This window comes from Beauveria bassiana (assembly GCF_000280675.1).
Source record: "Beauveria bassiana ARSEF 2860 unplaced genomic scaffold BBA_S00016, whole genome shotgun sequence".
NCBI lineage: Eukaryota > Fungi > Ascomycota > Sordariomycetes > Hypocreales > Cordycipitaceae > Beauveria > Beauveria bassiana.
The window spans coordinates 520,384-655,899 of NW_007930851.1; the positions used below are offsets into that span (position 1 = coordinate 520,384).

Below are 135,516 nucleotides of genomic sequence, written 5' to 3' on the forward strand. Positions count from 1 at the left end.
GAATCGTACCCCAACATGGCCGCCGCCCTGTCCAGTCCCGACGTGCCCGTCTCGCACACGTACAATGCCACAGGCATGCGCGCCTTTTCCGGCCGGTCCGGCATGGCTCGTCTCCCTCCCTCTGGCTTCGACATGATAGCTCTTGCTGCTGCCTCTGGCACTCAGGAGCGTGAGGCTGTCGAGGCTCTTCTACGACTCGGTTCTGTATAATACGATTTGCATGCACGGCGTTATCTTGGTGCGGCTTCTTTTTCTTCTCTTTTCCTCCTTTCCTCTTACTGTTATTCAACTGGGTTCGGATATCAAAATGCACTCGGTCAACTTGGCTGGGCCAAAAGGAATACGCATCACACGCTACTTTTATTGACGGCGAAAACGTTTTCATCGCGGCCAGTTCTTAGAGTTCACAACACTCGCTTATTGTGCTTTTCTCCCCTTCAACCCTTGCATTTTTTTTTCTCTGGTCTCTGGCAACAATTGGCATTTGGGCAGATACCCCCGCAGCGCGAAGCTCAACCATCACTTGCCCGGCAGGAACTTTTATGACTCTGTCACTCTACGTTTCTCCTGGTATCTCTTTTAATGGCTTTTTGTCGTTCGCTTCTGCTACTTTTTATCTTCTTGCACATACCCTTTTGCTGGCCATCGTCTCGAACCAGTTCAACACCTTATTTTTTCTTACTTTTGTGGAAAGTTTTCTGCTTGACGCTTCAACCTTGGCATCTTGCTCTGGCTTGGCTGTTGAACAGTGAATTATCAGATGCCGCAATGCTCTACGACACCACAAGATAATACCTTTTGGCTTGCCTATTGATGGCGGCCTGGAGGCAACAAACCAATATGCTTTATATAGAAGGAGATGATTAGGCGGCTCAATAGAGCCCTCGAATATCTCAATGGGAGGACACTGGGATATGGCTACTCTAGTAGCTTGATATCTCTCTTGGGTTGGAGTATGGAACTCCAACTACGCACCTCGAATGGCGGGGGCATCCGATGCTTCAATGCAAGCACGAGAACGGGATATAAATAGGACCCTGATTTTTTTTTCTCTTTTGGGATGTCAAAGCACTTTGCACTTTGCTTAGGTAGTCTTCCTTTACTAGTATTACTCAGGCTATGTATGCCTGCGCTAAATGGAAACTCTTGATCCTGCCTGCTGTCTCGTCGGTCACATGCCTCTTGCTTTGCACTTGTGACAGTTGTGTATAGGTAGGTTCACATGCCTCTTGCTTTGCACCTGTGACAATTGTGTATAGGTAGGTAAATATGACGACGTTGGCGTGTCTCTCTGTATAAATGGAACTTGATACCATGTACATGACGTAGATGAAAAGGAGATTCATGTGCTGACATTTAGGCTAAAACGTACAAGATACATATAAGAAAAAAGAAGAAAAAAGAAAAAAGTACAAAAAATTCAAACAGCTAATGTAATATCCTACGCGTATATCGGCATGGACAAGATGACTGGCGCTTCGCCCTCGAATTAGCCCCAAGCCTCATCCTGTCTGCTCTGCAGCAAGGGGAGATGACCAGCCAGCGACATCTTTTCTCCCCCTCTTATCAAAACTGCCTCATCGGCCTCATCAAGCCTGGCTCCTTTCCAGCGTCGTCTCCTGGCCAAAGATGAAGCCCCAAGCCCTCTCGAGGGCCATATCCTTGAAGGAGATGCTGGTGTGGCCCTCCTTTTTCCGCCAGACGCTGCCCGTGTGCTTGACGGCCTCCCAGCCGGAGAGGTTGGGCTCGCCGTCGCCGTCGGGGCTGTTGATGTCGCTGTTTGCGCCGCGCTCGCGCATGCCAATGTCGTCGCGGTACTCCCACTGCGCAAAGACGGTCGGGGTGACGCTGTAGGTGACGAGGTCGCCGGCCTGAATCATGAGGCGCATGATGAGATCGACGGGGTTGTCGAGGTCGAGGGCGGTGCGCAGGAGGAGCTTGGCGGCGCCGGTCTGGGAGACGGCGTAGGCGGTGGTGCAGACGATGCCGCCGGATTGTCGGACGACGCGCTCGGCGCCGAGCTCCTCGCCCCAGTAGTCGATGCCCGGGGCGACGTGCGGGTCTGGGTAGCGCACGGAAACGTTCTTGTTATCGGGACCCTCCCAGCATTGGCCCAGGGAGAGGAGATCCCAGTGCGTGCTTTGCCAGGGGTCGTCGGGGTGCGCCGGCGCCGGCGCCGGCGGCGGCGGTGGCGGCGGGGGGGCTGCGGCGGTAGTGGTAGCAGCAGCAGCAGCAGGAGGAGGGGTGACCGAGGTGGACGGGCGGTTGAGGAAGCCGTGGTTGGGGAGCGGCCTCGACTGCACCTTGTCGAGGAGACGGCTAAAATGCTGGTTGAGGAGGCTCATCGACTCGCGGACCTCGATGTCCCAGGAGGCGTCGGATTCGAGGATAAGGACGGCGGGGGACTTGTCCCGGAGCATCTGGCTCCAGATCTGCAGGTTCAACGTTAGCGGGCGCCACACTTTTTTTTTTGGCTTTGCCTTTCAACGGCGCCGCCCCATCTCGTCCGTTTTCTTCTTCTTCTTCTGATTCTTTTCCTTCCTCTTCTTCTGATTCTTTTCCTTCTTTGGGATGTGGGGGGGGGGGGGGGTCGCGTCTTCGAGGGATTCCAAACGTACATTGGCATGGGCGCGCCAGCAACCCTTTTCCTCCTTTCTGAGGCGTGCCGAATGCTCCGGGGGCATGCCCACGTCGTTAATGTCGGCCGCCAGCACGCCGGGCGTCTCGGTGATGTCGATGCCCGCAAGCCAGGCCTGCAGCGAGGCCGCGTCGAGGCGGTCGAAGCGGCCGGGAAGGTTGATGAATTGAATCGAGCTGAAGCCGAGCGTCGCGTTGCTCGCCGCGTCCATGAGACGCTGCTGGTCGCGCGACGGACGCGGGACTCCGCCAGTGGCTGCCGGCTCGGCAGGGCGCCTGTGATTCCCGAAACTGGCCCTGGTGCTGCTGCTGCCGCCGTAGACGAGGACAAGGAAGAGGATGAGAATGGTAAAAGCGGCGACGCGTACTGCGCGCGGGGAGCGTCCGCCCTGGAGGAGCGTCGAGGGGAATTCGCGCCAGCTGCCAGACTTTTCCATGTCGAAAAGCTGAGAAGAAGAAAAAACAAAAAAAGAGATTCGATTAATTATTTTGGGATTGGCGTCTGGAGAACGGAGAAGGACGAAAAGTTGCCAAGGTTGTCTTATTCACGGGCTGAGATTAAAAACCTCGAATCAAGTGTTGGAAATGTATATCCATAGAACTGCTTGCAACGCGATGTCTCAATCGTTCAGCGTCGGGAACGGGATGTGTATTGTTATGCAACCGTACAAGGAGGAATGAATGCTGGTTCTGAAAGAATGACTGGCGATGATCCGCATCCGGCAAAAATGTTTCAGGAAGAAGAAGAAGAGAGAATAAAGAAAGAAGCACGAGAAGAAAAGGCAAGAATTAATGTAAAAATCCCAATCGGAGCCTGATATCAAACAAAGTATTATATGCTCCCCTTTTTATCCTCCTCCCAGACCCTTGCTATCGTCATCGTTCTTCTTTTTTTTTTTTTTTATCTTCCCTTGTTTCATGCCAGGCTGTCCCGCCGCAGAATACGAGAGCCGCGCCAACCCTTGTTGGGCGAGAGCCTCGTTTCTGATTCGCCAGGCCTACTGCCGACGCGACGATAAATTAGGGTCTAAAAAGAGGGTCCGCATGAATTCTGAACTCGAGTCATATTTGGTTAAAAGAAGGTTGCGCGAGTCGGCGGGGATGGCCGAGTTTCAAGGATGGGGAACATGATTATCATGAGCAAAGAACTTGTGTTTTTTTCTTTTTTTTTTCTTTTTGGTTTGATGCACAATTACTATTCATTTACAAAGCACGTCATGTCTGGGCTGTAACTGCATCGGATCGTATCGTGTCCGGCTGATGGATGAAGCGAGCGCTTACGCGCCGCAAAACCCGCACGCTACCGCGGATGGACAAGGGCATTTAGAGCCCTCAAAAAGATTGTGAAAAAAAAAATAGAAAAAAAAACGGAAATAATTTCACTCCCTGCAGCGTACACTACATGCAGGGCTCTGATTTCGGATGTGTTGAACTCTTACACAACTCAAAAGAAGGGACGCGCCACACCTTATTATGCACGCTATACCCCCCTGATATCACAACACACACTCCATTTCTTACCGCTCTTTACCAGTATTTACTACAAGGGAGAGGCATTTTCTTGCTATCAAAACTCCTTTTAGGGCTCACTTTTCGCGCCGTCCAGCCCTTTTTTTTTTTTGGCCTCTTCCGGACCCTAGAAGGCCATGTTGGCCACTAAAATGCATCTTGTAGTGGGAAACATACTCTGAGGTATAGCTCAACAGCATTTTATAGTGGTATTCACAGGCTTCCTCAGGAATCGCCCTGGGCTCATGATTGGCGAGTCATACACTTTAATAACTAGACGCGTCACACTCCATGAGCGCAATAATCCCTTATCTATCACAACATGATGCACCTGCCTAGATGCTGACAAAATCAACCATCAGCAACAACATCAGCAAACCTCCCTAGAAGTAAGTATTTAATCCCCCTGAGAAACCAACAGTAAAAGGCCCCCATATTTATAGAAAGCGGCACGCCCACTATAAGTATTGCCAGTTTACCCATCCTGCCTTGGCTCCCCCGCCGCGCCGCCGATTCTGAAGCCATGGATGCTGAGTCCCTTGATGGAGCCCTCGATGGACAGGGGCGTCGCGCGGCAGTAGCTCCATCTTATCAGTCGGCTCGTCTTCTCATCTTGGAGTCGGGAAAGTAAGGGGCAGCAGGCTGTCAATGTCATTACTGTCATGCAGCCTCAGCCGTGCCTCTCCATCCACGGCAATCTCGTCGCCGCCGTGCCGGCGCCCGCTTCTGTCTCACGGAAGCAAGCCATTCATCGTATATATACCCTGATCCCTGGACCCCTGACAGCAGTTGAAGTACTCCGCCGAGTTGTGAGCTTTTTGAGCTCATTGTGTTGCACGTCATTTCGCTTCGGCTACTTTGGCTGACCGTCCTCTTGCTAACACAGACTGGACATATTTGGAGGCAAGCGCATCAAGGAAAAAAAAAAAAGGACCCATGGGCTCACTTGAATGATGCCGAATAGTCTGCGTTAAAGTAGCCAAATAATGCACCAATCTATGAGAACCGATCAGCACTGTCTTGACATGAATCTCTCAGCCTACAGAAGCACCACAATACCGTACAAGGACAAAGCTCATGCGGTGCTACAGAACAATCGTAGTAGAGAGCATGTTATAACAGCAAGATGCAGCACAAAATGCAGCATTCACCGAAGCTGCTTACCATAGCTGTCTGCTGCATGATAAGATACGACACCTGGTGCCACAGCTTTTCTGGCACAACTACTTCTGTGGAATCGGGACGATAGAATTCTCAGGCTACGGATATGCCGAAGCTGCCTTCCGGACGAGACGTCTGAGATATAATTGCATCTCTAGATCAAAGGGTTGAAGTTCGGTATTTCTGTCTGCGTCCGCATTTTCGAGCCGCCGTTTCGATATGACACTGTTATTGATATACCACTATTTCGCTCTGCGTGCGTGCGTAATCGACCCACCAATCTTCCGATGGAAGACAAACTTCGTGGAACGCATAGCGACAAGCTATCTCGCTTCCAGACGTGTTCCACAAGAATAGCAAGCCCAAGATTGGTGCCGCTGGCCGTGGGCCGTGGACCGTGGGCCGTTGGTCGTGTTGGCTCTGTGGTGGGAACGAATCGAAGCAGCCTGCAGCGAACCCAGGCCGAATGACAGCCGGCGGTGATGGACACCCGCTTGGCACGATTATTCCACAAATTATTCTGTTTTTACCGCTTGGAGAGCACCTTTCTGCAGGATGATTTGCATATGACATACATACTTGAAAGTGAGGCGCCACCGGACCTTGACTGGCCTGTAATGCATGCTTAGATTGACTGAGAGATGCGTTGACGACTGACTAACCTTTGTCAAGCGATGCATACGTGAATCTGGGCCTGCATGGATTCCGCGCAGTGTCGGCAGGACTCCACGTGCACCACGGACAAGGTTGAGGCAAGCTGTCGTCGTCACTGGCTACTTACTACTGGCAAGCCCCTCTGTCAAAAAAAGCGACCATGGTCGTCTGTCAAGCACAATTGCCACCGCGTTGTACGCTTCAAGCTAACCTGCGGTTGCCATAACAGGAATTGTGTGAATGTGAGTATTTTTTTTTCCATGCGCCAAGTCCAGAAGCACGCGGCAAGATTTAAAGAGCTGGGTACGTACGCAATCGACGCGCCAAGCTCAAGGTGAAGGCTATGTAGCAGCCTCAGCTACGCTCCCTCGTCGCAATGCGGGGAATCATCGGCAAAGCCAGGGGCAGATGGCTTGGCCAACTAACATGCTTCTTAAGTTCTTAGGAACCGCCAAACTGCTTGGCTATGCTTGGCCATGGCGCAATTGCTGGCGAGACGATAGATTAGTTTAGGTTGTGCAAAAGCACAAATTCGTCGTTGCTCTGATCAGCATTAGCACCCGCTCTGCGCCTGGTTGAGAGAGCTTGGCAGCGTGCTTGGCGTATTGATTGTCCGGCGTGCCAAGCAAAAGCCATTGAAAACTTGAGCCAGGGTCGGCGAATTCGAGCCAGAGTGCGTTGAATCAAGCAACACGTGGAGGCGGATGGGCGCACGGCGGCGTGGCTGAGCCATTAAACCTTACTCGTAATAAAACGGTTGCGAGCCACACCAGTCGGTGGCCCAATCATGCATGTCGCCATCTGACCCTCAAGGCGATGCCGAGACTTGACCTGCGGTAGTGTGTTCGTTTGGAAGGGGATCAGCCCATGTGTCACGCACAAGGCGACCCTTGAGTAGTTCATCAAATGCAGCATCAGGCAAACTGCCGCGCTGCTTGCTCAACTTGGGGCAAAGCTCGGGTCCTGCGAACAGGCTTGAAATCTGCGTCAGACTAGCATTTAATAACAAGAGTCTTGCTAAGCGGGCCGACGAAACAGCCACAACGCCCAGCCGGTATGCGCGCCAGGGCGAAATAGGAAGAAACAAGAGAGAGACGGCAGATGGCGATGCTGGCGGGCTGCAGACTGATGCGCCATATCTGGGCAGCCAGAGAGGCACACACACACACACTTGATAACACCTGGGCAGCCACAGACACACAGACACACAGACACACTTCATGGACAGGAGGGCGAGAGGGAAAGAGGACAAGTAGCAGTTGCAGGCCTCTTCCTGCGGCGTCATTGCTGCTTTGTGTGCTTGCCAACTTGTCACACTTGTTCATCTCTTGCATACTTGGTACCCCGGGCGCAGCCCCACGTATTTAGCGATTTCTCGGCATGCTTATTAGCCTGCGGCGGAGGCGGAGGGGCACAGAGACTGGGCGCTCAGCGGAAAGCTTGATTCCTTTCTTGTTCAGTCTCGGCGATCGTCGGTACTGACAAGCCTGAGATTAGCTCGCGCTGTCGCAGACCGGAGCCTTCGGCTTCGGCAAGATACAGGGACGGATTGTTGCCGAACGGTAGTGCTGGGCAGGTTGCTGGCAGGTTGCTGACAGGTCGGATACAGTCACGGGTCGACATTCCCGTCTCGAGTCGTGTTGTCGCGGAAGAGAGCTTGAGGTCACGTTGCAGCCCAGGCTCAAGCCATGTCCAGGGTGTCCATGAGGGCGATTGGAGGGTTGGAGGGTTGGAGGGGTAAATAAAGTGCATGGCTAAATATTTTCACAACGACCCTTGCATCGTAAGAGCAGTCCGCCGCTTCTTGCGCCCTTGCTCACGCTGCAGCGAAACAGCCACAGACTGTCGATCATGCCATTCTGAGGCAGTTGTGCTACATATCATTCTGACTCGTAGACTGGTCGGCTGCTGGCCAAGTTCTAGTCAGCCATAAATTATCAGCCATAAATGATAAACGAGGCAAGCAGGTTGGGAAGGATTTAATTTGCGCGGGCGGCCATGTACACCTTTTCTGGTCTTCTGACAAGATTATTGGTCTTGATAGACAAGCAAACGCTCCACTACCTGCCTGCTCTGACGCCGCCTGGCGGCATTGCTGAAAGCAGCTGCGAATCGCGTGCACCGTCGACGGTATCGGCGGCAGCATGATGCCATCACATCACACAACAGACGAGCCCAGGCTGCTGGTGGCCTGAACTGGCAAAAGCAGCCGACCAGGCCAGGTTTTGAGGGTGTTGCTTATTTATTGCTCGCCTTGTGTTGCGTGTACGGTGTTGCCCAAGATTGGGCTCGCACGCTGGTAACTGGGTGGGCGCTGTTTGGAGAAACAGAAGAGCCTGGAACGCGGCCAGAGCCTGTCAGTGTACAAGGCGAATGCTGAACCGACGCCCCACAACCGGCCCAACATCCAATCGAACACTGGTTATGGCCCTTATGGGTCTTCCGCCAAGACCGCCAAGAGCTTGGCAGCCTTGGCAAACTCTGCTCCGCCGCACATTCCAATGTCCCTGCATGCTCTGCTACTCTTTTTAGCTACCAAATCTACCGTCTGAGCAAGTATTTCTGCCAAGAAGTACTTGGGCTTGGCATGCCAAGACCGCCAAGACTTTCCGCTCGCCCCTTCAGTCTTCGCGCCAAGACCTGGCGACTTGGCTCCGGTATCAGCACATCTAAAGCCAACCGCCTCCCCGCAACATTACTTCTTTCTCTACTTTAGAATCTAAATCTTGCTTCTCGACTTTCCTTCTTGGCTAACATCTAAACCGACATTCAAAACCTGCATCATCGCCATATTTTGCATCACTCTTTAAAAACCTCATCCGTCCTCTCGCTAACGAACGTCGTTGTCTGGCGCTAACTCAAACCATCACCCCGGAACCGCTCTGGCGTCCGCCTCTTGTATTCGACTACACGTATAATCAACCGCTGCAATGTCGCAACTCCCCGACATTTCCCAGGTTACCTCTGGCGTGAGCAGCAACAGCAGCGACTCCAAGTCGGGCACCCCTGCGCCTTCAACCACCGCGGCGCGCGAGGCTGCCATGGCCAGCATTGCTGAAGACAATCTCACATGCCGTTGGAACCAGTGCCTTCAAAAATTCGCTACTCCCGAAATCCTCTATGTACGTAGTCCTCAGCTGTCTTCATACCCGTCCGCCACCCATGTCTGACTCTTTGGCCCGCAGGAACACATTTGCGATCGCCATGTCGGCCGCAAAAGCACAAACAACCTTAGCCTGACCTGCCAATGGAACTCGTGCCGCACAACCACTGTCAAGCGTGACCACATTACCTCACATATCAGAGTCCACGTCCCTCTCAAGCCTCACAAGTGTGAGTTCTGTGGTAAGTCCTTCAAACGCCCTCAGGACTTGAAGAAGCACGTCAAGACACATGCCGATGATTCTGTCCTCTCCCGCCAGGACAGCGGCTTCAACTACCGAACTCAGTCCAAGGGTACGTCTCATCCATCACCATACAAGACAGAGCAACCGCTGACATGTTTAGCAGCCCCTAGCTACTACGACCATAATGGTCAAATGCGTTCTGGTCACGCCGGCTACCCCCAGCCTGGTCACCCTGGCGGCTACTATGCTCCCCAGCAGCCTGCAAGCTATGGCATGTACTTTAACCAGCCGCCTCTGAACGCCCCCCGCGCGGAGCACATTGGCTACAACGCTGCCGCCGCTGGCGGTTATGACCGCAAGCGTACCTACGACATGGTTGACGACTTCTTTGGCAGCGCCAAGCGCCGCCACATTGACCCCTCGTCCTACACCGACATAGGTCGCTCGCTTCTTCCTCTCCACGGCTCCCTGTCCGTCCCCCAGGGTGCCATGGCTGCTGCCGATCATTACATGCCCCAGCCTGCGCACGTCTCTGGCGGCATGAGTGCCGGTGTTCCTCCCATTGCTCACAACCCTCTGGCTCAGCAGTACTACCTGCCTATGCCTAGCGCCCGCACCCATAAGGATCTCGTCCATATTGACAATCTCCTCGGCCAAATGCAGGATACCATCTACGAGAATGCCCAACATGCTACTGCCGGCGTACATATTCACAATGGCAGCGATCACAGCTATGGTGGCTTCCGCAACACTCCCTCACCCAATGTCGTGCACCGCGGATCTCCCAGCCATATGGCCGACGGCTACGCCGTCTCAGCCGCCAGCATGGCCTCCCCTCTCACTGCTATCTCGTCGACCGGCACGCCCGCCGTCACCCCTCCTTCCAGCTCCATGTCCTACACCTCGGGCCACTCTCCAAGCCCGTCTGCCTCTGGCATGTCTGCTGCTGGCCTCTCTCCTCAGTCCCGTCACAGCCCAGCCGCTGTCATGTACCCGAGCCTGCCCACCAGCCTGCCCGCTGCCAGTCACGGCTACGGCCAGTCTGCTACGGCCACGCTCGGTCCCAGCTTCGACATGAGCGAGCGCCGTCGCTACTCTGGCGGTCTGCTCCAGCGCGCGCGCGGACCTTTGCCCTCGCGACCCGCCGAGCCGTCCAGCGGCGCCACTACCCCCAAGGCCGCCGCTGACAGCCCCGCCTCGCCCGCCTCGGAGTCGTCAGACACGAGCGAGGCCACCCGCGAGCGCGAGGAGCAGTACGACCGCTGGTTGGAGAACATGCGTGTCATCGAGGGCCTGCGCGAGTACGTCCGCGGACGTCTGGAGCGCAGAGAGTACGTTCCCGACGAAGCGGAGCACAACGGCGATGCCATGGACGTCGACGTCAAAAGCCCCCAGTTGCCTCCTCGCACGCTCGGCAAGGGCAAGGAGGGCGGCAACTCGTTGTACCCCATCCTCCCCGTGCCCGGTTCTTGAGCGTGGAAATTGGATGGCTTCTTTTGACAATGTAGGCGTATAGGCGGATGACTTGGTACCATCTTTCATGGAACGCTGAAGTAGGAGTTTATGGAACGGCATATGTATTTGCTCATTTTTTATTATGTTGGATTCTGATATGAAGCAAACAATCGGGCAGTATAGTACAGTGCGTACGTCGAGACGTTGAGCGATGCGCTGCCATGATGTATATTGATGTTGACTACTGTTTAAAAATCTGACCTTGTTCATCAACTCGTTTGATCGCCCTTGTTGAATGTTCTTGTACCTGCTAGAAGTGAGATGCAAAGACGAGAAAAAAAGTACTTGGAAGCATTCTTTTGTAGCTGATGAGCCAGCCTACTCGGTGAATTTTTGATAACTTCCAGACCCGACACTTCCATCGAGTGCGTTTTAGAGGCAATCGATTGTCAAAATGCAAATGACAGCCTCGGCGTTGGTCTCATCATCTCCGTCTGCTGAGTTGAGGATGTAGCTAGCTAGCTCCGGCGTCAATCAGCAACAGGCACGGGTTGTGCGCCGCAGCCACCTACTCATTAGCCTGTCTAAAGTGGGAGTTTCTTCTTTCAACATAGATTCGCCCACAGCTTTGGTGACAGCCACAGATAACAAAGGAAAGAGACCCAAAAAATGGAAAGGAAAGCAAAAAAAGAATTGGCGACGATCAGACGGGCGGCACTCTCCGAGGCGCCCAGAAACAAAAAAGCTCAACGGAGACGAGCGAAAAGAAAGGAACGTTAAAAGTGGCTCCGGCGCTGATAGGCTGGATAAACGTCTACGCACGTTATTACGTAGTTGAATGTCTTCTTGCATAACTTGGAAGGCGCGCCGATGAGATGGTTGGGATTGTTAAACATGTCGGTCATGCAGGAGAGCAGGGATGAGAATTAAAAGACACCGCGCGCTTGCTTGCCCGCTGTATCCCAATTTCCCCCCTGGTAAGCCCAGCCATGGCCAATGTAGTTATATGTACCTCAATAAACCTGTCTTTTTCTTGGTCCCTCATTGACTAGGCCTCGCGTCAAGACTGCAGCACACCTTCAGCGTCAGCTGGCCGAAAGGAGTGGTTGTACGAGCTTATTCAGCTCGGCTATCGGGATCCAATGGAGCCTCGCCAAGTCGGTCCTCTGGGGCAGCCTGCAGCCAAGGACCTTGTCTGTTGGGGCAAATACCTGGTAATCGCCCAGGGCAAGGTGAAGACGGGCAGCAACGCTATTTTTCATGAAAAAAAAAAAAGGAAAAAATAACTTTTCGGTCATTTCGCGAACTAGCATCTGGTGAGAACGCCGGGATCGGTGCGGACTTTACCGGCCGATGGCGGTCCCGCATTGTTAGAGGGACAAGACGGACAAGCAAAGACCAAGAGCGACGTCTTTGCGTCCGCGGCTTTCGTGCTCAGCAACACAACGCGGCTTGATAATACGGCTTTGCATCAAAATTACATTTCAACGACGCCTCATGTGTTGGTTTCCCGCCATCAAGATGCCGAATTCTGCAAGTACAGGGGTTGCCAACAGCATCGGCGGGTTCCGTCTGCAGCAGATGCTCCCCACCAGGTCATCCAAAGAGCGGCCTCGAAAGTTTGCAAGCTAGCGCAAGATTTTGATGACAGTGCGATGCCGGCATATTGCTTGCCCAATACCTGTTATAGTTGTGGGCGACAGAACCACCGCCTGCACATGGAAAGGACACTGACGGTAATAAGCACAAAATATTTGCCAAGACAGACTGTCGTCGCAAAACTTGCAGTCATTGGCGGCAGGAGCTCCATCTATATATATATCGGTACATATTTCGGCATACAATTCACCGACGTCGTTCTGGAATTTGGCCAGCATCGAGTGGGGATCGTAGCAGCTCCTAATAATTTGCCCGCGGTGCGTGACTATAGTTTAGACGGCGAGGCATCAATCAATAGGTGCAATGACCAATTGTGCAGCCAAACTTAGCAGCAGGCTTCAGCAGCGTCGCATTTTAATGCACCGAGAGCCCAGTCGCAGGGGGCTGGGCGGTGGTGTGGTGGAGCGGTCTCTGCAGTTTCCAAATGGCTGTCCTAACAGAGTAATGATGGATCATCATGCCAGACGAGGTGCAGCTGATGGGATCATCAAGGCGACATCCGAGGGTGGCACAATCGTTTTAATTTATTCGCAGGCGGAAGCCTCGGGAGGAGCCATGTTGCGTCGCTAGTCAGCTTCGTCCATCGTCATTGGGCGTGAATGACGGATTCTCAAGGCGGAGAAGGACGCCAGCAGGCAATGTTGAAACCGCGAGCCCTGTGCAGATGCAGAACGCTCGGTCCAGGCGGAATACCGATACGTCGATGTGTGGCTGAACTATTATTATGCCGACTATCAGGATCTGTGTCAGGATTCGGAAGCAATACTTAAATGACGGTCCCGAGCGCCCCGTTGTTTTGCCGTTGGCGCATACGGGCTATACTACGTAGAATATTAGATGGATGATTCTTGTATCGGGATATCTTTGATCTACATGGTGGCAGTATCGGCAGTTGGTAGTAAAGCTGGCCATTTGCTGACCTCGTGCAGAGCGGACGGATTAATAGCGGCGAATGAAGGATGGCCACGAGCGTGATGAGCGCCACCTTTCAGAGGCCCTGTTTGCTGAACGATCGAGATGGACAAACAGAGCAGACGGGAATCGCAGAGTAGCGTAAGGCTCTCATGAGGCATTCAAAGATGTCTATGATCGCCGGCGATGCAGCCAGAGCCACTTTCGTTCAAGGCTGCATCTTTTTTGCTTTGCCTCCCTTGTGCATGCACCTCTGCCACGCTGCCACGACGCATGTGGCGCATGGGGGATGAGACAGAGGCTAGAGGGCATGGCTGCCGGCATCCGTTTGACGTGACATTTGCAAAAATACGGCCAAAATTGAACACGACGGCAGCCATAGGCGGGGGCCTACGCAGCGATCCTATTAAAGTAGGTGCCAAATAATATTTCGAGTTTAGTGCAGCAACCAAGGGTAGGGGAAGGTTGCCGAGACGAAGCACCAAGGTAGCGACCGTTGAGTTGTGAGAATGTTGAGTGGCTCTCGCGCCGGCTGAGTCGTGCATGTGCCCCCGCCAACAAGCAGAAGAAGTACAGAGAGGGAAAGAAGCAGACTAGGTAGGTAGTTTACGCCGGTATAGTCATAGACCAGAATCACGGCTAAGCAAAGCGGGAAAGTCCCGAGTCAACGAGGAGAGAGAGACTCAGAAGACAGAGTTTCCATTTTATGGGGAAGTTGAACGGTTACTGTGACATGAACTGCGACGGAACTGCACGTTTGGCAGGTTGTCTGCGTTACCTGTTGCGTACCTAGATAATACATGCATTGACAGCTGGCAGGCTGAATACAGATCGGTTCTTTTTCACCTTGTTCCATGTTTCTCTTGCTTGCTTGCTTGTCGGACCGTCGGTAAAAGATATGAGACAAAATAGTTGTATATTCTTTTGTAGGCCGAACCGCGAGTCAAGAAAATGGCAAAAAATGGCCAGCTGTAGCCTGTCAACCTGTTTAGTGTGCAATGCCAGGGCGTCAAGGCTGCATGGCGTCGAGGGGGGGGAGGTGATTGGACGGCAAATCTAGACGGGGGCTGTGAGGGGCGGTGGCGGAAGTTGGCAGCGAGCGGAATTAAGAATGCGCCCGTTTGCTAGGTACATACCTACCTATGTAGTTAGAATTTAGCAGTGCCTAAATTTACCTAGGTAGGTGGTAGGCAATACAACTGCCAGGGCTGTTGAACATCATCCTTACCAGGCAGGAATTCATTCCCTGCCTTTCTGTAGGGACCTGCATCTACCTCGATAATCTTTTCCATCATGTCCATGTATTGACGACTACTTCCCCAGCTCTCCTCATCTCAGGCTCTCAGTAGTAGCTCAGCACAGGTGCCCACTAGTTAGGTACTGCACACTGCACGCTGCACGCTGGTACTCGGCCTGGCTCTCGCCAAACGCCGCCCCAGAATTGGCCCCTCCTTGTCCTAGACCTTACCCCCTCTTCTGCCACTCAACCACTTTTCCTGCGCTGCAGCGGGCATCGCGCGATAGCCGGCCCAATTCGTCCCCTGCGTTGGCTGTCTTTTTTCTTTTTGCTTAACCTACCTATTCTCTTCTTCCAACCCCGATTCAATCCAATTCAAACGTCACCGTTCTGTCCCTCTATCCGCCATCCTCTCTTTGATTCTTTCACACTTGTTTTTTCGTCCATTGTTTGTCCTCGTTTCTTGGCTCTTTAGCCAGTTCTTGCTAAGCCTCTCTTCCACCTCTTCTCATTCACGCACTTGTTGCTCACCCTTGGCCTGGCAACACAAGTCTGGCTGCCTCCTTTGCAAATTCCGCCCTCTCCCCGCCTCCGCGGTCGTCTCCGCCAACCACCCAACAGCCGCACAAACTACAGGCGTTTGGTCGTCAGAGCTAATCACGACGGCCGTTACGACTTCCGGCCTTGCCTCCCTTCTTTTTCATTCGTCCTCGTGTCAGGGGCGCGCCTAGTCAACGTATACACGGCGGCTCCCTCTGCATATAATTATCATCCGGTTTTTCGCCTTCTGATGCTGCAGCGGACTGCCTTCCATGGATACTCCGGGCCTGATCGACGCTGACGCCCAGTCGTCCTCTGGCAAACAGCCATCGTCAAGCGAGTCTTCGCCCGCCGTTTCGGCGGCTTCTCCGGCTAGCAAACGCTACAGAGCGGCCAATGCCACTCCTGACTGCTGTCGTACTTGCAGGCTGCGCAAGGTCAGCTACGATTTCTCTTCGTTTCACCCCCAGTCCAGTCTGCAGTCCCTTTCCCGACATGCGGGCCGCCGGCGCCCCAGACAACGCCCGCTGCCGGACTGCATCATTCAGGCTGCTGTCAAGACCACGGCCATGGCGCCAGTTGTGCAGCATGTGACGCGCATTTGCTGACCTCGTCTTTTGTTCCATTCTAGGTAAAATGCACAGGCAAGTCGGCGACCGGGCCCTGCACTAATTGCGTACGCCTCGAATTGGCCTGCAGCTTTCAGAGCACCGACAATCTGCGCGATCCTCAAGGTACGTGCTTCAATATCAAACCGCCTCCCAACAAATAGCTGCCTGCGCTACACTTTTGCGTAGCGCATGCGCACACGATGGGTCACTACGGAATATCTCTAGTCAAACAAACTGCCAGACTGACAATTCACGAATTACAGATCGCGTGTCAAGAACAACTCCCAGCGCTAGCCACACCGAGGCGGGTACCCTGCGCAAGCGCGCACAAAGAGCCTGCAGCCAATGCCACTCACACAAGACAAAGTGTTCCGGCGATTTGCCTCGCTGCCGGCGTTGCGAGGCCAGCAATCTCATTTGCGAGTATACACCCACCAAGCGAAAATTTACCAGTGTTCGCTACAGCGCTACCAACGGCACCGATGGCGCACCCACCCCATCAGAGACCAATATTAGCATGCAATCTACCGAGGAGCTGTCAGCCAATAGCCCAACCACCAGTCACCTTCAAGGATATTACGTTATGCTCTTAGACCCAAATGTATTAGGCGCTGAGTAAGTTGTTTTCATCTCAAAGACATCCGCGAGTATGCTGACATTTCTTGCAGGGACAAGTTAATCAAGAGAGATATTGTTTCACGACATTTTGAAGTGTATATGTACTGTCTCTACTGGATGCCGAGTTTGGGCTTCCTTCACCCTCCTACAATATGGCGCCAAATTGACGTATGCATCTCTCTATTCTACCTCCCCATGTCATCCACCTCAAAGCTAATACCTTATAGGACATGACACTTCATCCAGCCAAGGCCGCTGCGATATGCTCTGTTACATGTTTCTTTGCGAATCCTGGCGAAGTTGGTCGTGACTTTGGCCAGAGATGCTGCAACCAAGTGGAATCATATCTTATTCGAAGTATTGATCGATTCTCGGAAGAATCCCTCATGCTCACCACTCTGAATACCCTTTTCAACCTCTTTCTTGGCTCCTATGCCAGAGTCTGGACGTGTCTCGGGATCGGCTCTCGCGTCATGGTCGGCCTGCAAGCGAATTGGGATTCTGAAATATACACAGGCCGCTCTTGGATCGAGCAGGAGAGCTTACGTCGACTAGTGTGGCAGAACTTTTACATGGATAGGCTACTTGCCGGGGGTTATGATGAGTATCTCGCCAACCGCAATGATACCTGGAAGCTCCGACTACCTTGCACGGAAGAAGCCTATCGCGGGAACCGTCCTGTGATAGCCGACCGCCTACATGACAACCCCCCTCTGTACCTCGAAAATGCCGGCTTGCATGCTTGGCAGCTTCGATTATGTGATTTGAGACACCGAATTCAGGTGTAAGTGTCGCCCGAGACTGCGCATGAGGAGTTTTGGCACTAATAACCATAGCAGAGCGACTAAGCGGCTGACACTCCCTCAAGTCAACGTTTCACGACCGGAACCATCCGCAGTCATGTCGGAGATTATGACTCTCCAAAATGAAATAGGATGTTTCCACATGTCGCTTCCGGCGCAATATAAGCTTACTGACCAGGTCATTGAGCGCATTATGGGCACTGAGGAGCGAAACGGCTACATCTACCTACACTCTCACATTGGTGTCAGCCACGTGGACCTGTATCGCTTTTCTCTGCCAGGTGTTCACGGCACTGCTCCAGACCTTCTACAGCGACTTCCGCGGGAATTTGTACTAGCATCGCAAAAACAGGCGGTTGCGCATTCCATCAGCGTCGCCACCTTTTGTGACGTGGTTCGACGCGAGCACGAAAAGCATCCCTCGTTGTTACCATTACGACTGACTGGGGATTATTCCATAACACACATGTGCACGCAGGCGATTCGCGTGCTAGTCGTGGCCTTGTGCCACAACTTGTACCATGACATTGCGGGCAAGACGACAAGCCCTCCTTGGAGGGGTATCAACTCGCGCGTAGTGACAGAAGCAGACATTCGAGAGATGATTGACAATCTTTTCAAGGTGATGGAGCCGTGGAGTCACATCTCGCGCATCACCAAACAAGCGTATGACGCCAACAGGATCATGGTGGACCACTACTACAAGACGGGCAAATTAAATGAGACTCCCAACGCCGGGCTGATTGAGGCGACACGGATGAGCATGTTGTCGGGCCCAGCTGGAGGGTCTATTCTAGGCAGCACGGACCAGTCTGTCAATGAGCAGTGGGGTGCCAGTGCCAACATGCCGTCATCGGAGGACGGTTCTCCGTATGGTGCGGTGAATCTTGGGTTCGAGATGGAAAACGGACCGCCCGGAGTGCCGCTTTTCTTAGAACAGGCACGTATGGCACCGCTGGAAGATACGGGACTTGGACTGTACGATGGTGACAACTCGTTCGAGCACTCTCCGCTTTGGGAGTTTTCCAAGGACATGAGCAAAGTGATTGAAGAAGACGAGCGACTGACACTCGATGGCCAGTATCGAGCGACGGCGGGCCGCATGTACAGCGACAAGGACGTGTCGGCGTACCTGCGGCACCAGCAGCGTCAGGTGAATGGGTACTCGAACAATTATGTGAATGGGCATGCGGATCCTTCGCGATATACGTACCCAGGCCGTTGCTAAGGAGAATTGTAGCTGTCAGATTTTCGTTTTGTCATGCAGTTGGATTTGTGTTGTTGATCTGGATGGGGTTGATATTCAGTTGATGCAGTCATGACTGGCGTTAAGGAGAAGGGTAAAAACGGGGTTTCTGTCAGGACCTTTTTGTCCTTGCTTTCTCTCTTTAAATATTGTGCCACTTATTATGGCAGTGTATACCCATGGAATGACATGTCGTCGCGCGGCATAGTACTTAATCAAGGATGGTGCAGCTGGCGAAATAGGGATACATGATGTGAGATTTTCCGTGGCACTAATTGTGCGGGGGCCAAGGTTGCTGGATTTTGTATGGTAGTAACATTATCAGCATGCATTAATAGACGGTGCGCTAATATCTTGCAGTCGAAGTTATTGTTGTGAGCGAGCCGTTGTGAGCGAGCCGTTGTGAGCGAGCCGTTGTAAGCGAGGTGTTATGCGAAAGTGAGTGGTGTGGGTGGTGAGTGGTGATTGGTGAGTGGTGAGTGGTGCGTGGTGAGTGGCCGACTGCCAGATGCGGCGGCGTTGGTGAGGAAGACGTGGGCTGCCAAGGATGGTGGTGTCTGGGCGGACAGTTGAGATGAGATGGGGCCGGGCCCATGGTTCGTTAACTAGCTCTGGGAGCTGTTACCAATTTCTGAGCTGTGAGATTTAGAGTTTTGTGATTATTGGGAGACAATGCCGCCACCAGCAACCCGAGCCAATGAGAGTGATGCAGGCCGATACATGGAGACGGGGCTGAACGGGCAAGACTGGTCATGATTCTTGCTTGTTACTGCGGTATTTTGCTACAACAACAACAAGGCCGTCGCAAGAATGACCGGCGCGGCAATTCGTTATTCAGACATTCGCTGGGCCTAAATTCCCAGGGAAGGCGGGAGATTTTTGCAGTGTCACCATGGGCATCAGCTTGGCAGCAAATTGGCAACGTGGGGACGAAGATCATACCGCAGTGGACCAGCCAGCTTGAGAGGCCAGCCAGCCCAACAAACAGTTCTATGTACAGCCCTACGGGAAATTTTCCTGGTAGGTAGACACGTAAAACAGGGCGCTGCCGCACTGCATTGAGTGCATTGACCGAGTGTTTTGCGACAAAAGAAATCATGAATTGTCCGTATTTTCAGACGCTTCTTGTCAGCCGCAGGCAGGTACGGAAAACGCTGCGCCTCGTCCCAATTCATCGCTCCAACCCGTTATACGAATAAGTAGAGAAGCCACACAACGCCACAACCAAAATTGGCTGCCTTCCTTGCTCCTTCGACCTTATTGACTGGCACCGGTACCTCTCCTCCCTGCCTGCTAGGTACCTACTTCTTTCTTGCCTCTTGCCCATCACGCCCCGTTTCGGTAAATAATTCTCCTCGTCAATCTCTCTTCTTTGACATTCTTGAAAGGCTACGCATGGGTCTTTGACCTTGTCTTCTGCCCCTTCACTCTCTTCCTTTTTTTTTTTTTTGGAGTCTTGCCCTCGCTCGCTCACTCGTTGTTCTATCCGCGAGTCATCGTAACGCGACCGTCTCTCCCCTTTTTTTTTGGTGGTTCATCTGTATTTTTCCGCTCTCCTCGTATCCCCCCCGCCCTCGCAATTTAAGCGACAGTCTTCACCTCCGAATACCGCCTTTCAATACGAAAAATCGAATCATTCCTCGGCGCGAGCGAGCGAGCGAGCGATCAAGCCCACACGATGCTGGCGCAGATCCATCGCAATAAGCGGAGCGCCGTTCTCGTTTCGGTGCTCTTCGTTGCCCTCCTCGTCTACACCTGGCACTCGCTCAACCTCGAATCGCTGCTGCCCGCGCCTCTGCTGCACGGCGGCCACAAGCAGGTGCCCATCGTCGCCGCGCGCATGCACGAGGTCACTTGCCCGGGTCCCATTGGCGAGCAGATACCCTCGAAGCGCATCCCTCTGGTCCGCGGCCGCAACGTCTCCAGCACCACCCACGGCCAGACCCTCTCCGTTCCCAAGGTCGTCGTCCTCATCTTCTACGGCCGCCGCAACACCGTTTCCATTCTCGATTGCTACCTCAAGGTACGAAGGACCCCCTAGGGACAACAAGAAGGAAGCGCGCGAGGCAATGATGTATTTGGTCCGTGCCGAGCTGGGTGCGAGGGATTTCTGCACGTGAGCCAAGGCTAGCCTCCTCGGCGAGGCTCTCTGTAGCTGCGTCCTCGAGGTTCTTCCTAGCTTTGGCGTCTCTGCCTGTCTCAAGCCCCTGCTTCTCAAGGACCTACGCTGCCGCTTCTGCATAGTCAGTGTGATTGATCGAAGCTGACCCTGTATTATAGCGCAACCTCGTCAGCAACGGCGGTCTTATAGACGAGGTCATTTGGTTGCGACGTACCGAGAAAGAAGAAGATCTCGAATTTCTTCAGAAACTCCTCGACTCCGAGAGCCGTTATAGCAAACGAGATGTTGATCGCACAGAAGCATCCGGCTTTGCCAGCGCCTACGACGGCATGGACGATGACACGCTATACATCAAAATCGACGACGATGTGGTAAGCACTGCAATACTGGCGATCTTTCCATGGTGCGCCTACATGTCAAAATTTTCCTTTCTAATCATGTATATAGGTCTTCATCGATGACGACGCCATCCTGTCCATGATCTGCACCAAGCTCACCCACCCCGAGTACTACATTGTCTCTGCAAACGTTGTCAATCAGCCCATGATCAGCTGGCTGCACTGGAATCTCGGCGCCGTCCTGCCGTACCTGCCCGACACCACGAATCCCTACCCAAAGCTCAAACCTGGCGAGCGGGTCGACTGGCGCGCCTCGACGCTGCCCGATTACGAGGGTCACGAAGAACTTGACATGCTTGAGTGGAAATCGCCTGACCAGAAGAAGCACAGATGGCTGCCCATTCGCAATCGCACAGACCACGTCCTCGATGGCACTCCTATTGTTCACACCGAGTATCATGCCTTTGGCAAAGGCCTCGGTCACTGGCAGATTGGTGCTCAGCAGCATTACAGCTTCTTTGAGAATCTGGAAAATAAGCAGCTTCACAAGTACAAGTTCAACATTTGGGATTTTCAGCTGAAGCGTCTCGGCATTCAATTCATGGTCGTTCTCGGCAAAGATATAAATGGCGCCAAGCCCATCGGCCAGGACGACGAGCAGCACTTTTCCGTCACCATGCCTGAGAAGACGGGCCGCGCTGCCGTGGCTGATGGTAGAGCCATTGTCGCCCACTACAGCTTTGGTCCGCAGTCCGAGCAGCTGCCTACGACAGATATATTGGACCGATACCGATCATATGCTGCCGAACAGATTTGTCGGAAGCCCATGCTTTGGTCACCCGAAGACGAAGTCCCCAAGCAGCCTCTATCATAAGGATGGGGGACTAGCCATAAGTACCTCAAGAAGAGGAAGGCTTGGCGCCGGCGAATAAGGCAAGACACCGCATGATAACGTGGTCTGCTTTGCCCGCAATATCCTTGACCTATTCATTCTGTCCATATATTTTAATCCATAGCGCGAAACCGGTGGCTTTGATAAAGGGAGATGCAGGCGAGAGTGGCAGTGGAAAAGAAGGACAGCGCATAGCAGCATACTAGCAAGAAAAGCCCCGTGGGCCGGCGCTTTGGGAGTTGATGTTTCTTTATTTTTCTTCAATTATCTCTTCTTCTTCTTTTCTTCACCTCTTCTTCTTCTTCTTCTTCTTTGTTTTCCTCGTCTTTCTTATGCTTTTTGACGGGTTAGGCTTTTCTATACGGGTTTTTGTTGGAGATGTTACATGCACACCTGTCTGTATTCTTTGTTACATAATGATTTAATCACATAAATTTTTCTTACCCTTTATTCTCCTGCTTTGTTTTTGTTTTCCTTTACACTTGTTTCCGGAAAGGATCGTGGCTTCGGTCTTCTTGACTTCCACGTACATCGGCCTTGACTGGAATGTGGGCTGAGGAAGGGGGGGTATTCAGGACCCTGATTGCAACGAGGAAGACCAAAATTCTCCGCGCAATCAGAGACATTGGTGGAGTTGCAGTTGCATAGGGGGTCAAGGGGGCAATCAAAATAAACAAACGGCGTCATAGCTACGTCCATCATCAACACGGCATACATTGGCGGGTGGTGGTTTGCGTAGGAGCGAAACCCACCTCACGTTGCACAACGTGAGCAAATGTGCCATGGCGAGCAGACAATACTGGAAATAGGACAAGACAGCCGAAAAAGCACATCGTTCAATCACACAGACAACGTATTTAAACCATTATACACTATGCCAAATATACAGCTATAACCACGTACTTGCCAAAGCCAGAGCCCAAGTCTGGCAAAGAAGAACAAAAATAACAACGCAGGCTGTAAATCAGTGACTAGGCTCACAAGTAGTTTGCGTCCGTCACAGGCCACTTTCTCTTCAAGTCGTCCTTGGTTTGAACACAAAATCTGTCTTGCTCTTCGTGCATACTCCGATTTTGCGCACAACCATTGCTGTCGCGCATCTACTCGACTCTTCCCAGCAGTAGAGCTTTCCGAGTTTGCAAGATGCAGAACAAACTTTTGAGAAGCACATGTGCTTTGATATCAGAAAAGCCATTGGGCGCCAAAGTCCTTTCCTCACATGTGTTGTGTTTAGGGTGTCGAAGCTTGCAAAGACACATTCAGAGTTTCGCAGAGTAAATAGAAGTAATCGATGGAAACAGTACGGATACCGCGCGCTGGTGCAGAGTGTCTCGATTCCGAAAGCAGGGAATTCCAGGAATGTGAAGAAGAATGTTCAAAAGAGAGTAATAAGGATTATATGTATTGCCGTGCGATGGCTGTTGTATCCTAGAAAGAAGAGTAATTTCGTCAAAAAAGTCGTCGGTGATGGTGCTGAATGTAACTGGGACAGAGTTGTCGATGCCCTTTTGTTTGTTCGCTCTTTGGATGATGATTCTTGCCGTCTATTGAAACAGGTTGTGATCCTTTTCCTTGAGGCCGCCAATTTTATCCATGTCAATGGACTGGAACTGGCCCTTGGCCTCCTTCTCATAGGCGGGAAGCTGCTCTTCTCGTACAGGTTCGAGGCCAACAGCGGCATTGTCGCCGACTCTGACAATGAGAACGCGACCGCTCTTGCGTTGGCCGTCATTGTCGTGCTCGTCAGGAAAGGTGATGTGAATTTCAGGTACATTATCGGGAGAGTCGGGAGGCGAGTTGGGGTTCTGCAGCATAGGCTGGCCATCGCGGCCAATGACGACGACGCTGGAGCGACCGTTGTGTTTGGTCTCAATGGTAAGGCTGTGCTGGAGCATGGGCTCCTTGCTGGCTTCGTTGTAGGTAGGCAGAGATTCGTTGCGAAGCTTCTGCATGCGACGGGAGCGGCGGAAGAAGTAGAGGGTGGAGATGAGGATGATGGAGACAAAGGCGAGGACGAGGATGGTGATGATGGCGTTGATCATCCTATCGGAGCCATCTTCAGAGCTTGAGTCTCGAGAGATGAGTCGACGGAGGGGCTCCAGGCCAGACCTCTCGTCGCGATCAATAATGACAGGGCGAAGCCCCAGAGCAGACTCGGATCTCTCAGTGCCACGTGCGGCAAGGTTATCGAGACGGACGGATGGTTCCATAAGGGTTGGTGCCATGATTGGTCGCTAAGATATTGAGACGAGATGTGCTCAATTTATAAATGAAGGACAGGTAGTTTGTGGTGGCTGTGAATTGAAGCGCGGGGTTAGTTTGACGAACAATTGGTATTGAAAAGGCGAATAGTGTGGTGGTCAGTGTGGGAGAATCGAGATAGTATGGTCGATATATTGAAAGCTGCATCATCGACGCATTCCTGCCAGAGCCAAGGCAGGCGGTGGTTGGTCGGGATGTGAGACGGCAGAACAAGGTGCAAACAAGCGGGAAAAAATGGATGTGCAAATAGAATGTGAGACGTACGTCAATGATTTGGGTCAGAATAATTCTTTCTCTTATTTTCAGTTCGAATGAGTGTCGTGGTTGGACCAGAGGTCGCGGGTGGCAGGAAGGATAGGACGGGCGCCAGCTGAAGGAATGAAGCTGAGCAGCACCAAGGAGTGGCTGGAGTTCTGATCAAAGAACGTCCAGTTAGAAGAGGAGAATGAATGTGGATTTATAGAAGCATAGCAGAGAAGAAGAAGGCGAAAAAAAAATGAGCGACACCTGAAAGGCTGAAAGGACGATGTTGTTTGTCTCGTTGAACTTGGGCAAGTCGAGCAGGCCTGTTCGGGATGGGTGAGGAGGGAGAAGAGAAGGGCGGAAGGGGTGAGTGAGCAGGTGACGGGCAGGAGCGGGGCTCGGGCGAGCCAGTCGGTGGTCAGTGAGCCCGACAAACTAACAATAGCAGGAAGACGGACGGCAAACAGGACAAGAGATTTTGATTTAGTGTGAGTGGTTCCTGATTTGCCACGGTCCTGATTGCCCTGGTCCGGGGTCTTGACGAGCCTCGTGAAGTTCTCTGATGAGGGCCGTCAACTGTCAAGTGCTGCAAAAACCTGCTTGCAAGCCCGAGCTTTGGGCACATCGACAGGAACAGGCTTAGTCGAGTCCCTCGGCTGCGTCTGGATTGGTTATTTGTTGACGGTGGCGCCCCGTCTGCCCCGCTCCCTCCCCCCCCCCCGGCCAGCCAGGTTGTTCAATGTCACCGATAATTCAGCGACGAGAAGCGCTGTAGTATTGCGCGATTGCTTACGGATTACCTTGAAGGAATTTGTTTGTCCATATGAACCAGGCATGGCCTCTTCAGAGGTTGAAACGCAGCCTGTATTCTTCTAGCAGTATGGACTTCTCCTCGCAACGTTTCTCCCTTCGCACTGCCACAGCACGTCGCCCTCCCCACAAACCAATTTATCATTGCACTCGGGCCCCTGAACCTCGTCGTCCATGACCGGGATGTTAACAAACACGCCGTGGGAAATGAGCATGGCCCCATGGCGACTGGCCCGCCCGCTCACGATTGGCCGGAACTCGCGCTACACGGAGTGGGTAAATGCAGGGGCCTCGCTCGAGTGGCTAGCAACGTTGAGCACAGCCAGCTTCCGAGCAACCCTTCAGGCACAGCCGCACAGCACGCGTCCAAATTCCCCTTTGTTTTGCCTCCTCCTCCCTGTAAATAATACTCCTTGCCCCATTGTCTCTCGACTATTTACCGAGCAGCGTCATCAAGGGACCAACATCTCCAAGACTCAAAACATATCACGATTGTCTTTTGTTCTGATTCCTTGCGTTCCAACTCTAACCTCGCAACTCGCAGGCAGCTATATCGGAGTAAAGCACATTGATTAGATCTCATACGCCCATAGTCGAGCACCTCTATAACCTCTATGCATTCGCGATCACGTCATCACCTTCCAAGTACCGGGCGCTAATAATTGTCCTATCTGGCGCAGCGAATTGTCCAAGAAACCACCTTCATCTGCGCCTCTCTCTATCTCGACTGCTGCATCGCCCCCAATATCTACTGGTATATCGCACTCGTTGATTTTTACATGCCGTTTTGACTCCATTCACGTTGCTTTTTCCCCTGGCCGCATGACTGCCGGCGCTTAAGAATGAGCCATTCACCGCCCAACCCGTACGCCACACCGCCATGCACTGGACCCTCTGTTTGAGTATTGCTAGGGACACAGCGACATATTGCTAGGGACACAGGTGCACGTGACTAAAAAATACCTAGTTTTATGTAGGAAACTATATATAAATAGAAGTACCTTTTAGCCCTACGCTGCCGCCGCCACTGCCACTAACACTTAGGTAATTTTCCCGCTCGCCGCTAGCGCTGTCGCTAGGTAGGTAGGCTTCTCATAGCCTATTAATACTCACTTAGTCGCTAAGAGAACGCCTTTTTCGCTATTTTTAAGGTATATAATAAGAGGTTTCTTCTACGGCTATAGAAGCTAGTAAGAAGCTCGTTAATTAATAAGTGGTGGTGGTGGTAGAGAGGAGGAAAAAGCGACCTGGGAAGGTACATAGATTATAGTAGGCGTGCACGCGAAAAGGTAGGTACCTCACATCACGTGCACCTGTGTCCCTAGCAATATGTCGCTATGTCCCTAGCAATACTCCTCTGTTTTACCGCCCCACATGTCGCTTCCAGCCGTTTCTCTCACGCTGCCAAAGATAGATCCATACATACGATTCATACCTACGCAAAGAATCAGAACAAGAGCAAGAACAAGAAGAATTGTGATTCTGCGGCATCTGTAGCAGAACTTCGGGCTAATTCTCCCACAAACGTAGATTTTTCCCTACCGCATTTTCGTCCCGACAAGCGTTTCACCTCCTGTCCCGACAACAAACTCCACCGTCGGCGTGTCAGGACCCTGAATAGCGCGATCGGGCGAAACCCCTTCCCCGTGTTCTTGGATGACGTTGACCTGTCATCATACATCGGGCACGCATTGATATACCTTTTCTCTTCTGTTATTGCTTTGGCTTTGGCTTTGGCGTCATGGAACGTTTATGCGAGGGGTATGTCGACGGACGAGGCAGACGGTACGGGTTCGACTTGTTCCTGGCCGACGCTCCGCAAAAGCAGCCAAAACACAGGAATTCAAATGCTGGACTCATCGGACTTTTCGAGAAGTTTGGGTAGCATATACTACGTAGCTCAGCACTACGCGTAATGCTCTCCAGCGTCTCGCTGCCATTCAGCTGCCACTTTCAGTCTTGAGCGTACCCTACAGCTAGTTTGTCCAGACTGGTCGTTTGGCGAACCCAGTCGCGATCATACTTTTGGGGGTGTAATGGCCATTCTTTACTAGTCAATATTGATTTGGTGCTGAACTAATCTGCAGTCGACTTTCGAGTGTTATCAATACCGCTCTCTGCGAGCCACGCAAGCAACGAATTCAACTTGTCGTGGCGAGAATTTACAGTTGCGGTTTATGGGGCCGTCGGTTTAGTGAAATCCAAAACCATGTTGGATAAAATACACACATTAAAAGCCCATCAATAGCATTATACACTCGTTCCTCGGCTTTCAACTCTATGACATAGCCAAGCTCATAGAACAACATGAGCGCGCCCAGCAAGCCCAGTACGGTTGTCTGGCGGGCAGTCTCAGCACCAACATCTACATCACATCCGCAGATGGTGCCCGCCTACACACAGAAATGGGCCTTCACAAATAAATCAGAATGTGTAAAGAGAGAATAGGGTACTCCCAATCATCACATGCTATTGTCAAGTCATGTCTTGGCTAGCCAGCAGGACGCCCTGACGCTAGAAACGCCGATAGCTTACAAGAGTTAGATGGAAGGGCGGCAAGACCTTGCCCCGTACAACACAACATGGAGTTGTTGAAAGAATATGGGTTGAGCCGACTGAAGATTGATGGCGCCAAGATGACATTCCAATCGATCCAGTCAAGCTCTGCGTGTGTAGTCCGTAGCCGACTATGAATCACAGTGATGCATTCTAGCGAGCTACTCCTGGCCTGTATTCCGAAGGTCCACCAGATCCTGAAACAAGAAACAAGAAACGGCCAGGAAACACGAGAAGAACCAATTTGTGGTACGAGTCGCGCGGGCCAGGTTCCCCGGAAGGGAGTATGATTCAGTAGACTGATTGCACGTTTTGAAGGTCGCACGGCTCGAGGTGTAACACGCCGTTTCCAATTTTTTTACACTTCTGTAGTAAATTGCAAATGCAGGAGTCACAGTATGTGAACAACTGTAAGAGCGATGGAAGGGCATATTGGGAGCGCGGAGTCGTGTTCAGACCAACGATGCAGCACTGTAGATGGGACCTGTAGCTGTGGCACGACATGCATCGACACTCGCGGGCAAAGACACCCATCTGGAGACGAATTAATAGACCTCTCTCCGGAGTCGTTGGATGGAATAGTTAGACGTAGCCTGTCGGTAGCTGTTGAGTCTGCACTACACCATGCCTGTGGAGTCGGTCGTTGTGGACGGGACGAACTGCTAGGTGGGTGAGACAGGTTTGTGCGAGAGGACGGGGGGAGGGGGGCTGCCTATGCAAAACTTGCATGCGCCCGAGAAACAAGTAATACCGGGCTGCTGGTTCATATTCAAGGTTGACGTGACACAAGAAAGAAGACCAAGAGAGAAGAGCGAACGGCGCGCGACGCCACAAGGTGTAGCAGACACTGATCTGGAGAGGTGATGATGTTTGATACGCCTGCTGCAAGAGTATAAAAATAGCTCTGGACTGTATAAATAAGAGGGTCATGACAGGCAGTTTCAAGGCGTCTGCACGAGACCAAGTCGTCATGTCTTGCAGAAGGATCTCGTGGGGGTGGGTGGGGGGAGGATGCGAGCGCGAGCGCGCACGACAATGAATATGAGGCTATAATTAGACGAAGGGGGGGGGGAAACAATGAGCAAGACGGAAGACACGGGAAATTACGAACAAACAGGAAAAATAATGCAACGACCAGAAACGCCATGAGCTTTGTTGCTAGTGAGAGATATAAACTGCGAGCCGTGTGCTGGGTGAAGGAGGTTGGATGAGATGCAGCGAGGAGGTCTTGTGCCTGAGTTTGCTAGCCTCGTGCGGGAAAAGAGCCGAGTGTGAGCATGACCTCGTATTATAGTCGAGGATATGTGGTGATGGTGTTTGTTCTGAGTTCGTCATGGGCGGCTAGTTCATGAAGGTGGGGGGGTTCCTTGCTGGGAGAAAGGATATCGGGAGGAAGAATATTGGGACGGGATTTTAATTAATATGGCTGATTGGAGGCTGATTGAAAGGAGAGCAAGCAGAAAGGGCTGATTCTTGGTGTACAGAGTACCGCGGCAGCAACAGTCTAGAATAACATGCGAGGAGAGGGATGAGGAAAAATGTGCGAGTATGTGGCTTTTTGGGGGCGGCGTTGGAGGCATTGCAAGCGGGCGTGAGAGAATTGGGAAAGAAAGGCTAAAAAAAAAAAAAAAAAAAAAAAAAAAAAGTTACCGATCGCGTCATGCAGACGCGCATGTGGACAAAGCCTTGCAAATGGCTCGGGACATCCTGGATGAGACTCGATACTCGATACTCGATGTACAAAGTACGGATATTCGTGTACATGCAAAACAGCGTTTGCCAAGAATAGACGGCGCCGTGCCGCGCCGCGAGAAGCCTCGAAGTTGGTTCTGGTATCAAAGGGTTTATTTTATTAAAGTGCCCCGCCTTTGCTAGTGCCGATTCTGGGCGTTCTTTTTTCCATTATAATACTTTTTTTTCATGATGATTATGCTCATCTATTTATTTATCCTTTGTTTGCTTGTTCGGCCCTTTTGGTCGTGGCGTGATGAGCCCAACTGTAACTCCCCAGCGGCGTGAGAGCAAACAAATGGGTTGATTGCTCATCCGCAAGTATCTGATTTTTTATACCTTGCTCTTTAGGCTGGATTTGGTCTTTTCTGCTTCTTTTTCTCCTGTACTTTTCCCTTTTTAACTCTTTATTTATTTTACTTATTTATTTATTTATTCATTTATTTAATTTTTTGCGCAAAACAAGAATCACACAGCTCAGCCGGGCGTACACTACCAACATCGGTCCGCGTCCCTTTAAATTTCCATAGCTGCTTCTTTGGGGCCAAATGATCGCTCTCCCTTGCGTGCAAGACTATCACTGGACGTGGTGGCACAATCACGCCCTCTCTCCCCCGGATGGGGAGGCCAGAGACAGCTGTGATCTAACAAGTAATTTACTCGGTACAGTTTACATGCGTGCAAGAACCCTTCCCCCCTTCCCCCTTGTGCATCGTCGCACAGATTCAAACTGCCAGTGATGAGGTCTTGAATCGATTCAGTCACAAGCCCACTTCTTCAAGGCCTCCCCCCCTCCCCGCCCTAACCTCGACCCTCTCCGCGGTCTGTAGGGGGCCGTGGCAGGTCATCATGGTCTTTAATTTTTTTTTTAGGTGATTATTAGGTAGGCTTTGAGCGGCGTCGATGGTTTCAAGCGGCCCGGTCGAGGCCAACCGGTCAAGTTGAATACGTGGTTTCTGGGGTGGGAATTGATTCTGTAACCATCTGGCTGCCAGACACTTCTTCCCACACAGCACGTTCGCGCCACCCCCAATCTGCCTCGACCCATGTCGTGCAGCAGCTGGCGTTGCATGGGGAGCCAGTTTGCCCTCGCTTCATCTCAAAGCAAACCAATTACTGAAATACTGTCAAAACTATCAAAAATCCGGCCGCATTGTGCTCAGCACCCTTATTATTTCTCGTTGCCCTTGCTTCTTTGCCTTTTCAGTGGTAGCCTTGCTTTCCTTCCGGCCTCTCCCACTCCAAGTTAGGCGCTCCTCCACACCTCCCTGGTGCTGATGAGGATTCTAAATCTTGTCTTGCCCATCATTCCTATCCGATATTATCCCTGGGCTCCGGTTGCCTGCGCCAGCATTCCGCGATCCCTCGCCTCGAACCATTATTGGCTCCATACTTGTAATTCTTAGCCTCGTTGCGGCATCACATTCAAGGGACCAAAAATTAAAATATTTAATCAGGGACAAAGGCAACACAGAACCAAGGGCCCCCCCCCGTTGCTCTAGTGTTGTATCCCGCGTCTTGTGCTGCGGGAGCTGTGGGAACTCTTGTCTTGCGTGAGCTCTTGTTATAATACCCTCCATCTCGTCCTCTCGATTCCCTGCTTTCCTCTCCTCTTTATCATTTGCTGCTTGCATCGAATCGAAGCAACAAAGAGTACACACGGGACAGATGATACGACACGCCGCATCGACCTGGAACTGACCGCGTACTCGAAAGTACCCTTCGTCTGTGATTCACTATCTGGTATATACTGCAGCCGAATTTATCATCTCTTTTTCTTCTTGCCCTTATCTTCCACTTCTTTCTTTCTCCTTTTCCTGTACATGCCGTTATAGCCTGTACCTAAATCACTCCATTATACACCAAGGTACATTCCGGCCTTTCTTCTTAATAAAGTTTATATCGACGCCATCAAAAAAAAAAAAAAACATCTCTTCCGCAAACGCACAAACAAGGACATCCCAAAACGGTTCATTTCGCATCTCACCAGAATCATCAACTCTCTTCGGGTACGTGCTAAAGTTTCTTTTTTTCCCCTCCTTGTTTGGTTTCCCCTTTGTCATGACGAATCGGAAGCGCTGCTTTCCCCCCTCCCCGATTATCGACCTACCTTTGTTCCCTTGTCCTGTCCTCGCCTCCCTCGAGAAGACGCAGCGCTGGCCAGTCGCAGGCAGACCATGCCTAGGTAGGTACCTGGGCAGGTACCAAGGGATCCACTGAAGCCAGCCAACAGCCCACTGTGCCGCCCTTGAGGTAAGCGTCGGTAGCGCCAGAGCCACGGCGCTTCTGCGGCCACCACGGTATACGCCGACACACCGCTAAAGAAACGCCCCCTTTGGTTGCCCAGGCGGCCAACAGTCACATCAAGTTCTCGTGTGAATTTTTGTGTGTTACCGATGGACGTTTTCTGCAGGGCTTCTTGCAAAGCATCTCCCTCCCGCTTCTCGGTGCTGTGCCTGTACCAGATCACCCCCCTGCCAGACTGCTGCACCAAGGTCGATCAGCCTTACTGCTTCCAGTGCACTGGCCCCTCTTTTTTACCTCTGCCCACTGAAAAGAAGACGTTGCGAAGAAAGCTCCATCAAGCGCATCCATCCAAGCGGCTTCAAGCCCATTTGCCCATTTGCCCTTTTGCCCATCAGCCTTCAGGTTGGCATCAAGTTGGCTTCAAACCATCAACCATCTCTCGCCTTGTCCTCCACTTTTTTGTCTTGCTGGCTGGCTCTGCTCATCACCATCCCGCACTCTGGTTGCGACACCGCCTGCGCCGCCCGCCACCGCTTCCATCATACTCGTCCTCTCCCACACTTGCATCACGGCATCGTTCATCAATTCACCACATTACCCCCCCTCCTCGTCGCATTCGCCCCTCTCGTCTGCCAATTCGATTTCCCTCGTTGCGTGTTTGATGCCGCTGCCCCGTGTCCACTCAGGCTTGTCAAAACACACTTGACCTCCGTTGCTCTGTTTTTTTTTCTGTTTCACCTGCTTGCTTCGCCCGTCACACTCGAAACTCTTGTGCCGATACACTTGCTGTGTATCCAAAACCCGTCGTCTGACAGATCGTCACTAGTTTAACTATTTCCCCCGGCCCACGTCGTTTTAGCGGTGCCTGCGCGCGATTCTTGCAAGCCAGTCGACGCCACTTTGAGTGCAAATCTGCTAGTTAGCGCATACCAGCTATCGACATCTTTTTTTTTTCTTTTACGACAATCATTGACATCAGTCACCCTCGTTGGGCTGCTTTAAAACCAAGCATATCCTTTGTGTGTGCGAGCCGGCGCTTCCACCACTTCCAAGTCTCCAGAATCAGCGAGTTGCTCGCTGTTTGTCACATATTCGTTGTTGATACAGATCGCTTTCATCGGCTACCGCAGCAACATTATGACTACTACTGTGAGTCTGACTCTCTCTTCCTCTCTCTCTCTCCCCTCCCTCCTTTCTCCCCTACCCCCCTCACACTCCTTCTATTTTTCACTGCCTCGAGTCAAGAAAAGTTCGAGTAATTCTCTATGCATTTACCTCTTCTCCAAAGCAGCATTATTTCCTCTCTTTGCCTTGAACATACTCCACACGAGGGGGGCTCGTGTGTCTCACTGGGGCCGTCCCAATACTAGTGGCTCTTAGCCGGGACGCCCACGCCCACGCCCACGCCCACGCCCACGCCCACGCCCAAAACCCGCAAGTCTTGAGTTTTGCCAGCCAAATTTCAAGCCCAGAAGTCGGCACCAGCGCCAGGGTGGCCTGGGCCTCGCCTCCTCATCCCCACGCTTGACGCAGCGCAGTCTTTTGTCTTTGATCAACGTCTTTTTTTCTTCCTTCTTCCTCGTCGCCTTTCTCATTTTCCTCCCTCATCATTTCTCGACTTTTGCTGTTCATCTCAAACTTCTAACAACCCCCAAATAGGCGCGGACGAGGGCCTTCCCACCTTTGACCATGCCTACCGGCCCCAACGATAAGGCCCAGCAGCCTCTGGGCTCTGGCTACGCAAGCTCAAATCTCTACCCGAACAAGAATATCTGGAATACCTCACTTCACAATGGCAGGGAGCGCTCCGCGGTCGTCCCCGAAGGTATGTCATCACTTCTTTGCCTTGACAACTTGTTTTTCCTTGGCCATCAATTGTGCATCCCGTCGACTCGGCACCCTCGTCGAAAATATTTTCCTTAGCCTCTTGGTCGTACCTTGTCATACTAACCTGCCATCGCAGCGCCGGACGAGAGTCCCACAGGTTGCAGCGCTCTCAACGTAAACTCTGAAGCCGATGTCTGGTCTCCCAATCCATGGAACCATGATCACCCTCCCCGCTCCGTCAGCAATTCGCCCAACCGAGCTCGCGAAGCCGTTCTTACCAACGGCGCCGCCTTCTTCGACCACTCCCATCCTGCCATTGGTATCAAGAAGTCCGCTTTTGATAACGACAGTTTCACCGTTCCCTACCCGACTCAGAAGCGCGCCCCTCACGCCGGCTTTGATACCCTGGCCGCCTTCGCTCCCCGCGACGACGACCTTCCTCCCTCGCGCCAGACTCAGGGCTCGCCTGCCTTTGCCGACCTATACCCTGGTCATGCCCACAGCAACTCGGTCCATTCTCGCGGCGTCTCGAGCCATGGCTCTTCTCTCTCCAACGCCAATCAGCGCGCCTTTACATACAATACCAAGGCTGAAGACGAAATTACCGCCCAGTTCACTCGTCGCATGAACCTCGATTCGCATCCCGCCGCTTCCTTCAATCCTGCCTCGCAGCCCTTCCAGCTCGACCCCGGCTCCCAGCCATGGATGGCTGAAAGTGCCTCCCGCTATGGAGGCGCCTTCAACTATCCGCCAGCTGAAGCTATTGGCTCCCACGTCTCTGCCATGAGGCGCGGCTCCATCGATAGGATCACTCCCTCGCCCACATACCGCTTGGAGCCTGGCGCCAGCCCTCGCAGCGCCCACGCCATCACTTCTGATGTCTGGGGTGGCGCCCGTCCCTCCTCTCGCGATCCCCGCACTGCTGACATTGAGCGCCGCCTGCAGTCGCACCAGTACCCTCCCGCCTATCCTGGAGCCTTCTACGGCGGCCAGTATACCTATGCACCCATTCCGGCTCAGTACGCTCCCAACTTTGACCCGTACTCGCAAAACTATCGCCACCCTGCGCTCTCGGGCTACCCCCTTCCTCCCCTGCCCTCTGCTTATGCTCCTAACGGCGGCATCCAGTCTGCGCGATCCTCGCGCGAGCAGGATCCCTCCAAGGCTGTACGCAGCTACCTTTTGGAGGAGTTCCGTCAGAGCAACAAATCAAACAAGCGATATGAGCTCAAGGACATTTACAGCTACGTTGTAGAGTTCAGTGGTGACCAGCATGGGTCCCGATTCATCCAGCAGAAGCTCGAGACCGCCAACAGTGACGAAAAGGAACAAGTCTTCCGCGAGATCGAGCCTAATGCGATCCAGCTGATGAAGGACGTTTTTGGCAATTACGTTGTCCAAAAGTTTTTTGAGCACGGTAACCAGGTCCAGAAAAAGATATTGGCCGAGAAGATGCGAGGCAAGGTTGTCGACCTTTCAGTTCAGGTGTATGCTTGTCGAGTAGTTCAAAAAGCTCTCGAGCATGTTCTTGTTGAGCAGCAGGCTGAACTGACCAAGGAGTTGAGCCCCGACATCATTCGCGTCATTCGCGACCAGAATGGCAACCACGTCATCCAGAAGATCATTGAGCTCGTTCCCCGACAGTACATCGACTTCATCATGGATGCTCTTCGTGGGCAAGTCACCGGCCTCGCCTCTCACACCTACGGATGCCGTGTTATTCAGCGAATGCTCGAGTACGGTACCGAGACTGACAAGCTTGAGATTATGACTGAGCTGCATGCGTCTGCGCAGATTCTGATTACTGACCAGTATGGCAATTACGTCGCGCAGCACGTCATCCAGAACGGCAAGCCCGAGGACCGCGACAAGCTAATTCAGCTTGTCATGTCCCAGTTGCTTACGCTTTCCAAGCACAAGTTCGCCTCTAACGTTGTGGAGAAGTGTATCGAACATGGCACCCCCGCACAGCGCTCTGCTATCCGTGAGCAGCTCACTACCGTTGTTTCCGACGGTTCCAGCCCACTCCAACTTATGATGCGCGACCAGTATGGCAACTATGTCATCCGTAAGCAGTCTTTTCTACTCATTTTTCCCAAACGCAAACTAATCTTGCTTAGAAAAGCTTTTGGGCCAGCTGCACGGCGCCGAGAAGGAGATTCTTGTCGACGAGATCAAGCCTCAGTTTTTTTCGCTCAAGAAGAACGGCGCTTCTCGCCAGCTTCAGGCTCTCGAGAAACTCTTGGGACTAGGCAGTCGCGGTGAAGGTGACCACTCGGCCACGCCCACCCCTGCCTTGACCAACGAAACCAGCAGCCCGCAGACCAGCAGCCCACCAAGCACTCACGTTAGTGCCGTTGGTTTGGTCTCGGCTGATGCATCTAGCAAGGCATCCACCGTGACCGCCGGGGATGTCCAGGTGCACGAAGAGGAAGCTTGAAGAAGACACATAGACTCACGACGACTTTATACCCCTTGGAACAAGTACACTCGATGGTACACGTCTACGACATTTTAATACGCCAAGGGCAGAGGGAACGAAGCTCGCTCATGTCCATACCCTCTTGCCGATTTCACAACTGCACATTATTCAGAACAACACATTTATACGGGCCAATTCAGGATATTACTTTTTCACAATCACGCCATGGCTTTAGATGGGAATTGCGGGTTAACGAGAAACCAGTCTTGGTGCTATGCGGAAAGGATAACTTTTTTACCGGAAAGGGCTCATGAATAAATTGCCCCCTTTTTTCCTCGCAAACTTTGGCTGGTCTGTTCTTCTTATTTGTCACAGTGTACAGGGGCGTTTTTGTTAATTTCTTTTTTTGCCGAACTTCCATGTGTTATATACTTTACAAAACAGCGCCAAGTTGCTTTTGCTCTACGAGTGCAGGTAGCGATTTGCAAATAATGCCAGCACAAAACTTGTTCAGCGCAATGTGTTCTGTTGCATTCATGCGACGGAACTTGCTGGCGACATGGAGGGATTGTTAGCGGCTGTGGCTTTTTGGTATCGCACTGCAGCGGTGGGATAGAATTGGATGCTCAGGACTCGGACGTGGTTTGGTGTTGGGGCAGATGAACTTGCTCTTGATTGGCTTACAGTTTTATATATGGCAGGGGGGGAATTTTGCCGTATACAGTTTGCTATTTATGGCCTGGCCCTGTACTAGGCAGATTTATTATTTGACCTCAAGTCCTGCGCATTGTACTTGGTGAGGTCTTGACCCGTAGATGTGGGTTTCCAGGAATTGGAGGAGGGTTATTATCTTGCCAACCATGTCAAGATTTGCCCCTTCAACCCCTACTTGTTTGTTTCTGCCCAGTTGCATGCCAATATCTTGTGAAAGCGTCGTTATTGCTAGCTCCGGTGCTAGCCCGTCCAGTGTTCGGCGCCGCGGGCTCTCGCAGCAGACGCTCCACAAACATGACCCGCGAGGTTACCTAATAAATATCGTGGCGGCGTGCCCTTGCTCAGAGCCAATTCCCCCTCCACAGCCGGGACAGTACCCTTTCTCCCAACACAATCTCCGACAGACTAGGCGTACACTCCTTTTCTTCATTCTTTTTATTTCCTTTTGTATCGCCTCGAGCTTTCTCAGCGTTCTCCCGCTTGTTCCTTTCAATTGGACGAGCAAGACGCTTCGTCGAGCTTCGGCAAGCTTTGGGCCAAAGGGGGACCCCATTGTTCCCCTGCCCATTCGAAACATCCCTCTTGCCCCGACACGAAAAGAAGAAAATAGCGCGATACTCTTCTCCAAAGCCGAGACGATACATGAGTTGATCGGTTTGACCAAGATTCTCAAGGTCTCATCTCATCATATACAGGATGTCGGCTGCGTCGCGATTGACATTTCTTTACCCGCATATGCTGCGGGCAACTTCCAGAGCGCAACCGCAGCAATGGGCTGCCTACCGTCCCCCTTGGGCCGCGGCCAACCCGAAACGCTCCGTGCATGCTCTTCGGCGGGCCAAAAGCTCGTTTGCGCCGAGACATGGCAAAGGCGTGGCGCCAGAGACATGGGAAGAGCAGCAGCAAAAAGACGGCACGGCTGCCGTCGAAGACGGTGTAGCCGCGACTGAGAACAAGGCTGGCGAGGCTGCTCCCACCGTTGCCGCTGAAAATGATGCAAAGGCCGACGCAGCGGACAGCAAGCCCAAGGCGACGGCGACGGCGTCAAGCACAAAGACGAACACGCAAGAGGCTGTCGCCACGCCCGACGTGATTTTGGCGCCGCCGCCAGCAGCGGAGACCAAGGGCGAAACTAAAAAGACAGGCAGCGAGTCGGGAAAGCAGTCGCAGGCGACGGAGAGCAAACGAGAACCGACGGCCGAGGAGACAAAGACTGCGCAGGCCAAGGAGCTGGCAAAATCGAGCGGACCCCTCGAGGCGGTACTGCACATGCAGCCGCCAGAGCAGACTGCGCAGCAGCATCCGTCCATGTCGCCGCCGCCGTATGAGCATCATTTCGACAGCTACTCGCTTGTGAAGCAGCTTGAAGAGGGCGGCTACACGTCGCAGCAGGCAATCATGTCAATGAAAGCGATTCGGAAGCTTCTCGCCAAGAATCTGGGCGTCGCGCAGCAAAGCCTCGTCAGCAAAAGCGATGTTGAAAATGTCAGTACTCAATTCAGCAAGATGGGCCTGTTACCAAGTACGCTAATCAGACCTCCAGGAAACGTATTTGTTTTCGGCCGCTTGCTCGGAGCTCAATACCGAAGTCAAGAACAATAGGCGACTCGCCGAGGAAGAGCTGCGCCAGAAGCGGACGCATCTCCAGCACGAAGTGGATATCCTGACGCAGTCGCTAAACCAAGAGGTTGCGACGCTCAACGACACTGTCAAGGGTATGTACAACGACCGTAAGCAGGCTGTGCGAGAGGAGCAAAAGGCTATAGATAGTGCTGTAAGTTTCTTCCGCCATGGCGGCTACGGTAGCATCTAACGCACGACAGATTCAAAAAATCAGCTACAAGATTAGCATCGACCTTACGTCCGACGCCAAGACGGAAATCGAGGGCGTGCGCTGGGTACTCATATGGCGCTCCGTGCTCGGCATCCTCGTCATGGCCTTTTTGACGATCGGCACGCTACGCCTCGCCACGTACGAGAAACAGCGCAAGCAGGAGGAGGAGCGCGTGCGCAAGGCCGAGGAGGCGCAACGCCGCGCCGAAGAGGCCCGACAGCGCCGCGAAGACGAGAAGCAGCGCCGTGAGGAGGAGAAGCAGCGCCGCAAGGAGGAGGAGGAGAAGCGCAGGGAGGAGGAGAGGAGGCGCAGGGAGACGCGGGAGCTGCAGCGCCGGGAGGACGAGGAGGAGCTGAAGCGCTACGGGCCCCGGAACGGGGCGGAGGATGGGAGTTTGGCGGCAAAGGTGGTGGACGACGTGGAAAGCTTGTCGGCAAATTAGAAAAGGACAAGGAGAAGGAATGTGATACCCCCATAGACACGATAGAATACCATTCTCTACTTTGGATACATTAGAATGGGGTTTGATGCCTAATACAGGTACATCTGGGCTAATGTTGCGCTTCGACTTTCATTCTAGTGATTGCGTGTGTGTTCGGAAATTATGAGAAAGAGGATAGTTTCAGCGGCTTCGATAGTAGTTGTCGTATCTTATCAGATGCGGCGGGCACGCTGTAAGTGCTACGAGTCCATCACGTGGTGGGCCGCGCCATCGCGTCTTCCCGTCGCGTCCTAAACGGTCATTCTCGGACGCTCATATGAGTCCAACGACATTCTGCAAAATCAACGACAAAACTACCCATAAATTTCCAACTTGATTCAATCGTCAATCCACTGAAAAATTACGGATTCAGGCTAGTACACCCGAAATCAAAAGGAACACTATCAAAACAAAAACGCCCCGTTTGCATTTGCGCTGGCCATGGCCGAACACCAACAACATCAGCCTTCAGGCGATACGGCGTCAGCAGCAGCAGTAGCAGAAGCGACTACAGGAAATGGGACAGCAGAAAACACAAGAGGGGGAGGGGGAGGCGGAGGCGAAAAGGAAGCGCCTGGCGTGCGGGCGACGCGTCTGCAGGCCATCTACGCGCAGGCCCTGGGCGGCACGCTGCGAAAGCTGAGCTGGGCCAACTTTGCGGGGTGCTACCCGACGATTGCGCGGCGTGCCGAGGGGGTACTGAGGAAGTTGCAGGAGCAGATGGCGAGTCAGCTGCAGGGGCGATGCGAGGTATGTTTCTATAACCCTGGGACTACAAGAATGGCGATGTGTGTTTGTGTGAAGATGGCTAATGTTGATGGTGATGGGGTGAAACGCAAAATAGAGAGAGTTTGAAAAGATTCTTGAGAGCAGACAGGTCGTTGCCAAACTGAACGAGCTGGAGAATCTGGTGGGCGACGCGGAGAAGAGACGGGAAGAGGCGCAAGCTGCTGGCATCACAGAGAAACCCACGCCGTAAGTATTGTTCTTTTCTTTGTCTTCGTTTCCCTCATCTCTCTCTCGAATATTGCTGGGACCTATTCTACAACCTCTTTCTCTGTCAAGAAAAAACAAAAGACCCGTCAACCTTGGCTAACATAAGTGAACCGAAAACAAGACCGCACACACTCCCGCCGCAGGCCATTCTCGCCGCGCATTTGCACCCGGCGCTGGCGCGGCACCACGCACAGCTGCGCGCGCAGCTCGCGGCGACGCAGAGTCAAAACGCGCTGCTGGTCGACGAGGTGCGGCGGCAGCGCGCCGAGGCGGACGCGCTGCTGGCACGGCTCGAGGACGCCGCGGCCGACGTGCGCGGCGCGAATGAGGCGCTCGAGGAGGTGGTTGCGGCGCTGGCTGAGGAGACGCGGCTCGATGCGGAGCATGTCTGAACAGGAAAGAGGGAAAGGGCAAAAAAAAAAACGGAATCTTTCCAAAACCAGAGGGCACACAGTACAATGGGCAGAGAGATCCCCCCTGGAATGCGCGCACAACTGGTACAGCGGTAGGGCCGGCGACTTTTTTTTTGGTTTCCAGCCACGCGATGCGGTCGCCGTGGGTTCACCTCCACCGACTTACATGCGAGGGCCAAGGGAAACCAAAGGAAGGAATGACAAAAAAAAAAAAACGCCACGATATGGGGCCGCTGTCGGACATTTTTCACGTTGAGCATGTGTTTTCCTCTCCGTCTGCCTAGCGAGTGGTTCCCAGCTTCGCGCGTGGCGTTGGAGAATGGGGCTTGGAGGGGAAGGGGAAGGGCGTACGATATGTTCGCAGGTTCAGCTTACAGCCACACGTTGGAACGAGGCGGACGCACACACACACACATATACAGTACCGACGACCGCCCGCCCGTCCGTCCTCCTATATCCGCCTTTCAGCCGCAAAGCGCAGAAAAAGGTCTAGCGAGAGAGGGGAAGCGGATTCAAACAGCAAAGGAGTCACCGCAAAAGCCCACTTGCTTCCTAACTAGGGTTACGGGCAGCAGAAACAGAGCCGTGTCTGCCAGGCCAGACGGGTTCGTTTTGCGGACGTGGAAGCATCTCCGCGATATGTTCGGGATATTGTTGGTGGCGCGCAAGACGAGGGAGGGCATGGGGGAAAAGGTTACTTGGTTTCAATTACTCTATTGACCTGGTCGTGTGTGTGCATGCTTTTGGTCGTTGTCAATTGGCTCGCCCACGGCTCAGATACCCGAACTGTGCAAATTGATAGAGCTGTTGCCTCGTCAAGAATCTGTCTACGCACGAAATATGACGAGGCGTACGTCATCACCCTCCATCAGGAATCATGAGTCAATGGCAAAGAGAAGAAATCAAAAGAGTGGATAATAAAACATGTTGCGAAATCGGTATCGGGCGAATTTTCTCCGTTGAAACCGAGATACTATATACAAGGAAGAGTGGATTTCCATCTCTGGTCATAATAGACAGTGTAACTACTGCACTCTATAGGCAGGCACACAACTGCGCCGCGCCTTTTGATAGCCTTTATGAACTACGCCGGCTATCCATGCAAGCCATTGCGAAATGTCGCACAGGCTGATAACGCAAAAGAAATAAAAGTCAAAACGCCCCGTCTGAGAACCTCAACAATGCAACCGTAATCGTGTACAGGTCCCTTGCTGCTCTTTGCACGCAGGGGCTGTTCCAGGTGGGTATCGAAGCGCAAAATGTCCACCCTGTAATCATTTGTATACATCGTCCTATGTCGTAAATTTTCGTAATATATGTGCACTGTTTTAAATGCGCGGGTTTTCTGTGTGTACAGCCTGCCACGGCCCGCAGACGTCTTCGCCGTAGGCTGGTGGCAGCACCCGCACCATGCGTCCGGTGGCCCAATCGACAAACCACTGCTTCCCCTTGCTGATAATGTAGTTGGATCTTCTCGGGCTCCGGAACAGCAGGTTGCTGTAGCATAGCTTGGCGTAGAGCATGTCATGCGCCTCGGACCACTTGTGCTCTGGAAACCACTTGCCAGAGAATGGGTCTATCGACGTGTTGTGGTAGGATGTTGTACTCAGTCGGTGTACCAGTCTATGCCCTCTGCTAGTAAAACCACCATCTTCATCTTCTGATTCTTCCGAGTCCGAGTCAATGGCGTTTTGGGCGGGTTCGACTTCGTGTTCGATTTCGTGTCTGGGAAAGCCACCGGTAGCATCTCGTGAAGGAAGCTCTGGCTCTTGGTCACTAGTAGGGCTTCGTAGGCGTCGCGGAGATGAATTGCGTCGCCCTGCAGAGGTTGTTGGTTGCAGGGGCTCTTCGAAGTCTTGTGTCCGTGCAGGGCTTGGCATCCGCACAGGTGATTGTCCGCGGAACCAACGGATACGTTGAACTCGTGGAATAGACATGTCGCGAGGGAACTCGCGCTCATCGATGGGAGCAGCAATATCAATAGCGGCAAACAGCGCTTCGAGCCACTTGACAAAGGTGCTAAGCTCGATGCATGAAAGAAGAAACTGGTCAGTCTCTGCTCGTATACGAATGACGTAGCGTCGTCTCAACGTTTTGTTAGCGGGTCGGTTCGAAATGTTCAAGAGGGCAACGCACTTTTTATAATCGGCAGCAATACCAGCATCTGCATGTAACAAGCTATAGGTCTTTTCAAGCTTGGACTTCTTCACCCAGGGAGGGTTGTCGGGACATATACTTGGACCGTCTTTTGATCTTCCCCAGCCCCAGTCCTTCTTTACATGATAGACGTGAAGAGCGGTTCCGTGGAGCACCACAAAAGCGTTGTGCCAACGGCGGTCCTCGGCTCTTTTTGTGGTGTTCTCAATTTCGTGCTTTTTGGAGAAGATGCCTTCCAGAAAAACGGAGTTGGAGTAGCCTGGCAACTCCTCCGAGACGTTGCCAGCAGCAGAGCTTGACTGGACCATGACATTTCCTTGCGCGGACTCAGCAGCATCCTGCAAAGAAGACTTGCTAGGCAGATAAGGCGGCGGTAGTGAAGAGCGTCGTGGCGGGGCCGACATGATGCGGTGGTAAAACAAGTCTTCGTCTATGGATAAACGGCGCCCCAGCGGCGGTGAGCCTTGGCGAGATGCATGACTGTCTTCAGCAGGAGGCTCCTGTGGCTCGTCCATGGTGATAGAATCAGGCATTGCACGCCTTAGTCTGGGCGATGACGGATAGACGGCCGCAACACCCGAGACGTCATTCGGCGACACCAGGCGGTAGACGTCTAGTTGAGCAGGTTTGGGCGTGAACTCTAGACAGGATGATACGCTGAGAGTTGTGAAGATATGATCAAGTGGCCAGGCTCAAGTCTGCTCATAACGACCCGCACTGGAGCATGATGAGGTTGACGGAGATGAGTGAGTGAAAACACGAGCCGGACGAGTTGGTGTGAAAGTGAAGGGGGAGAAGCAGAAATAGAATCTGGAAGAGGCTCCGATCGCAGGCGGGAGGGGCGTATCAAAGGCAAATAACAAGCAAACCAAGAGCTGTGGGCAAGGGTTGCAGTGAAAAAGGGCACCTTGTAGGCTAGTGTGGTTAGAGCTGGTTAGGTTTGGAAGCACCGGAAAACGTGGGGACCGGCCCAGGTGACGGTTAAGACGGAGAATTGACAAGTCAAGAAGGTCGAAAGAATGGCTAGCAGAGAATAGTCGGGTAGGGGTGTGCGCGGAAGGCCGGAGCACGCGTGGTAGGCGTGCAGAGGACGGAGATGAGCAGGAGTGGTCGGTCGCAAGACTGCCGACGTCGACCAGGGCGTGCGTCGCTATTGACCAGGTAGGATGACGATGAGGCGTGAGCAGGAGGCGTACTGATCGGGATAAGATTGAGCAGAACTTTTCCTAGTCGTGTCTCTGCTCAGTCTGCTGTGCGTCGCAGCCGAAGCGGTTGAGGATAGACGGTGGTGGAGCCGCAGAGGGACCTTTTGAGGCGACAGTGTGAGTCGACCGGCAGATGGGAGGCGGGGTTGCAGCGACGTCAGCCAGTGAGAAAAAAGAAGTCGGATTCAAAAGTATTTCTCAGGGCTATTTTTGGATATTGAGAGTTGCCAACGCTGACGGCGAGATGAGGGATGGTGATGGCGTTGGCGTTTGACCGTTGAGTAGAGAGAGCGTTTGGCGATGCAGAAAGCTGTACACATGCAGAGGGTGGCACAGAGCAGTCGGTCGTTGACGGGGGTTTCAGAAGTAGCTGCTTGGCCCTGGGGAGAATTTGGGGGCCAACCATTGATGAAGAAGCCAGGTGTGCCAGGCCTGTCTTGCCAAGGATGCCTGGATCTGAGTTGGCGAGCGGCCGAGATGGTCAAAAAGGCTGGTGGGATGGGCTTGAGTGACATGGATCCTGAATGGAGGCATGGATGGAGACATGGAGAAAATTGGTGGACCTTTTGGTTAGGTACCCAAGTACCGAACAAGCAACCAAGCATCAAGGTACCTCGACTGAGGGTACCCAGGTAGAGGTCGTATTTGCTCGGCAACACTAGAAGGCCTTGAGGGCATTTTTTGCTGCTTGAACAGTGAGTCGCCAGTGGGGTCGCTGGATTATTTAGCGGACGCAGCGCCGTTTCGGCGCCGCAAAGGCTCAGAATAAAAAAACCTGAAAAAGGTTCCGAAGCCCGCTAAAAGCTGGGGCAGCGGAGGCCACACCAGAGTGGTAACACGGGGGTCAGAGGCAGGGGGACTTTTGCAGGAACCTTTTTTCTTTTGCGGAACCTTTGTCCAAGGTACCTCGCCTACTTACTTAACTGGCCTATGCAGCCTGCAGGCAGCAGAGGTCACCCGCAGAGGCGGGTTCATACAAGTAATTAATGCTTATGCGTGCTTGCGCTTGTTTACCCAGCGCAGGTACCCATCGACAGACGCAAAACTGACAGACGACAATAGCTGGTAGCACAAATCTCATCGAGTCTGGAACTAATTCCGTATCCTTGGCATTATCAATATGCTAATCACGGCATTCGTGCTGCACATCGCAAATCTTGCGCAAAGTGTTTGCGCAGCCATGAGCCCACCAGCCCACGCTCGTCTCCTCGTCTAATGTACTCGGAACGTGCCTGGATCGAGCACCTGTCGGTCTGTCGGGTACATTTTCCAAAGCAAACGCAAGTCGAAGTCTCGCACTGGTCACGCCCGCCGCCAGCTGCTCTATCAGTACTACCTACAGCAAACACCACGACATGAATAGTTACTCTGACTCTCGTCTCGTATCATTCTTCTCTTGCCTTTATTCCTAGCATCATCGCCATCATCAAGCCTCACCCTCGAACCCCGTCCTCACCTCGCATCGTCAGAAATAAACTCCTTCCTTAATCGTCCTTCGTCAATTCGCCGAGCAAGCCAGCCAGCCCTCTCAGCATACCCAAACCCTCCCGACTCCTCCACGACCCGGGGCACCCATGACCTTTAGGTCCGATGCCCGAAGCTACACCATCGAAGTGGCGCTAGGCCCGCGGGGGTAGGTGATGTTTTGACTGATGTGGTGTCAGAGTTACAATGATTGGCATGGCTGTCAATTTTTGCCTGCCGCACTGTCCCACGCCCTCTGCAAGAGACGGGGCGAAAGGGCGGCGCCTTCTCCGCCGTCATCAGGCTCCTGCATACCTCTCTGTGTGCGTGCGTGTGTGTGTGCCTTGCTTGCTATGGACGCTAATATGGCGCTTTCATTGCAGCTGTTCCCTGCTCTTATTCTCGCCCATTCGACTTCAATTATTACAAGGACTACATCATCTTCAAGCGCCACATATACCGTGTTCGGCAGCGGTAGATAAGAGCGGACATCGCCAAGGCCAAAAAACACTGATCTGAAATCTGTCGGCCAAGAAAATATATCCGCTCTACTCTCTGGGGTAGTACATTGCAACTGCATCTAATGATGAGCCAACTCGGGTGTAGCGGTCCACACGCTCCTCGGCCATTGCATTGGATGCATATGCGAAATCCCTGAGCAGACTTCCCAGTCACATGCAAGCTGCCCATGGAATTGAGGCTTATTTCCCCCCCAAAGACCATTCCATCCAACCAAATGCACGAATCCAAGAGCCTCACGACCCTGGACTTGACGAGGCTCTTTGGTAGCTGTGCTTCACTTCGCAGCATGCTGCATGGCCAGCCGCCCTCTAATTGGTCTGAAGGCTACAGGGCACGTGGGTGACAAAACTGTTCGCCGCTTTTTGGTATTGAGCTGGTGAGAAAGCGGCGATCAGTTTTGTCACCCAGGTGCAGGGCTACCACCAGCCTGTGTCTGCTCTTGGTGGCGTCGCGGGGGCGCTGGCTTGTTCCCGAGTTACCCTAGCTGGCAGGCATTGGTCGCTTATAAAATGCAGGCATTGGTCGCTAACATGGCAGATTATAACCTATAACTGATTCTCATATCTGGTTATTTGGATCACCGATGGAAGGCAGACAAAACGCCACAGCTGACAACGCTGAAATCTCTCGGATGAACGACCGACGTGAACTCCTCTGCGGCTCTCACATGTTCCCGTCCTTTGCGACCGAAGCGCCTCTCTACGTCGCATCTTTGGCTGCCTTTGACGGAAAGCCTGTGACACTGTATACGTCCGCATGAGCTACTGAGATCAACACAGGATGTGAAGTGGCTTTCTAGAGCTGCGTACTCCGTGCTCTGTAGAATGGAATCGGCATGCAGTCGATCTCCAATCGGCTTTGCATTACTGCTTTGAGCAGGATTCCAGTAATGCGCCAAGCCACCAGCTGGGTGCCTCCGGCCCTCCACTCGCCCGCGAAGCCCTTTGGCCCTCTCTTAGGGACTTTTGCAAGCCTCTCTCTTTTACCATTCTGTGCTTACAACTGAGCCCGCAGCAATTTGCTCATTCGTTTATCCGGACAATCTAATATCGAGCGTGTCACCCACCCCCAGGCCCTCGAATTTCTTGCAGTGAACGTCTGCGATACTCAATTAAGAACAGCGACAGAAGCACTGCCGAATGTGCATTCAGTGGTATCTCACTGTCACCGAAACGGAGGTGACTACAGTGGCACACGAACCACACTATGAAGTTCAAAGTTGGAACTGCGCGACTATGTGGTGGTGTGCTCCTCCAAGCGGCGACCATCCCTGTTCCTCTCCAGTGTAACGGTTCACGGTTCACGGGCGCTACATCGAATAGAGCGCGCACCGTCCCCGCCCCGGTCGTCAGGCCATCATCAAATCAATAACCTTTTGCTTGCGTTCTTGCTCGGACTTCAGCCGCCGTAACAGTAATGAAAATAGAAGCCTCGCTTGGCAGCCGGCAAATTCGTTGCTGTGTACGTGTTGGAGAACTACATGGCCATGGCGAAAGCTACGATGAGAGTGATGTTTGCTACAATGCGGTAATTGTGCAAAACAAGTTAATTTGCTTGCAATCCGTTGAGTACTACGACATGGAACTTTTGTTCTCACGACGCTCGCTGAGCTTGTGCTTCGAGGGACTGCTAAATTGATGATGCACTGCCAAAGACATGGCTGCGCACGTTGTAAGACAGCAACGTCTCAGACGCCCGGCCGCAGAGCAGGAACAACGTGCTTGGGCGCCAGACGTAAAAAGTACATATCAACTGCCAGAAAAGAACAAGCAAGGTCTCAAACGCAAATGAACGAGTCCCAGCGCTGATCGCCCAGTCAGCGCATGCATCACTGAGTCAGTTGACATGCTCCGTTCGTTTGCCTTTCTGGACCAGTAATTGTCATGGCACACTACGTGCATACACTCACAGATTCTCTTCCTTCGTCGAGCAAGTTGCCCAACTCCGCCATCTCGGTCATCTCGGCGCCGTACAGTACACCGAGCAGGCTCATCGCCATGACTATACATGCAAGGCTACGCCAGTTTGAACATCACGTAGCACACACCCACGCGAAGTAAGTTTGTTGTGTTTATATTTTCCAAGTCTTCAGAATTCGTTTTATTTTTAATTATTCTTGAGCTTTTATTTGACTCTTCTTCACTTTTTCGGTTCACTTTTCTGTTTCTCTCAGTTCTTGTGGTATCTTCATATCCTCCGAATTCTCTTCAGTAATGTACAGCCACTAGTTGACGTATGTGGGTAGCTTTGGGGAAGCCAGCTGGCAAGCTCAGTGAGCACAAGGGCCTTGGTGAAATCTGCATGTCTCACTGCTCAGTTGTTGGTGCTCCTTGGCTCCTTTGACAGCGGCGTGAGCGGCACGCCGACCCGTAAGCGAACATCCCGCTCCCAGTCTGGCTAGATGAGGCGTCCAGGGCCCTCTGCATGTCTCACTTTGCGCTATTGTCTCCAAGCGTGAAGCTGTCTCACTATTTGCTCCTGTATTTGAACAATGCATTTATCTGGAGAATACTACGAGGAGCGACCTGCACTCTGTGTAGACATTTACATGATGCCATTGGCGATGTTCGGCCGGGATCAATCTGAAGCAGGAAGACCGGCCGCACTCGGAAGGCGACGCTTCTTCGGAACTGGGAATGTATTGCCGCCTCGCCCACGATGCTGTCTGTCGACGGATTGCTGACCAGCTTGATCAAACCAACTTTCGGGCCTGTTCCTTTTGAAAATACCCTGGGGTTGACCGATCCCGTACAAAAGGTCGCGGCAGGAATGCTTTGTAAACGCCAAATAGATGCATTCTTCGGGTTGGTGGATTCGGGGACAGACTTTGCTCAGAGGAGCCGCCGCCACCACAAGCATTTGACCCGACGAGAAGCGCCCGCGGGCCCAGACAAAGTCGATGTGCGGCGCGACATCAGTGGGCAAGTGGTAGCTGACCGCGCCCAAGTGTTGCGTTACCGTCCTCTTGTACCCTTGTAGAATTCGTGGAACGACGTCTTGAGCGGCGACTTGAGCCCGCCGACAGTTGTTTACCAAGATCGAGAAATCTCGCCTTGCTCCGTGAAAGCGAGACACAGCCTCGAACGATCCAAATCGCGGGGACCGCCATGCGAGTGCGATTTCAATCGAAAGACCTGAGATGCTCCGGGAGAGGCAGTAGCGAACAAATAAGCTGCACAGCATTGCATCGTGCTTGAGAATACGAGGTGCTTCGAGATGCAATTGCTGCTCACAATACGGCGCCGAGACATAACTAAATCTTCCCTCATGAACCACCTCACAGGGATGCACATTCGAAACTTGGCTTGTCATAGCTTCTGTCATTCGACTCATATACAGCCCGGTCCCCAGCAGTCGTGTTCGTTATTGTATTGTACAGCCCCCGTTGACTCTTCTTTCTCTATTTTCCGCTTCCCTCCATCTTCCAATTGTGATACACCGCTTGAATTATCAGTGCCGATCTTGACAACTGCTCCATCTCGTTGTACCCGCGCACGCACCGTATACTAGCACTTCTTCTGTAGAAAACACATTACCCGGTTCAGAGCATTCATCTCCGGCTTCATACATTGTCCGTTCATGGTATAGATGCAGCTTTTTTGTCGCCCGCAATGCAGTGAAGTAAAAAAACAAAACAAGCCAAAATCATCCCCAGGTGACACGCGCATCCGCCAGACAGATGCTGCCTTGCTGCAAGAAGCGGCGCTTACCTGTCCAAATCAATAATCGATTCGCTCCCATCCGGACTCCGGTACATCCATACATCCGGCGTAGATGCATGCCACACTGTAAAGTTCGATGCCCGCACATCTCATTACAACCCCAGTTGAGGCGGTATCATCGCAAGGTCGCCACTGATGCTTTGGCGTAGCATCAATGCAGCGTTATTGACCTTGACGATATCCGAATTTTGTGAAAAATGAGCATCTTGATACCCATTTAGGCGTGGGTGGCAGCCTGGGCAGCACCACGACCGCGAGCAGCGCCACCACGTCCACGGCCCTGGCCAAAGTTGCCACGGGCATTACCCTGGCCACCGTTGCGGTTGCCCTCGAAACCACCACGGCCACGGGAAGCGCCATTACCGCGACCGGCACCGAAGCTGGCGCTACCGTTGTGGCCAGCAGTCTTGGGACGACGAGGCTCAACGACAATATTCTCGCCATTCACGATGTGAGGGTTGCTGAAGACAGCAGCTTGGTATCCCTCGAGCGTCTTAAACTCGACGAATGCACAGTTCTGAAACGGTTAGCGACTCGGGTGGGAAACAATGGTGCTTTCAAGTCTTTACATACCTTTTGGCGGTTAATGTCAAAGTAGCTCAGCTCGCCATGAGCAGCAAGCGCAGCACGAAGGTCAGCATCAAGAACCTTGTCAGTCACATATTTGACATAGCCCATAGTGCCCTCTTTCTCAGCCCCGCCGGTAGAACTAGGCTGAGGTCGGTTCTGGCGCTTAGAGTCGACGCCCGCAGTCTGCCAGCCTGAAGTTTCCTTGGGAGCCGCCTCAACGGCAGGAGGAGCAGCGGTGGTGGCGGGAGCGGTAGAGGTGGTGGCGGCAGGAGTAGGGGCGGGAGCAGCCGCAGGGGCGGGAGCAGGGGTACGGTTCTGGTTGGTGGCGGGAGGAGTCGCTGTCTTGGGCAGGGGAACAACAGGGCGGGGTCCGGCAGCGGCTGCAGCACGGCTGGCCCAAGTCATAGGCTTGGGAGGGCCAGCAGGCTCGGGAGCTGGAGTCTCGATCTTGGCGGGGGTCGGGGCAGGCTCCTTGGGCTTCTCCTCCTCCTGAATCTCTACCTTGGCGAGCTCTTCAACAACGGGCTCGACAGCAGGGGCAGCTGAAGACTCAACCTTGGGCTCGGGCTCGGTGTGCTTGCCGTTGGCGGTGGCCTTTTCGGCAACCTCGGAAATGAGCTTCTTCTCAACGGAGGCAGCCTCGACAACGGGTTCGGGAGCGGTCTCGGGAGCGGTCTCGGGAGCGTTCTCGAGAGCCTCGGGAGCGGGAGCGGCAGGTTCTTTCTCAGCCTCGTCAACCTCCGTCTCATCCTCCTCAAGAATGTATCGCAGCATGTCGTTGAGAACAAAGTATCCGGAGGGCTGCTTGGCGAGGACAAAAGTTTGAACAAACTTTTTGGGTTCAGCTCCCTTGTTGGAGGTCTCACCAATGACCTGGATGACAATGCTATCGTCGGAGGCCTGAGAATCGACATTGGAAACGCGAACCTTGCAGTCCTGGAAATCGAGAGACTTGAGGCGCTCTTGGATAGCCTGTGGGCGCGAAGCAGGATTAGTGTGATTGCTCTTGTGCAGGCTATATCAAAAAGCGAGAGGAGCCACATACCTGTCGGCCGACGGAGACGTTGGCAACTTCGGCCTCCTGGCCACAAACCAGCTGGGAGCGCTTACTGTAGAAGAGCTGCGTGCTACTGGTTAGCTCGGTGCGGGTTGGGCAGCGCCATCGGGGTCAACTCACGTGAAGCTTCTCGGGAGACTTGCTCAGAGTTGTGTAGTACTGCTCGACAAAGTACCAGCCGACCTCATCCTTGGCCAGATTGCTGTTGTCGTTGGAAGCGGGAAACTGTTCAGTAGCGGCCTTGTGCTGGTCCTGCTGAGCGAAGCTGCCGTTGGTAGCCATGATGATGTATGTGTGTGTGATATGAGTGGACTATGCGGCGTCTAGGGGTGGGAGGTGGGCGATATCGGCACAAAGACTAGATGCGCAGAGTAAAGATGCGAATGTATGTGCAGAGTTGGAGATGGGGTTGGGTGCGAGTCAATCGAGGGTCGAGCCTAGATGAAATCTGGACGCAATGTCGAAAGAAAGGAGAAGGTGGTTGCTTTCGTCGGGGATGACAAACAGAGAGAAAAAAAAAACCAGCCGGCTTGATACAAGCAAAAGGGAGGTTGCGTGTGGAGAGAGAGAGATTGGGAGGGAAATGTGTAGTAAAAACTCAAAGTAAGAGAAAGAGAATCTAGTCGAGATTCGTCTGGAGGATGGTGCGACGAGGAGAGGGATGGAAACAAAGTTTCGTTTTGGTTGAGTGTGTCGTCGAGAAGGGTTTTTGGGAGGCAGAGGCGGGCAGAGAGAGGGTTTTGGGCAAAAAAGGCAGTTGGTGTCATCGCTGCGAGGCCTGGCCCGTGCGTTGCCGCTTTTCCTTTTCTGGGCACAGGCGTTGCACCTGGCCGATGGCGCACAACGGAAGCCAACATCAACATCATTCAACTGACTGGAGCAACCATGGACGGGCAATCAATATTTGCATGCAAATGTATCACAAAAGACTACTTGATACGAGAGGCGATGTAACATGAGTAACAAATATGCAGGATTGGAAATGCGTCCCGTTGTAACACAATATACTACTTTCGTCACTCTCGCCACAAAGCACTGCTACTCCTCCTTCATTGAAAGAAATTTAGTTGTCAGATAAAAATAGAACAAAATTCTCTTTCAAAACAATGATCTAAATTCATCAGCATTTTGCCCTTGTAATCATATTCAACCTACCTGTCGGACCCTCGCAACCTCGCTTGTGTCAAAGACTCCTCCACTCCTCCTCCACTGCCGGCTACCATTACCGTCCGCCATTACGAGCATTATAAACCAGACTCATCGCAAACTAAAAAAGACCATTAATCACCATCTCTATCAACCCGATCGATATGCATATCTCGCCTCTCTCCATCCCACGCGGTATCTACACCTAGTGTTCCTCATAGGGCGCACGCTAACTCCCGTTCCTAACCCCCACCTTGAACGTGGGGGATCGTCTAGTACTGTCATGAGCTCATCATTTGTAGACGATTCTTCTCCCTCATTGCAACCCAGAATCAAAGGATTGTGCAGACAGCAAAGTATCTTTACCATTGAAATTGAACCATGGCATCCGATCTGTCACAAGTCGTAGCGCAGTATAGGCCAGACCTCGGCCCGCTGCAAGAGCTCTACAAACACCTTCACCAGAACCCAGAGCTGTCTGACCAAGAGTCCGAAACCGCGGCGTTGATCGCCGAAAAGCTCAAGGCCGTTGCACCAGAGGACCTTGCCATCAAGACAAGCATCGGAGGTCATGGACTCGCTGCCGTGCTTCCCAACGGCAGAGGACCTACCGTTCTCCTCCGCGCTGACATCGACGCTCTCCCCGTTGAGGAGCGTACCGGCCTTCCCTACGCTAGCAAAAAGCGCATGATTCACGCCGCCACCGGCGTTGAGAAACCGGTGATGCATGCGTGCGGCCACGACATGCACATCACCTGTCTCCTCGGTGCTGCCGCAGCCCTGTTCTCCGCACGTGCGACGTGGGCGGGCACTCTGGTGCTCGTCTTCCAGCCTGCCGAGGAGCGCGGAACCGGCGCGCAGGCCATGGTCGATGATGGCCTCTACACGCGCCATGGTGTCCCCGTCCCGGACGTGGTCCTTGGAGCGCACGTCATGCCCTTCCGCGCTGGCAGCATTGGCACTGGTCGAGGCATCGTCGCCACAAGCGCAGACAGCATGGAAGTGACGATCCACGGGCGCGGCTCCCACGCCAGCATGCCGCACACGTCAATTGACCCCATTGTCATTGCTGCCAGCACAATCATGAAGCTGCAGACGCTTGTCAGTCGCGAAACTGACCCTGCTGACTCCAGCGTCGTGACGGTGGCGACTTTTCACGCCGGCGACGCGGAAAATGTCATTGCCGACTCTGCCGTCCTGGGCATAGATACACGCTCCGCAACCGTCGAGACAAGAGAGCGCATGATGCGTCGCATCAAGGCTGTCGTGGCTTCCGAATGTGCGTGCGCCGAATCTACCAAGGAGCCCGAGTTCAAAATGACAAGATCCTACCCCTTGACAATCAACGACATTGAAACGACCAAGAAGATCGAGGACACATTTTCGGTACACTTTGGCGAGGAAAAGGGCCGGTACAATAGAAACTTACCGCGCCTCGGTGGTAGCGAAGACTTTTCTATTCTGGCTACTGCGGTGAACAAGCCATCCTGCTTCTTCATGTACGGCAGCATCGAAGAGTCAAGGTGGGATCAGATTGAAGCCCGAGGCACCATTTCCAGGGATATCCCAGCAAACCATTCACCTTTGTTTGCGCCCGCCATCATGCCGACTTTGCAGACGGGACTCGACGGTTACGTTCTCGGCGCCTTGACTTTTCTCGGGAAGAAATAGACGTGGGTAGGTTTTTGTCTTTGGGGCGCTAGAACCCTGATGGTTTTCAATGACAGGCCTGTAGTGTAATGCCACCCTACCATACATCTGTGCAATCTTTCTAGTTTGTATTTCCATACTATAATGTCTAATGTGGGTTAGCAAGACTCTATTATCACTTCCTGCGGCTTTGCTCAGTCTGTATACTTGACAAAGATAAAATTCTTGTTCTTCATGCAGAATCAGACTAATTTCCAAACTATATCCAGGGCTGTTGCCAGCCATATTGATGCGGAGGAGGATAGCCCCGACAAGCGCCTCGTGCACAGTGAAGCGAATATCCTGCACACGGGCAGTGCCCTTCTGATCAGGGGTGCTACCAATCTGCACAACGGGAGTAGGGTTCGATGCAAACGCGAATGCTTTTCCGAAGCCGGATATCGTGGACCCAGCCTCGCCATACAGTTCTGTGGCAGGGGGGATATCGGCGGTGGAGGTGACCTTCTAAACACCAAAAGGGAGGTAAGCGACCTTTCCCTTGGTAGCAGCCGTGTTGAGAGCACCCTCTAGAGCCTGGGTATTGTCAACGTTACCATAACCATGCAGGTTGAAACCGCCATTCTGGTTGACATCCTTGAGGTTGATGACATCGGAGACCTTCTTGTCGGCATATTGAGGAGCGCTGATGGATGGATACTTGCCACCGGGCGCCAGCGCAGCCGGCCTGTTGGGGGCCTTTTCGGAAGGGTTGGTCTGGTAGATGAGATTGACACCACGAGTGTTTCCGTAAATACAGGTACCGAGGCTGTTCTTGCCGCCGATCCCGGCATTATCATCAATAGTAACGAATTTGATTTGGCCATTGTTGTTGGAGATGTTCTTCAACATGAAGCTGGGGTACTGAACTTTGCTGGTAAAAAGATCCCCAGAGTTGGTGTTCTGGCCGTCAATAACAGCAGCCCAGGGATGACCCGAATTAACCACGATGCAATTACCAACAGTGTTGCAAAAAGGAGCAAGGATGCTGATGTTGTTGCCGCCATCGATCAGGATACCAATGGTGCACTGGTCAAAGCTCATGCCCTTCAGCTGTCACTGCTGGTGACCGGCCCAGTGCAGGCCGACATTACCGTAGGTGAAGTGAACGTCAGATACGGAGATGATCGAGCCCGGGCCCATGACCATACCCGTGTGAGCACTCTGAGGCATGCTGATCTTGACGTTGACCAGAGCGCAGTTCTGAGCAACGGCCCAGCTAAGAGCAGTGAAGCCGGCCTTGCCGGTGCTGGAGGTGGTGTCCAGAATAACGTTTCTAAAAATGATGGAAAAGTGAGTTTCTCCGCCGAAGCCACCGCAAGGGCGGTCGAAGACATCTCCTTGGCCGCCATCAATAAGATAGTCGCCGTTGAATCCAGAGGAAGCCTTGGTGACAGGCGAGTTGAAGGCGTCGGCGATGATGACAGTGTCAGTGTACTCGTAAAGAGTGGAGGAAAGAGTGCAGGTGTCTTTGGCGTGGTTAGCAAGGCTTGCACGTGGCAAATGGGTGAGGCAAAGTGCCTACCTGGAGCGAGGTAAATGACACGAGGCTGGCCTGCGAGCCAGCAGTTGTTGCGGTTGCCGCTAGGGCCGTCAGAAGTAATGATCTTGATGAGACTATGGTCTTGATGTCATGCGTCACAAGCACAACATCTACGAAGAATGATTTCAATATGTTCAAGTCTCGCGAAACGTTCGTTTTGGCGAGCGGCCTCGTGGGCGGTGCGCTTACCAGCATGCTGAGCACGCGGCTACAGGATTATACGACGATTCGGAGTGCAGTCCGTGCTGGAATCATTCTTGCGGCCTCACTTCCTAGTTCTGGCCCTGCGGCTGTTTTGACAGGTGCTCGACACCGGAAAGAGGTTACGACGACCAAATGCTGTGTTCTGGAAGCATGGCAAGGATGGCTCTAAGGCGTGAGGCATGGTTCTCCCTTTTTGGTCCTTTGTCAATTTATAGAAAACAGTTTTTTGTGCCAACTTTTAGACTTGCAAGATTTTTTTTAAACAAAAGGAAAGCAGTCTTACAGGTTCAATTAATATGACCAGCCTATTCAAACGTTCTTCCACAGGCTGCTGTGCGAGGCTGGCCATGGTGGCTCAGGGGCGTGCCGCTCCCGGCGCACATTGTAGGCGATTTCATATTCGGCAAAGAAGAAAAAATCAATCCGATTCATGATTTTCAAGATAATTCCCTTTTGATTGGCCCTATAACGCTGTAGAGCTCTGTCTTCCGAGGCAGTCCTCGTTCAAGTAGCGGGTCGGACCCCGAAGCGCAGCGACCAATCCCAGCGCCATTTTTTGTGCGTACAAAAAAAATCACCACCCAGGAATTTTTTTTTTCTGCGCTATCTTATCAGTTGAATTCTGCCCATCACTTTTTCTCCCGATTTCGATATCAACACCGCCATTCACACCTACGGTGCTCAAAGAACAGGTTCTTTGCCTGAATTCGAATCATTTGCCGGATTCCGGATCGATACGAAGGAAAGAAGAAACATAAACCGCCACCATGCCCAAGTCGAAGCGCTCCAGAACTTTCAACCTGACCCAGGTCAACAAAAAGGGCCGCGAGCAAAAGGACAAGCTCTTTCAGAACATTCGCGATGCCGTCCCCCAGTACCAGCACTGCTTCGTGTTTAGCGTCGACAACATGCGCAACAGCTATTTAAAAAACGTCCGCCGCGAAATGTCCGACAGCAGGTAAGCTTCCTGTTTCCCTCCCCGCCGGATCCTGCTCCCCCGCCGCTCTCGAGGGACGGGCAAGCAGGAAAAGCCCCGCTCTCTTCTTCGAATGCTAACCGTTTGGGGGGGGGTGAATGAAACAACCAGACTCTTCTTTGGCAAGACCAAGCTCATGGCCAAGGCGCTGGGCCAGACGCCCGAAGAGGCCGTCGCGCCGGGCATCGACGCCTGCGCGCGGCTCCTCGCCGGCAACATCGGCCTGCTGCTGACCGACCGCGCGCCCGACACCGTCCTCGACTACTTTGACAACCTCGCGCTCGTCGACTTTGCGCGCGCCGGCATCGTCGCCCCGCGCGCCTTCTCCATCCCGCCCGGCGTCGTCTACGCCACGGCCGGCGAGGTCCCCGCCGAGCACGACGTGCCGCTCGAGCACACGCTCGAGCCCGAGCTGCGCCGCCTCGGCGTCCCCACGCGCATGGTCAAGGGCCGCGTGGTGCTCGGCAGCGAGGACGGCGAGGGCGAGGCCTACGTCGTCTGCAAGGAGGGCGACGTCCTCGACTCCCGCCAGACGAGGCTGCTCAAGATGTTTGACGTCTGCTTGAGCGAGTTCAAGGTCAAGGTTTTGGCGTATGTTGTCAATACCCCATTCTTTACTGGCCCCTTTTTTTGCTTGCATACGTTGTGGTTGCGGATGACTAACTTGCGATGTGATAGTTACTGGAGCGCGGAATCGGGCGAGGTCACCCAGGTCGAGTCCTCCGCCATGGAACAGGACTAAATTGACAGGGAATAGTTTGGAATGGGCATTCGTGAAACCGAAAATCTTTTGAGATGATCAAATCTACATCACCGCTGGCATGACATGGATGTGGGATCAAAATTGTTTGTAATGGCGTTGGCTTGGGTCTTTTATTTTGCGTTACGGGCATGAAGTTGATATACATGACGAGGATAAAACTATTCCTCCTTTTCCAGGCAAAAAGGAGATATTTAAATATACCAACTTCCGAATATCACATGCCTATTCAAAGTGTACATGTGACAACATATTATTCTTATACCGTATTTTACAGTACCTAATTAGCTGCCTCCAAGCAAATTATAGCCGTCACCCAACTCTTCGTATTCGAGCAACTCCAAGGTGAAAAGGCACCATGAGATATATAAAGATACAATTTCAGGCCAGAGTCCGCTTACCTCTATGCCTTACCTTGAAACCATCAAATGCAAATGTCTCGCCATTGATACGTTTTCAATTTATTGCTCAAACCGTACTTTTGTTTTATACTTCCCCTTGTTGACGCCGAAGTTTTGAATGCATAGTAGAAAATGATATAAAGACAAGACAGAACAGAACAATTACCTTCCCATGTTACCACCAGGCTGCAGCGAACAGAAAGCGGGCGACGCCTCGCCTACCAACGAGGACAAATGTGTTGTGCGAAATACTGCACCGTGATAGGTTTTAGAAATCTGAGGCGGTTTAGTATCTGCGAAGTTTCCTTGGATCCTCATAGCCTCCGCCGTCGTATCCTCGCTTTCGATTGTCATCATCCCGGGGGCGATCGAAGTCTCTGTCCCGTTCGCGATACCCACCCTCGCGTCCACCTTCACGTCCTCCCTCGCGTCGACCAATTGGTTCGTTGTTGCTTCCAGTGCGGCGACCACCGTCGCGATCACCGTATCGACCACCATCACGAGGTGGTCTATCGCCCCGGTCATGATGGTCACGATTGCGGTCACGGGGATCGCGATCCCGGTCACCGCGCCTATCATCAAACCGGCCGCCGCCGCGGTCGAATCCGCGGTCGCGGTCACCGTTGCGCCTGTCAAAGCCGCCGGGGCCGGAAGGCGCATCTCTGGGAGGGAATCCGTTTCGATCGCCACGGTCAGCGCGTGGGGGGCCACCAAATTCGCGATCACCACCTCGAAAGCCTCCGCCGCGACCACCAAAGCCACCACGGAAGCCGCCACGACCACGGCCACCATCAAAGCCTCTACCCCCACGGAAACCGCCGCCAAAGCCGCCCGGGCCCCCCGGGCGAGCTGGAAGAGCTTTCGTATATCCTCGGCCCCCAAGGCCACCACCCAGTCGTCTTGGCTTCCAGCCCTTGACTGTTCGGCCACGCTCGACATCTACCTTGATACGCCGGTCTTTGATACGGATACCATCACATGCATCCAGAGCCGCTATTCAGGATCGCGCATCAGAGCGCAGTTGTTAGCAATGCTTACCAGCGGCATGTAAAAACTTGGTCAAGAGTGTTCAACGGAGGGAGGAAAGAAAGAAAGGTCGCAGAGACAGGCAAGCTTGAGGGCCATGATAGTCTCGTTGTGAACGCCCAATAGAGAGGGCAAGCCTGAGGGCCACAACTCCAGAAAGCGCGGATAGAATGGTCCTACAAGGAATTGAAACAAGGGGAAAATTACCTCTCATGTCTTTTTCGCGTTCGAAGACGACAAATGCATAGCCTCGATGTGGCTTCTTCTTCTTGTTTCCCTTCTCGGCGGCGTGTGTATCGACAACAATGCGAGTCTATGGAAACACGTCAGTATTTGAGTCGGTGATATCCGCAGCAGCAGCAGCCGTGGAAGATTCGTACACGCTCGATGGGACCGAAGCGACCGAATTCGCGCTCCAGGTCACGCTCGTCAGCTTCGTAGCTGAGGCGCGCGACAATGAGAGTCTTGAACGCATCGCCGCGAATCAGAGGATCCTCATTGGGTTTGTCTGCAAAGCAAAACGAGTCAGTAACTCCATCGCGAAAGTCTCATGGGCCCATCGTTGCATACAATACTTGGGCGCATTGGCAGACAGGTCCTCCACGGCGGCCTTCTTCTCGAGCTTCTTGCGATCGCGTGCTTCAAGCCAGCTCTCGGTCGGGATGCTCGTGTCGTTCTCCTTGTATGCTTTCAAATCGGGCAGAAAAGCGGCAAGTCCGTCGACATGTGGCGTCTTACGCTTCTCAGGGGCGTGATCAGGCGGCTGAACCCATCGCAGCGGCGGACGCGGCGCAAACAGCGCCAGCAAATTCGGAGGGAGCTTGTCCGTCATGGCTGCCGCGAGCAGGGAAAATGTAATCGCGGAATAGCACGTCAATCGAGAAGAAAATAGCAAACAAGATGTTAAACTTGGCTTCAGAGTCCACCGATGCTGCTCGACGATGAAAGTCGAACAGATACGCGTCGTCGCAAAGTTGTTGCCCAGCCTGAGAATGGGAAAAGGCTGACTGAGGGCGCCTGGCGAAATTAGCAATAGCTTGCGCTGGACCTGCCAGTTTTAGACGCTTTGCAGGGGCTCCCAGTTGATGACAGCGCCGCCAGAACAATTTTTCCGATGCTGTGCCGTGAGCTAGTCCGTTTTGGGTGCCCTTTTGGGGGTGAGCTCCAAGGCTCGATTTTTCGTGCGACGGGTCCGCGCGAGCCTGTGCCGGAAAGACAACTCTCTTTTGCATATGACTATTCAGACACACACAGCTCAGCCACCATGACAGTCAAGGGGATCAGGTCGATTGCGAGGGCGCATGTAAGCATTGCAGAAATTCATTATCGAAACAGCACCGATCAAGCAGCTGACAATGGATGCAGAACGGCGTTGGCGCCTTCATCCTCCAATGCAAGAAGATGGACTTTCACTACTGCGACTGGGCCGGTAGCTCCAAGGGAATGAAGTACGTGGCTCACACATTATCTCAAGTGCGGAGAAAAGGAAATACACCTCTAACATGATTACTTCAGCGGCTTCATCAAATCATTGCTGCCCAAGGTCGCCGCATCCAACCCCCAGGTCGAGTTCGCCGTCTCGCCTCGCCCAGGACGACACCCCGTCATCATCGGACACTACATCAACGGCCGCACAAAACCTATCTGCGTACGGAACCTGACGCCCTACGAGATTCTGCAAAAGGTCGAGCTGCTGCGCGACGCCAGCGGCGCCAGAAACCGCCGCACAACAAAGGCCGTTCTCAGCACCAAACCTAGCGTCCGAGGTATCTGGTCGCCATACCACGGCAAGGGTATGGTTGTATGATAAAAGAAATTGCCCGTTATAAGGTCAAAAGGCTTCGTGCCGTGTATATTCTACTTGTATTGAGACAATTTTGCGCATGACAGCGGCTTTAGAGATGCGCGACGGGAGCATTGGGATATCCCCTGGTTATAGGGTCGAACGGCTCTTCATTTACACTTAAGCAATAAATTTCCATTTCACTTCCCAATTAGTCAACAATCGGTATGAATGTTTTATTTCATGTGGTCATGGGTCTTGCATGTAGGTGGTATTTTAGCATCTAGGGGCTGACGTCTTACATTGAGACTGTATCCAGTTTACAGCTTGCTAGTGTTGATGATTTCGACGACTAAGCCAACAGTTAGCAATGCGGTTCGATTTGAGAGGTACGAGGAAAACTTACAGGCAGGCTTGAGAGAAGCACCGCCGACGAGGAAGCCGTCAATGTCAGGCTGCGTGCCGAGCTCGGCGCAGCAGTTCTCGTTGACGCTGCCGCCGTACAGGATACGGGTCTCCTCGGCGACCTTTTCGCTGACATTCTTCTTGAGCCACTCGCGGATGGCCTTGTGGACCTCCTGGGCCTGCTCTGTGGTGGCGACCTTGCCGGTGCCAATGGCCCAGATGGGCTCGTAGGCAATGACAATCTTGGACCAGTCGCTTACCTTGGCCTTGAGGGCCTCGAGCTGCTTGCTGACGACCCCGATGGTCTTGCCGGCCTCGCGCTCCTCGAGCGACTCGCCGCAGCACCAGATGACGCTGATGCCGTTCTCGGTGGCGTACTTTGTCTTGGAGGCGACGAGCTCGTCGGATTCCTTGAGGATGGTGCGGCGCTCCGAGTGACCGAGGATAACCCAGTTGATCTTGCTGTCGAGGAGCTGCGAGACGGACAGCTCACCAGTGAAGGCGCCGTTGGGCTTGTCGTAGACGTTCTGAGCAGCGACGCCAATCTCGGGGCGGAGGGACTCGCGAACGAGGACCAGATGAATGGCGCTGGGGGAGACGACGACCTCTGTGGACTGTGGTTAGGCACGGCGGAGGATGGACAGCGCAGTCGGGCGTAGTAGAGTCGGCATACCGACAGAAGGGTTGAGTTCAGCCCTGTTCAAGTTGGCGACAATCTCCTTGATGGACGACACGGAGCCGTTCCTACATCGCAGCAAACGTTAGCATTGACCGAGCAAATAGCCCCTCCACAGCCAAGTGGCCTCGTACATCTTAAAGTTGCCGCCGACGAAGAACTTGCGAGCCATTGTAGCGATTGGTCTTGAGATAAATATTTTGAAAGTTGTAAACAAATTTTAGCTAGAGGACCGGGGGCTAAAGAGTTGCAGATGTGATGATTAGAAGAAAATCTGGCGGCGGTGGTACTTGTAATAAGAGCTCGAATCCAGCGTAACAACAGGTGGGGAGGGGCAGCCAAAAGTCGCGCGTTGAGCTTTGAGTAGAGGGGCCGAGTCATTTACACCTTTTTGCCTTTTGCCCGCTGACTTTGACCGACTACTTACCTACCTTACCTTACATGTCACATGGCGCCACAACGTTTGGCAGCCCGCTGTATCATGCCATCACGGCAAAAATATTTGGTACCTACCTACCTACCTACCTAGGTAGTCGAGTCTCGAGCCACCACACTTTCAACATCCCTACGGCGCCCTCTCCCTCTCTCTACCCGAATCATGACTCACTTAGGAATGACGATGCACTCGGTGTTCAGCAATGAGTTTTTTTTTTTGTGTCTTAAATATAATGGTCATAAATACAGATATGAAATAAGAATAGCACCACACTTCATGACATCCCAGCACTGTTACCGCGCCGCCACGAAAGTATGGCGCCGACTGGCTCTGCAGTCGCATCACAAAAGAAACTAAAGTCGAAAGAACAACCCGTCATAAAATCGTTACGCGAGTCCATCTCTTTCTTGCTCTGCAGAATTACCTCTCAGGTCATGGGAGTGTAAAGATTCTGCAAAGCCAATGGCATCACAACTTCCAGCCTCGGAAGCCGTGAGATAAAGACACTGGGCATTCTCAGCAAACCGTGCACATAGGAGACCTCGGATTCCTCCAGAAGTAGGCAGACAAGCGCGCAAAAGATCGAAACAGATCCATACGCCTCTGCGATAACATCCAAAAAAATTGACCATACCATGACCAGGAGATGACGGGGTGCTTCTCACTGTAGTCTGGCTTCAGGTCGGCGTCCTGATGGTTGTGCAATGAGTTAGGTAGGGCAGGGTACGTCCACACAAATCGAGTGGTCCAGTCGCGGCTCCGTTCAGTCACCAGAGTTGTAGAGCTTCTTTGAATCACCATCCCGCGGCTGCTTGGTCACAGACACAAGCTGTGAGGTAATGTTGGCCATCTCGGCAGAACGCTTCTGCATCTCGCCAAGCTGCATGATGTTTCTCTGATCAGCGGGGGCGACCATGCTCTGCAGAATGCCTTGCAGGGCCTGATAGTGCTCTTGCCACTCATCCAGAAGCGGCTTTGTCGAGCTCTTGCGAGCGCTTTGCTGCTGGGTCGGCTTAGTCGGCGCCTTGCGCTCAACAGCCGCAGTCTCTTGTGTCTCGTTCTTGCGCTTGCGGCCCTTGGCAGCATTTGTAGAGGGGACAGGGACAGGTGCGGGAACGTCGCCGACGTCGTTGTGAACTCGCTTCATGTGGTCGCGGAGATTCCACTGTCGTGGGAAACCATTGCCTTCTTGAGCGCGCTCACAGCCTTCATGGGTGCAAAGGAACGGCTTGTTTCCGTGGCCATGTAGGCCATGTGCCTCCCGTTCGTGGCGGAGGCGGCATGCAGTGGAGGAAAAGCGAGCATCCTCACAGCTGGCGACCTTGCACTTGTATGGTTTCAGGTGTGAGTCGACATATTTGCTACATACAAGTCAGTATCATTGAATAATTGGCCATGTCGTGCAAATCTTACTCGTAGTTGCATTTGAGCTTCTCTGGTTTGTGGTTGCAGCCAGTCTGGCCCTCCCACGGGCAGTGAAATAAGCCGTCCGCGCCTCGCATGGCGTTCTTGTAGCGATGATCTTCACGAGGGGAATCCGACTCAACACTGCTGCGCTGCTGGTAGTTGGCACTGATGTTCATGTCACTCCCAAAGGGCGCCATGGTGTCTTGTACATCGGAAATGAGGTGGAGAGGCTTGTTGTCGGGGCTGTCAAGACTGTGAGAATTGATGTCTGCGAAATATTTGCCTTGGCAATTCGTCTCATACCTCGTTGGCTCACACATGAAAGGCGAGTTCGCCAGTGCGGCTGTCCGCCACGACTCGTCGATAGTGTTTGGTGATGAAGTGCGGGAAATGGAGCTCGAAACATCCCAAGAGCTAGTAGGGGAAGCTGCCGGCAGTCCGTTCATTCCAATGTTAACCTGGGAGGGTGCAACGTTCATCGAGTTGAGGTCTTCAACAGACAGAGTGCAATCACCGCTCAACCCAATATCGAGTCCATATCCAGACCAGCAGATGGGAGAGCCTACAGTGTCTGACAGTTGGCAACCGTTCAAGTTGTGCATGGCACCCATAACTTGAACTGTGTCATCGTGGAAGGCTTGAACTGCGTCCACAACGGGGTTGGTCTGAACCATATGTGATCCATTCGAGGCAGACGAGCAACCTGATGTGCTTGAGCTCATCCGAGACATGGCCTGGCTCTTGGTGGTGGGAATTGGTCTGGCAGTGTTCCATGTTGTCTCCACCGGTTGGTGGGTGTGCGCGATCCTGGTTCCTTTAGGTGTGGTTTGCCCGGAAGTAAACATGGATTCCTCAATATCTGTGTGGCTTACTGATCCATCGTGGATCTCAGTCAGATATTGTGAGCCGTCTCCCGACATACACCAAGCGGAGCTTGTGAGCAGGTCTGTGGGGTTCTCGCCTTGGGAAAAGGCAAAGAGGGCAGCTGTGGAAGAGGCGGAAGTGGTAGGGAAGCTATAATCGCTGCATTGGGTTAGTTTGTCTATCCAGCGTCTGAAATGAGTTGAAAGGAGAGATCAAGCCGCGCGATCCAACTTTGGGCCTAAACAATATTAGTTTATCAATCGGTGGTTCGAGGATCAGGGGTTAAAACAAACCATGCGGGCTGAGTAATGCCGTACTCGATGCGGGAAAGCAAGAACGCAAGCAAACACACGAGACAGACAAAGGAAAAAGCGATGTCCAGGGATAAGGTTCCAAGAAGCAAAATCGAGAATGTCAAGTCGTAGTTTCAGGGCTCCAATTGCCAATAACTCGTCATGACTCGTCAAATCAGGACGTAAGACGAGGTGTCAAGCTCAAGTCGGTCATGACAGTAACAAGAGCAACGAACACTACAAGAAATTGTCGTAAAAACTGCGCAGTCCTCGGCAGATTGGTGTTGGGGTCCAAGTGGCTCCTTAGGTGTGTATTTGAATGGCAGCGCATCGGTCTCCGACTGGTCCATAGCAAGAGTTGATAGGGCGACGATTTGAAAGCAAAGCGCATCTCGTGACGAGATCTTTTACCTTGAGCAGTTGATACAGTAATATTCAAAAGTAATCAGACTGCGTGTCCATAGCCGTGGTCACGGATTCAGATTTGACTCCATGCTAAAGCAAAAGAGCCGCAGGCTTCTCCAGGTGTGAATGAAAACGGTCCGTATGCAAAGAAAAACTGGTCCAAAATAGAGTCCGAATCCGAGTCCACGTCCAATCCAATGGTTTGATAAAAGGTCCAGAAGAATGCAAAAAAATGCAGAAGGTCCAGATGAAATCCCGGCGAAAGGCCAAATCCCGCGAAAACTCATGTGGTCCTTTGAAATGTCCAGGCTGTCCACGAAAGCGAATGCAAGAGCCATGAGAAGAGCCACAGTGCTGTGATGAGATCACTGGTTCAATCAGACTTACCGCTGGCAGATGCCATTATAGAAGAAAGATTTCATGATTTTTAGACCCCTTGCCCGGTTCAGACAAGGCCTGATCCAGAAAGTTTGTTTATCCAGGTGGCAGAAGTCCGGTGTGGTTCAAAGCATCCATGGTATCCTAAGGCGCGGAAAATGAAATGGTCCATGAATGTGCAACAGACTTGTACGCAATGGCGTACGAGCCGAAAGGAAATGAAAGTGAAATGCAAAAGCAAAAGCAAAACGGGTCCCGGAGATTTAGAAAAGAAAACAGTACCTGACGAGCGATTGAGCCTCTTCAAGCTCAGATTTGATATAGCGAGGCATAGTTGCCGAGCGCGACACAAAAGCAACTGTCATTATATCCAAAGGCAAGGATAGAGAAATGATTACACGAGCTTCCACAAAGTGTTTGCGGACCTTCACTCGCGATGTACAGTGCAGTCTCTCTAGTCAACTGGAGCACAGCCTTTGCAGGTAAGGTAATGCTGGCAGTAAAGAGTATTGTGGAGTGAGGAAGAATGAGAGGAGAAGCAGGTTTTGTAGGCAAAACTTGGTGCGGGAAAGTGAATAATGCTTGGGTTGGGCAGGAATCTGAGGGGAAGAAAAGAAAGAGTTGGGCAGCAGGGAGAACGGGGGGCATGCGCTTTTTTAATACATTCTCAGAGGAGTCATGACTGTATTGCAACAGACGGGGCTTTGTCGACACGGCAAGTCGCATATTGCTTTCTCCAATAAAGGTGCGTTGAAGGAGGCAGACCGGGTGCAAGCAGGGGCTGCATGAAGTTCTAGCGTGCGTCGGGAGCTGGCTGGGAGCTTATGATAGGCTGGTGATGCAGGGATGGTGGACGCAGATGGGTTCAGCAGGGTATCATGGCTTGGCTTGGTGGAGAGGATAGCGGCAGAGGCCAGCAGACGAGTGGTCAGATATGGTGACGACGTGATGGCCAGAGTGTCTCTGCTGCAGGACAACTCATCACTGCAGCGCCATGTAGCCACACAAGCACACGAGGTGGTGGACCGCAAAGGCCGTCATACCACACCGTCCATTCGGGAGCGGCCGCGACGGTCGACTGCGGGCCGCTCGTTAGTTGCTGGCTAGCTGGATGGCCCACGAGCCAATCATTCAGTCAGCAGTACGTGGAAGAATGGCGAGACGAGGGAACAAAGGGGTGGCATGACCGCAACACCATGAAATGCCAGCATCGTCGGCGACATGCTGCTGCACATCCGTCTGTCGGCCACGTCGGCAGCTGTCCAAGGGTGCGCGGCCCGGCGCCGCAGCTGTCACGCTGCTTGGCTGCTTGGCTGCGTCGTGATAGTTGGGCTCAGTTGATGTGCCGAGTGCGAAATTGGCAGAGGCCGAGCTGGTCTTTTCCGCAGCCTCACTTTTTGGGATCCTTTGTTGAGGCGCTCGTGGCCTTTTTTCTTTCCTCGGGTGAGTTGTATGGGTGTGGTGTGGTGTGGTGTGCATGATTGTGGCCGTCGTAAGCCACTCCTGAGGTCAGCTTTGGGCTCTTGGCAACTTAGTTCAAACTCTGCCTTCGCAATTTCTCCTGTCGTTGCCTCCTCAGTGTTGACACATTTGTCGCAAGTATACAACGAGGGCATGTAATGGTAGTTGTTCGTTTGACAGCCAATCAGTCATTTTCCACGTCATGCTGGCATCTCTTTGGCACAGTTTGTTTCATTGGGAGAATGCGAGAATGGCGGGTGCGAGGTATTGTACAGCGTTTTCGACAGCTAGCGGCATAGGTAGAGCTTTTCGCTTCAAAGTGCGGTGCCATGCCGAGTGGCTGTGGTGCGGGCTGTAACTAGCCCGTTGGTACTAATTAGGATAAGTAGAAGCCTGGGAACCTTGGAAATGAGGGACAAGACCAAGTGGTGATGTGGCTACGGGGAACGCTGTGATGTTGAGCTCTGTTGGTGGGCTTGGAGGACTCGAGAGACTTGTCGTTTGAGATATCGTCGCTGTTTGTCTGCGCTTGTGTCTGCACTTGCGTGTCTGTGATCGAGAGCCTCTCCCGGGTAGGCTAGTTTGTAATGGCTGTAAATTACCAGACTCATCATCCTCCGAGGCCGGAAGAGCAAATGGGCACTTGACAATTGGAAAACAACTTGCAGTTGACACTTGCAGCTGACAACATGCCGTCCAATCTCTGTGTACCCCGTAGGCTGTAGCTGCTGGCCCGTCGAGGTGCCTTTGGCTTCCGCCTACCTAACTAAGGTAGTACCGACTGATCGGTACATGCCCGGCTGCATCAAGGTAAACGCTGCAACTCTTTCATGTCAAACCATCTCAACAATCGACGATGCGCAAACGCAATCGCAATCGCAATCTATGCCAGCATGAGCATAATAATTGCCTGACACTGCAACATCATCATTGCTCGTTTTGCTGAGGATATCAGGTGTTGTTTCGAATCTTCAATACAAAATTGGACCTGCTCGCATAACTAGTGAGTGCTGTTCTGCAACAAATATCCATTGGCCAACACCCACCTACCTTTTCTCGCGATGCGCTATTTATATTGAAATCGGTATTGACACTCTGTATTACCCAAGATGGCAAATACTCGGATAACAGCTCAGAGCTTCCTCACTGAGTGCCGAAATCCGAGACCTGCCGCCTGCAGGAGAAGAGCGCCTCGCCTCCTCGAACCATGATTACATGACAATTCTCAACCTCAATTGCCCTCAGACGTCACGTCACACTGCAGCCTGCGGACCGTTGCAAAACCCGAGATTGCTCCAGACGAGGTCAGATTGGCTCCTGGGCAGTCGCGTAGCCAGATCTTCCGAACCATTTCTCCCGTGGGCGTTGGCATCGTACTGCCACGACGGCATGCACGCCGCCAGATTATGCACACAGACACACGCCGTCATTTACCAAACCTGGATCGGCGCCGACTATGACAACACAACTTCCGAATCGTCGCCTCCTGCTACGTAATTACGCATTTTAATCCGCTCTGGTTGCTCGCTAGCTTGTCATCTCTCGGCTCTTGGTGGGACTGCGAGGCCCTCACTGGCCCTCTCAAGACCTTTGCCCCTTGCTGCCCAAGCAAGCGTAGCAAGCAAACCAAGCAAAAAGCTGCCCCTCCTTCTCGGCACATCTTCATCTGTCGATTGGTACACCGCCTTTCGTGCTATGCTCGACGCCCTCCCCACGCGCTCCAGGCCTCCCCACGCCACCAAGCTGCAAAGAAAAAAAAAACAACAACAAATTGTCACGCTCTTTTGCCTTGCTGGGCTCAGTCATCAATGGCCTCATTCTAACCGTCTTCTCACGCCGCACCGGCTGGCAAAGAGCTGCTGTCTTTGGCTTGCGCGGCGTGTCACGCATCCCACACTCGAATGAAGGCGCGTGCCAGGCTTTGCCAGCAAAGCCAGCGAAGCCAACCTCAGAATGTACGCAGGGCTCGTATCAACGGCCTGGAGAATGAGACCAGCTCATAGCCCCCACGACGACGCTCATGAGCAGTGAGTGGAACGTCGAGGCCAGAGTCCCACCAGCGACTCTTGGTCTGATCCAAGAGAATGGTCCATTGTATTACTGGCGCTTGAGATTGCCTCGACATTGCTGGTGCATTATCCCCTGCGCCGTGTCCCACTTGCAAATCTCCGCAGGGCCTTGGACCCCTCGCTCATCAGTGCTCAAAACATCTCTCCCTCTCTCCTCTATTCTGGAGGGGCACAAGGAGCAGGGCTGCCCTGCCTGTCACATCTGTGATTTGGCCAAAATTGCTAGCCCTGAGTCGTGCCACCGCCAGCGACGTGTCGTCTGCCAAATGGCAGTTTTAAACAAGTTACATCGCCCGCTTTGATCCACCATCCTGTCTCGCCAGGCATGTAAAACAATCCTGCAAAGCTCGTCGACGATTTCTGAATCTTCAATGTAACTTGCATCGTATAAGGGGGAAAAGAGCACATAGCATTCTCGCTGCCTGCTGACTCTCAGACGCAACCCTGCCGCTGCTTCCAATTTTCTTGTGCCTAGTGTTGCATCAATCCAGCGCGCCTTGATTTTCTTTAATACTGGCCCATTGGGCCACTAGCCGACTGGCACTAAAAAGATAGTGCGGTCGTTACCGCTCGCTCGACGAGTTGTATAAGTCGGCCTAAGCTGGCTGTTGTCGGTCACCTGCCCAAGAGTACCACACCGCCATCCGGCACCCTCAAATTATAACTTGTCGACATCGTCTGGCAAGCGTTCTCCAGCCTTCCAAGAGTTGTCTCTGCTCTCCCGGCTGACTGGATTACCGGTTTTCCCCTCCCACATTATTTTCGTGGTCAATGCCCGACGTGGCGGGCGCTCCCCCGCGGACTTTTGGCCGTTTGTATCATCTCCAGGTCTTCCCGGACTCTGTGAATTTTACCATTTCTTGACTTGGCCGCCCGGATCCTGACCACCTCTACCACGAAGAACACCTTTTCTTTGTTCTTGTTTCTTTCTCCCGCGCTGCTGCTCTCCTGGTCGCTATTGACGGACATTGCTCTGTACCATGGATCCTGGGCAGATGGCTCGCCCAGCCATGATGTATTCTGGCCCTGGTTCCGAATCTGGACCGTGGAACCCAAGACGGAGGTAGGAATTCTGAAAAGCCACGATCAAAACCCACATGCGCGGCCTCTCTCTCTCTCTCTCTTATTTTTTTTTTGTGACTTTTGTTTTTTATTTCTTTCCGGCTGACATTTGCTTTCGAAGCCAAATGCCAAAATCGACTGCTCACGACTGGCCTCGCGATGAGATGTACTCTGCTTCAAGGTAAGATTTCTACACTGTTGTTTGGCATTGCCATTTGGATATGCAAATTGCGCGCAGCCGATAGTAACAATTCTCTCCGGGTTTTAAGTATGAACAACTTTGCCGGCAGCAACACTTATGCGCCGCGCACGGAAACGCCTTCCATGGGCCTACCCGGCTTCATGCCACCACCACAGAGCGCGTTGAACACGAACCAATTGCCCGCTTACGGATCATACCAGAGCTCCAAAGCTTCATGGGAGGCGCAAGAGAGACAGTCCCCGACAGAATCTGTGGATGATATCTTGGCATCACCGAACCTGTCCGAATACTCCCTGGAAAATGGAGCCGATTCTGCCTATACCGGACGACGATCCAAGCCCAATAATGCGAATGCCAACCCAAACCCAAGGACCCGACCACAAAGGCGTCCCTCAAACCGGGATGAATTCGACGGACCGCACCAGTTCCTTCAACGTCCTCCCCCAGAGGTTATTGCCATGCAAGAGCGCGAATTGCCCCATCTCCCGACAAACTTGCATGTGCAGGAACAAGACATGGTGTTGGGTCAGGTCAATGATCGCCTGTCCCAATGCGCCTACGACTTTGTGGCCAAATACCAGTTCCCTATTCCTCTGTCGCAGAATATGCGACCGGTAGAGCGGCCCCAAGATCGGGAATGGACTGAGTGGGTTTATCTGCTCAAGAGACTCGCAACCAAGCGAAGGATTCCTGCCCGCGTCTTGTACAACGGTCAGATAAAGCAATTCGTGACCATTCTAGAAAATTCTTTGGAGATGAGACACGCCTCCAAGCACCAGAGCCGACCGCTCAAGGATGACAGGAACATCTTGCAGCTCATCTCGGCCGGCATCCAGGTAGCCAAGATACTACGAGATGCCTCGGCAATGGACTATCTCGATCGCCTCTATATCTCTACCGAAAAGCAGATTCAGGATCGCACTTCGTCGAGATTTCGATCCTAAGCGTGGCAAGGTGGACCACAACGGCCGCTGGGAAACCTATTGCGGCCGAAATATTCACGTTTATCATCATCATGCCTTGGAAATGTAAAGGCACTAGTTACTATCAGCACATACGTTTATCAGCGCCGGTCTCACGAAAAGAGGTAAGCCGGCGTAAACAACCATAAGGCATAAGGGAGAATTCATCGGCTGTCTGCGTGACATTTACGTCTGTTAAGTCACTGCCCAGCGCGGCTTCTTACCTTTTTCTTTTCCCGAGCGAGATGAGATGGTTGTGGCATTGGAGAGTCACATTGCACGGGCAGGTCCTCTTCCGCAGCCGTCGCCATCTCTCCCAACTTGAGTCTTTTTTGCGATTCCTTTCCACATCCTCACCCGTCGCATTTCTTGCTACTGAGGGCTTCTTTTTTACGACCAGCGCTTGTTTGAACGGCCATGATGACTACAACGAATGCATCACAGAGCAAAATATCACAGAAATACTTGACACGAGCATTAGATGGCAACGTTGTACCGTGTCTTGGGAATGGGAGGGAGGTGAATTGGGCATTGAGCCTACATGATTTCCCGCGAGTTGTTTATGGCGTTCTTTTTTTTTGCCCATACTAGAGTTGAGCGGTATCCGTGCTTCCCCCCCGTTATGTTGAGATAGCCTTGCGAACCTATATCAAATCAAGGTTAAATACAAGCCAAACCAGCCTAGCAGTGATGCGTGAGACTGCAGGCTAACACACATGGAGCCAATGAATACGCCCAGGCTAAAATAACCAAAGGCAAGCCACTTTGCGGCCAGAGGCGAACCCCACGAATAGCAGCAGACAGGACCCCTGGAGGAAGCGTCTCAGCTGCTGGAGGACTCGGTCTCTCTTTGGCGGAAGACGCCAGTGGCACGGGTGCATGTGGGCATACAACGGCTTGTTAGTGGGCAGCCTGTGGCATTCGGTATTCCTTTCTGGTTAGCGTCCACTGTCACTTGCATGATTACTCTGACCGAGTACATTTCTAAGGCGCTGTCGAGGACATAATGTCGTCTGCAGAGCCGTCCTTTTCGATGGCTTCTAGCCTTTTTATCATCGATTTAAAGGATACTTTTGGCCTTGTTGCGCAAACTGTACATGGCTGCGACGAGGTTGTGCTGCAATAGTTTCAAGCCGAGGCCGCTACACTAGAGCATACTGATCCGATCGCAACGCTTTACCACGGTTCACTGTCGCTGGTTCACAGGTAATCATTACTCTCCGGAAGCGAGCATCACGGGAACAATCAGGGCTTGGACGAGGCCTCGCAGCTAGGCGCTTCGAGAACCCCTTTCTTTCTTTCTACGCCAGCTAGGGGAAACTTGAGGAATGGCGTCCGTTTCATCTCACAACGGCTCTTCTCATCCGTCACCCTATGACTTTGAATCCAACGGCGACACGGACGAATCATGGCAGTACATTGATTATTCGAGCGGCGGATCTGCGCCGGGGTCTGTTGGATTCCTGCCAAGCCCGGCGAGCGGCAGCCTGAACGGTTTCGCCATTGTTGGCCACAATGCGACGACGTCGCCCTCGCAGCACTGCATGTCACCAGTGCCGCCGCCACTGGGGGATGACGACCAGGTGTTCCTCCCGCCGGCCACGACGCTTCCGATGAGTGGCGCGATGGAATCGGGCGAGTTGGTCATGGTAACAGCGGGCGAGCTCATGGCAGACGGCATGTTTATGACGCCCCAGGAGTACCTCTTTGCGCAGAACTCTCTATCGGAGTGGCGGCCAGAGGCGCTGGCCCTCCCGGCTGGCACGCCCGAGTTCCAGATGGCTACTGCCCCGGCGGCAATCCATGCGCAACCAGAGCAACAGCAACTTACGCCGGCACCGACTTTGGAGCTGGACGGCTTCCAACAATTTCAGATCGAGGGTACACTGGTGCAGTGGGATCCTCACGGGGCGGGCGCCGCGTCTCCAGGTGAAGGACCGTCGATGAGCATGGCCAAGTACATGTCGTCGCCAAGCCAGCGCAGCGTCGGACCCTCCAGCCCGCGCTCGACGGCGTCGGTCAAGTCGGAGGGAAGCGGCAAAACGTCACCGATTGCCATCCGAAGAGTGAATACTGGGAGAGTCGGGAAGAGCAAGACGGAACTAGTGGGCAGATTTCACATCGTCACTCCAAACTCCATCACAGCGAGCGCCGGGCGCCCTAACCCGTACGAATGCTTCGAGGCGATGCGGACGACGCAGCGCGGCCGTAAGGGGCCCCTCGCCAACGCTACCAAGGAAGATGCCCTACAGGTGCGCCGGCGCGGTGCTTGTTTCTGCTGCCGCAGCCGCAAGGTCAAGTGCGACACGGAGCGGCCGTGCAAGCACTGTAAGAAGCTCATGGTGCAGGTGCCGCAGGTGGTCTGCTGGCAGTTTCAGGATTTCTTGACGATTCTCTTTCCGGAATTCATCAGCGCCCACTTGAAAAAAGAGGAGATGAGCAAGTTCTTGCGGGACAACGTGGACGAATTTCGTATAGGCGGCGCGTCGCAGTCGTGCTCTGTGAAGCTATTTTCCGGCGCACGATTTGTCACGACGCTTGACATTGAGGCAAAATTCTTTACTGCCAAGACATGCGATGTCTTGCAACATTGGCATCTCAACTCTGGGCATAATGGAGTCCACCTAGACTCGAATGGCTCTGCGCCGATAGGGCTTGAGAAGACTGCAAGCGGCGGCCAAAGAGATGAAGTGCGCAAAAAGGTCAAGGTGTATGTGCGACGGTTGATAGAAGAGCCCGTCTTTGCAGAGCAAGTCACAGACTCGTTACGATGGACAAAGTTGCCGGCCAAGATTCTCGCCATTGTGCAAAGATATGCGCAACAGACGAACTGCGCCATGGTGAAGAAGGCCCTTTCCATCTACGCCATGCACTATGTCATGACCAGACACCTGTGCCTCACCAGCGACACTGTGCGCGCTCTGCAACCGTCCGGGCTGGTACCGCAGAACAGCCCGTGGGTGACGCCGCGCGTGCTCGCACGGCAGATCAAGTCGCTGGCCGACGAGATTTGCATGCGCGAGATGCAGCAGCTTTTTGAGCTCTTCACCAAGGCGCTGAAGCCCAAGTACCGCAGGGAGTGGGCGCCGAGCCTGGCGGCGTTTCTGGTGCTCTGCCTGTACATGGAGGCCATAGAGACGACGACGGACAATTTTGTGATTTCGCAAAACGCGGTCAACAAGAAGAACAATGACGCGCCGTCGTTTAAGCGGTCGTTTGTGCTGGACATGTGCAAAGAGGTGGAGAATATGCCGTTTAAGCAGTTCGCGTACCAGTTTCACCACATTTATCAGACGCACTCGAGGGACCCAAATACGAAACCCTTTAACCCACTGTTGGACGATAGCTTTGCGGCGCAGAGTGAGCTCGACAGGCCGGCGATGGAGTTCGTGGCTCAGCTGCAGGATCTGTATCAAGGCGAGGATTGTAAGTCGTGATGTCTTGGAACGCTGGCGCCCAGCGCAATCGTAAGCTAATACTGTGTACAGGGCAAGATATGCAGTTCCTGGCAGATGATGAGCTGCTGCTCAATAGGGGTGATGATCCTGCGAGCATGGATACAGCCTACCTATACACAGGGAGACTGGTGTCCAAGTTTTTGTTGTCCTTTCTGGACGAGAATCGCATTTTCGGTGGCAAGATATAAAGACATATTTCGAGCGAGCGGTTTTGAAGTGAAGCGTGCAAACTGGATTGGATGACATGGAACCACAGCATGGACAGGCAGCAAACAGACAACTACGATACGACAATGTATACAATCAACGAATACACAAGATATGTTTGCCCGATTCTAGTCCTGGTGCCACACTAAACTTCAATGGCAACAGGGTGGAGCGGACTGGTTGTCTAGACCAGAGGTTTGTTCTCCCACATTCGAACGATTATGTAAAAGTTGACACGCTTGCGCATTGGAAGCGCGAGGTGTAGGCATTCTGTGGGTGTAAATAGAGAAAACAGACGAGGGACAAGCTCGTCGTCGTTTGGTGCATGTCACGAGTTTGCATGATTTGTACCAGTGTGTGTGCGCATGAGGATGCCGAGAAAATGGGACGACACCGCAAGGCTACGATGGTGTACTCAACCCGCATTTGACGAACATGCCATCTTGCAAGAGTCATTCAGATGACCCGACGACACGGTAGATAGAGAGCAGTGCTGCTCTTCAGAAAGGAGCTGTGTGTGATGATGGGAAAAGAGAGCTGGGAGAGAAGGCACCAGTTAATAAATAGGTCTGGCTTGGGGGTGTCGTGCAGAAAAACCAGCCTGTGGGTCGCCCGCACGTGATGCTTGAGCAGTCCCGTCGTGTTTGAAACTTTTTGTACAGCGTTGCGCAGCAGTCGCCTAAATTTTGGATTTCTTTTTTCTCTTCATACACTTTTTATTCGCACGATTAATCAACCGGGGGTGAAATTCGCCAACTCGCTACCGGTCATATCTGTGTGCTAGAAGAACGGGCATTTCTCTAACCAGAGAATAGTTTTAAACTGTCTCTTCTTCGATGAGTTTTCTCTTCGGCATTCTCATCGGCTTGGGATGGAGGGTCCGACATGTCAATATTCTATTCGCCGTGGCGCGCGTGACGACCACCTAGGCTTTGCAGGGTTGGCTTTGGTTTCCTTACATCTGTCAAGGGCTGTATTGGAATGTAGCTTTTAGTCTGGGGCTTCTGTATCCTGCCGACCGTTCGTTGCGGGGGGAAAGCAGCAGATTGCTTGCTCTTGTAAAAACGCCAACGCGGGGGCGTGAATGTGGTTGGTGGCAGCAGTAATGCTGTGCGAGGTTGGGCGTAGCTGTATCCCACAGACTCATTCACTCGATGCAGCTCTATGCAAAAAACAAACACGCGCTTCTACTTGCCGATCTGGTACAATGAAGTATTGTCATTGGCTGTCTTGTGTGACCAGCTAGCTATCGTGTTTTTGATTCGTAGTCGAGTCGTACGTCTGGCGGCCCAATCTGTCTCGCCAATGTGCGTATCCCTGCTCAGCTTGGATACTTTGATTTGATGCCAGACCATTATTATCTCCTAGCAGCATCTTCTGTTAGCAACAACTCGCGAGCAAGCAAGCAAGCAAGCAAGCAAGCAAGCAAGGTGCACAATTGCCCAGGTAGGTTTGGCCCGGCAGGCAGGCACATGTAAATGAACATGTACTTAGATAGGCTCCTGCTTCACCTAGCTCGTGCCAACACGCCGCCGCACCTCCCTGCCTGCCATTCACTAAAAAATCAATGCCCTAGGAAATGGCGTTTTCGAACCATTAGAGTCATATCCTAGGAAACCTTTCTTCACCTAGACTTCAAGACTTTTTTCCCCTAAGCCTGTCTCCCAGACTCTTGACACCTAACTAGCATTTATCACGCAAGCATCCTTAGGTATCAACCAGCCCCCGTCTTCTACACCGACTTCAGAGACTGACCAGGGGGAGCCAGGCCGCCTCGACAGATAAAGGACACGCTACTGAATCCTTGCTTAATCTATAACTTTCAACTTCACCCATTTTCACATCATGTCGGCAATCAATCGGTCCCTGGAGCAGAGCAGGCTCGAGATTATGATCCTCGCCATCGGCGTCTTGGTCCTCGTCTCTCTGCTTGGCCTCTTTGTCTTTATCAATCTCCGCTTCAGGCCGCGGGGCGAGCGCAAGGCGCAGCAGATTGATTACGGCTACGACCAAAAGCCGGTGTTCAGCGACAAGTGGGAGGCATCATAGAAGAGCCTGCTTCCGGCCGAGACGGCCAGATACAACCATGGCGACACCTTAATAGACTCGGTCCGCCGCCGCAGCGCCTCACTCGCCGACAATGCCAAGAGAGAGTCCGCCATCCTGACGCGCCGCGTCACAATGTCCGCGTCGATCGATGCCACAGCCAGCGGCCAAGACGTCAGGCCCCGGCCAGAACAAAGGAGCTTCCAGCTCGTGTCATCCACCAGCAGAGAAGCCGCTGCCCAGGAAAAGGTCCAGGACGACCATAAGAATACGATAATCGCGCCGTCGGGGAACGACGTGAGCCATGATGAAGCTGACCAGGAGATTGTTATGATGTAAATGAATACCACTTGGCAAGGGGAAAAGAAAGGAGTTCAAAAGGGAATACCGTTATTAGCCACTGTATCATCGTTTTTAATAGGGTTGGAGATGGTCGTTCAAGTTCGAGAGCCTTGTTGTACATAAAAAAAACTACCGAATTTGAAAGCCGCCCGAGGCGTCGTCGATCAGTGTGAAGGTCCGCACGTTGAGTATTGTGTTTCGCTTGGCGGTCCCTTCTCATCCCTCACAAAACCCCAATTTTGTACATGTCTATGTTGTTTTCCGGTGCAGCAGATGGCGCCCGGTTCGTCTATGTGCTCTTCTTGAGGTCGCGTGCAGCCTGCTTCAGGTTAAAGTTGCACTCTTCGTATGCGCGGCCGGCACCAAATCCAGCGCCGATAAAGGCGGGCCAAGCTCTGCGGCGGAACAGGATGACGGAGAAGACGACGCCGAACCCGAGACCGATGCTGGACTTGACAAGGAGGTTCGATAGGCAGCGATCCCACTAGTAGTTCATAGCAGCTGCATCAGTATATTTCGGTGTCAATTCGCTTAATGCAGACTTAATCAGTCGCGCGATCGGGGTAATGCGCTACCTTTTCGTTGAGAAGAGTCTCGCTCACGGGTCGGGAAATGGCGCTCGACGGAGCTGGAGCGGCGGTGTTGGATTCGGCCATTGTGAATGAAGATCTGGGGTCGGACGTGGGAGCGTTAGAACAAGGGCAGAGTAATTGCACGCGCTGCCACATACCTATATGAGATGCAGTTGAGCTCGGCGAAGATGGCGCAATGGGAGCTCTCAAGCTTGGTTCTATGACGGGACTGGACGCCAAACTGGCGAGAAGCAGCCGGTAGGCCCTTTGGCGTCCACACCCGAGGGCGGTGAGGAGAACCTATTTCCACTCTGGGACGACTGTGATGGCAGAAACTACGTTTTTTTGGACTTTCATGTGGGGCAGTTTTCCAACTGCAAGAACATTTTCTGAGCTTTGCATTTGCAATAGATAACGCATTTCGTCTTCTATGTTGCATAAAGTCGGTGGTTCGGGGAAGAAGGCATTTGGCATGTATTGATCGAGCTTCCGTAACTCACAATGGTAGGTCTCTTCCACAGTCATTCCTAGAGAAGCAAGCAAACCAAGACTCTTTTTCCAATAGGAAGCGGACAATCTCATCAAGATTGTACGAGGGCTGGACCAGAGCGGTCCAGGTGAGGATGGCAAGAATCTGGATCTCCTCTGGACCAAACTGGTCGCATCGTCAGACGACTCATTCCACGCCGCCGAGGAGAGCACGCTGCGATGGCTGCTCAAGTCCATGAATGGCAATGCGACCACCGCCGAAGCCATGCGCCGCCATCCACTGACGTGGACCATGCTCGACTGCGTTTTCACACGAATCCCTCTATTTTCTCTCGCCAAATCTCTGGCGGACCGAAAATTCGTCGCAGTTCTTCAACAAACACTGAAGGACATCTCGATCGTCGCCAGCGATAACGAGCAGCACATCGCCAAGAAGCGAAAGCGATCGTCAATGATTCAGTTTGGAAGTGACGAGATAAAACAGCCACACGGGCGCCTTGCTACTGCAAAGTCGTTGTTCGCTACGCTGAATTCACTACTAAACCGCCTCGACGACGCGACCGCCGCGATAGCCCGAGACAACATTGGCGCCGAGCATATCAGGTCGCTGTTCTGTATGTCGGCTGCAGACACTGCTGCCCTTCTGGCGCCCGCATTTTCTGTCTGTCAGCTCCTGATGAACACCGAAATGTACGACATTGAAGGCGCCGAAGAATGGGTTGCAGTGGCGTCGTCGCTTTGGGACTTACACATGCAGGGCAATGACGACATGTCCGAAATCGCTATCCGCCTGTTCACCATACCGGCCTCCATCTTGGCTTCTTTGGAAAACCTGTCAGAGAATGGACACATTAGCACTCCGACCACACTGAAATCGAGATGGAGCGAGGATCTACAAGAATTCCTCCAGCGCAACTTGATTCTTCCCTGCAGAACGGCGTTCCTCAACAGACAAGATTTTGTTCCCATTACTCGTGCATTGGATGTATCACAGGCAAGAATTCATATGACGGCGCCTTCACTGTACTTTTTAGCGGCAAGGTCATCAGATACAAATGCTGAGGGCGAAAGGCGGAAAAACACAGTCGAATGGATGAAGCGCGTCTTTGAAGAGGTGGAAACGGCGATACATGATAGGCCAGACCGAAACATTCTGATCAAGCTAATTATTCGCCAAGCGATCGAAGAGTCTATACCTGTGGATGTGAAGAACTTGCGAGAGATTGCCCGCGGCTATGTGTTGAAAAATGAGCCCACAGATTGGGCTTTGCTTGGCAGCATTGTTGCGTGTGACCCGGCCGTATTTCAGACCAGCGGAGATGGTAGCGATTTGCTGGCGTCGATCTGCGACAAGATTTCAAAGGCATCGTCGACAGAGTCTCATCAGCAAATCGCCGAGGTCCTGGGTGCCATACGGCAAAGCTTCGTAATTCGACGCGATCTAGTCGCATTTTTGCAGCTGTGGTTCACAGAGCTAAGGAAGGTCGAGGAAAGCAAGAAAGAAGAACAATCGTCGTGGTTCGGGGAGGGGCCAAAGAAATACAAGAGTGAGTATTTGCATGACCTGATCGAGAAGGAGTTGAGTGTGTCTCAGCTCTCCGAATTTGTTAGCTGGCTCGAGTCACAAGGCACGCAATCCAGCCCCAAGTCACTCTGCACGGTCAGCGACACTATATCCGAGGGCTTGAAACGAGAGACATTCATTGACACGGTTGGTCTACGACTATTTCAAATGACGTGGACTGCCTGCGCTGGGTTGACTGATTTACCGGCCAGATGGCGCATTAGCTCAAAGACAATGCGATGGGCAAAGCCTGATGAGAAGACCTCCATATGGCAGTCATTGAAGGACAAAGTCAAGCACATATTAAAAAAGGGAGGCTTGGACGTCGCTGAGACATTTGAATGTTTCTGTTTCTGCTACAATGCGTGGGACGCTTTAGCGACGGATGCTGATGCAGCCAAGGAACCCGCCAAACTGATACAGAACTTCTCTGAGCGTCTCGCCAAGAACCTCATGTCCGAGCCCTCAATCAAGAAGATTACAGTCCTAGACAGGACTGGCTCCGAGCTCAACACCTTTGACAATGAGATACCAGCGTCTTGCTACCTTGACGTCTTTCTTGCTGGCGGCAGCCGATTCAACCGGTTATTCTCAATGGCAAGCGGCGGCGTCCCAGAGCCTTTAAAGAATGCGACAGCCGCTTCTCAACTTGACCTCAAGGACAAGAAGGTACTTTGGCAAAAAGTTTTCCTGAATGACATGAACCTCAACGAAGCAAAGCTTGCGCGAACGTTGGTTGATGAAGTCATTGAAGCACTAGAGGTATCCGGCAAAGAGAAAGGCTGGCCGGATAGCGATGCGACGCTTGTTCTTCATATCTTGAGCCGCATTCCACTAGACAGCTTCAACCGTTGGCAACGAGAAAAAGTGATGAACACGCTGAATCTCAATAGCGGTAAAATGGTTAGATCGCCGAAGAAGACGGCATTATTCTCGTGGAAGCAGGTACTGAGCCTGGCAACCAAGATGATGGCTCGGGCGACATTCTACAGCGACATGACGTTTGATCACCTTGTTCGATTGGCTGAGGCCGTTTCTGTCTGCGTCGTCAAAAACTCTGCCGGCGACGAAGAGACATTAGAGGTTATCGAGCGCTTTTCTCAGATGGCGTCGGCGACCATTCGACAAATGGCAGATCAGGTGGACGAGAGAAGTACAACATATTTTGGCGATTGCTCTGCTTATATTGCCGCGGCATCTGCAAGCAAGTTTGAGAACCTCTCTGGTCTTCATTACTCCTTGCTCAAATCTTTGATTTCAGTTGTTGCGCGGTCACCTAACACGCACAACAACCAAGTACTTTCAGAACTTGTCGTTGAGGGCCAAGGTATGCTGGCCAAAGCCATTATGTTTGCAATCAATCCTTTGATCACTGCAGAGGCTCTTCCAGCTGAGCCTAGTTCGGAACAGAGATTCTGTCTTCTAGCCGCCGCAGATGCAGCGCCCTCCGCTGCGCCCTTGGCGCAATTATACAAGGGCAAGCCTGCAGCTGTGCAAACTTTTGCTGGAAACTGCACCAGCAGGATGGCAGAGGGTGATGTTCTCGCTTGGAAAGTCCAGACCCTGCTGCGCAATGAACTGCCTGCGGCTCTTCAGCTGCCAGCACCCAAGACGTTTGATGCGCTCTCACCTCTCCCGCAGAAGCTTCGGTCCCAGCTCCTACGCGACTTTGCCAGCTCCATCACAAAGTCGCTGAGAGTGCAAGAAAAGATGGCATATTTGCGAGACCTGATTGATGCAATGCGCGCTGGCTGTTTCACAGACGGCCAGACCCTCGCGATCCAAGAGGTTGTAAGCCAGATTATAGCGTCGCCAGAGTACACGGGCAAGTTTGACGGCTATGATCTTGCCGCGGCCTACAGCGAAATTGTCACCGTTCTCAGCAAAGCCCCTGCGCCGGCCAACGTTCATCTGTGCCGCACGCTGTACTCTGTTCTGGAGAAGAGACCGCAGGCAGTCAGCCAGTGGGATGTCGAAGCCACGCTGAGCACAATCTGCGATCTCTCTCCCGCTCAAGAGTCTGACGAAACGCGGCTACCGTATATCTGGCTGTGCAGGCTCACTGACGTCATTATCAAGAAACACAGGCTGCGTATTGAGGGCCACTATCACTTGCTTCTGGTTGTCTTGGAAACACTGCTTGACCGACTCGTCATCCATGAACTCGCAGATGAAGAGTGGTCGGCTTCTCAAGAGACAAAAGCGCACGCCTATGCGCGCCTGATTACACTGGTATGCGAGCCTACAGCAGGCGCCGTATCGCGCACGCAGCACCAAAGCTCTCTGGACTCGGCGACGGATGCGGCCAAGCGCTCTGCTGGACGCCACATGCACATCATCCTGATGCAGTACGTAAAGTTGCAGCTTACGGAAAACGTGTCGCGACCAATCCGCGAGGCGCTGGAGCCGGCGATGAATTCTATATTCGACATTACGCCACCAGAGGGGCGCAAGATTCTCAACGACGCCATGGATGCGAGTGGCAGAGCCATCTTGCGCGAAATGTTTAAGCGATATGTCAAGTTTGGTAAATGGAGTGGCGTTTAAAGGGGTAGGGAAAAGGGAATATACATAAGCATTGGGATATACAATAAATACTGTTCTTTATATATACACGTGCGTGATGTTTTTCTCGCGCCATTTAGGGGTACTTTCGGTTTTGCTGTGACATTTACTTTTGAATGTTGGTATACGTGCTGGGGTGCCCATGCTTCCTGCCATAGTTGCGCACGGTACTGACCTGGTCATACTGGACAAAGATCCAGATCAGGGGCACGAGCCAGGCGCCGAGCGTGTCGATGATCCAGCTGTTGCGAAAAGAACCACCAATGACGCCGAAGCGCATGAGATGGCCGAGCCAGTTGACGACGACCATGAAGTGGCCAGCCTCGAGGCCGCGGATGGCGGCGCGCGCCACCTCGTCGGGTGTCTGCTTAGGGTCGGCAGCCTCGAGCTTCTTTGTAATCTCGGGCTTGGTGCGCTCCTCAACCTCGAAGCCGGGCGAGAGGATGGTGCCGGGGAAGACGATGTGAACGCGGACGTCTTGCGGGTAGAGCAGGACCTCTTGCGAGAGAGTGTCGGCGAGGCCGCGCAGCGCCCATTTGGAGGGAGCGTAGGCCGCGTAGCCGGGGATTGTGTAGAAGGCAGTCGCGCTAGCTGTCATGATGAGGTGCTTCGGCTGCTCGCTGTTGTTGTTGTTGTTGTTGTTGTTGTCGGGGGCGAGCCACGCGCGGAGGATGGTGTGCGCCATGTCCGCGGTCCCGTGAAAGTTGATGTCCATCTGCTGACGTAGCGACGCTGCGTCCGTTTCCACAAAGAGCTTGGGCACCGAGATGCCCGCGATGCACCACACAATGTCGGGCGCGCGGCCGTCGTTCCATGTCGTGGCGGCAGCGACGACTGAGTCGGCGTACGAGGGGACGGAGACGTCGGCGGTGATGTAATGGAATCTTTGCGTCGCGGGGCTCTTGGCGGCGGCCTGAGAAGAATAATATTGTCAGCGGTACACTTTTAAAGAGAGGGAAGAGATGGGATGCATGCCTTGGCAGCCTTGACGGCTTCTTCGAGCTTGGCGGCGTTGCGGGAGACGAGAATTAGGTTGGCGCCCTTGGCAGAGAGCTGCGTCGCGACGGCAAGGCCCATCCCCTCCGACCCGCCAGTGATCAGAACAGTCTATAGGGAGAGCATTAGAAGCTGAGTAGATTGATGGCGAAACCCGAGGGTCATGCTCCTTCCTACCTTGCCGTCCACTGGCATCTTGTTGCCGCCAAAGAGACCCATTGTGCCGGCGACAACTAGTGTGACGACCAGCGTTACTGTAATCCAGAGAATTGGTGACTGCAGTAGAGCCATTCAGGGCAGAGGCTCGTGGCGGAGAAGGTTGCTGGTATACTGGGGGGGGGTTGAAGCTCGTCGTTGATGGACGGGAGCTGTCGAATTTAGTGGTCGCGCCAGAGCTCCACAGGGAGTCACAGAAGCACGGGTGCCTGGCCAACTTAATTTCAACCACAACGAATGCGACTCACTATAATTCCCTTCATGTTGCCAGTTAGACTGCACATTGTAGTCCATACTACAGAGTATTCATTGTATAGTTGGAAAACGCCCTTACCTTGTCGAGAATTCATGCGCTGAAGCTTTGATTTCACACTGCGCAAAGTCCGTGAGGTTTGGTGCCAGCACGCGACGCCATGTCGGGCGATGAGGGAGACAATCTGGTGGTTCCGAAATTTGGGTCGTTCAAATCACAGTCGACACAGGAGAAGTCCAAGCCGCGAGATGCAAGCCAGAAGAGAGACTCGCGTGGCGAACGGAAGAAGCGCTCTCACGATGACAGGCACGAGCGCCATGGTCGAGACGGCAGCAGAGAGTCCAAGCGACGAAGAGAGCGCCCTCGGTCCCGTGAGCGCGAACGTCGCACAGAGAGCAAATCCGCAGAGGTGAAGTCGACCGCGCGCGACTCGGGGCCAGAACTGTTCATACTCGACACAAAGGGCGACCCGCTAATACGAAGATATGGGACACTGGACAGGTCGCAGGTACCTGCCTACTATCGCCATGGCCGCGGACGAGTCTTGGGGACTTCTGGTCGGTTGTTCATCCATCGCGATGGTCCCAACGAATCTTTTAGTCTTCGCATGCCCGGGGAGGGCCTGCCCCGCTACAGAGATCGAGACGGGCTCCGCGCTAAGCGACCACTCGCTCATTCACAGCCTATTTCGCTGAGAAGGAGGCGAGTAGCACCAGTAGGAGAAAATGACGAAGATGAGGGATTCTTGTCGTTGAGGAGCTCTAAGAAGCAGAAAGAAAAAGAGGACTCGTCCGATGACGAAGCAGAGCAGTCGTATCGATCGATAGAGGGCAAGGCCAAACCGAAAGCATACGACAGCGACATGGACTCAGACACGGACAGCTCTGACGAGGGGGATGATACAGAGGCCAGCAATCCGATGAAGTGGAAGTCGATTCAGCTCAACCGCCGTGTCAAAGATAATCCCGAGGACGTGGACGCGTGGTTGGAGCTGGTGGAGCATCAAGACGAATTGCTGCGCGTCAGCACTGCAGAAGGCACGGCACCGGATCACGAATCCCACAGTTATAGCGAGATCAAAGTGTCAATGCTAGAAAAGGCTCTGGCGAATGCGCAGGACGCCTTTGAGCGGGAGCGCATCCTCGTGCCGCTGATGCGCGAGGGCGCCAAGGTCTGGAGCAGCAAGGTCGCAGCCAAGAAATGGGCCGAGCTGGGCAGTCAAGCAGACTCGCTCGCCCTATGGCGGATGCGGCTCGAGTTTGCCATGACGAGCGTCACCGAGTTTGATTATACCAGCGTGAAGACGATGCTCGTCGAACGACTGCGCCATCTTTCAAACCAGAATAACAAGAGCATGGAAGCCTATCTCGAGATGATTGAGGTGTTGCTGCTAGCAACTAGATTTGTGTACGATGCTGGGTACAGGGAGCTCGCGGTCGCGACGTGGCAGGCCGTTTTGGAGCTTACCTTTTTCCGGCCAGACGCCGATGCTGAGCAGGGTGTGGTGCCAGACTCATTCCAGGCGTTTTGGGAGAGCGAAGTGCCGCGCGTCGGTGAAGTCGGCGCGTCTGGGTGGAAACACTACGTGGCCGCGAACGGAGAGGACGAGCCGCCGGAGCCGCGGCCGGCCCCGTCCTCGTCGGCGGCGCAGTCGAGGGACGATGCGTTCAAGGTCTGGGCGCGGCTCGAGGCGGAGAGTGCAAATGCGGCCAAGCTGCCCGCGAGGACAATGGATGAGGGCACAGAGGATGATCCGTTTCGGGTTGTGACGTACACTGACATTGAGCCATTCCTCTTCATGGTCCCGCAGTCTTGTCTCTCAAGCGTAAGCGGCTCTCTTCTAGATGCATTTCTCATATTCTGCGGCTTGCCGCCTGCTTCATCGAGTGAATGGGCAAGAAGGTTGTATAAGGACCATTTTCTCGCTCCTATAGGGAGCAACATACCGAGCGTGAGCATCGACGACGCAACACATGAGTTGCACGAAGACGAGTCCGTTTCACGCCGCCCGCCGCTCTTTGATCGGTCGCATAGTGCCTTTGCTATATCGTCAAGGCTACTGTTTTCTGGAAAGGAGTGGTTTTCGTATTTTCAGTCACAATTACTAAACGCTGCGGTTGACGGTGGCTGGCTAGAGACTTTACTCGGCCAACTCATTTTCTCTGCCGGGTGCAAAGACCTGTCAGAGTACTACTTGGCTATATCCTTTGCGCGGGACCCGTCATCTGTCAAAAAGACTGCCAAGAAATTACTAAAGCAAAGTCCCGACAGTGCGTCTCTTTATAACGCCTATGCTCTGGCAGAGCACGCGAGGGGGGCAACCGACGTGGCGGCAAAGGTCCTCGAATCATCACTCGCATCTTCGATGGTAAGTATTGGTACTTTATTCAAGTGATTCGACTTGTTCTAACATGAATGTAGCTTTCCCAACACAGCAGTCGCCTTCGTTTACATCATACTGCAGCCTGGATAGCATTCGAAAATGGAGATATCGCGGCCTCTAAAAGGGCCCTCTGCGCCGCCAGCAGTGCAGAGGTCTCTTTTGCCGACGTACTCAAAGCTAGAACCACGTTTTCAGACGGCATGTCGGAGGCACTGTTTACGGGTGACGTTGAGTCGGCAGAGACAGCCGCCGAGTGTCTTGTTCTACACAGCTACCTGACCAATGGTGAAGCCACGGAGCCCATGTCGCTCTCGCAGGGCAACATAGCAGCGGCTATGCAGACGCTGGACTATGCAAGACAAGAAATCGCGGCACGCGGACACGGCACCAGCCCCTCCGGCGAGCGTCTCGTCCAGTTTGGTGCTCATCTGCTATACATGCATGCTACAAGAGGGTACGTTGAGAACCATGTTGTCAAAACCAGACCATGTTGTCGAAACCAGAATCTGCAGCTAACAGCTCCCGTTTAATTCTTTTTAGGCCGCACCGCAGAGTCTACATTCGAGATCAGGTCCGCAAGCACCTGCAGAGCTTTCCCTCCAACACCATTCTGCTCTCGATGCTTGAGTGGTCCGACGCCGGCCTCCGCATCGTCGACGAGACGCGCCAGCTGCTGCGCGATCAGGCGCCGCGGGCAGACAGCGTAGGCGCGCGCTTCTTTGCCGTGCAGCACGAGCTCGCGCGGGGCAACGCGCACACGGCGCAGGCGGCGTTTGAGCAGGCCGTCCGCAGCGACACCTGCCGGGCGAGCGCGACGCTCTGGGCGTGGTACGTCCGGTTCGCGCACGCGCATAGGCGGCAGCTGCGGCGCGGAGGCAAGGGTGCGGTGGATGTGCTGTACCGCGCGCTGCGCCACTGTCCCTGGGCGAAGTCGGTGTTTATGGAGGCGTTTACGACGCTCACGGGGGATCTGGCGTCGGACGAGCTGCGTTCTGTGTATGGCATGATGACGGCAAAAGGACTGCGAGTGCACGTTGAGCTCGACGAGGTGATGGCAAGTCGGGGCAGGAGCTGACGAGGGCAGAATATAGTCGTGCGTGTTGAGGGGTTGATGCAAATTTTGTATAGATGTATATATGGAGATGGAAAAGCCAACTTGAACAAGGATGGCCAATTATGCCGGCTGAAGACAGAAGGCATGAATTTACTATTACGTTTGCATGGGGAAGTGCGTTGTAGGAGGCAACCTAAGAGCTGAATGTCATTGAATCGTAAAAGATGATATTTTACGCCATCTGCGAACAAAGTTGCGTCAATTGGTCTAGTAGAAAGGCGTGCGCAAGTAAGATGCAACTCCAAGATCTGATTCGGAGAGAAGGGCGCAGTACCTTGCAGAGATCCGAAAGACGGATTACATACAAGAATTGGGGAAAGAGGGGAAAGGAATATTTTCACCCTAGAGATGTGAAAAGGAAAGACTGCTTTTTGCTATCACCTTCAAGAGTAATGCAGAAAGCCGATGATGGCACCCACTGAACAGAGTTTGGTGCGCATAATGGCAGGCAGGCTGAGAACAGCAACAAACCGGCTTTACAGAATGGAGCGCAATCCCTAGCTCCGGGCGAGAACTACTGAATCCACAAAGCCGTCCAACGTTACTCCGTACTTATCCCTCTAACCTTATTGACGGACGTTGTACCTAATAACCGCCGTGGTGGGTTGTAGAGAGAAGTTGTGGTCAAACGCTGGGGGCAGCATCGGAATTACAACGACCCAGCTCGCACGCTTACTCCGATTCAGCCATGCCGATCCCCCCACCCATGCCTGACCTCGCCAAAGTTTGAAGTAGAGTAGATTTTTGAAGCTGAGTGGCGTTTGGAGTGTGAGGACTAGCTTGGTACCAGCTTTCACTGTGCATCATCTACATTGGCTGGTGTACCGCGTTGGAGCTATCAGTGTGGGTAGCTGATGAGAGTTTGGCCAGACGCTTCGATGAAACGAATACGTCAATGGGCGGTGGTATGCAGTCATTGGCAAGGCTCGAGATCTCGGTAACAAGAACTATTTAAACAGCTTGTTTTGTCCTGTTTTCATTTGATTGCTGTATTCTCCTCTGCTTCACTTCCACTTACACAGGACACCCGAAACGCCTCCCCCAACAGCCGCATACTACTTTCCATCGCAAACGCTACTTGCGCCGCATCATCATTGCAAAACACGTACAAAGCTCACCATGTCTCTCCAAGGCAAAGTCGCCCTCATCACCGGCGGCGCCAAGAACCTGGGCGCCGAGATCGCGCGGGAGCTCGCCGGGCTCGGGGCCAACCTGGCTCTGCACTACAACTCGGCCAAGTCCAAGGCCGACGCCGACGCGCTGGGCCAGCAGCTGGCCTCGCAGTATCCGGGCGCAAAGGTCAAGTTTTACCAGGGCGACCTGACGACCGAGGCGGCCGTGGAGAAGCTGTTCCAGGCGGCCAAGGCGGATCTGGGCCGGATCGACATTGTGGTGAATACGGTGGGCAAGGTGCTGAAGAAGGCGATTGGGGAGATTTCCGAGGCGGAATACGATTCCATGTTTGCGTGAGTCTGCTTTTCCTCTTCCTCTTCCTCTTTTCTTTCTTACCCCCTTGTTCCCAAATCTCTTGTAGCTTTGTCAGCTTTTCATTGCGGCAAGACAAGAAAAAGACTGACATTCTGGCAGCATCAACTCCAAGGCCGCCTTCTTCATCCTCAAGGCCGGCAGCAAGCACGTCGCCGACGGGGGCAAGATTGTCACCATTGTGACGGCGCTGCTTGCCGCCTTTACCGGCTTGTACACGTCGTACGCCGGGTCCAAGGCGCCCGTCGAGCACTTTACGCGTGGCGCCGCCAAGGAGCTGCAGTCGCGGCTGGTGAGCGTCAACGCCGTCGCGCCCGGTCCCATGGACACCCGTACGTTTTTTTTTTTTCTTTTTTTTTCTTTTGCAACGTTTTCCGCCCACGTCATGCAGCAAGGCGTCAAACTGACTTACGTTGTTCTAGCATTCTTTTACCCTCAAGAGTCGGACGAGGCCGTCGCATTTCACAAGAGCCAGGCGTTGGGCGGACGGCTGACCGAGGTGCAGGACATTGCGCCGCTGGTACGCTTCCTGGTGACCGAGGGCGGCTGGATCACCGGCCAGACGCTGTTTGCCAACGGGGGCTACACGACTCGGTAGACGGGGGAGGATGCATTTGTGCCCAACTTCAATAGAAATATGAACGAGAATGCCGGATTAGTGGAAACTATTGATTTGTTGAATGAGTGAGAATCGTCCAGTGTCACTGCAGCTGACTTGCTTGCTGCTCGCAACTGTAGCGTACGTAGCGCACGAGCCGCAGCATAGACCGGAAATGTGGACAATATCTGCCCGATGAGATCGATTGTTGATGCCTAAAGGGTCCGATGAAGTTTCCATAGAGATGGATCGCTGCAGGAGCGATGGATTTGCAGATACAAAAAGAGGTCAAGACGAGGGCCGCTGGTGTGGTTTGTGCAGTGGGTTGCGTGGGGGCGACTCTTCTACCTAGGTAACGAGCAAAGAAGCCATTATATATATCAATTTTACTTTGTTATTATATATAAATATATATTTTAATGATTCCAAGTCCTTAAATCTACCATTTATAGTAGTTATATATAATTTTATATTAATTATAATAGTTATTATTATATAGTAGTTAGTATATACCTAATAATATATTCTTTACTCTACCTAAATCCATAGTTACCTCAGATTTCTTCTAGTTTAATTCCTTTATAAATTGTTGATATTTAGTCCCTGGCTTCCTAGCGAAAAAAGAACAAAAAAAAAGGTGCCTCTAGCTAGATTTAAACTAATAATTATATACTAACCTATGTAGAACTCTCTGGTATAAGACCACTATACTATAGAGGCTTGATTGAACAAATGGTAGAGGATAGGAAGATTTATTAAGGGGTACATTCGCCTACGTTACATATTTTAAAATATATATTATAAATCTGGGGGTTCGTAGAAGGTTCCGATTGCAACATGGGGGAGGTGAAAACGGACTCCACGCTGAAAACCTACTCTATACGCTAATTATTATAGATGCCAAGAAAGAGCGACGATTAGATGTCAGAATAGAGTACATAAGGCATTCGTCCAGCCACACGACTACGAGGCGTCAATTCCCCGCATTTGGCAACCCGTATTTTTTTTGCACTTCAGCCCCAGCAGATCCAGGTCGGAAGGCCTTCCATCCTGAACTTTAACAAACGGTTTTGATAAACTGTCTGGCGCTGAATACTTGGCCAGCACTCAACTCTCAGCATTTCGTCTGCGCAAGTCTCCCAAGAACACGGCGGACCATCTCTTCATCACACATCTCAGACGGCCAACTTTCAATTATAGAGAAACTAATCAAGTTGCTTTTAGAGATACCACTTGCGTAACGGCTGCCAAGCCAGGAAGAGTCCCCGCTGTAAATTTCATAGTGAACCTTGTCCCAACCTTCGGATGCACGGATCTGAGCAGCCCGCTCATACTCCAGACCATGTGATTACTCTGGATGCGTCCATTTGTTAAAGTCACTTCCCGCATCTAGTACCGCAGCGGATTTTCAGCCATTCAGCCGCTGGAAGATACCGTTAATTTAGCTTTTGGACCCCTCTTTTCATGCATTTGCAGCGCTCACACAAGCCAGTCGTCACATGTAAGGGAGTCGTCATATGTGTTTCATTACACGCTATTCACAGTGGGCTGAGAATCAAGATCACGCGTCCAAGAAATAATGCCTACTGATGTTATGCTCGATCGTATATATTAATAGACAATGGCCCGTCTCTGAGGCAAATCAATCACTGATTCTTTAATTGGCAATCTAAAGCTAGGCATCGAAAACTTGTTCATACATGATGACTTTCAACCCAGAAATTCAAGGCAACCAGTTCATGCCAGGAACAGCCGCCTATACACAGGCAAACGACTTGTACGCTACGTCCACTTATGGAGAGGAGCACGACATGAACCCTGGAGCAATTTTGCAGCCCACGAGTATCGAAGATATCCAGAATGTTGTCAAATATGCCAATTCTACTGGCAAGCCGATTGCCATTAGAAGTGGAGGCCACCAGTACAGTGGTGCATCCTCAACTGGTCCTAATGGCATCCAGTTGGACTTGAAACCTACCTTCCGACAACGCAAGCTTGATCTGCAACTGATCCGTGATACTATCAACGACAAGGTCTATATCAAATCAAGTGTCAGCTGGACCTTGTCTGAATTCTACGACTTTCTTGTGGACAACGAGGTATTCCTACCAACAGGACAGTGTGCCACGGTTTGCCTTGGAGGGCACGTCCAGACAGGCGGTTATGGAATGCTTGCTCGATCCTTTGGCCTGTTGGGCGATTATATCGTCGAACTTGAGATTGTAGATTACAGCGGCAATGTAGTCAAAATTACCAAAGAAACCCATCCCGACTTGTTCTATGGATTTCTTGGTGGCAGCCCTGGCAACATGGGAGTTTTGACGCATTTCAAGGTCGAAGTCCAAGAAGATCGGAAGTATCAAGGTTCCAAGGGACTATGGATGGCTTTTCCCTACAAACCGGACACATTGAAGTATCTCCTTGACATTCTCGTGGAGAAGGGAGAGGATCCAAATTTAGAGCGCAGCTACGACTTCAACGTCAACGTCCTCAGCAGGCAGACAAACCTTTTGGACCTGTTCCCCGGCCCAGAAAGCGAACTGAAGGAAAACTTGCCAAACGAAATTCATGACGGCAAAGATCACATAGCCGATCTATTCAAGTTCAAGTATGCACTCATCGTTGTGTACGCGCAATGGGTTAATTTCGGGACGGATACCTATTCACCTGACCTGTTCGACCGAATCAGGAGTATTCCCCACTTCTTGAAGTTTGGCAAGGAGACCCCTGAAGGATATCCAATGTCGAAAATCACATCATGGTGGCTCTTCAGAAGTCCACGCGAGTTCCCCCACCCATACGTTAAGCGCACCCAGACGACCAAATCAACCACGCTTTCCATAGACGGTTGGTCCGATTGGTTCTCTGGGCGCATCGATGAGGTTCTTTCTGAGGAGGATAATGGCCTATGGGTATCCTCCCAGTTGCAGGCCATGGGCGGAACAAATTCAATGTTTTGGAAGAATGCCAATAATGGCACGGCTTATAGCTGGAGGGATGCCACCCTTGCCGGCACTTGGGACATCTTCTACCAAGACACTCAGAACAAAGCCGATGAATGGCAGGCTGAAAACGATAAGGGGTCACTTATTCACTTTAGCAAGGACGACCGCCGCCTCCTCTGGGGATCTTATGGTGATTGGGACATGAAGAATGTTTGGCAGTATTACTACGATCCCAAAACATATCAGAAGCTGCAGCAGATCAGGAAGCAAGCTGACCCAAAGGGCATATTCACTGCCAATCCATTTTGTGTAGAAGCGGCCAAGTAAATAGCCCTCTGTCCTTGTTGGTCTTTCTGTTTTTACAATTGTAGTAATATACAGAGTCTGTGTATGTAGTTTACAAGTTGCAGGGTTGGTATTAAATAAGTAGTTTACGTGTTGAACAACCAAGCGACCTATACCGTGTTGGCGGGGTCAGTGCACCAGTCCGCTCAATGCACCACTTTACTTCCAATAAAAATAACAAAATACCGGCTATAAGCGCAGAACTAGAGCGCGTGTTCTCTAACGGCAGTGAACTCATCACTAATAAGCGCAACGGGCTTAGCGATAACACAGTCAATGCAGAGATAATACAGAAGAGTTAGATAACCTTAAAGGCCTTGCGGGGAATAGCTGCCCTAAGGGGTCTATATGAATTACTTAATTAGGCATAGCTCATCAAGTCCGGGTTCAATATAAATTTGTTTAATTTAGTAATATTAGTATATAAATAAAGACAATTTAGACTACCTAAGATACTACTTCCTAGTTATTAAACATTACATTAATTAAAGAAGAGATAAAGCAAGGTGCCTCTACTCTCCGAAAAGAAAGTTAAAGTCAAGGCAGAACTAACTTCCCCGGATATACACGCCCGAACCAGCCCCACAACTAGCAACTGACGCAGATCGTAACACAGATCGCATACTAGACTCAACAGTTTGTTGCCTTTCTAGACTGGCCATCCAGCCCTAGTTGTTAGGAGCGTAGTCAACGATCAGGGGATGCTTGTAGAAGTATCGAGTGTCCTTGATGTCAGACTCTTGTAGCTCGGGTGGAAAGACGTAGCTCATGACGGACTCGATATTCGAAGAGCCCATCACGATGGCACCCCCTTCAAAGGTGCCCGGGTCCATAGCAAATTCATGTCTCAAGCCCAAGACATGGCCCAGCTCGTGCAGGAAAACATTCTTCATGATCTGGTAGTTGCTATACTTGCCTCTCTTGGAGGTCTTTTCGGTCTTGTCGAAGCCGTGCTCGTACACGTACAAAGTTTCTAGGTCGATCTTGCCCGGGAAGAAGGCGCTGGCGAGAACGGTGCTCAACTTGCCGCCATAGGCAAGGACAAATGCCGCATCTTCGACATTGGGCACCCACTTGAACGTGACTCCGACTTTTGCCGAGTTCCATACCTCGGCGGCCTCGATGAGGCAGTTCGCCGCGTAAATAGCATCACCAGGCGCCGGATAGCCATCGGCGTAGGCGGCGAAGTTGATGACGGAGCCAGCTTTCCAGCGAGGAATTTCTTCAAACAGGCCAACCATAATGGCAGCTGGAGAAGAACGTGGAGCATTGCGTTGGGTCACGCATGTATAGACCGGCTCTCCATTGGACGGAGCATCTGAAGCCTTCTGCTCAAGATTCTTTTTGAGGTCTTCCTTGCTCAAGGTGGCTGGGGCTTTACCCCCAGCATGATTGATGACCTGAAGCTTCTGCTTCGTGTTGGATGAGACCGTCAGTACGTTTTGAGACGCCATGGTTGGAGGAGTAGACAAATGAGTCAAAGTTCTGAGAGTCTTGGTGGTTGGGGACGTCAATGATCCTGGACTTGTTCTTGGTCTTGCAATAGTACCACACCAATCGGGAAGGTTGTTGGTATCCACGGTGTCAAAAAGAGACAGATAGTTGAGAGATTGATTTGAGTAACCTTGATTCAAGTTCTGCTCATTTGGGCGGAGAGTGAGATATAAATACTCAAAGACCTATTAGAGCAATGTTCAGCTATGAAGCTCAGTAAGACGTAATAGTGTATTAAGTGGCGTATATAATAATCTCCTATCGTGAGTTTACTCTGCAAACAGCCAAGCCATAAAGCCAGTTTAAACGACCCCCGGTCACCTTCTCGCGCTTTCTCTCACTCTAGCGAAGGTGACATATATATCTCCTTCTGTACATCTTAAAGGCCGTACTGATTTTAAGGAGTTACTTCTTTAAAGACCCGTCTAGGCCTGAAGCCACTGGATTACAGTTAGGTGGCGATTCTAAGACACTGTCGTCAAAAGAAGAATCACGGCAAGATCCGCCTATGCACTCACGCTTTAGTTCAGTTAGGTGGCGATTCTAAGACACTGTCGTCAAAAGAAAGAAGAATCACGGCAAGATCCGCCTATGCACTCATGCTTTATTTCAATGTGGTTGATATGGTTGCTAGGTGTGAAAGCTAAAGCCTCTATAATATCACTAGCATCTGGCGCTATATCAGTAGAGCTTCGCAGGGCTGAATCGCACTACTGTTATAATTTCGTCTCACGGAAGCCATGTGATGTGCGTGTAATGAGATTAAAGTTTGTATAAGGTTTATCGGCCGCTGATATAAACGTACAAGGCCTAAGCCACATCAATGAACGTTGGGGTCCACATTTTTACTGCTTCAGCTGAGGCTTCTTACAGAAAGCATCTCTTCGTGTTAGCTAGGGAGTGCGCACGGAAACTGGCCGAAAGCAAGAGGCTGGAACGGGAGTAGGCGTTGTGCCCAGCTCAACCCGAAGGCACGCGCCTATTTACACACGCTCTCGTAGAAAGGCAAACGCTGTCGTATGAAAGCACACAACCTACTTTTATGCGCTCTTATATGTACGCTGTCGTATAAAGGCACACCCCCCATTTCCATATGCTCTCGTATGAAGGCGACGAATCTCCCCAGCAGGATTAAGCTGACGGGAGGTAGTTTCGACGGGAAAAGCTTTTGTTCAAGTGTATTGTACCGAATTTACAAGTGAACATGCGTGCGTGCCTGGCACTACAGGCTATTATTGCAAACTTGGCATACAGAGCGTTAGGTGCACTGAAGAGGAAGGAGGGAGTCATCGGTTAGTAGGTGCAGTAATCTTCACCAGCTAGCCGACCAGCTGATCCCCACCCCCCTCTGGAGTCTCTAGGCTAGTCGACCTGGAGGCTTGTCACCGGCTCCCCCGCACTATACTGGTCCTCTCGGCTGGTTGAACCGAAGGCTGCTCCTGCCTCAACTCTCCTGCAATAGATTAGTCCAACTCAAGGCGGATTCCCACCCTCCATGACGAACCCTGAAATTTGTAACGCACGATTTGAATCTTGTAACGTGATTCTGGCCTATTAAGGTAATTTATGGGCCTTAACGGACCAATCAGAGTCACTAACAAAAAATCGCCCTCTAGCGTGCATTCAGCGTACCTCCAGCGCGTGCTTTCGATATGGCCCCTGAGAGTGCCTTGAAGCGCCTCTTTCAAGCGTCTTATGTGCCTCTATGCGGCGCCTTGATATGCGTGTGCTAGGAGGGAAAAATAGTGCAGGATGGTAGAGCATGTGAAGTGGTTAAGGGGCACATTAGCTGTTACGTGTTGTAGATTATAAAACGGATGTTATAAATTTCGGGGTTCTTCCATAACTATAATAGGCCAACCGATTCCCTACTATGACAAGCCGGTCTATTCTCTATTCCCTCCCTCTAGAACTATGATTAGCTAGCTTAGACTATACCTCTTATTATCATGGGCTAGCCTTAGTGTTACGTCGATAAAGACGATAGTACGCTGGTACTGGTAGTAGTGATGGTGATATAAAAGCTTTATTCTTGCTAGCTAGTACTGGCCTGATTCTGGCTACTTATAGCTGTGTACGGGCCACGTCCAGCACATACACCTGCTAAGTCAGAACCAGCTAGCTAGGTCTAACAAATTATCTTCAGGCATAGTAATGTAATTTCGGCGGCGGGGTATAGCGGCCTAATTGTGTTTGCGGTGCCAAAGAGCAACTTTGCAAAGATGGGTCCTAATGATGCACCGTAATGCGGCCTTGTAATTATATTAGCGGACCTTGCATCGTAATCGCTAACCTGCTGTGCCTGCTCCAAGTGGCATGTGTCGGCAAAATCTGTTAGCGGCTCGTTTGCGTCAAGGTGGACTCTACGGAGTACCACATGGAGCGATTACAGCGGGCCGGCCCCTGTAGTTTTAGCGGGCACCTGGCGCCGCATCGTGTCAACTTAACAGAAATCAGTACTACGGACTAGGCAGATCTGTTAGTAGCCAAGCAGTCTAACGTTGCCTCTTCCCCGCCCTCGCTTTGCTTCCCAGCCATTCGAATTTACGGTCAAGCCTGCTGCAGGCTCAGCTGCAGGACATGCAAGGCAACACCGCTGCAGCTCACCTCCAGAGACAAAATGTCCTATTTGCCTTGCTAGACGCCTGCGGCCATGGATTTGGTTCCCGACTCGTAAAGACTCCTCTTGCCTGCATCTTGCATCAACCTCTTCCTTCCTTCTCCATCGACCGACCAGCACCACACAGGGTTTTTTTTTCTCTTTTCTAATTCCTAGTCTCGGCGCGCCATCCTCGTTGAAATCGGCAAAGCAGCGCCTTCTTTCGCTCGACTCTGTGCGACATTCAACTAGATATATGCACCTTGACAAGTTACACAATCTCAGCCACCACGTCAGACATTTTCCCGTCTTGCCGATTCATTGACATAGAAAGCTCTGTGCGCCTTTGGGTGTCGCAACCCGCAACCCGCAACATTGGACAGCCAATTGTCTGTCATTGTGACTGGAGCCTCGCCCAGCTTTCCTGTACTCAAAAGCGACCCCTTTGCCGTCGCCGCGCCAGCTGCAAAACATCAATTTCCTAATCACCCAGCCACGCACACCCCAAATACATACCCAGCGCAGCTACCATGCCTTTCTTTCCAGAAGGTTTCACCGAGGGCCTGTCCATCCCTTCGAGCAGCCATCACCAACGTCGCTCTTCCTCCCGCCACCGCACCAGCAAGCGTCGCCGCTCCCGCTCCAGCTCCCGCGGCCGGTACCGCGAACGCGATCGCGGCCTCGGTGGCTCCGTGATCAGCGACTTTTTCGGCAAAGATAGCACCTACAGCAAGCACAATGCCTCGCGCGGCTCGTTCTTCGGACTGCCTCTTGGTAATTCCTCGCGCGGCAGCTTTTCCCTCTTTGGCGGTACGTCTAAGCCCTTTTTACTCTCCTCCTAATCGAGAGGAATTTGAATTTTCGCATGAAGCGACTCCCAGATCCCTCTCTCTAACACACAAGCACCCCGCACAGGCAACTCGCGCTCCTCATACTACAAACGCTCTCCGCGCAAGGGCTTCATGCAGCGCACCTACAAGCAGCTCAAGCGCCTGCTCCGCGACCTCATCCACTGGTTCAAGCGCCATCCCTGGAAGGTCTTCTTCATGGTCATTATGCCCCTCGTCACCGGTGGCGCCCTGACCGCCCTCCTCGCACGCTTCGGCCTCCGCATGCCCCCGTCTCTCGAGAGTGCCCTTGGCATGGCCTCGCGCGCCGCGTCGGGCGATGGCTTTGGCTTTGTCAGCGACGCCGTGCGCATGGCTGGCGGCGCCAGCGCCGGTAGCACTCGCGGTGGTGCTTTCGCCGGTAGCAGTAGCCACGACGGCTATTCACGCCGCGGCGGCGGTGGTTTTGACGCTTTCGAGGACTTTGCTCGCTCTAGAACCCATGGTGGCAGCGGCGATGACTGGACCAGTGGCTTGGTCAACGGCGTTGCCAAAATGTTCATCTAAGAAGCTACTCAAAGGGGTCAAAATGCCCATATAAAGCGAGTTACTTGTTCTGTCTTTGATATTGTGTTCGCATCGGACTGCGTTGATGCGAATCTGGAAACAATTGAATATGCATATATACAGGCATATATTTCGTTACGACAAGGCCATCCGTCATATGTGCCCCTTGATTCGAGGTCACGCCTACACATACACACATACATACTCTCTCTCTCTCTCTATATATATATTTATATACTCAATATATGCAGATTGCACACTTCGGCACATAATGAGAAGCTCTCCCGTTTCAAGAGTTTACTCTACCCATTCATGCCAGATAGCCCAACTTGATGACATGATCAAATACATCACAATACAAGTTATTCACTGCATCCATGTTACATCTGCATAATGTAGTAGTATATTCTGCAACACTTGACATGTTGTATGCTATTTGCAACCTTGTAACGTTCCTCCTTTTCTTAGTCTTTTTTTCCTCCATGTATATTCTACCTCTTGCAAACAAGAGCATAATAAACAGGCAAAAGAATCCCAGCAGAATGTCTTCGAAATGTCTGCTAAATAAAATAGAAAATAACCACCGTGACACAAATTCGACCCTTGCGCTGAAAGCAGAAAAAAAAATCCGAGAACAAAACGAAAAGGAAAAAAAAAGGGAAACAAGAAGAGTAGGAACCAACAAAGCCGCCCCGTCCCCGAAGCCTCATGCTATCGACTGCTAGAATAAATGAAGATTGGAAAGGAGAATTGTTATATACATCATCATGAGGAGGGGCTTTGTCCTTCTTCTTTCTCTCTTCGTCCATAATGTCACCGACGCTGTTTACGACTTGCATTGCGTGCAGTCCTCTCTGGTGCGTGGCGCGGCGTTGGTGTTCGCGTCAAAGTACATTTCCTTCTCTTTTTTGGGACAAGTCCATCTGCCTTGATAGACTGTGCTGCCAACAACCTAGCAATGTATAAAAACAAAGAGTTGTAGGATTGTGAGACGCAAAAACAGTTCGTCGAAACTGTATCCTCCTTTTTGGACGCTAATTCCAGCATGTTGGATGATTCTCACGTGGATGGCCCAGGTTTGTTTGGTTTCCAGAATTGCCATTTTCGCCCGGGCTTCTTCTTCTTGCTGCCACGCGCTCTGCTCTCGGCCTCTTCAAATGTCAGCTCGGTAGAGAGCTTGCTGCGCTCACCGTGCGAGCTGCTGATGAGTCGACTGAGGCTGATGAGACTGGATCGTCGACGTCCAAACGCCGCCGACGACATGGAAGACGGTCGCTGGTCCCGCAAAGTGCTCGGCTGCGGACGAGCTTGCGGATTGAAGCCGCTCTCTCTAGTCATCGTCGATGTGCTAGAAGTGAGAGAGGGAATGTCATAGTCCATCGAGCGGCGTACTTCTGGACCCGGTTCGCCCATGAGCAGCGAATGTAAGGAGTTGTCCTCAGCCACCGAAGAAGGAGCTGTCGAGACACGCTGAGCATCAGACATGGGTGACCTTGGTGAAGGGTGCGACGATGCTGTGCTAATAGAGTAAGGGCTTAGTGGCATGGAGGTGCCTTGAGGGAGTGACAGGGCAACTGCATCAACAGGCAGGGGCTCACTGTTTTGCATGTGCAGGATCCTCCTCGGTGAAGGGCCGGTCGAGTCCCACGAGTCTCTGTGGCTTGGTGACACAAAGGGGCTTTGCAGTATAGGATCTGAAGTGGGCTCTTCGACAATGACACTTTCGTGCAGGGATGTCCTCGAGCATTCAGCGCGCACAGAGCGAGCGCCGATGTGATCCTTATCGCTCAGTCCCGAGCTCTTTCGTCGCACAGCAAGACCCCGGAGGCTGGTGGTTTCAGATCCACTGTCACTGAAAATTATAGTCTCGGCCCTGGATTCACATTTGATATCCGTTTCCGGGGCGCACGTCGTATTGCCTCCATCGCTGCCCTCATCTTCCTCTTCCTCCTCCTCAAATACATCGGCCATTGTTGAGTTGCTACCGAACCGATTGATGACGGCTCGACCTGCATCAAAGGGTGGTAGATCAGGTGCCGATTCAGCTCGTCTATGGTAGTGCATACCGGGACCGCCAAAGCCCTTCATACCCTGAGCACTGTGCAGACGACGTCTATTAGCACCGCCAGCAGCGCGCTGTGCCGCCTCCCACTCTGGATTGTGCGGGAGTGGTGTATTGAATGGGCCAAGTGCGGCATCGAGATCGATCATGGGTGACATGATCTCATCTGGTCGCTGCGGCTGCTGTGTCACCACGGCCGGCGGCTCCGGAGGCTGAATATGTACAGATGGGGCTGGGGTAGATTCCTGCCCAGCATACACGTCCTCGTATTCGTCATCTTCATCCATGGGTGTGACGGATGGTGGCGGAGTTGGTGGTCGCACAGTACTGTGCTTGGATCTGCGCTTCTCACCTTTGCTCTTGATGGGCAGGATTGCGCCAGCCCAACCCTTGACAGTTTCAGTCCGAGACTTTCTGTTCTTCTTCCGCTTCAGTGTTGACGGTTCTGCAGCTTCAGAGTCCGAGCCTCGGTCCGAGGATGAGATAGTGTGAGCGCGCGAGGCAGAATCAGAAGAGCTTGAGCTAATGGGACGACACTTTGTGGACGTGGTCGAAGGACTCAACGTGTCGAGCCCAAAGAAAGACCAACGTTTTGACGTTTTGATTGGGCTGGGCAGCGGTGGGCTGACAGTAGTAGGCTCGCTAACGCTTATGAGAGTCGGAATCGAGTTTCGGCGTCTGGGCGACGAGCTTGTTTGCTCAAGTTGAGGGGAGGCAAAAGATTCCAGGATAGCGCCTGCTGTCGAAGGTCTCGATTCTTGCGTCTCTTTGGACGGGCTGCGTGAGAGAGGGGAGGGATTATGGTCATCACCAAAGGAAGCAGGGGAAACAACGGAAGAGATGCTTTCAGACATGCAGTGTCCTGGTCGCGCGGTCACAGTGCTGGATGTATCACTAGACACCAGAGATAATGGCCGAGGAATAAATTCAAGAGTGTCTGAGAAGCCGACACGAGCTCTGGCGACAGTCCTCACAGGTTTGAGGCTAGGTGGCGTAAAAGAGTCCTGTTCTCGGGTTGAACTTGCGGGAGTGGGAGGTTCCTGAACAGGTTCGGGGAGCTGAGTCAAAATCGGAGGGTCGTCTGGCAGCGGGATAGTAGCGTTAATACCCTGGTCAAAATTGGTCGGGCTGTTGGGAGCACTGCTGCCCTTGGGAGTCCAATCCATAGCGGGCGGTTGCAAGATGGGCAAGTCATTTGTAGAAATAGCGCCTGACATGCCTCTTCTATGGCCTCGTCGGGGCGGCGGTGGCTGTAGCAATTGAGGAAAGCCGCCTTCTTTCGTGGGGCTTGTGCTCATAACAGCGATGGAACTACCATCGCGTATGCTTCCGCCGACGAACTCGCTGCCGCCTCGACGGTGGCCATGGCGAACGGGTCTGGAGGGAGAAAGCGCAGTATTGGGAGAAAGCGGCGAGGTGGGCGGGCTAAGAAACGCGGGCGAATCTAGGCTATGAGGCATTGCAGCACCAGGATTGAAGCTAAAGTCGGGAAGCGCAGCAGGCCGGTGAGGATGGTTGTCGCGAGCGGGAAAGCGGAACTCTTGGATATTGAGAGCGGTGGGTGAGAGTTGCTCGGCTGGTTTGACATCGGACGCAGACTCTGTGGGAGCAGGTTGAGCAGGAAACACGAAATCGGGGATCGCGACGGGTGCATCTCGGCGCGATGAGGCAGCCGAAGGTCGCCCTTGTCTAGCATTGTAGGTCAAGGGTTGGAGCGTCGGAGACGAGTCATTGCGGCCCAAGGCAGAACCGAACGTAGCGGCCATCATTCCTTCAGCCGCGCAGCGGCAAAACGTAGGATGAATACTATAAGTGTGTGGTGATCATGGGATGACGCGACAGGCGAGATGCGTGAGGTAACAGGGTCGTGATTGGAAGTCGTGAGAGGTCGGCAAAGGTAGTCGTGAGGGCGAATAAAGTCTGCTTCATAAATAATGTATCTAGAGGGTGAAAGGGGAGTGGTCAGCATCAGCAAGGGCAAATTGACGCCGGGCAGGGGGGCAACGATGGATGGTATGTCGTCGAACGGCGTGGGGGAAGCATTCTACGCACCTGGAAGAAAAGCAAACGGGGCAAAATGCTGGTGCAGAAGAATCAAGGCAGAAAAAAAGAGTGAGATGAAATGGAAAATGAGCGGACGGTCAAGACCAGCGACAACTCGAAATGAAAATCGAGGAGTAGCTGGAATCGCACCAGGGGGGGCGAGTTCAAGAGGCGCGCGAAGGCGTCGAGATTGGGGGGGGAGAGATGAAGATGCGGCGGACTGGGAGAAGAAGGAGGAAACGGGGCCCAGGTATTAGAAGAGTGAGTGAGTGCAGGCTGGGGTGGAGAGAGAGACCAGAAGGCCCAGCAAGCAACCCGGCGGCCAGCAAAAAAAAAGAGAGAGAGAAAAAGGCAGCCATTGGCGCTAGGCCAGGTTTGTTTGTTGGCCGGTGGAGACGGGCGTGGGGAGAGGATCATGGATGGATGGGAGGGTCCAATGATTCCGGCAAAGGCAGTGACGGATGCAGTGACAGGTAATAACTACCTACGCAAAAGTACAGGGGGTAAGATGGAGTGAAAACAAAAAGGGCAATGAAGGATACGTGAATCACTTGCAGCATCTTTCATGTGTGGGCTACATTGTGGTGCCTGTGGTGCCTGTGGTGCCTGTGGTGCCTGTATGTGCCTTTTTGTGCCTGTGGTGTCTGTGGTATCTGTGGTGCCTGTGGTGCCTCGTGGTGCCTGTGCATTAACTAGGTATGGCTGTGGGTGGTGTTACTTGGCACCTGCCTTGCTGCCCCAGGTGCCGGGTCACAGGTAATACAGCACAAGAGGAACCTGGAGCACAGCCTGGCAGCGAGGCTGTATGTACCTGTGTGCCTACCTACCTACTGGTAACTGCCTGTGCCATTTTTTATTCTTATTTTTATTTTGCATCGCAGTTCCGCGCTCACAGCGGCCAAAAGATGTTTACCTGCACAGTTGCGGCAGGGATTCAGTGCGGCGTCAAGGTACAGCCCAACAACGACCCGTGCTCCAAGTTGGTGCAGCGCGCTATCGACTCGAGCGCAGCGACTAAATATTTACCTAGGCGTTAACTAGTAGGTATTTGCGAAAGTAGATAATAACGATTGCGAGGGTAACAAACATGGTGTTGCCGTTTATTTTACCGTATTCCCTCTGTTGTTGCTGAGCTACCACCTACCCACGCAACAACGTCAATGCCGTGTCCGGCATCAAAACATCGTGACCTGCATCTTGGCTTCCTGCTGTGCAACATTTACCAAGAGCCGAGTGCCACACTTGGCTGATTGCAGTGGCCTAGCCGACGGGATGGCGTTGCGCCAAAACTCGGTGGCCAGGAATGAAGTGCTGCACACTGCTTGCAAAACCGTCCGGAACCAGTAGGTAATACAAGACTGCCCGCGCAATCCCCGGAGATTGACACGCAGCCCTCCCACAGAGGCAAGGCGAATATGCCGAAGTCAAGGGGAGAGGGGAGAGAAAAAGATTCCTGTGGCTTGATGGTTTTCTTGTCTTGTTTGCTGGCGCATGTACGCCCCTTTTTCTCCGACAAGACAAGACTTGCTTGCCTGCTGTAGCTTGTCTGTGAGTCTGTCACGCAAGCCGCCACAGCGCAGCTGATGGCCGTGACCTGCAGGTGCAGCTCAAGCCGACGGACGGACTGGCTCCGCGAGGCGAAAGTCCTACGGCGCGCCGGCGCCGTTGTGCAGCATGAAGCCAAGAAGTCTCAAGATGCCCCTGGCCTCGATCCAGTCTAGAGGAAAGATGAGGTAGGTAGTTGGCTCAATAGGTCGGTTTGTTTTGGTGGCCGGACAGAGATTGGTTTGCTTTCTCCTCACAACTCCTCACAACTCCTCACAACTCCTCACAATTGTCATCAATCCCGATCAGTACTATTAACCGACAACGTGGCAATGGGCACCACCCTCTCCTTCGCTTTCCCACTCGGCTTCCCACTTTGCATCCTGCGACCGGGTCAGCCAAGCCAATGTGCCAACTTTGCAACCAAAATCCAGCGCCATTTTGCCCATCTCAGCTTGCTCCTGGTGCTGTGGGGTGCGCTAGGCCCGCACGGTACGAGCCTTTTCAGGGCAGCCTCCTGCTTGCCCACTGCTGCCCTGCCTCTATTTACCAGTTCTTACTTCCTCCGTCGCGACTTTGCAAATATCGATCAAAACCCTCGAGTCAATATTGGTCATCTTATTTCGCTCATCCCAGCGCGCACGCATATTAACACTCTAACCGCTACTTGTCGTCGCTGAATCTACCAGTAAAAAGTCAGTTGATTCATATCAACACAAGAGTCTTACGACCACCCTCATCTTGCCAACTCGTTTCTTGTTGCTGCGGCGCAAAGTGCATACAGTGTCCCCTCGCCCTGCGTTTGTCATATCCTGGTCAGCTGTGTCCTACGTGCCATATGGCAGTCAAGGAAAAAGCCATCCGCATGTAATGTTTGCAAAGAATTAACCGCTTTCGAAGCCATGACCAAAAAAGTAATTAGAAAACAATGTGAGCAAGAAACAACCTGAATCTCTATTTACGTCAACCCTCTATGAGCAAGTAGAGCACGGCCGTAACTAGTCGACCCATCCTCAGCTTCTCTAGACACACTTCTCACCAGCACAACCAGCAAGAAGTAATCAATCCATAATATAAAGTTCCCTTGTACCTTTGCCCACAACAACATACGAGAAGCATGACTTTTCACTTGGAGCCAAAAGCCTATTAAAATCTTGGTCCAATCGCCATGGCCATTGTTCATCTCGCGACACTAACTAGTAATGAATTTAGCCAGGAAGCTGCACGCGAGTCGGCGGCGGCCATGGCTACATAGGTAGCTACTATTATCAATCCGCATCTCTTCCAGAAGCCCGGTTCTGGTACCTGACCTGGGCCATTGTTTCTGTCTCCATCTACAGCTCGACTACTTTGGCGTCGTCACCACAAGTACACTCGTATACGGAAACCTTGTTACGGCTTCCTCGCCGCACCCATCATGCAATAATGATCCAACCTCGGCCATATTTGGCTTTCCTCCCTTGATTTCAGGTACCAATGAAGCAAACTAGCAGCGGCAGCGGCCCGGAGGACACGGTGCGCCGCAGCATCAACACTTTGAATCAACATGGATGGGGTTTGGCCACAACTTGGGCTAACTAGTTGGTCAATCGCTCGGAGCAACAAAGTATTTCGTAGCCGCCCGTCACTGCAGTTCAATGCACCAAGGTACATCAAGCTTGGTCAATGCAGCGCAGAGTCCGCCGCCTTGTTTCTCTTGGCTGCTATTATTTGAACTTATTAATAGACGCACTTTCGTATTTCGCGCGCACGTACAGAGTACTCGGTACACAGCTCCTTTTGCACTGCCCTGCCACCTGTCTCTCAAACAGAGCCCGTCGCCGCCGCCAATGTCCCCCCTGTCCTATCCGTGACCCCGGATGCGGCCCTTGGCGATCCTGCCTAATAATACCAACGAACAGCCCGTCCCACCGTCAAGTCTGCAACGCTTTCCACCTGAATTGTAGTTGCTCCTCGGGCCCGAGTACTATTTCTGGCTCGGATTCTATGTTAGTTATCTTCTCACAGTACAGGTAGGCTAAGAGTGAGGCTGGAGACTCGACGGAAAGTCTCCGCAACCTAACACATATGTGCAGTGTGCAGCGGCAACGTTTGAGACAAAAAAAGATGTGCGTGCATGCATAGAGAGTCTTGTTCCCGACGCCAGTCGACAAGACACAGATCTCAAGTCAAATACCGTAAAATCTGCAGTGCGGCTGAATCAACGGGCGAACAAGTACCTGTTAGTGCCTCCATAGCCAGACCTATTCAGGACTCGATCAGCGACTCGCCTGTCGAGCCCGGGCTGCAAAGAGGCGCCGCTTTCCACGAGTCGATCAGAGACATGGCTGACGGCAAACTGTCATGCGAACGAACACCCAAGGGCTCAAGAACACATTCTTGCCCTCCACACTCACTCACCCTCACCCAATGCCTGCTCCCGGTGCCTAGCGCCCCCAATCTCCCTCCCTTGTGCGACTCCCTTGGCATTGCGATTTGCAGCGGGATGCCGTCTGCTAATATCATGTAGACCAGCCGGTTCCAGACGACCGTTTCCGGTATCCATCCGCGGTTTGCCTGTCAATTACTCCGTACTTTCGGCGCTTTTCTGGCCCTTGGCTTCTTCCTTTAGCAAGTTGTAACCAGAAACATCACCAAAAGAGGCCGCCGCCGCTGCCGACTTCCCTGCATCGCCTGGGTTCCCCCATACGAGGTGTTAATAAACGGCTCCGGCCAAGTCCCGTTTCCGAATTCGTCACGGCGTGGAACTTGTGGCTTGGATGACCGTGACCTTTTTGGGATTTTTGCCAGGATCGAGTTCTTTATATTTTTTTTTAATTGCAGTGGGTACTGGTGGAATTGACTCTGTGCAAATCGCAATGCGCTATTCTGCAAGGAAGCTCGCCCCAGATCGTCTCTCACCCATACCCCTGTTCCTGGTCGGCGCTACTGAGGTTTCGTGAGCTCTAATATTTTTCATGCACTGTGTTTTCTCGCATCACCGCAGCTCTGGCCTTGTCAACTGTTTGAGCCAGCTGCCCAGCGCTTGCGGATGCAGACATTTAATGTACAGTCGCTCCGCTGCGCGTCAGTAGCCTTTGTCGCGACGCCGAATGTGGAGATTTGGGTTGCCTTCATTCATCGGCCGACGAGATAACTACTGTTTGCGCACCCGTTGTTGATTACCCTGCTCAGCACTGCCGCGTCTAAGCTACCGCAAAACACACAGACTATCTAACTACCACCGCAACCTGGCATCTGCCAATACTTTGACGGGCCGTGATCTTTGAAAATCCCTGCGGATGACGTGGGCTCAGCTGTTGCTAGCGACGATACTATCCCGGTAGCGGCTCCCCCATCCTGAAGAGACGTCGGATCGAAACCTCAATCTGGTTTCGTCCGGGGTGGTAAATTAAGCCCATGACGCTTCCTCCTCGCCCTCGGCCCCATGCCACTTTCCGTCGCCGTGTGCAACCAAAGGGAAACCCTGCTTTTCACATCACTCTTGTCGTGCTTGACCTTTGATCTGCACGGCGCTTCTGACAAGCCTTGAAGAAATTATCCTGATGGGGCAATTTTCAGTCTCCCTTTGCTTCGATCCTGCGTTAATGGCCCGAGCCAAGCTAGGGTAGCACTTCGACTGTGGGACATTATCGACTTCATGATAATGCGGACTTGTATTATTCCATCCCTCGCGTGCCCCGTTGCCACATCAATCCGACTATTGATAGCACGCTCAGTTCATGTCTGGGGCGGTGTGTGAGATTGTGAGATCACATCGCTTAAATCGTGCAGGCGCCTCATCGCGAAATCGCAGTGGGCGTGAGACCGTGGGCCTGGCACACCAATCTTGTCCACAGCATCTCACTTGTCAAGGGCAAGGGACGGACAACCATGTAAGAATCCTGTCACAGGAAACCTTGCCTGTTTCCAATTTCCGTGGCCAGCGAAGTAACGAAGTTTGATTATCCCTTCAAATCGACGTGCGAAATATGCCACTTGATATAGTGCCAGTCTAGTCGGTGGGCAGCGCATTAGCATTAGCCCCAATAGGATGAGCTGGCTTGTAGATTGGCTTTCTTTACTTTCTTTGTATTGTTCGACGATTTTTTACTTAGTGTGTTCATATTTGCCTGCTGTGTTTACGGCGTCTTTGGCTCACGTCGATTACGCAAACAGACGGGACAAGATTCCTGCATAATACACAGTAAGGCAAGACAGAGGAATAAGAAACCTCCAATGGTGCACACGAGTATTTTTGCGAACCAATTAAAACCAACGCTTCTAAAAACCGAATCCTTCTGGATTCAAGCGCTTCAAGGGTATCAGTGCCGCTGTAGAGTGCTAGTTCCACACACCGCCTTTCCCCATGCGTCGGGGTCCCTCACCCAATGGCTTCTCAGGCGGCAGAAAAAAAATCAAGACGGTGTCGACCAGATTTGCGTTGGTGGTGGCATGCTGATACAGAATCTCTCCAAGCTGCCCAACAACCGCAGAAACATGGCGGAAACCACACCCCTGCCCGAAGTAACTCAGTCTGAGAAGCCCTTGGGTATGAGGAAGAATGGTAGGTTTTATCGCAAGTGTGCAGGAGTGCCCCAACACTAACTTGGTGGACAGGCAAGCAGTGGCATGCGCCGAAAAAGGCTTTCCGCCCGACCGCGGGCCTGACCTCGTACGAGAAGCGCACCAAGGAGCGCACGCTCATGGCGCAAATGAAGGCCAAAGAAAATGAAATGAAGACGGAGAAGAAGGAAGAGCGCCAGGTACGAAGAAAGCGTCCGGCGCACCTTGCACACTGTCCACAGCTAACCTTTCGCAGCGCAAGGTGGATGCGATTCGCGAGAAACGAGCCAAGAAGGCAGAAAAGGAGAGATACGAGAAACTGGCGGAAAAGATGCACAAGAAGCGCGTCGAGCGTCTCAAACGCAAGGAGAAGCGCAACAAGCTCATCAACTCTTGAGCAGTTGCGTCGACGAGCACTCGACCAGACCGACGACGCTGAGGTACCGACAATTGCGCTTTTGGGGCAAGGTCTTTGCCATACTGAATATCGGATTATCGAATAGGTTCCTCTCACTGCAGGGTATTTTTGAACCTGACGCCGCTGCCACGGGCGCAGAATAATTTTACCTTGCCGAGAGGTGAGCCAAAATGGAGACCTCACTCTAGTTAGTAAGCTGCTGCAGGCGCTCGGATTGACGCGTGGTATACTGCTACGATGCATTCCGTACGATTTTTGGAATTTCTCTCTCTCTTTTCTTTTCTTCCTTTATCTTGTTTTGACATTGACACGTACATACATGGGAATCACATAGGCAGGCGTTGGGCATGTTCTGCATCAATTTTTGGGGCCTGCGGAATGAACAATACAAGAACGAGAAGACTAAAAATAGAAATTCCAATCTTGATGAATTGAAGATGAGCGTTTCATTTTCAGTTACGAATTACCTGCTAGCAAAAACTAGTACAAGTATGTGATTATGCCTGGGCTGAGACAGGGCCTGGCTGCTTTGGCATGTGAAGACATGAGACGACGGTTGGACGGGTACTTTGTCTCCGCCGCCACCAGGGTACCTGGGGAGGGGTGGTCATTCGGAATCCAGAGCAGCAAGCTCCGCCGAACCCAAACCTTTTCTGTACCGAGAACAAGCCATCTGCAACGCAGCGAGCAATTAAACACCTGGAAAGCGGCACGAGACAATCATATTGGTCGCATATACACTGTCTCGGGGGCGTCGGGCCACGCAGGCGCCGCGAGTCTTGGTTCTCCCAGGACAAGTCAAATGATGTCCAGCACAAACGGCGCCGCCTCGCCCCAAAAAACGACATCGCCAACGCGACGCCATCAGATCAAGCGGTCGCTCTCCGAGTTGACATCCCCGGGCAAGTCTGGCCGACGTAAGGACCGCCTGGGCAACGGCAACCACGGTGAAGGAAGCGCCGTGGCGGGTAGCAACGGCAACCGGCATCTTCGCCAACCGCATCTCGCTCCGGGCGGCGACGCTCGGATGTCTCTCGACATGTCGCATGGCAGCAACTTCTCCCCTGCCATGAGTCCTGATCAGAGCAGGCGAGGCAGCGTGCTGAATTCACAACTCGCACCACCGTCGGCCAGGGAGAATAATGACAGAGAGGAGGAGCAAAGAGCGAGCTCGTCAGAGGCTCGCAATGCCGAGCTGCGGAAGAATCAGGCGAGAATCGCTGGCAGTACTGAGTGCGTGCTCGGGAAAGACATGGCGTGTTATGCAGTAGACAGTGGCTAACTAACAAGCAACAGGACCCTGACGCAGTCACTCATCGAACTCAACGACTTCTCGGCCAATGCCTCTCGACAACTCGACGATGCCTACTACGCTGTGCTCGAGAAGATGAGCGCCTTGCACTCTACGATTACGTCGCTCAAGGGGCTGGCCGAGACGTCGCACGCAACATATGACACGTTTGAAAAGGACTGTCGCGGGCTGGAGAACCAGATTGCGACGCAGCTAGGCGCCATGGGTCACTTTCAGAACCACCAGACAAAGGTGGCATCGCTGCAGAAGCGCATCAACAAGGGACGCGCCAGGGTCAAGGCGCTGAGCGACCGGGTGGACACGGTGCGGCAGCGGATTGAGAAGTGGGAGCGCGCGGACCGCCAGTGGCAGGAGAGCACGCGGCGCAGGCTCAAGATTATCTGGTCCGTCATGTCGGTTGCTGTGCTGGTGCTGATTGCCCTCATGTGGACGGTGAGCAGCTCCTCGCATGACGCGCGGGCGCCGGGTGCCGGGCCAACAGACAACCTGGGCCGCGCCATTTCGATACTCGAGCCGTTGAACGCCGCTGATTCGAGGCAGCCGCCGGGGCCCGAAGGCAAGGAAGCACAGACGAGGATTCAGTGGAAGACGCCTGCGCGGGGAAGGGATGGCTTGCGTGCATTCGACGAGCTCTGAAGAAAGAGACGAACTAGACGAGTCGGGTCTTGTTTCAATCTCAAGTTGGGAAATGATGATGTCGAAAAGAGTAATTCTATTCGATATTGACAGCTCCGCTGCTCGTTACAGCGTTTCGCGCCGGGGGTCAGCCTCTTCGGCGGCTCCGAGCTGGCTGCATGAGGGCAAGATGGGGCTGCAGCGAACGTCACGCGCTGGGCCACGGCCACGGCCACTGTCACTGCCACTGGCACGGCGGAGTTGAGCTGTATCTGTCAGGTTGCCAGAGGCGCATCGTGGGAAGCCGTTTCGCTGCATGTGGGGAAGTACCGTTTGTTTATCATTGTTTTGTTGCATCTTGCATAAAGCGTCATCTATTTTTCTGGGCGGAAATGAGGTCATGGTCTAGGCCTTTGTCATCAGCCTTTGATGGGTCGTATATATTGCATACTATACCCTTTTGTGTGTTTATACAATTCGAACTGAAATTACGAATAAGAGGCCTTGAGGCAGCAGATAATTGTCAATGCTGCGTGTGAGATTACAGGCCATGGCCGGTGCGACTTATTGGTCTTTAATTCGTACAGAGAGAACAATCTCGTAAGATTGCAAGTACGGGAGCGTATGAAGCCACCTAGTTGGTTGTATGAGATGCAAAAAAACATGTTGCACAAGGGACTGGCTGTCAAGCCGTGTCAGATTGCTTGACGCATCTCGGCGTCTACATGCCTGCTGCGCATGTTGACATGGCAGCGCGCGCCCGACGTTTTAGGGTCTTTTCTTTTTTTTTCTTCTTTCTTTTTTTTTTTTTTTTTTTTTTAACTTTGGGCACTGATTGACCGCAGCTGCTTGCGTGACTTGCGACTAGTTACGTGGGAAGGCAGTGCAGGATCGGGACGCGAATAAAGAGAATGACGAGCACCCGGGACCACATTGTACACGTAGTTGTCCCTGGCTCTTCAGTCCTTGTCTGCGGCCGGCGCACTGCCCCCGGGGTGCCAAGGGCGCGTAAGCTTGGCCGAGCCACAGCGCTTTTCGTCTTTTCAAATGCCCCAATCGGGCGGAAGTGAACAGGCACAGAGATCAACTGGGCGAAATCCGCCTTATTTGATGGTCGGTGACGAGTAATCATGCCATGGGATTTGGGGAGTTTGGCAGTTCCTAGGTGATGATTAGCAGCTGGACTGCAAACGGGCGCCAGAGTTGGGCGCCGGGCGCAACCGAGCCTGGCAATGGGGGCATGTTGGCCGAGCGAGTGGGCGGCTAGCGCGAAAGGGCATTAATTGGGGATTGAAAGTTGGCCGACCGTGCTCTGGCGGTAATTAGTGCGAAGAATTTGGCTATTCCCTTACGAGGGAGGGCGAATCGATTGTGACATGCATGATGCTGTCCTGTACAAGGCATGTGCGGATGACAAAGGGGGCTTGGAGATGTAATATGCAGCCGTCGTGAAGGGACGCTAATAACAAAGCCTGCTGGAGGACGTCATAGCCTAGGTATGTAGACTCTCGATGTGGGATGACGATGGGCATATACGGCCGAAGGGCGAAGAGGGGGTGAGGAAATGCCGATGACGGTTGGCAGGCCAAAGTTTAAGAAAAAAAAAAACCAGTGTCGAATAACACTGAAAACGTTTTCTCAAAATAACTGAACTGTCAGAAGTAATCAAGTGTATGAAAAGAGAAGAGAAGATAGTAGTGGCATCAAGCTTATTACAAAGGTCAAAGACAGAGACCAGGCGAGACAATGGGCGCAGCTGACCGTACTGGTGGTTAGGTATAACCCCCACTTCAACCCCCGCTGTAACCGCCGCAATGCAGTAAAACCAGCCACATCTATGAGGGGCAGACTCGGGCTGAGCAAGGTGCTGTGGCAGGCGCTGTAAGAAAGCTTCCCCAGCTTATTACGCTCCCAGTTCGCCGCATCATCGCCAAGGGCTCAAAAAACCACTACGGAACACAAGAGGGACAGACCGGGCTTCTCCAATACCTCTCACGAACCTTTCGTGCTACTGAATTGAGTTATTCTTTGCTACGTTTGCTACGTTTGCTTCGTCGTCCATCGCGCTCACCTACCGAATTTGATACCTACCAGTCTGCTGTTTCCCGCTGCTGGAGTAAGCTCCTACCAAGCCTCCACCACATTACCGCCATTTCTCCTTTGCTGTGGGATTCTTCTCTTTGCTATCCTGTGACATCTCCTCAAACTCTAAGATTTGAGCTGCGCAAAATACCCCCGAAGTACTATCTTGACCACGGGACCGAGGCAAACAGAAAGACCAGCCGCGTCTCATCCACAATACCGACCGAAGCCGAGCTCACCAAGGCCGTCAATCATCACATCAGCCATGGCCGCCGACAACCAAGAAACTCTCGTCGAGGCCGTCGCCGTCGAAGATGGTGCTTCCTTGAGAATGACCAAGACCAGATCCACCGAGCAACCCCCCGAGGGACAGTCCCTCACGGGAAAGCAGGAACATTGTCAGTAGCTCCAGCTTGCCCCCTCCCCGCAAACCCAACTCCTGCTCAATTACTGACCCTCAAATCACTCAGACCTGAAGCGAGAGCTCATGGCTGAGCAGAGTATATACGAAATCAATGAGCTCAACTCGCCCACTGCCCTTCAGCGCTTCGGCGCCCCCTTTCGATCCGAACACGGCGAGGTCTCCCCGCAGGAATCCGAGCTGCCCCTTCTGCGATATATCTTTGTCCACCATGTCCGCGACTTTCCCTTTCTCGATAAGGCGCGCGAAAAGGAATTCTGGCAAGATAAGCTGCAAGTTGTGCGTATCCATAAACTCTTTACAGATTGATAGGAACTCCGGGTGCTAATAAACATGCTTGCATAGTTTCTTGAATCCTTTGCAACCAAGCACATCTCATCCTCCGAAGACCGCCTCGAAGAGACAAAGCGTAGAAAGCTCGCTATAAAAGCGCAAAAGATGGTCGAGCTCATGATGGTATCCGGGATTGGCACAACGTCGGGCTTCGAGGAGCGCATCCGATTCTCCGAAATTGACATTGTCGATGCCAGCGCCATCGACACGGGTGTTATGCACACCATTCCCGAGGGCAATTACATCAATGGTTGGGACGTCAACGTCGCTGCTGTGCGCACGGTCTCGGTCAAACGCAATATTCGCCAGCACAAGCACTCGGAATTTATCCTCCGTGTCAAGAAAAAGGGCGAACTCGAGCACTTTGTCGCCCGCCGCTATGGCGATTTCGCTCGTCTGCATAAACGCCTCCGCATCGAGCTGCCCGGCCGCGCCCTTCCCTCCCTGCCCAAGAAGAACAAGTCCAGTTCCACGGCGTCGACCTTCATGTCTGCTTTTGGTGGTGCCGCTGATTCCGACGATGGGGCTAGCTTGTCCACCGTGTCGACGCGGTTGACTCGACTTTCTGTTGAGCCTGATGCGCCATCTGCTAGATTGGCTCCAGCTGCACACCAAAGAGCTGGCTCTTCTCGATCGCTTCATTCAAGCACCTCTAGAAACGGAAACTCACCACGCCTATCTTCTGATGGGAGACTGGCCCCCGGCGGCGCTTCGCCAGACCCTGCTGCCAATGGAGAGGTATGTCGTGACTTGGTAATCGAATTGTACTCGACCGCTGATCGCTGACCGTGCAATAGACTGTTGTCCTGGGGCGCGAGAAGCAGAGAATTTCTTTACGATCCTTTATTCGCTCTATGCTACACAACCCGCAGGTAGCCAACACCGCTGCCATGGAGCAATTTCTAACGGCGGACCCCATCACACCCACTGACGAAGATGTGGAAGACATTCTACGTCGCAAGAATTTGGACGAGAAGCGTGTCGAAGAGCAAAAGAACTTTTACGAAATCGCGCGCCAACGTGCGGCAGAGCTCGACGAGTATATGGAACAGTTCCGACGTGACATTGTCGAGCGTAACGGTCTTACCATGCTCTTTAAGGAGATCAAGGAGAAGAAGACCATTGGCGATCTCAGCATTCAGTATCGCAAGTTCGCCGAGTGGCTCCGCATCGAAGTCGCTGCCGTCATCTATCACCTGTTTCTTGCCGAGGATAACTCTCCAGAAGTATTTGCGCAGGCACGCAGAATACACTCACTGGTGCCATATAGCATCATCAAGAATGTGATTCGTATTGCGAACCCGGCCGCGGTCATGTCAGGCATCCTGGACGTGTTCATGGCGCAACCCTTTGGCACGCGCTCCTTGCTACAGCGCATTTTCTCTCTGACTCTCAACGACGGGATTAAAAGCTTCCAGAAGTCTATTGGCATTCTGAACTCTAAGATTGGCGATCCGGTGTTTTCGGAGAAGCTACAGAAATACACCACTGCCCCGGAACATGTCAAGATTGCCATTCGGCAAGAGGCCGAAGACGAGAATCTAGATTTGGTCGTCACCATTTTGCGCTCGGATCAGCTGGAGCCGGAGTTGACAGGGCCGCAGTTCCAGCGCCTTTTTAATGCCTACGTCGCCTTCAACAATGCCGTGGAAAACATTGACGAGGAGCTTAAGCAAGGTGCCGAGCTCTTCTCGCATCTCAAGCAGCTACTCAAACTGTGCACCCGCCAGCGTGACAAGACCATGATGCTGAACCTCGTCGAGGAACCCGTCACACTGCAGCTCTTCCGTGATTTGTTTACCATTTTCTACGAGCCACTAGTCCGGGTCTACAAGTCAGCCAACGTCTACAATAGCGTGTCCGATTTTGCCGTCTTCTTTGACGACGTTATCCAGACGGTGGAAAAGTGCCGCGAGGAAGACGCCTCGGCAGATCCGAACCAGACGGTTCAGGCTTTTATCGACTTGTGCCAGCGCCACGAGCACAATTTTTACAAGTTTGTCCACGAGGTACACACGCATGACAATGGACTCTTCACTCAGCTCATGGGGTGGATTGAAGGGATTCTCGAGTTCTTGCGCACGGGTCCCGCCAATGGCAAGCTCAACATCAATGCTCTCTTCGAAGGCGGCGTCAGCACCGGCACCATTGACAAGGTAAAGGCCATCGAGGAAATCAATGAGCTGATTGCATGGCAAGAAGCCCGCAAGAAGTGGCACAACGACAAGACGAGACAAAAGATGGCTGCCGAGTCCAACACGGGCGGTGGCGGCTTGGGCGGTAGTTTGGTGACAGGTCTGAGCTTTGACGTCTCCGACTTTGGCCTCGATAGCGCAGATATCGAAGACTTTAACAACTACCACGAGGACGACTCGGAGGAGGAGCTTGAAGCGGAGGCGGAAGACGAGATGGATCCCATCGAGGCGGAGCGCCGCCGCAGGCAGAAGCAGCAGCATACTCTCCGACGGAGGGCGGGCGAGCCGGTCAAGCCCGAAATTCACGAGGTACACAAGCTCAAAGACAACTTTTTGGTCATGCTGCGCCAGGTTCTTGCGGATTAGACTTGCATGGTATGAGGTGCGCGTGGATACCACGATTCATTTTATTATCTTGGGGCGTCGTTTTTGTCCTGAAAAGTCTCTTAAATTTTGGCTTCTCTATTTTCATTTTTAGCTTCTCTATTCTCATTGTTGGCTCTTTTATTCTCATTGTCGTTTTCTCTACATGAATCCTGGCTTTTGATATCACACTGGTTACTATGACATTACTGCAGAAACCGCATCACATTTCATTTACTATTGCATGCTATCTTCGCGTCAAAGCAATTCAACATGATGACTGGTGTTTGAACACGCCTGCAGTTGTTCTCTTATATATATTTTTTTCTTGATAGTTCATTCGCTCTGTAAACCATATTCCGAGAAAAATTAGAAACAACAACAGAAGGACACCCTTATTCTCTCTCTCGCTCTCTAACAAACTTGAACATCTTTTTCTCTATTCTGGATTAACCCTGAACAGATGATAGCAAGTGGACATCACAAAGTCGACTTGCTTCTGGACAATCGACTGTTTTCCGCCTCACACCCTCTCCCTCTCATTTTCCATGTATCGTTTCGTTTCATTCATGCCAAAACAAGAGAATAATGGAAATTATCCCTCCCCGGTATGCGCTATACTTTTATTGCCGTTCTCTGAGACACACACGAAAGAGAAAAGAACAAGAACGCGCTTTATACTGATTTTTCTTTTCTCGTGCAATTTTTTTGGCCCTCAACCGTGATCAACTTGGGTTACGAAAAGAACGTTTTCGTAGTATTCACGGCGGGACATTTGACCCCCGAATGATGATATGTATGCTGAGAATGTAAAATAGATAGGTCCAGTATCTCGCTTAATCATCGTTGTCGGTGCGCTCGCGCTGCTGTCGGCGGCGCTCGCCCTGGTTGCCGGAACCGCTATTGGCGTTGGCAAGCTTGCGCTCCAGCTCCTGGGCCTCGCGCTCGCGCGCCGTCTTGGCGTTGGCCTGCTCCTGGCGCAGGACGCCGAGGACATTGTTGAGGGTGGTGCGCCAGTGGTCGACTCGGGAGGCGAGCTCCTGGTACTGCTTCTGGCCGAAGACGCGGTAGGTAACCTTGTGGACGAGGAACATTTGGCGCTGCTGGGAGAGCTTGCCCTCGACGAGGCCAGCGCGGACCACGTCAATGGTCCACTTCTCGACCTCATCGGCGGGGATCTGGAGCGCTTTGCAAATCTTGTCGTAGGTGATTTCGCGCGAGGGCGTGGCGGCCGCCAGGCTGGCAAACGTCAGCAGGCGCATCTTGCGGTGCAACTTCTCGCCGTCGAGCTTCTGCTGCTCGACCCAGCCCTTGTGCTCGTCGTTGAAGTCGTTGTAGTCCTCGAGGTCCTGCTCGGCGACGATGTCGAGGAGTTCTGAGTAAACGGGGTGCGTGTCGGCCAGAGCCTGTATCGAGGGAATGGAGCGGAGGTCTTGGAAGAGAAAGTAGGTATTGGAGAGGATGGCGAGCTTGACGGCGCGGAGGGAGAGTCTTTGGGCTTCGTCCGAGTTGAGCTCTTCCTTGTCGTCGGCATCGAAAGTGCGGAGGGCCTTGAGTAGGAACTCGTAGCTTTCACTATAACGGTAAAATTAGCATAGCTCCCGCGAGTCGTGAGTGTCCATGTGTGGCACTCTAGATGCACTCAACGCCATTCAAGAAACATACCTCTCTTCGCCAGCCTCGGCGGCAACATCGGCCACTTCCTCGTAAATCTTGCGCTCAATCTCCTCGCCGGCACCCCATGTATCCAGCCACTCGGGTAGTCTCTCGAGGTGGGAGCGCAGGCTATCAAACATGCCATGTGCCTTGAGGAACTTAAGAATCTCCATGAAGACGCGCGCGCGGATAGGGTCGGCAGGCTCAAGCAGGTTGAAGACCGTCGACAGAGCGTTGAGCGAGAGGCCGACGCCGTGGACGGGTGAGTTGCTCATGGGCTTGGCAAAGTTAGCACAGAGCGCCGGCAGGTATTTCTTAGGGTCGGCCGACTGCAAGACGAGGTGGATCATGAGGTTGGACGCGGCCGTGTACTCCTTCTCGGGGACCGTATTGAGGGCGCTCGAGGCCGCGACCAGTTTCGACAGCACCTCCTCCTTGGAAGGCGCCTTTTCGCCGCTCAGCAGCTGCTTGGCGTCCTCCGCCTTGAGGTAGTCGGCCATTTCTTTGGCAAGCTCCTCAAAGGAGCCGTCGACAAAGAGCAGCTGGGGCTGCGCATCGCTCTTGGCGGCAGGCATATTGTCGAGTTCCGGGCTTGTGAAACTTTTTCCGGCAATCGAGGATAGGTATGGCGATGGGGATATGCTGCAGGATAGAAATTGCCCTCGTTTTGGCAGAGTTATTTCGACGGAGGAGGATGAGAGAAGGGATACGCTGAGGCGGGCTCGTCTGCCACACACAGTAGGCCGGGAGTGGGAAAAATTGGACACACGAGGACGCAGAAGTTGACTCAGCAGAGGGGCCAGCAAGAACCCAGAGACAGCGGCTCGAGGTGGGCGTAATTAGCGTCGACTTGTTCCGTACCTACACAGTCCCAGAGTCAATGAGGGATTGGGCCACCAAAAATTGATCAACTCGGGCGAGTTTGGAATAGCCCTTGCGGCGGGGCTTTCTCGTTGGTGCTGTCTCTCAGGCCTGGCTGGGGCAGCGCACCATGAGACCCCGCCAAATTTTCTGCCAGCTCAATGTGTGGGCGCTAAGCGAGAGCGGTGGCCGAAAAAAGAGACATGTGACTTATCACGTGATCCCTTGAATATGAGATACTGTGCTTCATAGGCTACAACAATCGAAGAACAATTCACCGCGCAGAGCACAACACAATTTTCTGTAGCAGTTTTAAATATTGACTTTTGGTACTCCGAATCATTCCAACGTCGAACTGCAAAATGACTTGAACCAAAACCAGTCATCTTCACAAAGCCACCCACAAAGAATGCCACTAACATCTCTGTCCATGTAAATCCTAACGCAGAAACTAATCCCATATCTATACACAGTAATGAGAACAAAATGCCAACGATTAAATGCTGCTATACAGTGAAAGAGAAGAAAACAGGCGCAAAACTCGAGTATAAAACAGTCGCCCTCGGCGACTTCCCTTATTTGCCTTTGCCCTTAGCATCGTCCGAGTAAAGGACTTGGTCGCCCTTGCCGCCCAATTCCATGAACTCAGCGGGAGCTCGCTGTCCCGATGGTGCTTGCTCGCGGGGTATGTTGATAATACGATCCTTGGGATTGACAAAGACCTTTACTGGAGTTTTAGCATTGCCAGCTGTGACGTGTTCTGGCACAAGCACCTGGTTGTAGTGGCACAGCAAGGTGCGCTCTCGCTTCGCAGTCCGGCGGTTGACCTCAAGGCCAGCAATGCCGCCGACAAGGCCACCGGTGCTATCGTTAACGTTCATCGGCTGTTGTGTGAGCCACGGGTGGGTTAAGCACTGGTCAACTGTAAATCTCTTCGCGGGGTCGACAACCAGCATGGAATCAATGAGGTCCACTAAGAACATGTGAGCTAGAGTATATCAAGGCTAGGTCGCGGTTACTTACAAGCTGGGTCACCGACGCAGTCCCAGTATGGCGAAGGGTAGTCGAAACGGCCACTCTTAATCTGGTCCGGAAGTTTGTAGGGGAAGTCGTGGCGGTTGTAGAGCTCATCAGAGAATGGGGGAAAGCCACAAAGGCAAATGTATAGTACAACACCTAATGACCAGATGTCGACAGCCTTTGTGTATTTGCGTTGTTTAGACTCGGCAAGGATTTCAGGCGCGACATAGCTAGGAGTGCCGCAGAGGGTTGTGGTGAAGGATTCCTCGCCTATGATCTTGGCAAGCCCAAAATCTGCCAGCTTGACATGAAGATCCTTGTCAACCAAAAGAATGTTTTCAGGTTTGATGTCACGATGCACAATGTTGCGCTCGTGAAGGTATTTGATGCCATGGAATAGCTGCTTGAACAACTTTCTCGTCTCGTCCTCACTGAGTTTGGATTTTGCGACAATGTAGTTGAAAAGCTCACCCTCGGGAGCGAGTTCCAGAACGAGATAAACTCGGTCGCGTTCGCTGAACGTATCCTTTAAACACAGTACGTTGGGATGACTCACGGCCATGAGCATGCCAATTTCCTGCTGCAGGCCTTCCGTTTTCGCCTTATCCTCGACACCAGATGTCTTGGTGAAGATCTTGACAGCGAAACGCTTGCCTGTCGATTTTTCGATACAGAGGTAGACCTCGGCAAAGTGACCCTTTCCGAGCTTATGAAGTAGGGTGTATTGTTGCAGGAAGGCACTAGTATGACGATTTTTTGGGTACCGAAAGACAAATCTAGCGCGCCCTTGAACGGCAATTTCATCACCGTTTTCGAGCTCACGCCGTTGATTGCGCCCAACGATGGCTTCGTTGACGAATGTTCCGTTGCTGGATAAGTCCTCGACGATCGCAACAGCATCATTGCCGTTGTTCTCGGTGAAAATTAAGCAGTGACGATTCGAGACGACGCTCTCGTTCACGATAATATCTAAAACAGTTTGTCAGCAAGTTGAGCCGAAAGGATCAGGCCGGGGGCATGAGCATGTAGCTTACCGCACTCCGGGTGACGGCCGATGAGGTATCCACGTGACGCAATACCGCCGATCTGTGTGCGCTCATAAGCCTCCTCTTCATGGATCGCGGGTGGAGTGTCACCGACGTTATCTTTCTTCTCGGCATCTGCGGCCGACTTGATTGAGTCGGCGGGTGGACAAGCGCACCGCTTCTTGAGGACCTTGGGCTTGTCGCCATACTTTGCGTCTAGCGGAACAAGGTATCCCCAGACATCCTCATCCGTCTCATCTTGGGCGTCCTCGGCAAAATCGAGATGCCTGTCGACGAGCTGGCTGACGGGCTGCGTGTCCTGGGGGGGCGACGAGAGGCCCTTGAGCTGCGGTTCGTCGGAGTTGCGCGGAGTCGTCTCCTCGACGGTCTTGGCGCCAGTAGGCGTTGGTGTGAGCTCCTTGGCATCGCTCGAGCCGTATGTCGCGTCATTAGTGAGGGGAGACGGCAGGTGGTTGTCACGAGAGACGGGCGTCTTGTCGAGGAGTTTGCCGTTGGGCGCATCACGAGAAACATCAGAGAGACGGTTGGAACGGCGAGGCTTCTTACTCTCGGCCAGATCATCCGGCGGCGAGCCCTTTGCGAAGAGGAGGTTGTCAGCGTTGCGGATGCGGAAACCAAAAGAGAAGAACTGGGCGGCGCGAGCGTAAAGACTTACTCGGGGCCGCTTGAGGTTGCTCTTTTCGCCGCGAGGCGACATGGCGAAGAGCAGGGCAAAAGTGAATGAAGAATGGGCACAATGTGGCAAGTCTAGATCCTGAGTTGAGAAGCCGGGATGACTGACAGCCAAGGCCGAAACGACGGATCAAGACGAGACAAGGCAAGACAGGGAGTTCTTCAGCGAGGAGAGATCAGTAGAAGAGAAGAGGAAATAAAAAAGAGAAACCAGAGAAAAAAGATGTGACGCGGCTGCCTTGTTGTAAGTACCTCACCACCGAAAATAAAATGCAAGTATCAGATTGGGCGTGACGAGTTGGTGCAGAGTGTTGGAGAGCTGAAGAGGAAAAGAGTGAGCCTCGTGCAGGCTTGGGGTGGGCTGATGGAGTCACTGGAGTCGCCTGGAGTCACTCGCAGTGCGCAGTGCACCGTACGAGAGGTAGGTACCGTACCTGATAGCGAATGACTAGGCTGCTGGTAGCCGGTGCTAACAACGGGGTGCAGGTGCCTGGAAGTTTAGGCTGATGCCGCTTTAAAATAATGCTTCATCTTGGCAGCTGATAACGTCTCAAGGAAGCACAGAAAGGAAGGATGTCCTTCGCAACAAAATAATTGGAGTGAAAAACTCACATCAGAGAGGTCACATAGAACTTTTTGAATATGAAGAGCGCGCGATATTGCCTTAGTATGGTCTTGTATTCGTACCTATGTCCAGATTCGCCCACACTGACAGCGAGCGAGGTGAAAAAAGCGGCGCCCACACTAACCGCAAAAGCTATCGCCACGATCTGGGGTGGGGGAGAAACCTTTGAGGTAGCTCTGCGCCCGCTGTCGCCGCAACGGGGTACCTCGACCACGCTCACCCGCCTTTTGAAAAAGTGAGGAGCGTGATTGACAAGGCAGCCGACCAGGCGAACCATTCACGACCCAGTCAAAGGCGTCGCGTCGTGGCTTCCTCATGAGCGCCGACTGCACCCTCGTGCGCCAGAATGGCAACCTGGATCGCGACACTCGTTATTCTCAACAATGCGGCATTCGCACAACATGCTCGGGTTCCTGCATTGCCTCATCTTGGCACCCTCTTTTCTCCCCGATATTATAATGGAGACGGGCGACAGCATTGCGCTCCGATGGCACCCTGCTAAGACTGATATCGTCGAAAAGAACACCGTCACGTGGGGAGTAGCACACTGAAGACAAGTGATTGATTTGTCGCAGATTGCACCTTTTCCAGATATTTTTCATGTTTCATGCAGCGACTACCATGGGCCGTCTGCTGACCATCGCGTTCAATTTTCCTCGTATCATGGTGATTTCCTGTCATTATCAATTACAAACTACTCATGTTCCGTACTCCAATATTGTTTCCAACCTTCCCTCAGCATGCATCCAGCAACAAAACAATGAAACTAGTAGAACGCAAATGAGAAGGAGAAATGGCCAAACAGGGGAGAAAAGCATGCCATGAAAGTCTATTCACTTGGAAAGGCGCGTGTTTCCTGCGGCCTGTCTCTTTCTTGGCCTTACCGTCCACTTGCTGTCAATAAAATACCAACTGCCAGAAAAGGTAGTCGCCGCCAAAATGCTGCTTCTTGCAACACTTTCTTGCATCCTGAAAAACACTGTGGTGATTCGTAGGTCGCTGTCTGACTACGCGCCTCAACGCCTTGCAGCAAATGAATATGCCGCGTCATTTCCAAAAAGAAAAAAGAAAAAAAGAGTCCATGGAGAAGACAAGGGATAAACCGGCGCAGGAAAAGGGGAAAAACACGGTAAAACATACACCGTCTGCCGAAGGAAAATCCAAGAATAGCAAAAAAGGGCCGCGAATCATGCCCAGCCCATGTTAATATCCCGCCGCTTGCTTTAAAAACCGCAACCTGTTGTTCATTCGTCCCATGACTTCGTGACGGCCAAGCCGTTCTGCATTTTTGCGGTAATGCTCTTCAATCATGTGGTAGCATAGGCCAAGCCCCGTCAGTCGATCCCAGATGCCGTTCTCCTATTTCTCGGGAATCGGCGACCTGGCCAGTCTTCCGCCCGCACTCATGCGCTTCTGCAGCCTGCCGGTATCAGACCGTGTTCTCTCCACCTCGAGGCCATTACCAGGAAGCGCCTGGATTGAGTCTGCGACTGCTTCGGTCTTGGCCTTCTTCTGCTGTATGTATTGTTGTGCGAAGCGGCCCAGCGGGAAAGCAGGGAGTGTTGGCGGAATTTTAGCTCCATTCTGCATCAACAATTCGGCCACCGGGAACGGTACCTGCTTCGACTCCCTATCCAGCGCAGCACCGGGGGTTGGCGATGGTGACGCTGGATCAGCTGCTGCCAGTGCAAGCCATACAGCATGCGTTCCCCTCATCCTGTCGACAGCGTTAACATCTGCACCTAGCGCTAAAGCGTACAGGACCTGCTGAATCTCATTCTTCTTAATGGCCGCCAATAGTGTCTCCTCGGGCGTGGCGTAATGCGACAATGTTGACGAAATTGGCCGCACATAAGCCCGATTGACATATTTGTTATTGATAAAAGTGCGCCGCGCCTCATAACTTGCCTGTGGGGTAATTTTCGCGGCAGGATCCAGCGTGGCTTCCCAGATCATGTTTGAAACACGGTTTCCGATCAGAATGAGCAATTCGACAATATCGACAGTAAAAGACTTGATATCGAGAGTCAATGAGCGCACCTTGCTGATGTGGGTGCCCAGCGAACGATGGGAGCTGCCACACGTAATGCAGAGGATGATGCCAAGATTCAGAGACACCCATTCGACCTTGGATCCCGATCCGCAGTCAGCGCACCAATTGTTGCCTTGGTCAATATCCCGAAGCATTTGCAATAGTTGATCGGGGTTCTCGTCATACCCGGAGCTGTGTGTCCGTACTGGCGTCGGCCGGGCTCCAACGGTGACTCTCCGAAAAGGAATGGCACTCGAAGAACTGCTGTGGGAATGGCTACTGCTATGCATCAGGGAATGGCTCTTGCCTGTAAGAACGGAGCCAATATCTCTCTTGAGCGATGAATCATTGCTTGTGTTTGCCGATGATGCATATCTTTCACGGCCACTTCGGCCTTCCATCGCGCTCTGCAAAGCATTGTTGATGGAATTTATCCAACTGTTCATGTCTTCTTCCGACGTGGCCTGGTAGACACGCTTGAAGTTTGGAGGAGTAATGACTTCAAAGCAAAAGCGACGTTCAGCATTGCGAGCCTCGCGCACAGTAGCCATTCTCAGGTCAATAGGATCCATGTGCAGGTCTAGTCTTTGCTTCCAATTGCTGTATTCTGACAATTGACCCTGATCAAGGACAATCCAGAATTTGTGCCAGCCCTGTTTGTTGAGATTTCGAGGATCGACATGGCCACCCGGACGATTCAGTGCCCACAAAAGTCCTTCTTTGCGCTGCGGGACGGATGCTTGCGATGGATTTGGTTCCTCCAAGTCGCGGAATCCTTTGAACTTGTTGCTCTGCGAGGGACTAGCTAGGAGGCCTGCAGGGTTGACCGAATCAATGCCCGACATGCTTGTTTGGCCACCCGATGATGTCGTTTTAAGCTGAGAGCCGGTGCTATCAGCCCTACCAAGCTCCGAGTCAGAATTGTGACTGGTGTTGCCGTTGGAGGACGCTGTCGGGGGCGGGGCAGCGACCAGGCTGGCTTGTTCGGGCTCCAGATAGGGAGTGTTGCTCTTTTCTAGTAAGCGTCGCTTCTCCTCGCGTTCTCGTCTCTGATACTGGTATTCTTTATCTGCTTCGCTGACTTCCGAGGATAGAGCGTCAAGCTGCGGCAGGAGAGCCTCTATCTTCTTTGCCGTGGCGAGGAAACCCTTGGTCTGCGCATCGGCATACTTGGTCAGATGCGATAGCACTTCCTGCTCTTTGCGACCACCGTGCAAGTCCTGCATGAAGCTGGAATAGTCGAATCGTTTGAGCTCAAAATTCCGTCTCTTGTTCTGGTATTTGGAGTCGCTTTCGGCAAGCTTCTTGGCCGAGTCTTGACGCTGACCAAGGTATCGCGATGCGTATGCGTAGTAGACTTTGCTGTCTTCCTCAAAATCGCGCTTCTTGGATTCTGCCTGCTTGATGTCAAACTGATAAAGCTTTTGTATAGGCTCGATGATAATCTTTTGCAGATTAGCAGTGTTTTGACGGTCGTAATTGAGGATCTCTCGGGCGATTTTGTCGAAATAGTGCTCGAGTGCAGGCTGAACTGCATTTGCATTGGTGGTGGAGGCTTCACGCAAGGCATCCATGAAAGCGACCAAAGCCTCATTGGCTTCCAGTTGACTAGTATGCGCCTGCTCGGCCCTTTTCAAAACCCTCTTCATGTGGATACGCATGTTGCCCGTCTTTTGCTCGAGGGCCTTGAGAGTGGCGCGGAAGACAGGACCATCATCGGAAACGGAGACATCTTCACCAGGTCGCGGACAAGTTACGTCAACTTTGACGGGCTCCTGCTGCTGTGGTAGTATCGGCGGTGAGAGTGCTTCGAATGTGCCCGGCAGCGGCGACAGTGGCACCTCGTCAATGTCGGACTGTAAGCGAGAGTCTACCGATTGAGCGGATGCAACGCGAATCTTTGGAGGAGAGCCGAGTAGGAAGCCGGGAGTCGGCGAGTTTGGTTGGCTGGTGTAGACGGGAGAGGCTATGGAGTATACGTTAGCAGGCGGATTTGAGTAATAACGAGCACGCAGGAGGAAACTACCTGCTACCCAGAAGGAGAAGCTAGCGAGGGCGTGCAAGCGGTGCGCCCTTGAATCATACTCGACAAACTAAACCATGTCAACATTCAAACAGATAAGACCGATGGCGGCGGGCACGTACACTACAAAAGTTTCTCCAACCGCCAGTTTTATCTTCGAAGCGCTTGGGAGGCTTCCATTTCCAAGTCCATTCAAAGCTGACGGAAGAGCTGCCGTTGGTCGAGTAGTCTCCGACGAGGGCAACGTTGTCGTTCTTGTGCAGATTCGGGTTGGCAAGAAACTCGCGCGTTACGAGATTTTCGACTTCGCGTGAAGTAGAGCCGCAAACAAAAGTTAGACTGGATATGGTGGTATCGAGAGTAGGGGAAGTCGCATCGGGAGGTGGCGAAGCGGGCTGGCTTGTTGAAGGCTGACGAAGGACAAAGGTGAATGTGAAGATGAGCTCGTCGTCATTGTTGAGCTTGAGTAAGAAACCAGAAGCACCCGGCTCGGGATCCTATAAAGCGAAAATCAGCGGCTAGAGGGAGAGAGAGGATGGACAAGAGAAGATTGGCGATAACAAACCTGTACGTATTCTATGGGGGTCTGTTCACCAGCTGTGCGGCTGACGGACAGCTTAGAAGCAGGAAAGGCATTTGGCGAGACATGGACAGAAGTGCGCTTTCGCGGATTGGTAACGATGAGGGAGGAGATGGTGACTAGAGAGAGAAGGTCAGTGACGCGGGCTGCAAAAGGCAAAAGCTGCAGACTACGTGCTGCCAGTGAGGAAGGGGCCGCGGGGATGGCATACGGCGATTCTGGTCTCTGAGATAGAGGCTAGCGGCCTGGTCGTCGGGTCTGCTGGTGACGTTGCCCATGTTGACGAGCTATCGGCTGCAGCCACGGGCTTGGGATGCAGAAGAAAGGAGCGCCAGGGCGAGGCAGACAGGCTCGAAGACGAACGAATTGGGGAGGAATCGACGGGTTGAAGAGTGATGTGCGGTGCAGGCAGCGAGGCTCAAAGGAGATGCAAGCGGCGCGGGGCTCAGACTGCTGAGTGTGGGACAGCAACAGCGGCCGTCATCTGGCGTAGCGGCAAAGGTGAGCGATACGGCAGAGGAGGGCGCGTAGCAATGAGCAAAAGAGATGTCGGGCAAGACAAGCGACTCATGGAGCAGACGATGAAGGATGGAGTGACAGGAGAAGGAAGAAGGGGAGCGGCAGGATGAATGTGGATGGCAGTTGCTGTGTGGTAAAAGGAATAATGATAAAGAGGGATGGAGTCGAGACGGAGAGGTGGTGAGTGCAGTAGCTAGCAGCACTATCCAACTTATCAGGAGATTAAAACCAGTGGCAGCTTGGAGTTGGGGCAGGCTTTTGAGGGGCAGCTGGTTGGCTGGTTTCCTTTAAGCCTTTGGCTGCCGCCAATATCTTTATTACAGTGGCTCCATACCTAATTCCGAGCAGCAATGTGGGGATTCGGTGGTGATTTTCCTCTAAACTATCTTACCTACCTACAATGCTGACCTTGCGATCACTCTAAATCCGAGGACTTGCCTTGAATTTAGCGGATCCCTACCTACCTACAGTGGGTGTTGTAGGTAGCGTAGGTGGTGGCAAGCTGGCAGATTTATTTACAGGCGGGTGCAGCGCCTAAATACCTAACGTACCTAAGGTAGGTAGGTAGGTACCGAGGCAGCCACCTGTACTCCCTACTACAACTTTACCGCCTGACAGGCAGGGTAATACAGATCCGAGTACGGATTACGACATGTCTGTATGTTGGACAATGATGTTTATCCCGTTCACGAAATTGTCTCACCTTCTTCCTTTTCTTCTTCTTCTTCTTCTTCTTCTTCTTCTTCTTCTTCGTCTTCTTCAATTATCCATATTATGTGCGCCAATTGGTCTTGCCGACGAGTGTAGTACCTACTTAGATGCCCAAGGTGTCAAATGTGCCCAAGTAAATACACAACATGTATGCATCCGCAGCAACATGACTTACCACCTGCAATTCGGAGGGACTCGACAGCATTCTCTTGGATACGTAGGCAGATGGGTTGCGTTTTGAGCCGCTGGTTCTGGAGCTGGCGACTCGTTTTCAAATTCACTCTGGCTTCAGCGCCGATTGTGTAGACGGGGATATAAATACCTATTTATTAGACATCTTACGTTGGTGGTGAGCAGGAACGTTCCTCGGCCATGCAGGGTACGCAGGGTCCTGATCCGAATTGGCACACCAACTAAGTTACCACACCATAAAGGATTTTCCGCATAAGTGGCCGAATCAGTGAGCACGACAATATATTTCTACAACCACTCAACAACTAGCAGGGCCATAGGTGGCATGGTGGGTGCAGATGGCATCTCGTATACACCCCCACATACAGCGTTCTACGGACGGATAATGCCCGCGTTGGAAGGTACCAAAGCCGCCGTTGCTTTGGCTGGCGATGCTATACCTATCCACCCTTTTTGTGAAATGATGTGAAAGTCGGGGCGGGTTTGTCTTGGTACATTATTGCGCCTGTTAGAGGCACTCGACCGTAACTAGCTCCGTGCCAACGTGAGCAAGACCAAATATCCATCACAACTTGCATTTAATCTGTGAAAAAGCCAGGAATCGCAAGGAAGACTACCTTTTTGGAATGCGCTCTGGGCCCGTGTCCATCTTGTTTGGGATGTGGCCACACTTTATGCCATTCCATATACCATGACAAGTAGCTGCTCAGGCACGTTGTAAAAATTTATTTTGTTGCGGAAGCAATTTATTGAATTTTGTTGTTTTTATTATATTATCTCGTTGCCCGCTCGCGCCACGAGTTGTCCTGTTTCCATGTTATAGCCAAGGCTCCCACCGGTCCGCCCAGCAATATATGTAAATATATATGCGAGTTGAATAGTTTCCTTGACTTGATTTTCCACCTCCTTTCTCCGTCTTGAGAACACCTTCCTAGCTGACTTGCAATTTTGCACCCACGACGGCCTCTCTTTGTTCTCCGACTTTAATAGATAACCAACTAATGCAATTGCCCTTTGCCCCCCCACAGCCCGGCGGGTACGAGGGGCAGCCCGCTCTCAGCGCTTCCCAGTGCAGAATAGCGCCTATTCTTACGCTGCTATTCCTGGCTTGTCCCTGGCTCGCATTCCTCCATGATGCCATGATACCGCCCTGAGCTTGTTTCAACTTTCTGACCTTGCTTTGCTGTTTCAGCAGCAAAAGCATGACGGGGCAGTAGGGCACTTGGCACACTTAACAGGCGCTCCAAACACCTGGCCGCCCCCCGCGAACCCGTAACGCATCCCTTTTTCAGTGGTCCGGGCTCTGTTGCCAGGGGACCCTCCGCTAGAGCATGCGCCTGTGCAAAATGACGTTGCGCTCCCTTGACAACTTGTCGCACCTCCTCGTTTGGGCTGCCTTTTTTCTACCTACTTTGTACACGTCTGCTCTCGGGCTCCAACTTGCTTTGCACACCTAGCATTGCATCTACCACTTGCAAATATTCTCGCATTGTTCATCAGCTACAAAGCCAGTTCCATTTCTCCTCCGCTCGTTATTCCATCTCTGTCTAACCACGTTGAATCTCTTTCCTCTCGTATCATCGCGCGACATCATTCACGTACCTGCCTACTGCCACCACCCACCCCTCTACCGCCCGCCACCCGACCAATAGTTACCGCTTCGCACGCATCCCTTCACCGGGTCATGAGCCACCGCAAACACCAGTATAGGCGCCGACTTGCTTGTTGAGTGTCACGCCATGTCACAGGACTTTCGTACGTCGTCCATCGGTCGGCGCCTCAAGAACAGCAGCAAGGACTCTAGCCGCCGCATTCAAACCAAGTCAAAGTCCAACATTGTCCTCGTCGAGCACGATGAAGCCCGCAGCTTTGCCCTCCGAACCGCCTACCTTCATTATCTCCTCCAGCCGAAAGCGAAGCGCAAGCAATATGTTGCCCCCCCAAAGCCCCCCGCCCGCACGCACACGAGCGTTGGCCAGCTCGTACAGGAATACGTGTCTGGCAGCGCCTACGGCCTCAAGCTTCCCAGCAACTTCCCCAACATTCTTCTGGATCGCGTTGGCGGCGTCTTGAAAGGTTCCGAGCGCTTGCCCGGCTTCAACGATGCTGCCGTCAAGCGCTGTTTCGCAGAGGCCTATACTGCCTTTTCTGAAAAGAACTTTCGCAGAACCATTGAAAAGGAACGCAAATTTGAACCCTTGGTCCTCATATTCTACTCGTCCGCCACCAAGGCTGCCCAAAGAGGTCGCGCCCCAGACGATGATTCCTGGAAGCTTTTGCCAGATCGTCATCTGGCGTTGTTTGTCCGCCTCGCTGCCACCATACTCCGAGACCAGGGCCACGAACGCGACAAGTCCGAATTGCTCTCCAGACTGACCACACTGGAAAATAAGCTCCTCACAAATGACCAAGATCTCGTCAGCTCTGGCTCAGATTCTGCAGGTACCACCATTGAAGTTGTTGTCCCTCTGAGCTATGACGTCAAGGACATGCCAATGGTTCAAATTGTCGCTGCCATATTTGGACTCAGCCTCTCAGAGGTACAAGCCGAAATCAACGAGAAGCGTAGTATTTGGAACGAGGAAGCAGCTCTCAAAGATCTCAAGACGTACCAGCAACGTCTGAACTCCAACGGTTCTGGTGCTCTCCGCAGCAATGACTTTGACGTCGAGGAATCATTCACCGAGTGGCAGAAATCCGAAGCGCACTTTCTTTCCCAGATGATGCTCGAGATCTTGACAGCCAAGCCCGAACTAGCGAAATCATCCCCCTCTGCCGATAAGCCCCTGACCAGTCGTCCACAATCAATGTACGTCGAAGATCAAGCCTATGCGGATCTCAGCCGTGCCATCTCTTCGGTAGACACACCTTTGGGATTCGATCCCTTGGCTTCTATATCTAGCATCTCTAGCGATGCAAACAGTATCCGGACTGTCGACCAAGGCGACTTGTACACCTTTATTCCATCCGATCCGCGCGCCTTTTATAAGTATATTCTTCAGCATGCCATGGCCTTTGACCAACTGCGTGCCCCCTCTGACGTCGACTATCAACCGCTCTCGAAGCAAACCATGGACTTTATGACGGAGCTTTGCGTACGGTGGCGATTACCGCAGGCTTCGCGACTGATTGTTTTGCTCGAGGTCGCGGCGCGCAAGTTTCTAGATCAGGAGCTTGTCCCCAAAGAGCTTGATATCATTCTGGATTTCGTCAAAGATCCCCAGCCAGAACCCAAGAAGGCGCCTTATATCCAAAATTACTCACTGCCTTTGACCAAGATACCGTCTAGCAAATGGACGATCCACGATTTTGCCGTTTATCAAAGCACTTTTCATTCCATTCATGACGCCACCTTGCGAGAACTTTACCGCATAATGGCGCAGTGCTACGACAGCACACCTCCTAATATTGGCGCTGTAATGTTCATACTTGAGAATCACCTCTATCAGGACGAGATCTTCACACCGAGACCAGAAGCAATTGCCGAGTTCACAGAATCTCTTACCACTGCTTTGCGAAACAAAGCAGTCGACGTATACCGCGAAAGCATGCGCAAAGAGATTCCAGTCGTTAAGGAGCAGTGGGAGTTTGCTCATGTCGTGAAGCTTGGCAAGACCATCACAAAGCTTTGTGATCGCATCAGAAAGCGTTACAAGAACAATCTAACCATTATGGGCGTGGATCCTTTTGCAATCTTAGTAGAAGAAGTTTTTCCCAATTGTGAGTGCGATGCTGGGGCGATTCTTGAAACAATTCTTGGGCAAGCACAAGCCAGTGGTGAAGACATCGATATCGAAGATGGCTTTGAGCTTTACAAGGAGCTGGTTGCTATACGAGACATTCACCAAAAACATCTCCCCCACAAACCTTTCGCTTTCAACGTTGAAAATTTGCTTGTCGACTTCGTCTGGCGATGGGTTCGCTCTGCTGAAGCGAAGATGACCAACTATGTCGACGAGGCAATCAAACAAGATCAGTTCCAGGTCCGCATACAACATGGTGATCACAGCCCTCGCGACTCAGAGAGACATAGCGTGTCTGTTATTGACATATTCATGCTGTTCAATCAGACAGTGGACCAGGTCTTCCAGTTGAAATGGGACAATGACGAACACAACGCTCGGTTTATGACAGCCCTTGCACGCAGCTTCTCGGCAGGCCTCGGCCGTTACTGCGAGGTTCTTGAGCTGCAGTTCTCCAAAGAAATGGATCGCCCGTCAGCCGAGGAGCTTGCAATGCAGACCAAGTCAACTCAAGAAAAATGGATGCAGTACGCCAAAGATGCCTGGAATAACAAAGAAAAGGCAGAGCCATTTCAGTTCTTTGCCGAGTCCTTTGTCAAGCTTAACAATATCGAGTTTGCAATGCAAGAACTTGACAAGTTGGAAAAGAGCATGCACTCGGATGCTTGCGCTGAATTGCTGGAAAAGATTGATGGCCCTAGAAAGCAGACACGAAAGCCAAGCAAGTACACATTCACCATTAAGGTTGTTGAAGCAGAAGACCTCAAGGCTTGCGATCCCAGCGGCTACAGCGACCCTTATGTCGTCTTTGGAGACGAGGTCAACAAGCGTCTGTATAAAACCCGTATCATCTACAAGAACCTTAACCCGCGATGGGACGAGTCTTTTGAGTTTACTGTGCAAGGTCCGGTGAATTTGATCGCAACTGTCTGGGATTACGACACGTTTGGAAACCACGATTGTGCTGGCCGAACCTCGTTGAAGATCGACCCTGTTCATTTTGGTGATTATCTTCCTCGAGAATTCTGGCTCGACTTGGACACCCAAGGTCGAGTGCTTATTCGAATAAGCATGGAAGGCGAGCGCGACGATATTCAGTTTCATTTTGGCAAGGCTTTCCGTCACCTTAAAAGAGCAGAGCGAGACATGGTGCGCAAGATTACCGACAAGGTATGTGGTACCAGGACCTCTGCAAATGACCGGTCATTAATCGAAGAACAGCTTACAAGTCAAATCAACTCGACGCTGTCCGTCGAAACCCTACGGGGCATCCTAGGATTGAATGGCCTTAGTTCGCAGGTGACCAATTTGTGGAAGAAACGTACATCTACTCTTCCAGTAGTGACGCCGGCACACATTGAGAATGCCCTGAAGCCGCTATTTGATTATTTTAACGATAACTTTACCATCATGAAGCAGACGCTAACTGATGCAACAATGATTGCCGTTATGACACGACTGTGGAAAGAAGTCCTCTTGACGATTGAAAACCTGCTTGTCCCACCCGTCTCCGACAAGCCATCAACACAGAAAGCTCTCAGCCGAAAAGAATTGGACATTGTTTACCAATGGCTCGAGCTCTTGTTTGTCTTCTTCAATGCCAAGGAACAGGACTCTGGCGAGCAGCTTGGCGTTCCCGCCGAGGTTCTCAAGTCGCCTAAGTGGCACGAGCTGGCGTCGCTCAACTTCTTTTACTTTGAAGACACGAACAGCCTCATCCGGGAGTCGGAGCGTATGGCCTCTGCCACGGCGCAGCGTGCGCAGCAGGCGCTCCTGAGCAACCAGCAGGCGATGCGACACTCAGCGCCGCCAGGCTTTGGGGCCGCGCTTGGCGGCGCAGGCGCCTTTGCAAGCATGGGCACGATTCGTCGCGGCAAAAGTATCATGATGAGCCGCAATCTGGGCACTATGCGCCAGGCCAAGGAGGCAAAGCGCCGCGAGACGCAAGCCGACCCCAGCGACGACATGATTCTGCGCATTCTGCGCATGCGTCCTGAGGCCGCGCATTACCTCAAGGAGCGCCACAGGCAAAAGGAGCGCCAGGCTGCGACGGCGGCGGCGGCCTTGATTGTCAAGAACTCGGTCACGCAGGGCTGGAACACGGGACTGAGGGCGGGCGCATCTTTTGGAAGAATGAATTTGCCTAGGCGATGATGTCCATTCGTCATCCAAATACAGTCGATTCACATCGTTTTATGCGTAGCGTATCTTTTTTGTTTGTATCGAATTGCGCGTCATGGAAGCGAATATATATCTTTTTTTTTTCAATGAAATCTCTTTATATTTAGAATGAGCACGGCTCGCTGTTGATTACTTATTGTGCGCATAGAAATAACAAGCTACACGCTTTTTAGAGTCTTCATCTGCTGGCCAGGGTGTTTTTGTCTCTTCAGTCTGCCAATTACAATTTGAGTCTGGAGCACTTGCCTGCGCAATGTTGTTAAAATACAATTAGAAGCATTCATCAGTATGTACGGCCATAGCTGAGCGAATAACCTGGAGCCCGTCTGGTTCTCGATTGTGGTTGATTGGCAGGTTGGGAGTAACTTGTGATGAGTCAAGGTTGAAGGCGATTGTAGCCAAACTTTCTTGTTCAACGTATAGTATCAAATAAAGCCGCCATTTTCAACCAAGTCACTTTGGCCGAGTGGTTAAGGCGGTGCCCTGCGTATGTACTCACCGATCTTCATATAGCCATCAACACTAACAGCCTCACTAGTAAGGCATTACGTTCGCGTGCGTAGGTTCGAATCCTGCAGGTGACGAGTTCTTTTTTGCCTATCTCATTCCTTAAATTAGGGAGTCTTGCTATTTACTCTTTTATAGTAATCCTGTGAGTCGCTTCTTTATACCTATATACGGATTAATAATAAGTATATGATGCCCTGAGTTTTCTATCTAAGATGTATTTATATATTAAGTATATAGTATTTCTCATGACAACAGATACTATACTCTATAGTATCCTATAAGCTCGTACTCATTTAGTGTTATCGTAAAAAGACTGATATTTCTTGCGATAGCCTAGAAATAATTCGCTAGACGTTACTCGACATGTATATCTGTTTTTGTACCCGTGTAAGGAGCGCGTACTCTCGTAGCGACACTACTGACAGCCGCTATATATACCACGGCCCGTAATGTTAAGCCACGGGGGCATCTAGCACCAACGCCTCTGTGGATAGAAGTGACTAGTGACTTGTTATTTCTAACAAGTCCTCTATTCAAGACTAAGAATCAGTTAACAGGATCGCAATACTCTACGAGTACTATTTACTAGTAGATATACAGTTAGAAGTAGTCTATAGATTAATGATTCCTCTCTGCTAGCTAGACTTTCTAGGCTACTTATATATCTCTGCGCACAGAGACGGTCGAACCTAACCGATATATTCCTAACTAAAGTAATAGTCTCTCCTTCGTGTATATAGAACTATTTTCTGTCTAGTACGTTATCTCTTACTAAACGTAATTTAATGACTCTTTCTTGTTAGATAGAATGCATTAACAAGCATAATATAAGTCAGACTCGATACCCCTTACGCCTAAAGTCAGCTATCTTAGCGCACGGTAGGTGTCTTTATGACTTGGTCTTACTATTAGGGTGATAAACAGATCGCTAGTAGCCTTCTATATACGAGAGAGTATTACACGAATTATAATCAAGACCCCTTCTTATCATTGTTCTCTGCTTAATATATTTGCTATCCTAATAAAG

General features: G+C 52.4%; 38 protein-coding genes across 38 annotated transcripts in view; 22 read left to right on the forward strand and 16 right to left on the reverse strand.

Annotated features, from left to right (window-relative positions):
* The window catches only part of BBA_05981 (mucin-like protein), a gene marked incomplete at both ends in the record, with an annotated part of 1,059 nt that extends 849 nt beyond the window's left edge, over window positions 1–210 (forward strand). The window contains one exon of the mRNA XM_008601078.1: window positions 1–210. This exon is cut by the window's left edge and continues 849 nt beyond it. Within this exon, the coding sequence (XP_008599300.1) occupies window positions 1–210 (210 nt within the window).
* Window positions 211–1,589: 1,379 nt separating this feature from the next.
* Window positions 1,590–5,328, reverse strand: BBA_05982 (glycosyltransferase family 25; the record flags this gene model as incomplete). Its single annotated transcript, XM_008601079.1, has 3 exons — window positions 1,590–2,432; window positions 2,619–3,083; window positions 5,311–5,328. The coding sequence occupies 3 exons, from the start codon at window positions 5,326–5,328 to the stop codon at window positions 1,590–1,592; spliced, it is 1,326 nt and encodes a 441-aa protein (XP_008599301.1).
* A 1,441-nt stretch (window positions 5,329–6,769) lies between these two features.
* BBA_05983 (uncharacterized protein) lies at window positions 6,770–7,713 on the reverse strand (the record flags this gene model as incomplete). Its single annotated transcript, XM_008601080.1, has 2 exons — window positions 6,770–6,935; window positions 7,445–7,713. 2 exons carry the CDS (start codon window positions 7,711–7,713, stop codon window positions 6,770–6,772), a joined length of 435 nt encoding a protein of 144 aa, XP_008599302.1.
* A 1,178-nt stretch (window positions 7,714–8,891) lies between these two features.
* Window positions 8,892–10,781, forward strand: BBA_05984 (pH regulatory protein; the record flags this gene model as incomplete). Its single annotated transcript, XM_008601081.1, has 3 exons — window positions 8,892–9,083; window positions 9,147–9,417; window positions 9,472–10,781. The coding sequence occupies 3 exons, from the start codon at window positions 8,892–8,894 to the stop codon at window positions 10,779–10,781; spliced, it is 1,773 nt and encodes a 590-aa protein (XP_008599303.1).
* Window positions 10,782–15,383: 4,602 nt separating this feature from the next.
* BBA_05985 (nitrate assimilation regulatory protein nirA) lies at window positions 15,384–18,371 on the forward strand (the record flags this gene model as incomplete). The annotated part of the gene is made up of 6 exons (XM_008601082.1): window positions 15,384–15,701; window positions 15,818–15,845; window positions 15,986–16,337; window positions 16,391–16,508; window positions 16,568–17,124; window positions 17,180–18,371. The coding sequence occupies 6 exons, from the start codon at window positions 15,384–15,386 to the stop codon at window positions 18,369–18,371; spliced, it is 2,565 nt and encodes an 854-aa protein (XP_008599304.1).
* Window positions 18,372–20,067: 1,696 nt separating this feature from the next.
* On the forward strand, window positions 20,068–21,723 carry BBA_05986 (uncharacterized protein; the record flags this gene model as incomplete). The annotated part of the gene is made up of 3 exons (XM_008601083.1): window positions 20,068–20,412; window positions 20,670–20,882; window positions 20,959–21,723. The coding sequence occupies 3 exons, from the start codon at window positions 20,068–20,070 to the stop codon at window positions 21,721–21,723; spliced, it is 1,323 nt and encodes a 440-aa protein (XP_008599305.1).
* A 1,562-nt stretch (window positions 21,724–23,285) lies between these two features.
* BBA_05987 (uncharacterized protein) lies at window positions 23,286–23,966 on the reverse strand (the record flags this gene model as incomplete). The annotated part of the gene is made up of 1 exon (XM_008601084.1): window positions 23,286–23,966. The coding sequence occupies one exon, from the start codon at window positions 23,964–23,966 to the stop codon at window positions 23,286–23,288; it is 681 nt and encodes a 226-aa protein (XP_008599306.1).
* An 8,761-nt stretch (window positions 23,967–32,727) lies between these two features.
* On the forward strand, window positions 32,728–35,857 carry BBA_05988 (pumilio domain-containing protein; the record flags this gene model as incomplete). The annotated part of the gene is made up of 4 exons (XM_008601085.1): window positions 32,728–32,739; window positions 33,250–33,415; window positions 33,554–35,485; window positions 35,538–35,857. The coding sequence occupies 4 exons, from the start codon at window positions 32,728–32,730 to the stop codon at window positions 35,855–35,857; spliced, it is 2,430 nt and encodes an 809-aa protein (XP_008599307.1).
* A 1,392-nt stretch (window positions 35,858–37,249) lies between these two features.
* On the forward strand, window positions 37,250–38,829 carry BBA_05989 (mitochondrion protein, putative; the record flags this gene model as incomplete). Its single annotated transcript, XM_008601086.1, has 3 exons — window positions 37,250–38,038; window positions 38,097–38,327; window positions 38,377–38,829. 3 exons carry the CDS (start codon window positions 37,250–37,252, stop codon window positions 38,827–38,829), a joined length of 1,473 nt encoding a protein of 490 aa, XP_008599308.1.
* A 480-nt stretch (window positions 38,830–39,309) lies between these two features.
* BBA_05990 (MIND kinetochore complex component Nnf1) lies at window positions 39,310–40,256 on the forward strand (the record flags this gene model as incomplete). The annotated part of the gene is made up of 3 exons (XM_008601087.1): window positions 39,310–39,618; window positions 39,713–39,843; window positions 39,986–40,256. The coding sequence occupies 3 exons, from the start codon at window positions 39,310–39,312 to the stop codon at window positions 40,254–40,256; spliced, it is 711 nt and encodes a 236-aa protein (XP_008599309.1).
* Window positions 40,257–41,605: 1,349 nt separating this feature from the next.
* On the reverse strand, window positions 41,606–42,949 carry BBA_05991 (PH domain-containing protein; the record flags this gene model as incomplete). Its single annotated transcript, XM_008601088.1, has 1 exon — window positions 41,606–42,949. The coding sequence occupies one exon, from the start codon at window positions 42,947–42,949 to the stop codon at window positions 41,606–41,608; it is 1,344 nt and encodes a 447-aa protein (XP_008599310.1).
* Window positions 42,950–49,564: 6,615 nt separating this feature from the next.
* BBA_05992 (NTF2 and RRM domain-containing protein) lies at window positions 49,565–51,256 on the reverse strand (the record flags this gene model as incomplete). Its single annotated transcript, XM_008601089.1, has 4 exons — window positions 49,565–49,864; window positions 49,921–50,889; window positions 50,963–51,037; window positions 51,095–51,256. 4 exons carry the CDS (start codon window positions 51,254–51,256, stop codon window positions 49,565–49,567), a joined length of 1,506 nt encoding a protein of 501 aa, XP_008599311.1.
* Window positions 51,257–52,501: 1,245 nt separating this feature from the next.
* On the forward strand, window positions 52,502–53,791 carry BBA_05993 (peptidase M20D; the record flags this gene model as incomplete). The annotated part of the gene is made up of 1 exon (XM_008601090.1): window positions 52,502–53,791. The coding sequence occupies one exon, from the start codon at window positions 52,502–52,504 to the stop codon at window positions 53,789–53,791; it is 1,290 nt and encodes a 429-aa protein (XP_008599312.1).
* Window positions 53,792–54,274: 483 nt separating this feature from the next.
* BBA_05994 (beta-1,3-glucanase precursor) lies at window positions 54,275–55,902 on the reverse strand (the record flags this gene model as incomplete). Its single annotated transcript, XM_008601091.1, has 5 exons — window positions 54,275–54,835; window positions 54,896–55,275; window positions 55,332–55,423; window positions 55,539–55,594; window positions 55,837–55,902. 5 exons carry the CDS (start codon window positions 55,900–55,902, stop codon window positions 54,275–54,277), a joined length of 1,155 nt encoding a protein of 384 aa, XP_008599313.1.
* A 418-nt stretch (window positions 55,903–56,320) lies between these two features.
* Window positions 56,321–57,271, forward strand: BBA_05995 (ribosomal protein L10; the record flags this gene model as incomplete). Its single annotated transcript, XM_008601092.1, has 3 exons — window positions 56,321–56,511; window positions 56,641–57,120; window positions 57,208–57,271. The coding sequence occupies 3 exons, from the start codon at window positions 56,321–56,323 to the stop codon at window positions 57,269–57,271; spliced, it is 735 nt and encodes a 244-aa protein (XP_008599314.1).
* A 705-nt stretch (window positions 57,272–57,976) lies between these two features.
* BBA_05996 (U1 small nuclear ribonucleoprotein) lies at window positions 57,977–59,548 on the reverse strand (the record flags this gene model as incomplete). Its single annotated transcript, XM_008601093.1, has 4 exons — window positions 57,977–58,683; window positions 58,924–59,029; window positions 59,097–59,224; window positions 59,287–59,548. 4 exons carry the CDS (start codon window positions 59,546–59,548, stop codon window positions 57,977–57,979), a joined length of 1,203 nt encoding a protein of 400 aa, XP_008599315.1.
* Window positions 59,549–59,980: 432 nt separating this feature from the next.
* On the forward strand, window positions 59,981–60,523 carry BBA_05997 (mitochondrial 54S ribosomal protein L51; the record flags this gene model as incomplete). The annotated part of the gene is made up of 3 exons (XM_008601094.1): window positions 59,981–60,019; window positions 60,082–60,164; window positions 60,232–60,523. The coding sequence occupies 3 exons, from the start codon at window positions 59,981–59,983 to the stop codon at window positions 60,521–60,523; spliced, it is 414 nt and encodes a 137-aa protein (XP_008599316.1).
* Window positions 60,524–60,819: 296 nt separating this feature from the next.
* BBA_05998 (triosephosphate isomerase) lies at window positions 60,820–61,752 on the reverse strand (the record flags this gene model as incomplete). Its single annotated transcript, XM_008601095.1, has 4 exons — window positions 60,820–60,851; window positions 60,906–61,511; window positions 61,578–61,648; window positions 61,715–61,752. The coding sequence occupies 4 exons, from the start codon at window positions 61,750–61,752 to the stop codon at window positions 60,820–60,822; spliced, it is 747 nt and encodes a 248-aa protein (XP_008599317.1).
* Window positions 61,753–62,779: 1,027 nt separating this feature from the next.
* On the reverse strand, window positions 62,780–65,407 carry BBA_05999 (C2H2 transcription factor; the record flags this gene model as incomplete). The annotated part of the gene is made up of 4 exons (XM_008601096.1): window positions 62,780–63,377; window positions 63,430–63,675; window positions 63,727–64,446; window positions 65,373–65,407. 4 exons carry the CDS (start codon window positions 65,405–65,407, stop codon window positions 62,780–62,782), a joined length of 1,599 nt encoding a protein of 532 aa, XP_008599318.1.
* A 4,818-nt stretch (window positions 65,408–70,225) lies between these two features.
* On the forward strand, window positions 70,226–71,101 carry BBA_06000 (uncharacterized protein; the record flags this gene model as incomplete). The annotated part of the gene is made up of 1 exon (XM_008601097.1): window positions 70,226–71,101. The coding sequence occupies one exon, from the start codon at window positions 70,226–70,228 to the stop codon at window positions 71,099–71,101; it is 876 nt and encodes a 291-aa protein (XP_008599319.1).
* A 1,346-nt stretch (window positions 71,102–72,447) lies between these two features.
* On the forward strand, window positions 72,448–74,765 carry BBA_06001 (uncharacterized protein; the record flags this gene model as incomplete). Its single annotated transcript, XM_008601098.1, has 2 exons — window positions 72,448–74,545; window positions 74,608–74,765. 2 exons carry the CDS (start codon window positions 72,448–72,450, stop codon window positions 74,763–74,765), a joined length of 2,256 nt encoding a protein of 751 aa, XP_008599320.1.
* A 1,864-nt stretch (window positions 74,766–76,629) lies between these two features.
* Window positions 76,630–77,169, forward strand: BBA_06002 (uncharacterized protein; the record flags this gene model as incomplete). Its single annotated transcript, XM_008601099.1, has 2 exons — window positions 76,630–76,803; window positions 76,834–77,169. The coding sequence occupies 2 exons, from the start codon at window positions 76,630–76,632 to the stop codon at window positions 77,167–77,169; spliced, it is 510 nt and encodes a 169-aa protein (XP_008599321.1).
* A 292-nt stretch (window positions 77,170–77,461) lies between these two features.
* On the reverse strand, window positions 77,462–77,828 carry BBA_06003 (DUF543 domain-containing protein; the record flags this gene model as incomplete). The annotated part of the gene is made up of 2 exons (XM_008601100.1): window positions 77,462–77,656; window positions 77,748–77,828. 2 exons carry the CDS (start codon window positions 77,826–77,828, stop codon window positions 77,462–77,464), a joined length of 276 nt encoding a protein of 91 aa, XP_008599322.1.
* A 417-nt stretch (window positions 77,829–78,245) lies between these two features.
* BBA_06004 (Urb2/Npa2 family protein) lies at window positions 78,246–82,344 on the forward strand (the record flags this gene model as incomplete). Its single annotated transcript, XM_008601101.1, has 2 exons — window positions 78,246–78,252; window positions 78,314–82,344. 2 exons carry the CDS (start codon window positions 78,246–78,248, stop codon window positions 82,342–82,344), a joined length of 4,038 nt encoding a protein of 1,345 aa, XP_008599323.1.
* A 124-nt stretch (window positions 82,345–82,468) lies between these two features.
* On the reverse strand, window positions 82,469–83,577 carry BBA_06005 (short chain dehydrogenase; the record flags this gene model as incomplete). Its single annotated transcript, XM_008601102.1, has 3 exons — window positions 82,469–83,275; window positions 83,353–83,469; window positions 83,536–83,577. The coding sequence occupies 3 exons, from the start codon at window positions 83,575–83,577 to the stop codon at window positions 82,469–82,471; spliced, it is 966 nt and encodes a 321-aa protein (XP_008599324.1).
* Window positions 83,578–83,987: 410 nt separating this feature from the next.
* On the forward strand, window positions 83,988–87,285 carry BBA_06006 (uncharacterized protein; the record flags this gene model as incomplete). Its single annotated transcript, XM_008601103.1, has 3 exons — window positions 83,988–86,195; window positions 86,249–86,664; window positions 86,751–87,285. 3 exons carry the CDS (start codon window positions 83,988–83,990, stop codon window positions 87,283–87,285), a joined length of 3,159 nt encoding a protein of 1,052 aa, XP_008599325.1.
* Window positions 87,286–88,443: 1,158 nt separating this feature from the next.
* On the forward strand, window positions 88,444–89,407 carry BBA_06007 (short-chain dehydrogenase; the record flags this gene model as incomplete). Its single annotated transcript, XM_008601104.1, has 3 exons — window positions 88,444–88,790; window positions 88,912–89,141; window positions 89,232–89,407. 3 exons carry the CDS (start codon window positions 88,444–88,446, stop codon window positions 89,405–89,407), a joined length of 753 nt encoding a protein of 250 aa, XP_008599326.1.
* Window positions 89,408–91,110: 1,703 nt separating this feature from the next.
* On the forward strand, window positions 91,111–92,679 carry BBA_06008 (FAD binding domain-containing protein; the record flags this gene model as incomplete). Its single annotated transcript, XM_008601105.1, has 1 exon — window positions 91,111–92,679. One exon carries the CDS (start codon window positions 91,111–91,113, stop codon window positions 92,677–92,679), a length of 1,569 nt encoding a protein of 522 aa, XP_008599327.1.
* A 686-nt stretch (window positions 92,680–93,365) lies between these two features.
* Window positions 93,366–94,151, reverse strand: BBA_06009 (matrix metalloproteinase-11; the record flags this gene model as incomplete). The annotated part of the gene is made up of 1 exon (XM_008601106.1): window positions 93,366–94,151. The coding sequence occupies one exon, from the start codon at window positions 94,149–94,151 to the stop codon at window positions 93,366–93,368; it is 786 nt and encodes a 261-aa protein (XP_008599328.1).
* A 3,169-nt stretch (window positions 94,152–97,320) lies between these two features.
* On the forward strand, window positions 97,321–98,184 carry BBA_06010 (uncharacterized protein; the record flags this gene model as incomplete). Its single annotated transcript, XM_008601107.1, has 2 exons — window positions 97,321–97,600; window positions 97,706–98,184. 2 exons carry the CDS (start codon window positions 97,321–97,323, stop codon window positions 98,182–98,184), a joined length of 759 nt encoding a protein of 252 aa, XP_008599329.1.
* Window positions 98,185–99,243: 1,059 nt separating this feature from the next.
* On the reverse strand, window positions 99,244–102,012 carry BBA_06011 (cell wall proline rich protein; the record flags this gene model as incomplete). The annotated part of the gene is made up of 1 exon (XM_008601108.1): window positions 99,244–102,012. The coding sequence occupies one exon, from the start codon at window positions 102,010–102,012 to the stop codon at window positions 99,244–99,246; it is 2,769 nt and encodes a 922-aa protein (XP_008599330.1).
* Window positions 102,013–108,313: 6,301 nt separating this feature from the next.
* On the forward strand, window positions 108,314–108,776 carry BBA_06012 (nucleolar protein CgrA; the record flags this gene model as incomplete). Its single annotated transcript, XM_008601109.1, has 3 exons — window positions 108,314–108,380; window positions 108,434–108,579; window positions 108,636–108,776. 3 exons carry the CDS (start codon window positions 108,314–108,316, stop codon window positions 108,774–108,776), a joined length of 354 nt encoding a protein of 117 aa, XP_008599331.1.
* An 826-nt stretch (window positions 108,777–109,602) lies between these two features.
* BBA_06013 (uncharacterized protein) lies at window positions 109,603–110,745 on the forward strand (the record flags this gene model as incomplete). Its single annotated transcript, XM_008601110.1, has 2 exons — window positions 109,603–110,030; window positions 110,094–110,745. 2 exons carry the CDS (start codon window positions 109,603–109,605, stop codon window positions 110,743–110,745), a joined length of 1,080 nt encoding a protein of 359 aa, XP_008599332.1.
* A 2,326-nt stretch (window positions 110,746–113,071) lies between these two features.
* BBA_06014 (PX domain-containing protein) lies at window positions 113,072–116,121 on the forward strand (the record flags this gene model as incomplete). Its single annotated transcript, XM_008601111.1, has 4 exons — window positions 113,072–113,204; window positions 113,277–113,506; window positions 113,573–114,298; window positions 114,358–116,121. 4 exons carry the CDS (start codon window positions 113,072–113,074, stop codon window positions 116,119–116,121), a joined length of 2,853 nt encoding a protein of 950 aa, XP_008599333.1.
* Window positions 116,122–116,954: 833 nt separating this feature from the next.
* On the reverse strand, window positions 116,955–118,349 carry BBA_06015 (PCI domain-containing protein; the record flags this gene model as incomplete). Its single annotated transcript, XM_008601112.1, has 2 exons — window positions 116,955–117,693; window positions 117,784–118,349. 2 exons carry the CDS (start codon window positions 118,347–118,349, stop codon window positions 116,955–116,957), a joined length of 1,305 nt encoding a protein of 434 aa, XP_008599334.1.
* An 861-nt stretch (window positions 118,350–119,210) lies between these two features.
* BBA_06016 (checkpoint kinase 2) lies at window positions 119,211–121,398 on the reverse strand (the record flags this gene model as incomplete). Its single annotated transcript, XM_008601113.1, has 3 exons — window positions 119,211–119,608; window positions 119,659–120,624; window positions 120,690–121,398. 3 exons carry the CDS (start codon window positions 121,396–121,398, stop codon window positions 119,211–119,213), a joined length of 2,073 nt encoding a protein of 690 aa, XP_008599335.1.
* Window positions 121,399–123,357: 1,959 nt separating this feature from the next.
* Window positions 123,358–126,911, reverse strand: BBA_06017 (PH domain-containing protein; the record flags this gene model as incomplete). Its single annotated transcript, XM_008601114.1, has 4 exons — window positions 123,358–126,123; window positions 126,176–126,550; window positions 126,619–126,779; window positions 126,845–126,911. The coding sequence occupies 4 exons, from the start codon at window positions 126,909–126,911 to the stop codon at window positions 123,358–123,360; spliced, it is 3,369 nt and encodes a 1,122-aa protein (XP_008599336.1).
* Window positions 126,912–129,794: 2,883 nt separating this feature from the next.
* BBA_06018 (C2 domain containing protein) lies at window positions 129,795–133,952 on the forward strand (the record flags this gene model as incomplete). Its single annotated transcript, XM_008601115.1, has 1 exon — window positions 129,795–133,952. The coding sequence occupies one exon, from the start codon at window positions 129,795–129,797 to the stop codon at window positions 133,950–133,952; it is 4,158 nt and encodes a 1,385-aa protein (XP_008599337.1).
* Between the last annotated feature and the right edge of the window lie 1,564 nt (window positions 133,953–135,516).